The 144,179-nt window shown below is 34.1% G+C and overlaps 1 protein-coding gene across 1 annotated transcript; it reads left to right on the top strand.

Moving 5' to 3' along the window:
• Positions 1-24,911: 24,911 nt before the first annotated feature.
• On the top strand, positions 24,912-135,512 carry LOC149547757 (agamous-like MADS-box protein AGL11). The gene is made up of 4 exons (XM_089794797.1): positions 24,912-25,040; positions 25,119-25,168; positions 25,481-25,665; positions 133,267-135,512. Exons 3-4 carry the CDS (start codon positions 25,481-25,483, stop codon positions 133,400-133,402), a joined length of 321 nt encoding a protein of 106 aa, XP_089650923.1. The 5' UTR covers positions 24,912-25,040; positions 25,119-25,168; the 3' UTR covers positions 133,403-135,512.
• Positions 135,513-144,179: the final 8,667 nt, after the last annotated feature.

Genomic DNA, 144,179 nt, shown 5'->3' with positions numbered 1-144,179 from the left:
TATACTTCATTCCATGTCAAAATAGATTTTGGTATTTCTTTCCATGACTTAATATAGTTATACAATGTTGGGATGCTTGACCAGTCTAATCTTAATGTTGTACTTTTCATTTTTCTTGTAAGTACATTTAAAAGAGTTGTTTACATGACTAGTAGATGAAAAAATGAACTGTTAAAATGAATAGTTATAATGTTGTTATCATAGTCATGATTCATGGAAGACTATGAGCAGCAATGGAGGACAACCAAATAATGAGAAAAATAATAATTTTCCTAGTTGCAAAATGAAGTGACAATGTAAACAAAACTAAAAATGGTGATAAATCACTATTGCAGGATAACATTATCACATGAAGTTCAAAGCTTAATGAGAAAATGATTTCAAATAAGGGAATGTAAGTGATTCAAAGGAATCTCTATTACACTGAGAGAAGTAAAAAAATAATGGAAATATGTTTTGTTCAATACATAAAAAACTTTGAATGCATATGACAAAACATAAACTATATTCGCAGAATTTGATAAGAACTTACCTATGATAATTGATGTCACTACATATTTGTACTAAACTAATGGAATAAACTATTTAACATTACATAATATTTTTCTTGGTTTCAGACTTATCCTTGGTGAAATCTGGCTTGCAAAGCTACTGCCAGCTCTTACATTAAGTGTTTTTGAATCCTTCTTTCTGATTGATGAACCATATTTGTTTTGCAACTCTTTAGATTTTCCTTTACAAAATCCTACCCTCCAAGATTTGTAGAATTGAATTTGAGGCTCACCAAATATTTCATTTTTAATAGATTTGGTCTTTCTTCTGTGCAGTTGGTGACGATCCTTTTAAAGAAACTTCCAATTGGATGACAAGCTATGGGTAAATTATGTTTTGTTGAGTCTGTCATACTAAGATCATTTTTCTTAGTCAATGAGATAAATTATTTTTAAGTTGTATTTGTTTTAGTATGATAATTCATATTCACCTCCTCAATCAGGCATTCCTCCTCAATAGGAAAACATCTAGTATTCTCTTGAACTTTCTTTGCAAACAAATTGGAGTTTGTGTCCAAAGAATTGGTGATAGTCTGTAACTTCACATGGACAATGTACATCAAAAATAGACTTTAGTCCAAATTGATTGGAAGGCTTCTTATTAATTGTAACTCACTCACTTAAACTACATTGACCTAGTTCTGTAACCATATTTATTTTCATCGAAGGTATCCTTTCAATGTCACATTTGTCCACACCATCTAACCCCTTCTAGAAAAAGAAGTCTGATACATAGCTCCATGTGTGTCAAAGCTTGAAACCTCTCTAATAATAGAAGAAGGCTATTCATTACAAGAAACTTAAAATAAATAAAATTTGACTAGCCATCACAATTGTGACAACTCATTCTGATGGCTAGCTGTCACTTGCACAACATAGTTGTCACAATTCCGATGGCTAGTCCTAAGAGATAAACTTCATTTTCACAACATAGCTATCACATAAAAATTTCCATTACAATGAAGAAGTGCAATTTCAAGACATTGTAATTACGATGATCTACTTTTGTTTATGTGATGCCATAAACATGAACTCTTGTCCCTTCCTTCTTCCAATTTACAATAGTTTTATCTGTCACTATTATGAAAAATACCCTCGTTGTTGCAATTTGTGACTGCAAAAGTTTGATGCCCATCTGAGGGGAGCCAATTCGTAGTTTTGTCACTTGGGCAATGGTTAGACATCACAATTGTGATGGCCTACCATCACAATTTGAGTCCAAATGTAGTAGTGGATATACATAGGACTAAAAGTAGTAAAGCTCATACACAAAAATAAGAGGGAAAACAAAGAGATATAACCTTATGACATGAACTACAAAAACATATAATGTAAAAGAAGATATAAAGAATGCAAACATAGAGAGCTAATGCTAAATTAGATGTGGAAATGTCGACAACCATGTTCACCAATAAATGTGGTGTAGGAAATGTGAATCAAGGAAACAAAGCCTATGTTCGTCACATAACCTACTAACATATGCATATAAAGGGATATACGATAAGGAAAATAATCTTCCTAGTCTTGATTCTAAAGAACTAGGTCTAGAAAAACTAGTGCTAACCAAATGAACAAGGAGCACTAATGCAAGCTAAGTCTAGGTAGAATAGCAAAAAGGTATCCAAATCCTTAAATGTTCTCTCTATGTGGGTCTGTTAAGGAAAGTAGATATATGAAGATATAATAAAAGGACAAGGAAAGTAAGGAAACATGCCTTTCAAGTCTATTTTCTACTAGTTGCATTGATCAAAATGGGTAGAAGTCTTTGGACCTAGGTGTACAACTACACAATAGACAAAACCCTCCAACATGTCAGTAATATTTTAAGGGTAAACTGGTACTTTAGGGGGAAAATAAATAATCAAGGGTGGAATACACCATTTATTGATGGTGTATGGTGCTAATACTGATTTTACAGTTCTATAAAATCCTAAAAAATGGCACATTGATCTAAAACATGTTCATCAATCCAATATCTGCAACCTATAATAAAAATAGTTTATGTTGTTAATGGGGGTGAGGGTTTTTCCATTGTCAAACATTGATTTAATAATAAACCTTAAATTGAAATGATTGAAAGAGCTTGAATGTAGAGTAAATGTATAAATTCACCTTGCAAAGTTGGATCTCTTGAATTGAATGTAATGTTATTGACTTCACTAATAGATTTGGATCAAGAAGATGAAGATGAATGGACATAGAAGATGAAACAAATGATCTTGAATGAATTGAAGAAGAGATTGAAGACTAACTCATTAAAATTTTGTAATACTTGAATCCTTTCTCTTTAATGGAGCCAAACTTGAAGACTTGAACTTGAATGTAAGAGCACTTGAGAGCTTGAAGTTGTGGATGCTTGAGCACTTGATGATTAGATATGAAAAATGGAACAAATGTATTGGAATATATAGAAATAAAAATTAACTAACTTCTGCATGCTAACCAACCTCAAAGTTAACACCTAAACATCCAAGAATATAGAACCCAAAGAGAGGAGGCAAGATAGGGCATCATTAGGGATGATATACACTCCTGATTGGAACATCAGGGGAGAACTATGCCCCAAATTAGTTAGGGAAAAATTGTGCCCCCAATGATAAGGTGTATAAACCCAAGTTACTATCTTGCAGCTCCAAAATATGTCCCATAATCCTAAAATTAGGTATTTTCTTTCAAGATGTATGGTTTCCACATTAAGACCTCTTGAGGTGTCTAGTAGTGAATTTTTTGATTAAACGAATGATGCTTTAAATGATCTTATCCCCCCACCATCATCCTCTATATATTTCCAAGACAACCCTTATGATAGACTTTTTCCATAGATTCCTTTGTGTGAAAGTTGTTTTTAATATTAATCACTTTAAATCCAACCTATTTTATAAGCCTCTCATACCACCAAAATATTTCCTTATTAACTAACAAATAAACCACTCATTACTCTTAAGGGCATCAAAATAACTAAAATATTAAGCTAATTAGTTGCTTCCTTTTTAGGTATGAAAGAAAGGAAAGTAAAATTGATAACCTGGTGCATCAATTTATTTTTGTAAACTTCTTGTATTACTTCTTAAATTGGAAGCCCTCCAATTTCATGAAGTTTTAGCACCTATTAAGTGTAAGATAATCAATCTCATCCTCTCTTTCTTCTCTTCTCATTTTTATCCTTTCTCCTAGGTTGAATTTGGGTGAATCTTAATATATCCTCTTTACAACTCCTATTTCATGGTGTTAAGCTTGACATAGTATCTAGGTTCCCTATGTCCTTCCTTTCATCCATGTATCCATTTGGAATCTTCTCCTCACACCAAAATGGTTTAAATCCTCAAACTCTAGACCTAATTTTAGGATTTTAGGACTTGTTTTGGAGCCCCGAGATAGTCACTAGGGTTTATGCACTTGATCACTGGGGGTACAAGTTTGAATAGTCAATAGAGTTTATGTGCATGATCATAAAGGTCATAATCTCATCATCAATATTTTCATTTTCTCCTCTTATGATATTAACAACTTCTTTGATTCTTCCATAGTACTGGACAATATTCTCACCTTTCATTATTCTCATTTCATCAAACTTACCTCTCAAGCTCTTTGATTTTTTCCTCAAGACATTTTTGTCTCCTCCATAGATGGTCTGAACTGTATCCCACATTTTCTTGGAAGTTTCAAATTCTTTTATGTCATCAAATTTGGTGCATCTTAGAGCTGATGTAATCTCCAACATAGCTTGGTTTTGTTCTTGCCTCTCTTTTAGTTGTTGAGCTATTAGAGGCAAAGTTGTTATCTCCACATATGCATTATCCACAAATTCTATTGCACCATCTCCAATTCTTTCCAGATGCAACGTCATCAAACTTTTCCATATAGGGAAGGTCCATTTGTTCAACCTTTGCACCTCCTTTTTGTACATCTTGATCTTTAGCTTCAAGTAGTTTTATTTTTTTCTCTACAAGCACCAATGCTTTGATAACAATTGTTAGAATATTTAGAATAACTAAGAGGGGGTTGAATTAGTTATCCAAGGTCTAGATGTACCAATTGGACAATTAACCATTTCAGCTACTTTAGATCTAAGCATTCATTAGCTTGACCTCTATAGTATATTATCAATAGCATAAACTAGTAGTCCACTATCCTAATAATAACACACTTGCAGAATGTAAAACATTAATAGTTAATCATCACAAATAACATCCACACAAGTTAACACTAGGATATAATAAGGAAACCAAATTTGGGAAAAAATACCAATAACACGTCACCAAATAATATACTTGAAACCATACATCTTGAAGGAAAATCAAACTACTTACAAGAAAGTGCAATTATTTTTATATTTTCTTCAAATAGAAATAAAATGCTAAATCTAACAAAGCTTTTGTTTATGATTTTAAGTTTATGAAATGTAACCAAAAAATACAAATGTAATACATGTAAAATAAAATATCTAAAAACCAAGATCAAAAAAATATGGGTGTATGAAATATTCACCAAAATATTCAAAGGGGAAACAACATCAATAAATTTAGCCATGTAAACTAGGTGAGATGTGTTGGATACAATTGATTAATTGTGTGTTATCCTTGATGTTACACAAATGTCATATCATTTGATAGTCAGTGCATGCCGAGCTCACTTGGTTAGTGAAGACAATTTTCCTAGTCTATTGAGCATTCCTGAGTTTTCTCTATGCAGAAGGCAGTATCTATCGAGCTCACTTGGGCATCAAAGGAAGTTAAGCAAAAAAGAGTGTTAACTGAGCTCACTCGATCAACAAAGGGAAATTCGAATAGAGTCAATGTTAACCAATATCACTTGGTTACCAAAGGAATTTTGTAAGTTCATAGTGTTAACCAAGCTTCTGATGGTTAACATAGGAAATCGCTTCTGAATCAGTTTCTACCAAGCTGGGTCAACTACCAAAGGATTTTCTTATTGCTGGCATATAAAGCTTAATTATTTTACCTATTGATTCTAGTCTATTGAGGTGATGAATATTGGTTATTCTATTTTATATTTGAGCTAAATTGATAATCTGAAAGGTATATGTAAAAGGTCAAGTTATGATTTCAAAGTGTGAATGTGAGATGCAAGTTGAATGAGTTGAAGAGACAAGAAGAGGAAGTGAACTTGAAGGACAAGTAGGTATCCTTGTGGAGTAGAAAAGTGTTATTCAATCAAGAAGGATCAAGTATGAACCAGAACAAAGATCTATAATCAGAAATTCAGTTGCATCACAATTAGGTCATTTCATTATTACTTTCTAACCATTGTAGTAGTGAACTAAAATCTCTTAATTGAGTTGGTTTAATAGCCATTTGCAAATCCTCTAACAAGGTGGCAATTCCATTGAATTGTCTCAAGACCTTTTGGAAGGCTACTCCTAATAGGGTGATTGAATCCTCTAATAGGGTCACACCTAATAGTGTGTTTTGTAACCTTTAACAGGGTTGGCTCCTAATAGGGTTTACTTCAGAAGAGTGAAAAACACTAACTAGTTATATTGGTGGTTTTTCCCAAATTGGGTTTCCACGTTAAATCCTAGTGTCTCATGTGTTCATGTTATTTCTTTCATTCTTGCAAGTAATTATTGATGACATCTTAAGATTTATTAAAGTAATTAATGCTCTACATTTACTAAGTTACAAAAATTTATGTGTGTTTACCAAGTATCAACAGTAATCAATTTTATCAATTTGAATTTTATAGTTGACATCTAAGGGATCTAGAAATATTTTAGTGGTAATTTACCCCCCACCCCCCCCCCCCTCTTAGTTACTCCTTTTATTTCCAACAATTGGTATCAGAGCTTTTGGTGCTTGCAGAGAAGGTTTAAAGGACCTAAGCTGAAGATCAGGATGTCTTACAAGAGAGAGATTCCAAAACTGAATAGAGACAACTTTGCAACATGGCAAGGACTTATGAGGCTTCATTTGGCTACCATAAGTGATTCAGGATGAAAATATCTTGATGAAGAATATAGAATTCCCACTAGAACATTATTAGTTGATGATATTGCTAAGAAGAAGAACCTTAACATCATGATGATTGACATTGCATCTACTCTTAGTTATGCTGAATTTGATGAGGTCAAAGACTGTAAAACTTCTTTTGATATGTGGAACAAACTGAAAGAAATCTATGGAGGTGATGACAATGTAAGAAGAGCCAAAGCAGAAACCCTTAGAGGAAAATTTGATCAAATGAGGATGAGAGAAGATGAAAATGTTGCAAAATATGTGGAAAGAATCAAGGCCAATGTTAGTGCAATTAGAGCATCTGGAGGAGAAATCAAAGAAGAAAATGTTGTAAGTAAAGTACTCAGAACTTTTCTTCCCATCTATGCAATTAGAGTATCTGTTATTCAAGAAAAGAGATGTGATCCAAACAACAAGATAGGTTTGGATGCCCTAGTAGGAAGATTGACAACTTTTGAACTAGACAACTTTGACAACTATGTTCCTACTTCCAAGAATATTGAATCTGCATTTGAAGATAAAGTCTCACTCAAGGAAAAAGGAAATAAAATAAAAGATAATCAATCAGAAAGTGGGGAAGAAACTGAACAAAGTTTAGATAGTGAGTTTGAAATTGTTGAAGCTTTACTTGCAAAGAAATATTCCAAAAGCAGAGGAAAGTACAAAGGTAAGATCCCTCTAATATGTTTTTCTTATGAAGAAATTGGTCATATCATTGCTAGCTATCCAAACAAAGAAGGAAAGGAAGAGAAGAAAATTCACAAGTACAAAGGCAAGAAGGAATTCAAAGGTCACAAATCCTACAAAGACAAAGGTAAGAAAACTTGTTTTATGGCTGAATAATCTAATAATGGTGAAGTTGAAATAATGTATATTATTGTAAAAGATGAATCTGATGATGAAGGAGATAAGATGGAACTTGTCTCTCATGTTAGTAAAAATGACACATGGATCATAGATAGTGGATGTTCTCACCATATGACTAGAGAAAAAACTAAATTTGAACATTTTGAACACTATGATAGAGGTAGTGTAAGGTTTGGAAACAATGAACCTTGTTGCATAAAAGGAAACGGCCTAATCTCATTGACTAATGAACTTATATGTGACAATGCCTATTTGGTTGAAGGACTAAAACATAATCTGTTAAGTGTGGCACAACTAAACAACATTGGATTCAAGGTAGAATTCATGAATGGAAAAGTAAGACTACTGGATAATAAAGGAAATCTGATTGGATCAGGCAGGAAAACAAAAGGTAACCTATTTTATCTTGATCTTGGTGATTATTCATGTTTCATTTCTCAAGTAGAAGAAAGCTGGTTATGGCATAGAAGGCTATGTCATGTAAATTTTGATAATATGGTCAAGATTAGCAAGCTTAGAAGAGTAAGATTTCTTCCTAATTTGAAGAAACCCGATGTTGGATTATGCAAAAAATGCCAAATTGGTAAAATGGGAAAGACTTGTTTTAAAAGAAAAAAATATCAGTTAGAAGATGTCTTGGAAATTGTGCATACTAATTTGTGTGGACCCATCGGAATAGAAACCTATACTGGAGAAAAGTTTTTCATTCTTTTTGTTGATGATTACTTTAGAATGATGATTGTTATGTGTCTAAAAGAAAAATCAGAAGCTTTTGAGAAATTCAAATGGTACCTGGCTAGAGTAGAAAAAGAATCAGGAAAAAGATTGAAATGCTTGAGTTTAGATAGAGGTGGTGAATTCATCTCAAATGAATTCAACTATATCTACATTGAAAGAGGAACCAAAAGATAAGTATTAGCCCTTGGTACTCCTGAGTAGAATGGAATAGCTAAAAGAACAAATAGATCCATCATGGATTGTGCAAGCACACTAATGATTGAGAAGAATATTGCTATCAATTACTAGAAGGAAGCTATTAGCACTACAGTTCATACTTTAAACTGAGTTCAATTGAAGAAGGACTCAAACAAAACTCCCTATGAATTATGGTATGGCTACAAACCCAATATAAGTTACTTGAAAGTATTTGGCAATAAATGTTATATCTTGAAAGAATCTAGAAAAGGAAAATTTGATGTAAAAGGCGATGAAGGCATATTTCTAGGATATTCTTGTAGAAGTAAAGCATACAAATGTCTAAACTTGTCTACTCACAAAATCATAGAAAGTGCACATGTGAGAATTGATGAGTTTGTAGAAAAGACTGAAGAAGAAAGCAAAAAAGAACCAAAAACTACATAATATTTATCTACTACGAACCTAATACATTGCCAAACACATTTGACACAAAAGTGACTTCATCTCCTAAGGTGTCCAAATCTCCATTAGTTGTCGAGTTGCAGGAAGTGAAAACTAAGTCTAAAGAACTTGAGCCACAAATAGATGGACCCAAGTTAGAAGTTGAGATTCAAAATGAAGACACTGCAATTCATTCCAAAGTCAAAGAACCTATATTGGCTAAATATGTCAAAAGGCATCATGCCCCTGATCAGATCATTGGAGACAAGTTAGATGGAACAATGACAAGAAAAAACTAAAACATACATGTTTACTTGCTGAATTTGAACCCAAAAGTATTAAATATGCATTGGAAAATAAAATATGGATTGAGGCTATGAATGAAGAAATAGAATAGATAGAAAAGAATAAAACTTGGACTTTTCTACCTAGGCCCAAAGATAAAAATATGATTGGTAGAAAATGGGTATTCAAAAATAAGCTGAATGAAGATGGAAAAGTGTCAAAAAATAAAGCAAGATTGGTATGTAAAGGCTATTCTCAAGAAGAAGGTATTGATTAAGGTGAAACTTTTGCCCTTGTTGCAATATTAGAAGGTGTTAGGACTTTACTAGATTATGTAGCACACAGAGGATTCAAAGTGTATCAGATGGATGTTAAATCTGCATTCTTGAATGGAATTCTTGATGAGGAAGTCTACATTGAACAACCAGAAGGTTTTGTTGATCCAGACAAAAGGGACATGGTTTGCAAGTTACACAAAGCCCTATATGGTCTCAAACAAGCTCCTAGAGCTTAGTATGAAAGACTACATAACTATTTGATATAGATTGGTTTTCAAAGAACAAATGATAACAATAGTTTGTATATCAAGGACTAGATAAGAAGATTGTATTCGTAGAGATATTTGTGGATGATACCCTATTCATAGGAAATGATGACCTATGCAAAGAATATTCAAAAAAAATGAATAAAGAATTTGAAATGTCCATGTTTGGTGAAATAAAATTCTTTGTTGGATTAAAAATACAATAGAACAAAAATGGTATCTATATCACTCAATCTAAGTACATCAAAGAGATACTCAAGAAATTTGGAATGGAGGATTCAAAACCAATTGGAACCCCCATGTGTACTAGACTTAAGCTTACAAAAGATGATGATTCCAAAGAAGTAGATCAGACCTTATACAGATCAATGATTGGAAAATTATAGTACGTGGTACATACAAGGCCTGATATTGCCTTAGCAGTTAGGATAGTGGAAAGATTCTTACCTAAACCTAGAAAAAACCACAAGATGGCAATAAAAAGAATCCTAAGATATCTGAAAGGTACTAAAAACTATGGCTTATGGTACAAACTTGGAGGCAACTTTGACTTAAAAGTATTTACTGATGCTGATTGGGTAGGAAATCTTGATGACAAAAAGAGCACTAGTGGTGGAGCATTCTTTATTGGTAAAAGATTGGTATCTTGGACAAGCGAGAAGAAAAACTACACATCTCAATCCACAAAAGAAGTAGAATATGTAGTCGCAACAGTGAATTTCTCTAACATTGTTTTTTTCAAATAGTTGTTGGAAGGAATGAAGGTTGAAATCAAAGAGCCAATAGTGATGTATTGTGATAACACCAGTGCAATCAACATATCCAAGAATCCAGTGATGCACTTCGAAAAAAAGCCCATTGCTATCAAATATCACTTTGTAAGAGAATTAGTATGGGACAAAGAAATTAGATTGGAATATGTGTGTACAAAAGAACAAATTGTAGATATATTCACCAAGCCATTACCTAAGGATGCATTTTTGTATCTAAGAGGTAAGCTAGGGGTCAGTCCCCTATCTGAAGCCCACTAAACAAAGTTTAGTGATGCATCAACAAGAACCAAGTTGAGGATCAATTAGTTGATGCAGTATTGGCAAGGACATATTGTAGATGAATCTTTACTCAAGGTACATTGATACATTTAGAATTGTCTTTGGCATGTGTTGTCAAAGAGGGAGAAGTTTACTATCATATCTTTCTAAAATTTTGTAAAGGGAGAAGTTAAGCAATTCCTTCACAGAGGGAGAACACTATAAGAGAAGTTTTTCTATATAAAATCAAAGAGGGAGAAACTTTCTAATAGAGGGAGTCTTGTTCCCAAAATTTTGTTGTGCCATGACATGTTGTGTTGCCATCAATGCTAAAGAGGGAGTTTGTTGGATATAATTGATTAATTGTGTGTTGTCCTTAATGTTACAAAAATACCATATCAGTTGACAATCAGTCCATGCCGAGATCACTTGGTTAGTGAAGACAATTTTCCTAGTCTATCGAGCATTCTTGAATTTACTTTGTGCAGAAGGTAGTATCTACCAAGCTCACTCGAGCATCGAAGGAAACTAAGTAGAAAAGAGTGTTAATCGAGCTCACTCGATCAATAGAGGGAAAGTTGAATAGAGTTAGTGTTAACTTAGCTCACTCAATTACCAGAGAAATTTTGTAAGTTTGCAGTGTTAACCAAGCTTCTATTAGTTAATAGAGGAAGTTGCTTCAGAATTAGTTTCTACCGAGCTGGGTCGGCTAGCAAAGGATTTTCTTATTTTTGGCATATAAAGCCTAATTATTTTACCTATTGATTCTAGTCGACTAAGGTGATGAATATTGGTATTCTAATTTATATTTGAGCTGACCTAGCAATTTGAAAGGTATAAGTAAAAGGTCAAGTTATGATTTCAAAGTGTGAATGTGAGATGTAAGTTGAATGAGTTGAAAGAGATAAGAAAAGGAAGTGAACTTGAAGGACAAGAAGGTATCCTTGTGGAGTAGAAAAGTGTTATTCAATTAGGAAGGATTAAGTATGAACCAGAAAAAGGATCTGTAATCAACAATTCAGTTACATCACAATCAAGTCATTTCATTGTTACTTTCTAACCATTGTAGCAGTGAACTAAAATCTCTTAACAAAGTCGGTTTAATAGCCATCTGTAAATCCTCTAACAAGGTGGCAATTCCATTGAATTTTCTCAAGACCTTTTGCAAGGCCACTCCTAATAGGGTGATTAAATCCTCTAATAGGGTCACACCTAATACCGTGTTTTGTAACCTTTAATAGGGTTGGCTCCTAATAGGGTTCACTTTAGAAGAGTGAAAAATGGTAACTAGTTACATTGGTGGTTTTTTCCAAATTGGGTTTCCACATTAAATCCTAGTGTCTCATGTGTTCATGTTATTTCTTTCGTGCTTTCAAGTAATTACTGATAACATCCTAAGATTTACTAAAGGAATTAACACTCTGCATTTACCAAGTTACAACAATTTTTGTGTGTTTATGGAGTATCAGAAGTAATCAGTTTTATTAGTTTGAATTTTATATTTGACATCTAAGGGATTCGAAAATATTTTAGTGGTAACTTATTCACCTCCATCTCAATTACTCCTCTTATATTTCTAACAAGATGAGCTCACTAGTTAAATACTTTAACGATAAGCCATTCAATATAGGGGAAAGAGGGGCTTCCTAAGATAATTTTCAATTAAATCTAAGTTATATAGGAAACACCCAAATAGGATTAAGGGATTCCAATACTAAACTCAAACCACACTAAAAAAGTATACAAATAAGTCCTCTTTCATGTAATGTTCATTAGCTCTAAGATTTGAAATGTGACCCAATTGGATTAAATTTACTAAATTACCTAGGATAATCATATCTAAATACTTATAGTCCTAATGAATTGAGAAAATAAATTTGAGATACCCAAGAAAAAGAAGGAGAACGATTCACCTTGAAGAGTGATAGGGAAGGACACCTTTTTCTTGAAACACTACTAGCTAGAAACTAAAATTGAAGTTCTGGCTATGGATCTAGAATCAAAATAGAAAACCCAAAAATATATAATAATCTTGTATCTCTACGTACATGTTGATTTAAGTAAAATATATTAGGTTCATAAACATGTTCCTAGAATACAAAAACAAAATTGATGTAAAATATTTTGAAAACCCCCAATTGATTATTTTTAGATCTAAACTCTTGATTCTGATAACGTGCAAGTCTGTAACATAATTTTTTTGCATGGGTGAATATATATGGGTGAAACTTCCATTTTTTGTGATTTCTACCTCAAAAAATAGTTGCTAAAAATATTTTAATGTGTATGTAATGCTCATGAATCATATAGTTAAGATCTACAATCTGAGGAGTTGAGAAATTCTAAGAATCTTACTCTATGAGTCAAACCCTAGTATATATAAGTGTGTATGTAATAAATACAAAGTATGAAGAGATAAATATCATATATAAACATAGCATAGAAAATATACCAAGTCCTAAAGGATAAAGTGATCTACCTATATTTATGACTCCCTACATCTCTTTGATGCTCATGAGTTTCTTAACTACTTGAATTGATCAATATGAAAGAAAACATTCTTTTGCAATGAATGAACAAAGTCAATTCCTTTACTTCCACCTTGAAATTACTCTATGTCAAATTGGGATGTCCATGCAGTCTTGTATTTTTGTTTCATTCATGCCAAATGTGGCTTATGCTTTACTTTTATAGAAAATTTCTAAGATTACCCCCAATAGGATTTGACTATATTGAGTGGGAAACTCTTTGATATTCCTATTTGAAAACAGGGCCAAAACTTAAACCCTACAAGTACAAGCTAATATGGATGACATGTATTATTATAGGCTTGAACCAGTTGACCTATGATAGTATAAGTTGAAGAGGTTGACCTATACCCTAAGATGCAAGAATCTATGGAAGATTTGCCTAGATCTCAGACTAAAAAAAATCTAGATCTAGTTGCATTAGGGACATATAAATTGAGACTAGAATTAAGAAAGAGGGCTTAGAAAGAGGAGGATGGGTAAAAAATATTCCTACCTCAATATTTTTTATGATGGGAAAAATGGAAATTAAGGACGATAAATTAGGTCTTACCTCAATTTCTCTTTAGACGGAGAAAGAGAAAGATAAATTATGTGCTCCAAGTTCAACTGTACAATGCAAAAACACTATAGTGGAGCTTAAAGGTCATATATTAAAGTGATTTCAATTTATAATGGTACACTTGTAATATCATTCACTTCCTCCTATTATTTTGTATACTTATCTATTTAAAAAACCTCTATAGTTCTTTCAGATTTCTGAGAAAGTATTTTTTAGAATACCTATCTAGATCTCTCTTGTAACTTTGAGAATTTTGGGATTCATCACATCCTTTTCAATTATCTCAAGAAATAGAGGTTTTCCTCTACTACCAAGGTTTGTTTCTATTTTTTGGTTACCCATGAATGGCGTGTGATTTCCAAACTGCTGCTAGGGATTGCATGCCCTAGCTTGACCTGTGACTAGTTTTTCTCCCTGTTGCACATCATTTTCCATTTTTGAAGGCTGGTGCTTGCTTTGGATTGGGAGGGCACTGCTATTTTGCGGCTTGGTCCTCCTCTAGCTGTGGGTGGGTGTCTGCTTCTCATCCTTTGCCACTACCATGTCCTTGGTGGGGATTTGCAGTGGGTGTGGTTGAGGGGCTTCTACCCTTCTTTCCCTCTTTAGTTTTCTTAGTCCAGGTTCCAGGTGAATGGTGGAACTTGGAATCACCTCTTCCATGTCTTATGGTGGAGATTTCGAGATGGGTGATCCGACTTTGATAGTGCATGTCAGTAGTGAGGTTCTAGATGGTAAACCCCAATTAGGGGAAGGAGAATCCTCTTCAAATGGGAAGATATGATTACAAAAAATTAATGGATGTTTGTAGAAAGTTGAGGTCAGACCAATTTTTGTTATTCAACCTGAATAGATTTCAGAGGATGTCGAGTACTAGAGCAATCATGCTCTTATTTGCAAATTTTTGGGCCTTTGCCTTTTACTGTCTGTGTTAGATTTCCTAGGGCCATCGGGTGTGGAACCCAGAAGGAGATATGGAGATTCTGCTAGCAGCTAATAATTATTTCATGATTATCTTCTCGAGCATGTTAGACAAGAAAAAGCTTTTGAAGGTGGCCCTTATTTCTTTAATCAAGTGGGGCTTTTTATCAAGCCTTGGCATGCAAGCTTTAACTCTACTAAGGAAATCCCTTCTTGAGTTTTGGTGTGGGTTCACTTGCCAATACTTCCTTTGGAATTCTGGAGGAAAGATATTCTTCCCTCAATCTTAATGCTTCTAGGAAAACCTATAGGACTAACTACATAGACTCAGGATCATAAGGTAATCTCTTTTGCTCGTATTTGTGTAGAAGTTGATTTAAATAATCCATTGCTAGATTCTACGGAGATTTGTATGGGCTCAGTTTCCTAGATTCAATAGTTGGATTATGAGACCCTACCATTTAGATGTAGAATCTGCCATGTGTATGGACATTTAGTTTGTAGATGTCCCAAGAATAATAACTCCACCTTGAATGCTCCTAAACCCCCTAGAGAGGACAAGAAGAAGGCTAAGTTATCTAATGGACCTATTGATAGTGAGTGATTTAGTTAGGTTAAATCTCGTAATAGAGGTACAGGTAAGAAGAGAACCTGGATGGACAGGTAGACTGAGGACACCTTTAACAAGTTTGATGCTCTTGGAGACATGGTCCAAGAGGAAGGTATCCCAGTTGAGATTTCTCTTAAGGCCAAAGGTCAACATGAGATTCTAGTTGGGGTTATGTAGAGTGAGGATCAATTTCTAGTTACAGGGGATCTATAGGCTAGGTAGTTGGATATTGATTTGCCTCCTCTTGTTCAGAATATTGGAGATCTTCATGGGTCACAGGGTTTGAAGGGCCTAGTCTTGACGGCTCCTGACCCCCTTAAGCCTAAGGGAACCTCTGATTCCACAAAGAGTAATAAGGCTCCTCTTGTTTTAGAAATATAGTAGAAATCCTTCAAAAAGAGGCTTTTAGATAAACTAACAAAGAGTGGTCCGAGGTTTAATCAGGAGAAGGTGAAGATTATGGGTGAAAATTTGGTTGAGTCTGGTTCTATGAAACCCATTGATTCTCATTTCTCCCACCCCTATAAATGATTGTGTTGTCATGGAATGTAAGGGGGTTGAACAACATCCCCAGAAAAAAGGTTTTTCATAGATTAATTGAATCTCAGTCTCCTGATATGGTCTTTATTCAAGAAACTAAACTTTCATTAGATGGATTGGCTAATTATGCTACATGTATCTGGCCCCAGGGCTCTTGGCAGGGGGTGGGTGCCTTGAACTTTTTAGGTGGGGTGGCTTGCTTCTAGAACCCAAGGAAAGTCTCCCCCTTATGGTGGATCTCCAATTGGTCCTCCATTTCTTTGGTTGCTACTAGCTTTGAGACTGGAGAAAGGTGACTTTTATCTAATATTTATGCTCCTATTGATTTTATAGGAAAATCCTAGTTATAGGCTCATATTAGATTCATCTGGTCCTTGGACCCCTTTCTCCCATGGATTATGGCTAGAGATTTTACTGTAGTTATTAGTCTAGAGGAAAAGTGGGGTGGGCTAGCTAGGTTGGACCTATCTTCAAATATGTTTAGAGATATGATTGGCTCATTGATTCTCATTGATGTGAAGCCAATCATTGGCGTCTTTACATGGACTAATAAGAGATGTGGTGGTGAGGCTATCTTGGAAAAACTTGACAGATTTTTGGTTTCATGATATTGGTTGGACAATAAGTGGATCACCAATTCTAAAATTCTTGACTGGAGGGGCTCAGATCATTGGCCTATTAAGCTTTCCATCACTTCATACAGAGTTACCAAGAATCCCTTTTTCAAATTCTAGCTGATGTGGCTCAGAGAGTTGTCTTTACCTAATCTTATGGTGGATTGGTGGTATGAGGGGATGCCTACTCATGGTACGACTATGTACACTTTCAATAAGAGGCTTCAACATGTGAAGTATAGGCTTAAGAGATGGAATAAACAGTGCTTTAGGTTGCTACATGTTTAGAAGATTAATGCTCAAACCAAGCTGGATGATATTACTCGCCCGATTTGTGACCATGGGTTGAAATTTGAGCTGAGTAAACTTGAGTCCTCAACTCTTAAGGATCTGGAAGAATGGGAGCTTCAGGAGGAGATTTTATGGAAGAAAAAATCTCGTATCGATTGGCTTCAAGAGGGGGATAGGAACACTGCTTTCTTTCACAACTCTATTAAGACATGAAGGCATGGGAATTCTCTCTCCTCTCCTGTCTTAACTGATGAAGCACAGATATTTTCTTGTGAAGATATTTCTAGGGAATTAGTAAATTACTTCTCTACTCTCTTCTCTAAGGAGGATCTTTCTACTAGGCTTGAGGAGTAGGACATTTTGGATTGTATCCCTTACCTTGTCTCTACTGAGATGAATGACACTCTCTTAAGTCCTATGTTGCTTTTTGAATTGGAGAAAGCTGTGTTTAATTTGAAGAAAGGTAAGGCCCCTAGTCTAGATGGTTTTTTGATTGAATTTTTCCAAGAATTCTAGGAGATAATAAAGTATGATCTCCTAGAGGTGGTCTAGGAGTCACATAGAAATAAATAGATGCTTAAGTCTTTGAATTCTACCTCCTTGGCTCTCATACCTAAGAAGGAAGGGGCAAATCGGTTGGACCAATTCAAGCCTATAGTGTTATGTAATTTTATCTACAAGATTATCACCAAATTGATTGCTGAGAGGCTCACACCACTCCTTGGTTCTTTGATCTCTGCTAAACAGGGTGGCTTTGTTAACAGAAGACAAATTTTGGATGGGGTTGTGATAGCAATGGAGGTTGTGGACTCTATGGCTTCTTCTAAGGAGAAAGCTATGTTCATCAAACTAGACATGGCCAAAGCTCATGATTAGGTGAGTTAGGAGTTCTTACAGAAAATTCTTTTGACTTTTGGGTTTGCTAAGGAGTGGGTGGATTGGGTTCTTAGCTGTGTGACCTCGTCCTCCTTCTCAGTTCTTATTAATGGAGAACCTTCAGAGCTATTTGGTGCCTCTCGAGGACTTCTGCAAGGGGACCCTCTATCTCCCTACTTGTTCATTATCATGGTAGAGGGTCTTGGTAGATTTCTAAAAACTCAAGTGTGGCAAGGACTTATCTGAGGATGGAGCTCGAAAAATGACCGTCCTTTGTATTCTCATCTTTAGTTTGTGGATGATACTAGATTGATGGGAATGGCTTGAATCAGTGGGGTAGTGAATATCAGGAAAGATTTGGATACCTGTTTGAAAGCCTCAGGCCACATAATTAATGATGATAAGTCTTTCATTTATTTCTTTAATACTCCTTGGCTTATTCAGAATAGGATTGTTGGAATTCTTAGATTCCAAATTGGTTCCCTTCCTTTGATGTATCTTGGGGTCCCTTTGTCATGGGGTTTTTAGTAGAGGGACTATTGGCAGGGAATTTTGGATAAATTCAAGAGTAAGGTTAGTCACTGGACTTACAAATGGTTATCTTCTACTAGTAGAGTGGTTTTTCTAAAGCATGTGGTGTAGTCTCTCCCCATTTATAGGTGTTGTGTTCAAGTCCCACCCTCTAATTTATTGAGGGACTTTGATGCTTTATCTCAACAATTCCTTGGTTCTGGTAGCTTTCTTTCCTTGAAGTGGAGTCTAGTCAAGTGGAAGTCGATGTGTAGACTGAAACATGCTGGTGGCCCTAGGTTTCATTCGATGGCTCTTGTTGTCACGACCTTGGTGGCCAAGTTGTACTAGTGATTGTGTAACAATCAAGACCAAGATTGGGCCAAGATCCTTTCCCATAAGTACTTTCTTGGTGTGGATTTCTTTGAGGTGCCATGACTTCCTTTGGTGGGTAAAGGCTCTTGTATTTGGGATACTCTTAAGAAGGGAGCCTAACTAGTTAAGGAGGGTCTCTTTTGGATTTGTAATAGAGGCTCAGATACTCTATTTTGGTAGGACTCTTGGGATGGCCACCCTCCCATTATTTCTAGCTTTCCCCAGCTTCTACCCCTTTCCCATACTTTTACTAATGTTGGCTGGATTAAGGTGGAGCATTTTAAGACCGTCAAATGGCTGGGTCAGGTTGAAGGGATTTGCTGGAAGAATTCTTAGGAGTGGCTAGTTGGTGGCTCTTTTGAGGATCTTTCCCTTCTTTCTAAAGTTTTGGAGAATAGGTTTTCCAACTCCCTTAATGACAGGGACAGCTTGGCTTGGAGTCCTAGCCCAAAGGGTAAATTTATAGTGGCTTAAGGCTATGCTATACTTGATAGGAACTTACACGGTCTGGCTAAAGTGCACTGGTGGAAGAATGTTTGGAGTTACTTTTCTTGGCCCAAATGCAATTTTTTCTTATGGTTATTGGCTTAGAAGAAATGCCTCACTTGGGAGAATCTTTGCAAATGAGGTTTTTAGGGAAATTCGATTTTCTTTCTTTGTTTGCACAATGAGGAGTGTGCCTCTCACTTGTTTTTTCTCTGCCCTATTTTGAGAGAGATATGGCATAGATGGTGGGAGGCTTGGTGTCATGGGTGTATTCATGCCACTTCTCTTATTGATTTCTGGGAAATTTTGGGCAAAACTCCAGTGATGACTTATTTCTTACAGGTTGCCTGGATGGTTGGCCCAATTTTCATTCTCTGGAACCTTTGGTTGGAAAGGAATCACATAATTTTTTGTGATTCCAAATTAGCAAGTAGTCAATTTTGGAAGATGATTCTCAATAGGCTCTAGGAAATGATTTATGCAAAGTGTGATATGTTTGATATTATAGCTCCTGGGGATCATGTTATTGTGAGGAATCTAAACCTAGGAGATAACAACTTGGGATGCATTCTTGGAAAAAGACCTAGCCATGTTAAGTAGTTAGTTTTTCAAGATGGGAGGTGGTCTCCTCCCTCGACTGGGATTTTGAAGATTAATATAGATGGTTCTTCTCAGGGGAACCCTAGTCATGCTGGTATTGGGGCTATTGGTAGAGGTAGTGATGGTGGTGTGGTTTTTCTCCTCTCTATTTACAAGGGTCAACATTCTAATAATCTGATGGAGGGGCCCTGGCTATTAAGGTTGCTATTGAGCATGGTTGCACTTTAGGGTGGTGGAAGATCATCTGTGAGTTTGATTCTCAGATTGTTATGGATATGTTGAATAACCAAAGGTTGGAAGATGTTAGTTGGCAACTTGCCTCTTTGGCCAAACAAATTCTAAGTCTTTGTTGGTCCTTGGACTCTGTCTCCTTTTGTCATATCCCTCGTGAATGGAATAGAGTGGTGGATTGTCTGGTAAAGTGGGCTTCAGAGAATGTGGGTAGATGGGATATTAATGGTAGGGATGAGTCACCTTTTGAGTAGAGATCATTGATCAGTTGTTACTGGAGGACAAGAGTATGTAGTGTTGATTTGGGCCTTTGGCCTTTTCTCTGTATCTTGGATTTGATTGAATAAATTTTTACCCCTCTTTTTCCAAAAGGTTTGTTTCTATTTTCACATCTCATGTAATAGATGGTTTCCTCCATTAAGTGGTGTTTATTTCTATTAATTATTATTTTTGTTTGTATTTTATTCAATCTACCTATATATTCAGCTACTGTAAAGATTACCACAAAATTAAAATGGATCAGGGTTTTCTTATAATTAATTAATTTCATTCACATTCATTTCTATTAATTAGTATAATTTATCACATTTCAAACATCTTCATTTTGTAGGTTATCTAAAGAATATACCTAGTTTTTATCCACATTATGAGTATTTTCTCTCATACTTTGTACAAAACTACAATGCATCACATAGGCATCTACGGGCCACACTGGAATCTATGGCCAAGACACTCAAAGTTAGACATAAGACTCTTTATTATATTATCTCTCCATTTGTCAAACTATAATATTATTTATCTTATCTAGCTAATAATATATTCCACCAGTCAGAGATAGCTAAATGTATGTTGTGAGCCTGGTTCTCAAGGGAATACAATTTTCCTTTTGAAAGGTTATATTTGCATAATTTGCAACATTCTATTTTAAGAGAAGTTTGACATTTTTTGGTGGGAATCTTGAGGCATGCTTTCGTTCATCTCAATTCTTCAACGATATTTTAGAATGGTATTAGTAGACCCCTAGAATGAACATCTTCTTCTAGGGTATTTGGGATGTTGGGTCCTATTTTATTATCAGGCAATTATGGTTACAAGACAATGACATGAGTTCTTAGGATCAAAATATATTACTACAGAAAGTGTGGGTGCAAGATATTCACATGGTATACGAAAATTTGATGGAAAATTATGATATTTGTGTCTATATAGACCTTGAGGACTTGTACATAGTTTAGAACTGAAATATCTTTTCTTTTGTTTGAAAAGATTTCTTATCTAGGATAGAAAAAGTTAGATGCTAACATGCTTAAAAGAAGGATCAATGGGAATTTAAGTGGTATATATCACCTTAGGGGGATTCAAAGATCAATACCAATGAGTCTTCTAAAAGAAATCTTGGACATGAAAGAATTGGCACAGTTGGTAGGGATAGTTTTAGAAATATGATTTTTTTCTTTGTACACTAGGGAAAATAGACTAACAACTTCATGGATCTTCTTTCTATTTTCTTAGCACTTAAAAGAGGATTTTCTCTTTTATAGAGAAGGATTACTTGCAATTTTGATTCAAAAGTTGTTATGCATATGTTGCAAAACTATAATCTAGCGAAGATTCCAATTGACTAAGACATTGGTGTGAAGATATATTCATACAATGAGAGATTTCTTGAAATTGGTCTTTTGTTCTCTCCCTTAGAAATAAAATAAAATTGTAGATTATTTATCCAAGTGGGCCTTTCAATGGATGAATTGTTGGAATATTCAACATTAAAATCAATTGCATCAAGTGTCTGTCAAAGAGTTTGAGAAGATTACTATGGAATATATGGTGACCTATGTGTGATCTATTTGGGGTGACCCCAAGGTTGCTATTTTAAATTAAGATACCCTTTTGAACTTGGTCTCCCTTTATTGTTCTCTATTATTTTTATTCAAAAATTTTGATAACTCTTTTAAAAAAAGGATGTGATATTATTTTTGCATTTATTGGAAGCTCTATAAATTCAACAACCATTAATTTTACAATATATCACATTGTGTAACACATTGAAGGATACATATTTCTTGATAATATTTTCTTATTGTATATTAGCACTGCTTATCTTTTTTAGTAGTTTTCTATTGTTCTTTATTCTCATTCATTTTTTTGAGTGTTACTAGATATAATGTATGTCAATATTCTTAAGATAAAATAACATAATATCACAATAAATTTAAACTTAATTTAAATTAATGCATGTTAGTTAAATTAGGTGTTAAATTGTGTCTCACACATAGATATACCAGGAGGAATAAAATGAGATCTAAGAAAAGAATATGTTGGAATATCCTAAGATCTAAGAAAATAATATGTTGTATAATTTTCCTTCTCTAAAATTATAATTATTTTAATATTTTTATTTTATTTCTAAGTAATTTTTATATTTGATCATGTACCATAATTTTTCAAGAATTTAACACCAAAAAAATTTGAAACTTGAAAAGATAATAGTTTTTTTAACTTTCTTAAAATTTAAACTTTAAATACTTCCATAAAACAAAGTTATGCTGCAAGGTGAATTTTTTTGGGAGGTTTAGAATTACAAATGTAATTAGTGGAGGTAAGATAGAACAAAAGAGAATATGATTAATAGTTCACTTCATATTTTACTATATATTGTTTTGCACTTGATATTTTCCATATCCTTTGTTATAGTAAAGAGAAGCATTTAGGTTTTTGTAAGAAGCACTTTATACAAAGATATACATCGAGTCAATTATAACACTAACCAACGTTAAGTCAATTAAATAATTTACATTAATTTTATTAAATTTTATAACTGTAAAAGTAATAGCGAGATTTTTCTTTTTTTGAAAATTGTCTTAATTGTTTTCTTCTTCTTCTTTTTATATAGATTGGTTACTTGTCTTCTATCTCATGCTTATTACAAAAAATTAAAAAAAATATAGAAGCTTTCAAAATCTAAATAACACATACAATTTCTTTGTTAATAATTACAAATATAAGATTATTCAATTCGTCAAAAATATGAATAATTTATTTATATTTTTTTAACTACTGATTTTTCTTTGATATCAATAAAATACATGTCAAAATAATATATCAACATGAATTTGAATATATTATTTTTAGACAAATAATTTAAATATTATAATATAACTAATAAATTTAATCACAGTTATCAAATCTAATAGCATACACAAATTTTTAGACTCTTAAAGGTCCCATGATTTTTTTTGGAGTATTTTATTTTAATTAATTTGACATATTATTCATTTTTTCTTATGAACATAATAAGATTTCTCTTTGTGTTGTAGTTCAATGTATGAGAATTTTCCTTATTATTTGTAGGGCCCCAAATGCATGAATGCAATGGACAATATAATTACTCGGTTGGAATAAAGTATACTATAATGACCATGTTTCCAATCAACAAAATATATTTTAGTGTTGTCATTGATATACATCATCCACATACATAAAGTATAGAGATGCCTTTACCTTTTTTATTTGGCTTTAAAATATCATTGTAAAAAACACGCTAGATATTTATCAAAAGTGAAACTCAATTAGATTTCTCTCTTAATTTTTTTTAATGAAAAACACTAAAAGAAACAATCTTTGTTGAATTTGTAGTCATATTTTTTAGTTATTAATACAAATTCCTCACAAAGTATTGGGTAATGTTGATGCTCAACAAGAAATACAAGTAGAGGAAAGGCTAGGGTCTTGGTACCTTTCTCTAGTTTTTGATGCTATTAGTGGCCCATGTGGCCTTGTTTTAAACTCTATTTAAGATTTGGGATTATTATCACTTCATAGGGACTTTACTTAGTGAATTTGAATCATAACATGTGCCCTTGTAATATACTAAAGTATCCTTCTATTTTCAAAGAATAATGTCCCAAACTCCTTTCACGCCCCTCCAATATCCTTTCCATAGCCCCCACACCCATTTTCATATATAAAACCCCACCCCAACCAATAAATCCCCCTTGTTTAGGCAATATTTCCCTATGCCACCTTCGCCATCCCCCTTTTTATGTCCATCTTAAACCCCATAACCCATGTAATATTGTATTTCCTTTTTAGCAAAGTCCTAGGTTATCTCTTATAGTATTAGTTTCTATGGTTTCTAGTATGGCCCTAGGCGACACTATTTAATGAATTTAAATGCTATGTTGATCTACATAATAGACATTTTTAGTGTTAGTAGTAGATACCCAGACCAAAGATAATAGTTACTTTTTGTTTGTTAAGTTCCTTCAACTCATTTTGATATATTGTTCATATGTTGGAAATGTTAATAGATGCTTGCTAGAAAGTTAGATTCAAGGCACAACACCCTAGTTTTATTGCTTTAAACATAAAAAATAATAATAAATAAAGATTAACTAAATAAAATATCCTATTAAATACCTGTGTATTTATTCTCAATTAATAAACTACTATTCAATTTCACTAATATATCATTTATATCTTCAATATTTAGATAATATTTTAATAATGTATTTATCTCAATTATATTAAAGTTCAATGTTTTTAATTTATTTTTTAAATGTATTATTTTATGTGAATTTACATTTCATTTGGCATATGGGTGTAACACTTGTATTCGTCTTAACATGTTTTGGTATCCTTGGTTTCTTAGAGTTGTTTGTAGGTGACATGCATTTTGTTCTCAATTTGTTTTCTATTGCTTTTAATTATTTTACAATCGATATACAAACTATATATGAATGAGAAATTTTACAATATCTCTTAAAATTAAATATAATATAATATAGTCTACCAATGTTGAAATCAAATATTTGAAACATAATTATTAAATATTCTACAAGATTGAAAATAGAAGGCCTAAAACTCTTAGATTTCAACCATTCAAACATGGCATCCAGCAATGTGTGTCACTATAAATATCATGAATAGTCATGATCAGAGGTCACAACGATAACTCCTCCCAATAAGTTTGTCATCACAAACTTAGTACGACAAAAGACAATCTATTACTAGTTGTCGACTCCAAACTAGATTTGACATGACCTGAACAATGTTGGAGCATTTAACATAGGTTTGATCAAAATCCAAATATAATTATTACTTCTTTAACAACTAAGACACAGCCATTACATTACAGTCTCGGTTGTGGTCAGACTCGTACAATCAGAAAGAAGACAGTCAAAAGGGCACTTCTATTCTACTCTATCCGGACTGCTGCTATTTGTATTTGATACCAAGTTGTGTTTTAGACAAACAGCAAGTGGTTTTGGGGAACCATAAAGAAAAGGTTTGCATACTAAGCAATTCTCCTCCTGAAATTCTTCTCCTGAGACAAAGAGAGACTAAGCAATTGTTCCTTGTGCAGGAGAAAGGAACTTAAGATAGAAGAAGATTCTGTTGGACCATTATTATAAGGTAAGTAACTGAGTTCTTATTATATATTAAAGTTTCTCTTTCTTTTCTTGTGTTTTAAAGTTTGGGATTTCAGATTATTATTTATTATATTAATGATATCAGAGTTTCACAAATTCATTATAGTATAATTGCTATTATTTCTGATTTCAAATGATGTTTTCTTTATAGTGATATTTTGAGGACATATTTTTGTTGTTTACCTGGTCTAAGATAATGTTTGGACTCCAACATTATCATATCTGCGTTTGAGGGAAATGAATGTTTGGGTATATTTGAGGATAGTGAAAATAACATGTGGTGATTTGATGTTAGATGGGTAGAGGAAAACGTGAGATGAAGAGAATAGAGAATAAAGCAAACAGGCAGGTTACATTTAACAAGAGAAGCAGAGGGTTGCTGAAGAAGGCAGAAGAGTTGAGCATATTATGTGATGCAAGTGTGGCCCTTGTTGTCTCTGGCCCCTCTGGAAAACCCATACAGTACCCCAAAGATTTCAAGTATGTATTGTTTAGAATCATTACTTAAGTTGTAGCTTTCCCAGCATTTCCAGTTTTGGTTTGCTTTTCATACCGAAATCTTAACATGAAGTTTTTTTTGTCCTTTAAAAATGTAGTACTACTCTCATAAGTCATATAAGAGTTTTTGGTTTATTTCATTTATATTATTAGATTCTTACATGTTATCATTAAAGTCCGTTAAACAATGTTAAAAGCATAATCTCTGTATATAATTTTTTTTTTTTTTTTTTTTTTCAATTCTTTCTAGTATAATTTCTCTAGATTCTAGATTTCATTCAGAGTTGTAACAAATCATTTGGATAGCAGTTCATCATTCTTTATTTGTTGTATGGCATTTAATATTTATTTATTAAAGTGTGTTTACTTTTAATAAAATTAATATTTTGCAATATTTTATATGGTTATAATATATAAACCATTATGATTATGTGATCACGATGATTCATAAATTATTATTCTCACACCTTTACACTTTGAAAGGGACAGATTTGTATAATTTTAATTAATTCTTCATAAACTTTATAAATAATTAAGTGTTGACTATTTGTGGTTACATCATCTTCTTAAATATTGAGAGTTGTACTTGGTTGAGACGAGAAAATATCTTATCAATAGTACATGGATTGTGAAACAACTATATCAATAATTGAGAGCATTTGCTAAATTGATATAAACAAGTGCTCGACCACTAGATTATTTATAATGTCAAAATTTGATCTTATCATCAATAGTTATTGACATTTTTTTTCATGCTAGCTTTCAAGTTTGAAAAAGTTATATATTCTTTTAGTCAATATTTATATTTTTCACTTATAAATATGTTGGTGTGTGTGTGTGTGTGTGTGTGTGTGTGTGTGTTACCAATTAAAATGTACGCATCAATAAAAAAAAATTTCAATACAAACTTATACTAACTTATAAATAAAGAGTACATAAATTGAAGAAATTCTTAATGGTGCTTGGGAGGAATCATCAACTCTCTCCCATCTCAGGGTTAACCCAAAACCAAAATCATCAAAAGGATTCTGCCTTGGTCAATAGTAAAAACAAAAACAAAGCACTTAAGGCTAGCCAACGAGGGACTCCTCATGCTATAATAGTAGTATTTGAGGGCAGTGGATGATGAAAATTATGATTAAAATATCCCAATACATGGATCTGAGAGGGTTCTAGATCCAGAAGTGTCAACCACTAGCAACATTTTCTTCAACCTCCTTCTCTTTATCACATTGAGGAAAAATGGATAATGAGAGCTTCTAAGGGAAATCCTTAGTTGAAGTCCAACCACTTGGTTCACCAACTTGCCAACCCAAAGTAGAAGATGGTGGCCAAGTAGGTGTTGGGAAAGTGTTAGGTTGAATACGAGAGAATTTGTAGCCATTTTGTGTGTTGAATGCACATGTTGAGTAGTGTCAAGGAGGAGTGGGCTATCAAGGAGGTGTGGAGCAATAATTTCTTTGCCTACTTGAATCATTGTATCCCCAATGCCTTCCTTAGGAATGTGGAAGGGTGCTAGAAGAAGATCCATATAGATGAACATGAGCTGTAATATAGGGAGAATTGCCCCAATGTTGTTGAAGCCCCTACAAATGAGCCTTCATAAGGAAAACATTATCTACTTGAACCTAAATTTGTAAGAGAATATTTTTACAGATACATGGCTTAGACAAAATGGACACATTAGTGTGGATAATAGTATTTGAGATATTTTTTGAATTCATTTCCTTCCATATTTGAAATGGAATTATCATTCTTAAAGTGTTCCAAACATGGAGGAATTGAAAGGGAAGAGAAATGCAATCTCCAAGCAAAATATTTGGTCAATAAAACATGATTAGATTGAAAGGGCTAAAAAGGTTATGAATATAGATCTAATAATTTTCAGCTCTTGTAAAAGACAAAAGCGGTGGACAAAGTTTAAAGTTGATTGCAAAAAGGGCTATGGGGGTTGATAAAACACCATTAATGCCAATCAAGCACCCAACAATAAGACTTCCAACAGTAAAAACTAATTAAATTTTATGAGTAATTTTAGGTTCTTTAATGCTAGATTAAATCATGTATTAAACCATTGCCTCCATTGATAATTCAATGAGGGAACATGCCATTTTTGGTTCAACACCTCCACCATAGAAATATTGTGCGAAAGACAAATGTATCCTTGTTGAGATAAGTATCTGTCAAATTTAGTATTTGGATACCATCATTGATCCTTCTAGCATTGTGTTTGAGAGGTGATGAAAATATTATATAGTAATTCTAGTAGCTAGTTCGATAGGAAAGCAATTCAAATATCTCCCTGTCATGACCTGCCATGACTAGAAAGATCATATTATGCATGACCATTCTCCCAAGTGTAAGTTGGCATAGTTTCTCAATAGAAAAGATCTTGAAGAGTTAAAAAACATTGCTAATGAAACTCTAAAGCTTGAAGGCTTGGAAGTTTGGTTAGCATAAATTCTTGCACACAAATGAGGGTAGACCACTATAGGCTTTGGTAATTAAAAGAGAGTCTACTACAAAAGGATGAAACATTTCATTGTAACCAAGGTCATGCAACCTATCAAACTTGCCAAATAATTTTGACAAAAAATGTGGCTTGAACCTAAACAATTATTTTATGAGAAAAGTATTTTGAAGTAGCAAATATCTTCATGTTGTATGGTGAATAGGATGTTTAGACACAATTCAATGGAAAATAAAAACTTTCTATATGTTTTTATTGGAGAGGCTACAAACAATCTATTTAACACAAATATCTTGACCTTGCATTTAGCTATAAATAAGACATGTGCCTTCAGAATGCTAAGAAAGACAACAATAGTCCTAGTCTAGATGATGAAATTGTTTGCAATTTGGCTAAGAGGAGAATATAAAGATACTATGTGGTTCTCCTTTATAGAAAAATATATACTATATTTAATGAAAAAACCTTGGAGTTATGTTTCGAGGAAGATAACTTAGAAACTTTTCTAAGTGTCATGAAGGATAACTATCAGCGGAGATAAATTTTTTATTAGCAAGCTTCACAGAGATCTAATTGGCATGTGCACACTTGAGGGAGGATAGTATAGAGTATGTCGATTCCATATTGGAGAGAACAAGTCATGATGAGTTGTACATATAGAGATATTAACAATTTAATTGTTACAGTTATGTATAGACAAAATATGATAGAGTTGAGAAGAATGATTAATTGTGTTAAGGAATTATTTTGGATTGCTAAAATAATTACTTAAATTTATGGGATGATATCCAATATGTTAACCCTAAGTTAGAAAATTTCAATTTTGTATTTTGGGACATGTGTGAAGACTTGAAAACCAAAGGCAAAAATAATTGGGTATAAAGGAAAGAGTTTTGGATGTGAATATTTGTGTTGTTAATGTGATGACTATGTCATTAAATTGTGATGCAAATTTTATGAAAGAGTAGAGAAAAGGAAGTATATGCAAATTTCTGTAACAAGAGCTAACAAGAATAAATTAGATATTGAAGATATAAGCTATGTGAAGAGGTTTTTGTATCTATACGTCTTGGGTACTAAATATATCATTGTATATGCACATTTTACAAGTGGGCTCATCTTGACACTCTTGTAATTTTCATACAAACTCCTAATAGGGTTGAGGCTTCTAACAAGGCCTAGTCCTCTAACAAGGACATATACACTATACAGATGTAATAGACTCCTAACGTGGTCAATATCTTTCACAAGATACTTTTTATTAGTGGATCATTTTGTGGGTATCATCCCCACTAGGGGTTTCCCTTGGCCAGGGTCTCCCTAGTTCACAATTAATGGTGATATGAGTTGCATTGTGTTATTGTTATGTTTAATTTTTAGTTTAATAATATGTGCATATTTTAAGATTGTTAAAGATATTCATAGTTGAGATTTTTTTCAAAAGACTAATTCACCCTCCCCTCTTAGTATTCTTATTTTTAACAATTAGTTTTAGAGCCTAGTTACTTAGAGGAGGCCTAACAACTTGTGTAAAATCACTATGGATATGAATCAATTACAAAAGAACTTAGAAGAAAGTCTTGAGGAACTTGATGTAATCATAGAGGAGAGAGAAAATATGGAGAACAAATATAAAGAGGCAAAATATTACATTCAAAAGTTGAAAGATAAGATTGAATTTGTCAAATCCATGAAAGAGTCAAAAGATTAGATCTAGGATAATGATGCAATTTCTAAGATTAAGAAGGAGAACAAGATTCTAAATCATGTGATTGAAATTACCAATCTTTAGATGAGATTGATAGAAGATGAGAAGAAAAGTCAAAAAGATTTGAGATTAGAAAATGCACTTCTCAAATCCAAACTTAAAATGGTGACATTATTATAATGATTTCAAATAATAGAGAGGGGGTGAGTGAATCAGTTATCCTCAGGTCCAGATGTACCGATTCAAATTTTGAACACTTTAAACAACTTAAAAAAACTCAAATACGCACTCTATCTTTATAGCATATCATTAATAGTTTAACATTTTTGTAGTATTCCCGAACAATTTCGATAATGTTCCCAAAAGTTTCAAAGATACTTCTAAATAGTTTCTACTCTGATACCACTATAGTGTTCCTAAATAGTTTTGGTAATGTTCCTAAAAGTTTTAGAGATGCTCCCTAATGGTTTTTGCTCTGATACCACTATAATGTTCTATTCCTAGCAACATTGGGTTGTCTGTGCTACACAACCTTAGTTGCCTGTGCTGCATAGCCTTAGTTGTCCATGCTACACAACCTCAGTTGCCTATGTTGTAGGGGCTCAATTTCCCATGTTGTGTGGCCTTAGTTGCTAGTGCTACATAGCCACAACCCGTGTTGCATGGCCTCAATTGCTTGTGTTGCATGGCTACAGCCCATGCTACTTGGCCTCTACCCATGCTACGCAACCTTAGTTGCCTATGTTGCATGGCCTTAATTGACTTTGATATGCCACCTCAATTGCCCATGTTGTGTGGTCTCAGTTGCCCATGTTGCACAGCCACAACCCATGTTGCGCAGCCTTAGTTGCTTGTGCCGTGTGACCACAACCCTTGCTATGTGGCCACAACCCATGTTGCATGACCACAACTTGTGCCATGTGGTCTTTTTTCTTGTGTTGTATGGCCTCAATTGCCAATATTGTGCAGTAGTCAAGGGGAGGTCATACAATAGTCTAAGGGAGGCCATATAGTAGAGGTAGGACAAGCCATACACAGAATGAAGGTAGAGTCATTTGTATGGTAGGAGGGAGGAAATTGGTCGATGGTGTATGGATAGAGGAAGAATGCCCAATCATGCAACCATAAACTTATATATCCAAATTTGATAGATAAAGCCAAACAAGAATGGAGATTGAACATGAATAATCATTCAATTAATATTTTCCAAAACATGGTGCTCCAATTTGTCAAATCTAAGAAAAGTATTATATACAATGGAACAGGGTGAGGGTTGAATCCCATCAACATTGGACAAGCCAAGTAGGGAAGATCCTTTGCTTCTAAAATGGAGAACAACAGAGAATCCCAACTGGAATTCATAGTACAAAAGAAATAATCCAAATTGCATACCTACAACTACCTACAAGCTGTGATTAAATACCTGTCAGGGAAAACATTTCTAAGGGTGTACAAAGATAGCCAATGACAACACTTACCAATGGACACTAATATAAAATTGGGTCTGAGATATACTAAATCAATCAAAACCATACATACAAATATTATCTTGGGCCACATATTAATTGATTAAAGTGACTAATTAAAGGTCCTTATATTATTTAAATTCTAGGACTAGTTGTAAGAATTTTCCTTAGGGCAAAATCACCCAAGATCAAGGAACTCAAGCACAAGCATAGAATAGACCAAAGTATGATCAGAATAACAATATCAAAATGAATTGATGTAATGCCATGTACATACAAACTAGGAGTGCCTTTATATAAAGGCCTTTGGAATACTTCTAGAATGTCTAGGAGTTAACACACTAATAAGTCTTACAACAAGCACATGTCCACCAGGAGTGGATTATCCTCCATTAAGCATAGGAGTAAGTGTGATGATGAGAGGATAAGCCTACAAAGGTGTAGCACATAAAATTATGTTGTAGACACCATGTGCTAAAATAAGAGTGCAAATAACTATGTTGTCAACATGACAACTTAGTTAATTATGCATACTCTAGTGTTGTAGACACCATGTGCTCAATTAGAGTTGCTTACTTCTATGTTGTCAAAAAGACAACTCATAGGAGTATGCAAACTCCTAGGTGTCAAACTAATAAATAATAAAATAATGCATTGACTTAAGTAAACTTAAGTAAAATGTAAATAGTGAATACTTATTTACATGAACACCCCCCCTTAAGTGCAACTTAGGGGAAAGCACTTAAGCTTACAAAAGCTAGGATGAAAATACAAGACGGGTCCCGATTACTAGGCCATATTAGGTACCCATGTACAAAATGCAATAAAATATTTCATAAAGTAGAGAAAGAGGGAAAAACTAATGGGAAAAACCCTCCCCCAAAAAGAGAGATGAAAATCAAGATGCATGGATGGATGGAGTAATCAAGACCCCCCCATTATGACATACATCAAGTATATACAAAGGAGAAGTATGAGAAGAACACAATCCCAATAGAGGAAAAGGTCCGCCCCCAAAAGAGAGAAGAAGAAAGGAGACAAGGTAGTCTCCCACCCACCCCCAAATGAAGAATGCCAAGCAATGATAGCTGCTTTAATGTAGAAGTTGATCCAAGACTGCTGAATAACATTCCTCCCATTTGCAAGAAACAATATCATAGGTAAAAATGAGATGCTTCCCCAATGTGTAGAAAGAATCCTAATGATGAACAATGTCTTTGAAACCTTCTCAATTGTCCTTGTGTTGATACTGACTATTGCCCCTTCCAATACTATTGAAAAGAACAATGTCAGATTTAGCAAGGATGGATGTAGAAAATATCCCAAAGAACCAACTATCTCCTTAGATGATAAAGAGACCTCCTACAACTACTGTGCATAAGGATCCACAATCATATCAACCTGGAAAGACTAATCATGTAGAGAATGGATAGGAGGGTCAAAGTGAGCCCTTGTAACAAATGAAGAAGTATCTTTTTCATCAAAGAGAAGATGTATATCATCAATGATGTCTCCAATATTTTCTGTGTATGACTCCACACAAAAATTTGAAATATCTATCATGAAGTCATCCCCTGATGCTGGTGCTAGAAGACAAGGTGTACCCATCTATATTGATTTGCATGGACCTATCACTGTAGAAATGCATGCATGTGGAATATGTTGATATTGTGACCTTGTTCCAGATTTTTCAATAGGATCCCACATATATGAATCTATTGAATCACTATCACTTGTGTCACTATCAGTTTCCACAATGTATGTAGCATGGAGAGGATTAGAGGATAAGCTAGGTGAACTTTCCTCAAAGTGAACATTCCTCTCTATGAAGATCTCACGAGTCTCAGGATCCATAAGTCTATATGCCTTAACAATGTCTTCATATCTAATGAAAGTACAAGGCCTTGATGGTGGTGCCTTGCATTCCCTAGAATATATGTTTTCCCATACTAGACAACCAAAAACTCTATAGTGTTTTAGAATTGGTTTTCTTTCACACCATGCCTCAAAAAGAGTCTTTCCATCTAAGACATAATGAGGAGAACTATTAAGTATGTGATTGGAACTCCTTATAGCTTTGACTTCAAGTGATGGATCAAGAGACTTGACTTGAATCATGCAACTTGCCATAGACTTAAGAGTTCTAATCCTCATTTCTGCAACACTTGTCTTTTGTGGACTAAATGCTACTAGATTCTGAAGATGAATACCCTCAAGTTCACAAAAGTCTCTAAGTCTTGAGTTCACATATCTAGTTTCATTATCCATACGAAGAACTTTGATGGCTTTCCTTGATTGCTTCTCAACATGACTCTTCAAGGCTAGAAAATTATCAAACACATCATTCTTGTGATCAATAAAGTAGACCCATGTGTAGCATGAAAAGTCATCAATGAAAGTGAGAATATAGCAACCCTTGCTAATTGATGTCATTGCAAAAGGACCTACTAGAACTATGTGAACCAACTCAAGAACAATTGATGCTCTCCAAGACTTCCCTTTGTCATACTGTTCTTCTAGATCCATATACATTGAACAAATTGAACATTCACCTTTAGAAAAGTTGATTGAGGTAGAACTTTGACCATATTTTTTGAGCTAAGTTGATGAAGATAGTAGAAGGCAATATGTCCATACTGCTCATGCTATAATTTTCTTTGTCAATGAGATTGAGTCAACAAGGCATGTGAGGGAGACCTAGGCACAAAGTGGGAGAAAGAATAAAGCCTTTTTCCATGATTGACTTTACCCACTGCAACCAATGAATCATCTTTAAGATTGCACACCATTACTGAATTTGGAAGGAACTCCACTTTATTTCCATTTCCATAGTGAGCGATTTGGTAGATTGAAAAGAGATTAGAGCTAAGGTTGGGAACATAGAGAACTTCTTTGAATTCCCCATTTTCTATCTCCACTTGTGCTTTCCCTTCAAATTCCATTTTTGTATCATCTCCTACAAAGATGTGAGGCACCTTAGACTGCTTCAATAAAGAAAAGTCTCCTTTTGAAGAACCCATATGATATGAGGCACCTGAGTTAAGAATCCATTCCCCTGAAGAACTTGAACCTACCATAAGTGCTTTCCCTCTTCCCTTTGAAGTGGGTGGAGTGGAATCCTTGGAAGCATTTGGCACATTGATTTTGTTCCTCCTTAGTAAGTTTTCCAACTTATCATTTCTCTTAGTCTTGTAATGATGCTCATCATGATTTGGTTTCTTGTAATATGCACAAAATAGTTTGTCCTTCTTGTCATTGTTTCCCTTCTTGTTGGAAGAAGAATTTCCTTGCTATGAGGGGAAGATTGTTGTGTCTTTGATTGTGATTTTTGTTTGCATTGCTTTTAATTACTGTTGGTAGAGATTTTGCCACTTTGATTTGATTGGTTCTCATTAGTAGCCACCAATGCTTTGGTCTTTGATGACTTGAGAATTCCCATATCTATCAACTTGGATTGTTCCAACATCAACATTTTTGCAAATGCATCAAACATAGGCTTAGTGAAGGCACTTCCCATGGTCAACTTGTGAGTGTTGTAACTTGAGACAAAAGATGCATACTCTAAAGGTAGCCTCTTCAAGATGTGATGAATCAATCTATCATCCTTCATGGAATCAATACAATCTTTAAGTAGTGCTCTCAATTCATTGGCTTTGTTGATATAGTCTTGAATTGTGTCAAAATTCTTAGGATCCAAGAGAAGTAGATCATCCTCAATTTGGTATCCATTTTCCTCATCCACCTTACCATACAACCCTTCAAGTTTGTCCCAAGCACCCTTGGCATCCTTAAAGTTGGAAATGTGGAAGAAGAGATCTTTGTGAACACAACTCCGAATAATTCCTAAGCCTAATTGTCTTTGATTTGCCAATCAACTAGTGTTGTAGCATCAGTGGGTTTGGTAATTGTACCATCGACATGTAGATTTAAACCTTTTTCCATTAATCTACTCCATACAATATCTTTCCATGTAGTATAATTATGTGAAGTTAGAAGTGGAGTTTTAGGTGAACCCATGATGTAGAAAAGTAAAAAAGAGCACAAAAGAGAGACACAAGAACTCAAGAGACACCCCCTATTCACTCAATCAAAAGACCCCCCCAAAAATGATGCTTTTGGCACTTTATATGTAGTGCATTTACAATAGGCCACTTGTCAAAATGAACAAAGTGGACTTCTGATTTTTCCATTTACAACTACCTTTTGAGGTTCAAATCTGGTATTAAGCACTATAGCTAAAATGTACAACAATTTTGAAGTGTAATCAAAGCATTACAATGCAAAAAAGGACCTAATTCTAAAAGTGATATTTTTGCCCATACAACCCTATAATTTGATTACAGATCTAGAAAGTGGACAAAAAATTAAGCACTTTCAAAAAAATGGAACCTATTTTGGAGTCTAGATGAGCTCATACAGAGCATTTAAAGTTGCAAAATGTAGGATTAGATAGGTACAATTGCCAAAAAATGCATTTTCTCACAAATTTGTGCACCAAAATGAGAAAAGAATAGCACCACTAAAAAGCTCAAGAAATTCTACCCAAAATAAAAAAGAATTGCACCTGATTTGAAGTCTGGATGACTAAGTTATGACCTCCCTAAGTCAGACTGTTAAATCAAAACTGCATCTAAAGAGGGGTCTAGGTAGAAAACTGAGGTTAAATTTGATGGTCAAATGAAAATCACAGTAGTTCAATTTTTCTTGGAAATGACAGTCAGATGACCATTAAATTTAGCATAGTAAAATACTTATGTCAGTGAAAAAGGCCCCTGGTTGACGTGGCAGGTGATGTCAGTGATGACATCAACAATTGTACAAAATTTGATGTGTTAGGTACAATCGAGTGAGGTGGTAGGCTATGTGGTGGTACATGTGGAGCTAATTTGTCCTGTATGGTGCTGATGTAATGATGATGTGTCACCTAAGCTAGTCATCTACATGGCAAGGGGAGCTAACTGTATAGTTGTTGACATGGCGCTGACTATGGATTGTGTATGGTAGATAATTGGTTAGGACACTGTTGACTAGGCTTGATCGTATAGATAGCATGATAGAGTGTGACTATGACATATTTCTCTCAGTGAGTTGGCACTGAGTTGGCTAGAGGTACATGTGTGAAGGGGTTCAATGTGTGCCGCATGGTGGCATCAAAGCTAGGCTAGATGTTGGCGTGGTCACTAGAAATGCATAACACCGATAACATAGTATAAAATCCTGGTGAAAGGTATGTTTAATCCCACATGCAGTAGGTAAACACCTCGATGGGTGTATAAATGAAAAATCTCATGGGGGTAAACCAAAAAAAAGCACCTAGATTATGGTTGTCACTCACTAGAATATGGAACACTGGAATGGTTTGTGGTTACTGATAAAATATGTTGAAGCTTGCTGGTGTGGTTGCAGGTGTGTGGTAACCGCCAAAGTAAATGGAATATTTTGATGTGACAGTGAATATTTCCTGTGGGGTCCAGGGTTTCACTACCCAGTTCTTGCAAAAAAAATTCTCTACAAGTCTAGTAGGCTAAAAAAAATTCCAAAAATTTGCAAGAAAATGGTAGAAAAATTCTAACAAAAATAGCAAAGAAAATAAATACTAATCTAAAAATAAATTCACAAATCTAAAAAATGGTCATATTGAATTTGTAAATTGGGCCTTCGAGTGCCGATTTTCAAAATATATTTGCCTCAAATTAGATTATGACCTAGGGAAGGCAAATTTATAGTCAAATTTCACCAAATCAACATTCCAGATGCAATGGCAAGGTCTTCTTTGGCTCTAGACACTCTTAATGACTGTGATACTCTAGATCTGAGTCGAAGTCCTCAGAGAGATGAGGCAATAAGATGGTCTCCAATGGTTGTGTGAAGAGAAAATCCCTCATCTTTGATACCATGTAAGAATTTTCCTTAGGGAAAAATCACCCAAGATGAAGGAACTCAAGTACAAGCACAAAATAGACCAAAGTATAATCAGAATAACAATATCAAAATGAATTGATGTAATGTCATGTACATACACAATAGGAGTGCCTATATATAAAGGCCTTTAAAATGCTTCTAGAATGTCTAGGAGTTAGCACACTGATAAGTCTTACAACAAGCAGAGGTCCACTAGGAGTGGATTATCCTGCATTAAGCACAAGAGTAAGTGTGATGATGAGAGGATAAGCCTACAAAGGTGTAGCAAGTAAAGTTATGTTGTTGACACCATCTGCTAAAATAAGAGTGCAAATAACTATGTTGTCAACATGACATCTTAGTTAATTATGCATACTCTAGCGTTGTAGACACCATGTGTTGAATTAGAGTTTCTTACTTCTATGTTGTCAACATGAGAACTCATAAGAGTATGCAAACTCCTAGGTGTCAAAGTAATAACTAATAAAATAATGCATTGACCTAAGTAAAGTGTAAATAGTGAATACTTATTTACACCAACAGTAGTTAATTAATTAGATTAATTAAAAAAATTACATTAAAAATTTGGGACATGATAGTTTCATGCAATATCTTAACTCTTTGTCTCTATATGTGTTGACTTAAAGTAATTAAACTACTATAAAATATGGTATACAAAAAAATAACATCCACACATAAAAATAACACATGTGACAAAGGATTTAATGCAGAAATCCAATTTGGGAGAAACCACCAATTAACATGCTATTAAATTTTCACTCTTCTAACTTGTGAGATTTGTTAAGAGCCAACCTTGTTAAAGGTTATACACTACACTATTAAATGTAACCTTGTTAAATGATAAATTATCCTATTAGGAGTGGCCTTTCTAGAGGACTTTAGAATATTCCATTAGAATGTCACCTTCATTTAAAGGATTTCCAAAATGATTGTTAGGTCAAACTTGATTAATAGATTTTGGATTTATACAATGTTTATAGTGTAATAGTAAGTTTGATCCATAAAGGATAACTCACGTTATAATTTCAGATCTCCATTCACCCATCTATTAGTTCATTGACTTGCCTTCATTCACATCTCCATCACTAATCTTGTTGCCACCTTCTCAAGAAATCACACTTCAAAAACTCTTCACACTTCATCTTTATTGTTCTCCTCTTCACAACTTCTCCCTAAGATTTCCAATCAACAAGAAATCAACCTTTCAACTTATTCCTTATGCCTCCTCAAATAGGTATTTTGATCTTTTTCCACTTAAACATCACCATTGATGTTAGGGTTAGGTCAATTTCATCAAATCCTTCCATATTTTGGTTTTCCTCCTCCATCTTCTTCTTCTAGAAACTTTTGATTAGATGTTTTCCTTTGATCTTGTAACAAACCTTCCTTGTGCATTAAATATGCCAATTCATTAATTCTTATCTTCTATGTGCTTTGACTAATTCAAAATTCTAACAATTTTGGCCTCAAAATCAAATCATTCTCAAACTATAACTTCTATTGTCACTCAACAATCACTTTGTTCTTCAGCTCAGTCATCACTGTGTAACTCAAAAATCACTATAATATCACTATAATATCTCACTTGGCATCAACATGCTTGCTTGGTCAATACTATGCTCAATGGAAACTATAGTTCTTCATACATTTTCTTGACAATAACTAAGGATCAACTTGAATTGAGTTCCTTAATCCTCAGTTTCAACTCCTTCATTGACCATGTAAGGTTGATACTCTATCACACTTATCATTTTGACTTGTTTCAACTCTTAGCTTTATCCAATTGTCTTGTACACTTCATTTATTGATTAAACAACAAATTATCTTATCGAGGACTAACCTATCAAGTGCTTGTTGTATTTCCATGATACTTAACACATCTCAACTCAACCTTTTTCTAGCTTATCACATGATCTCTTCTTTTCAAATCCTCTTCATCAATCAAATACTATGGCACTCTACACTATTAGTAAATATCTCTATAGTAGGTTTTACACTGTGTCTTATAAACAGATATGACATCAATGATAACATAAAAATTGCTCAAATTTAATTTCTAATAATCTCCCTCTTTGGTAGTGTTGGAAATACCTACACCTCATATACTTATTGTACTAGTTACTATGCGATCCAAAAATCCTCAACACTATACTGTCTACTTCTTTTGTGTTTGGATTCTCTCTTTCTTAGTTTTATTATGATTCTTAATCAATCAATCTTAGGATAATCCCTCTATCATCTTAGTATATACCCTTTTCTGTAGCAACCAGAACATATGTCAACCTCTTTGACAATAATAATTCTCTCTATTTTGATATATCTTCTCAGTAATAATCTCCCTCATACATTCTTGTATGGCAGTTTTTACACTTCTCTCTCTTTGTTTCTAGTAACTTGTATGGTAACTTGATCATCCTCATCTCCCTCTATGACAATAATGCAATAGACATTTACTCATACACACATCATCTTCATGTCACCGCATTGATTGATCTGATAATGTCATCTCTTCATAAACTCCTTGTAGCTTCTTCTACTCATATATTAGTATCTTTAATTTCATTTCTTTAGGTAGCTCCTAAAGTGTGACCTCTTGCATCAATCTATAAGATATTTTGCTCATAAAAATTGATGCAAAGAAACATCTCTTAGTTTTCTTCAGCTAGGGGATCACCCCTAACTTGCTTCTTAGATACTCAAAAGCATCCTTAGGTACTTCCTTAGTGAATTGGTTAGCTAGCTACTCCTTTGTGTTCACATATTCAAGTATTACTTATTTCTCTTATACCATCTCTCTCAAGTAGTGATACTTGATCTCAATATGCTTAATCTTTGTACACATCAAAGGGTTCTTTGATATGTTTATAGCATTTGTGTTATCATAATAAATCATAATAGTTATAGTGATATGTTCCTTCATCCCTTTCAATAATTAATTGATCCATACAATGTTTGAACAATTCATAGCTGCAACAACATATTCAACCTCTTTTGTAGATTGTAAAATACAATTCTTCTTCTTGCTTGCCCATGAAATCAATCTTCTACCCAAGAAGAAAGCTCCTCCACTTGTTCTTTTTCTATTACCAATTTTTCCTACCCAATCAACATCTATACAAACTTTTAGTTCAAATCTATCACTCCTCTTGTACCATAGGCCATGGTCTTCTATTCCTTTCAGGTATCTTAGTATTCTTTATACTTCCATCATATGATTTTTTTCTAGGATTAGCTAAGAATCTAGCAAAAATTCTAATAGCTAATGCAATTTTAGTTCTACTAGTACAATATATTGTAGTTTCTCAATCATAGACATGTACAATGTTTAATCCACCTTAGTATAATCATCATTCTTTGATAATTTGTGTCCAATCACCATCGATGTTCCAACTAGTCTTGATTCTTCCATACCAAAAGTCTTCAAGATTTCTTTGATATACTTTTATTGAGTGATGAAAATACCTTTATTCATCTAATAGAATTGCAAGAAAAAAAAGAATTTAATCTCTTCAAACATTGAGATTTCAAACTCCTTTTTCATTTGATCAGAAAATGACTTGGTAAAATAATCCTCTCCTCTAAATATGATGTCATCACTACAAGTTGAGCTAGAAATATCCTTTTTTCAACTATCCTTTTTTCAACTTCACTTATTAGATATTAATTATTACTGTCATTGGTTCTTTCAAAACCAATCTTCACCAAGTAATTGAGTAATCTTTTATACCATGTTCTAGGGGCTTTCTTTAAACCACATAAATCTTTGTGTAATTTACATACCATATTTCTTTTGTTTGGATCAACAAATCCTTAAGGTTGTTCAATGTAGACTTCTTGCTCTAGAATTTCATTCAAAAATTTAGATTATATAGCCATTTGGTACACTTTTAATCCTTTATAAGAAATACATGCAAGAAAAGTTCTCATTCCTTCTAAACTTGCAACTATGGAAAATGTTTGTCCATATTCAACCCCTTCCTCTTGTGCATATCTTTTACAAACCAATCTTTCCTTTTTCCTTGTGACTTCACCTTTCTCATTCACCTTGTTTCTAAACACCCACTTAGTTCAAATCACATTTTTATCTTTAGGTCTTGGTACCAATGTCCATGTTTAATTTTTCTCAAATAGTTTATTTTCCCCAGTCATTTACTTCATCCAATCTTCACTCTCAAAAGAATCTTTAAAAAATTTAGGCTCAAACTCACATAATAAAAATGTGTCATTCTTTAGTCTTCTTGTCATGAATCTTGAATCTTTATCACCAATAATTTGTTCTGGTGCATGATGTCTTCTTACATTCTTTTCCAACATAGGTTTAGATCCTAGTTCCTCTTGCCATTATTCACTAGATTCTCCATGTTCAGTATCTTCTTTTATCTTTGACTATACATCAGCTTCCTTTGTCTGGTGTTTGGTAGTTACCATTTGTGACTTGGCTCCTACAGCAAGATGGTCAATAGACTGTTGATGCTTGACAGAGCTCTTCTATAGAACTTCGATAGTGTCTAGCTTTTAATTCTTGATAGCCACCTTTTCTAGTTTAGGTAAGGTGCTAGGTTCACCTTCATAGACATATACACATATTCTATAATCTTTAGGTTCTTTCTTTCATTCTTCTTCATTTTTCTCTTCAAATTCATCAACTCTAACATTTTCACTTTCCACAATTTTCTTGGTGTTAGACTTCATACACTTATAAGCTTTTCTCTTAGTGGAATAACCCAGGAATATGGCTTCATCACTTTCAAAATCAAGTTTACCTTTTCTTGCATCTTTCAATACATAACATTTTATTCAAAAGACTTTAAAATAATTCACATTTGGTGCATATCCATATCAGAGTTCAAAAGGTGTTTTGGTTGTTAATTTCTTCAGTTTAACTTAGTTCAAAGTATAGACTATAGTGGTTACAACCTCTCTCTAGTACTTACATGAAACATCATTTTCCATCATCATTATTCTTGCACAATCCATAATAGATCTATTCCTTCACTCAACTATACTATTCTAAGGTGGTCCCCTTGGTGCACTAATTTTCTCCTTTATTCCTTTTTCATTCCAAAATAGGTTGAACTCATCTGAAATGAATTCACCGACTCTTTCTTATCTCAAACATTTTACACTCTTTCCTATTTCTTTCTCAAATCTATAAAGATACCACTTAAACATTTGAAATGCATCAAATTTTTTCTTAAGAAACATCAGAGTCATCAATCTTCAAAAGTCAACAAAAAAAACAAAATATATATCACCATAATGGCTCTATACTCCAATAGAACCACATAAGTCAGTATTAACCAAATCAAAAATTTCATTAGAAGAATATGTCTTTCTCTTTAAACTAGACTTTTCCATTTGAACCATTTAACATTGTTAGCACATAACTTTATGAGGATTTCTTAGTATTGGTAACCCTTAAAATCTTTTCATTTTACTTATTCTTATCAAATTATAAAAGTCCACATGACATAGCCTCTTATACCATAACCAAACATATTCACACTATACAAATACACTAGAATCTTTAGATAGGTCTAGATAGAACAAATTACCTCTTGTTTTCTCTCCACTTCCAACTAGTTCACTAGTAGCATGATAGGACTTGTCCTTCTTGTTCTAGAAATCAACATGATAACTTGATTTTATCAACTACTCTATTCAAAAAGTTATATTTCAAACCATCAACCCAATATGCATTGTCACACTTGATCCTTTCATTCAGTTTAACTAATCCTTTGCCTTTCACAGAACATGGTGCATCATTACCAAACTTAACACTTCTTTTATTATAATATTCTAGCTTATCAAACTTACTTGTATTACCAATCATATGATATGATAAACCCACACTATCAATTATCCATCCATCATTCTTACTCGTGTGAGATCAATACAATTTTCTCATCCTCGTGAGAAACATCTTTCATTGCAACATAAACAACTTATTCATCATTTTCATCACAATTAATATGAGATCCATGCTCTTCATCAATGTAGCAAGATTTCTTACATTTGTCTTTGGTTCTTCTACCATCTCTCCTTCCTTTGTACTTGAAATCTTTCCTCCCATATTTGTCATCTCTATCACAAAATCTAGTTGGAATATGACAAACTTTATTACATGTAAAACAAACAATAGGAAGTCTTCTTTCCAATAATACTTCAAGTTGGTCATGGTCATCATCAGATCCACTATCACTTTCAATATATTTTCTTGCCTTCTTTGTCTTAGATCCCTCAAGGGTTAGTTGGGATTTGAATGAAGATGAAATATTAGCAGGGGAGTAATTATCCAAATTTAATAGTTCAAATGAAGTAATTCTACCAATCAGACTATCTTGGGTAGACCATTACTAGACACACATCTTATTTCTTTAATTGTAGATACTTTGTTGCATAGATAGGGAGTAAAGTTATCAATACCTTACTTGTCATATTCTCATCAATTATATTTCCTTCTACTCCTCTGATAGCATTCAATACTTCTTTGATTTAGTTACAATAATATACAATATTCTTATCTTCATTCTCATGTCATCAGACTTTCCTCTTAATCTTTATGCCTTAGCTCTTCACACATTCTTGTCTCCACCATGTATTTTTTCCAACACGTCCCACATTTTCTTAGCAGTATTGCATTCCTTCACATCATAAAATTCTACATAACCAAGGGATGATGAAAGTTTAATCATCATTTGATTGTGTTCCTTCTTTTATTTCATTTGTTCAACTTTCATAAGTCTAGGAACCTCAATGTAATAATTTTCCAAGTAATAGGACACAACATCTCATATTCTAGATAAGTGTAATCTCATCAGCCTTTGCCTTGCTAGGAAGTTCTCTTTGTTTACCTTAGGTATCTCTCTCTTGTACATCTTGATCTTTGGCTTGAGTCACTTCAAACTTTCTTGACAATCACTAGAGCTCTAATACCAATTGTCATAATGATTTAGAATGACTAAGAAGGGGTGGGGAGGTGGGGGGGAGTCAATCATCCTCAGTTCTAGATGCATTGATTAAAATTTTAAACACTTCAAATAACTTAAACAAACTCATATACCCATGCAATATCTATAACATATCATCAACAATTTAACATTTCATATAATATCTTAACCCTTTATCTCTATATGTATTGATTTCTAGTAGAAAAACTACTATAAAATAAAGCATGCCAAAAAATAACATCCACACATGAAAATAAAACTTTTAACACTAAGATATTATGTGGAAACCCAATTTGGAAAAAATTACCAAGTAACATGCTACCAACCTTTCACTCTTTTGAAATGATCTCTATTAAGAGACAACCCCATTAAAGGTTATACAACATAAAATCAAATGTGAACTTTTTAAAGGATTTAATCACCTAGTTAGGAGTGGCCTTGGTAGAGGACTTCAGCACATTTTATTAGAATGTCACCTTCATTAAAGGATCTACAAAATGACTATTTGGTCAACCTTGATTAAAGGATTTTGGACTAATACAATGGTTAAAATGTAAGAGTAGGTTTGATCTATAAAGTAAAACTCACTTTTCAAATTTAGATACCTCCTCAAGCAATTACAATACACAAACTCTTCATACTTCACCTCTATTATTCTCCTCTTCAAAGCTTCTCCTTAAAATTACCAATCAACAACAAACCAAACTTCCAAATTATTCCTTGTGCCTCCTTAAATAGGTAATTTAAATATTTTTCCACTTAAACATCACCATTGATCTTAGGATTAGGTCAAGTCATCGAATCCTTCCATCTTTTTGTTCTCCTTCTTTTGGAATTTTCTTATCAAATATTTGCCTTTGATCTCTTGGAAATATTATGATAGGCTAAGTTATTGAGAGGGGAGGGGTGAATTGGTAACCTATAAAACTTAATCCTTAATTAGAAATTAATCCTTCATGTGTATTCTGATCTAATTACATGTATGAGAAACTAAAAAACATTAAAGCATTCTTAACACTTTTGACACACAATTTAGTGACCCAAAAACCTTCCAAACAGAAAGTAAAACTAGGGTGGGGATGATACCCAAAATCTTTAGTACTATAGTATAAAGTTTTCCTATTAAGGCTTACAATGATCACTTCTAATGATATACCTTGTTAGGAGCAATAAGGACTACTAGGTCCACCTTGCAAAAGGATTTACAAACATAGAATGAAGTATGCACTTAGTAAAGAGATTTACATAAGACTATGCACTTAGTAAAGAGATTTACATAAGACTATGCACTTAGTAAAGAGATTTACATAAGACTATGCACTTAGTAAAGATATTTGCATAAGACTATTAGGTCTACCTTGTGAAAGGATTTGACTAGTGATCCACCTGTTAGGATGAAATAGTAGCTGATCTTTGATCTACAACTTGGTTTGTTGAATGAGATTCCTTTGAGTGTAGTAATCACCTTGCTATGATAGATAGATCTTTGCTACTCCTTATACTATTGTAGCCTTTGTAATTTTCTCTTCTTCTTTTCTCTACTTATTACATTACTTCCATACCATACATTGGATGTAATACAATACATTACATATATACCAATCCAAATTACAAATTACAAAGTCAGCCACAATACAAGTTTATAAAAAAAACACAAAGTTGGCCCAAATGAAGAAACTCATGTTCTGAAGATTAGCTTGGTGAGGTTCTAATACTCGACATCCATTATCAATGCTCAACATTGTCATGCACTTGGTAGATGTAGAAGCTCGATCCATACTGATCTCTTCCAAGTAGTCTTGAACTTGGTCTACACTAGTGACTTGGTGAATACTATGAAACTTAGCATATAAATTGAATCACTTGATTCACACTGCATAGGTTGGTCAATGCTATCACCATGAGCTCTGTATGAATTGAGTCACTGGTTAACACTGAGTGGCTTTGTTAACACTAGACTCACATCACATTAACTATGAACTTGGTAAGCACTGCACAAGTCAGTTTGTATTGAGTAGCTCAACATACACTGAGATGCTTGGGTTACATTTCTAATCAATAACTTGGTGGAAATTGGTCAACGCAAACTGAATATTGTCTCTTGCACTCAGTGGCAACTATAGAACTTGGTAGATACTGAAATGTTCAATTAACACTATTAATCGTACAATATGATCAGTAGATACTTACAATATGAATAAGTGTATGTTACTAATAACAAACATGACTAAGATGTCAGCAATCTTCTCCTTTGGCATTAGTGAGAAAAACACTTATTAGTCAAAACTGAATCCAAAGAGTCCAAGAACACCTTTTATCCATCACCTTGTGTCTTTGACTCAGTCAAGTATACTGTTTTTGAGATTTTTCAAAATTGGTTTTGTAAGAGATGTATCTTTGAATATTTGTACATGCATTATGATAATGCTCCCTCATACAATATACTTTACATCTCTTCACATCTGATATATACATTTTCTCCCCTTTTATGTATACTTCACCTTATATTATATCTTCTCTCCTATACAATATACATCTTCTCCCCCTTCTTGACATTAATGCCAAAGATGTATGCTATAAAGAGTGTACAATAATGCCAAAATGTGACAAGAAATCTGAATGTACCTTCAAAATTAGTGCTATTGTCTTGTACCAATTCTCTTGCAATACCTTGCATGTGTGCAATGCAATTTGTCTACTGATAGTTTTACCATATGATCTGCAATTGAGAAGTTTTTCTCATGGATGAGCATTTTAGCATGTGCAATGTGCTTATGCAATACATCCATGTTTGGAAGAATCATGCCCTATATATTTATCAATGTAGCTCTTATTTTAGTTTCTTCTCTCAGTAATTCCACCGAGATATCAGTCAAGAATCTGATCTTTGTGTAGTGGGTAGTTCTATAACTCTGGTCAAGTTGCAATTGTTGTGCACTTGCCTTCAGATCTTCATCAATTTTTGATAGTTTATCTCTTATTTCCTTGGTAAAAATTGATGTATCACAAAGTTTACTAAATAGTGGAGACACATTGTTACAAGAGGTCTCCAATGAGCCTAGAATAGTAGATAATTCTACTTGATGGATAGCAGTCTGTTGAGAAATAAGTTTCAAAACTTTATTCACAAATTTCTTCTCAGCTCTCTACAACAATTTTTCTTGTCCATTCAAATCTTCATTGTATTTCTAGACTACCTCTACTATCTGATTCAAAATTGGTTGAGAAGTATCAACCTTTGTGTTTAGAGCTTTTATAAGGATATTCTTTGCATCTTCTATTATTTAAAATTCCTTGTTTCTTTCTTCTCTAAGCCTCTATTGCTTAGTTTTCTTTTGAAGAATTTCTCCAAAGACATGCATCTGACTAGGATTGAGATGTGAGATGTCCAAATTAAGAATAAAAATTTCCTCATCAAGATCTATGTTTTATTCCTTCTCTTTGCCTTTACCCAAAAATTTTGTACTCGATTGAGACTTGGTTTCAACTATCTTTGCACTTATCGATTGCATGTCAGGAATGGAAAAAATTGTAGAAATAGTAGGATTAGCTGTAAAAGTAGATGTTGCACTTATTATTGAAATAAAAATTGTAGAAATAACTAGTGTAACCAAAACTAATGTAGAGGGAAGTGTTGTCTACTTGATAGATGAAGTGCTTGTCACTTCTGTCAATGAGGTGTTGAGCTGGATAGGTGCAAGAATTGATTGAGTGTATATACTTATAGTGTTTGAAACAATCAATCTTGCTATAGCATTCTTTGATTTTGATGTTATTAATTTTTTTCTCAAAGAATGAGGAAGTGATGCTATGATTGCTACTGTAATTTTCTTTGGGTCAGTCTCCTCAGTGTCTTGAACATCTCGTAAGTCTTCCTCAATAACTTCCTATCCTTGTTCCTCTTCCAAATCATCTACATTGTCAAAATGTGTAACTTCTTCATCATTAATTTCCTCATCTTTTTCAACATCATCTTCATCCTTTTCACTAACACTAACTACAAAGTCACTCAGTTTGTGAACAAGATAAATGTTCTTCCATGTGTTTGTATCATTCTTCACTACATGTTCAATGTCTTTTAATAGTACAAGACAAGTATTAAATCTCAAAGTGATTTTATCTTCATTCTTCTTCAGAGATTCTTTCACTTCCTCATCACTAAAATTTGGCATGATTTGCCTCATGGTCTGCTCATATATGTCTTTTGTAGTTTTCATGGCATTCTCCCATCTTGGCTTAATCTTCTGCATTAGAACATTCAAAATATGCTGAGCAAGCTAGTCTAGAGATTGCTTCCATTTGTCCATTTTAGATATGATCAAGTCCTCTATTTGCTTCTGCTCCTCTATAGTCCTAGTTTCATACTTTAGTGCCCTGAAGTTTTTAATGCTAGATCTTGACTTTAATTCTTTCATACTTTCCTCAAAAGTAGGTGGAGGCCTTTTGAAGATTACATCTCCTCCTTCTTTATCTAGTTTCTTCCTACATGATCTTCTTGTAACCACAATAGTAGATGGTTTGGCAAGCTTGGTAATATTCACCTTACCTTTCTTCTTCAATGACTCTTCTTCCTCTGATTTCTCTTCATCTTCTATCATCCTCAATATCATCTCCTTTCTCTTTGGTAAAAAAAAGAGTGGATCTAGTTTTTAGTTTGGCAATTCTCTTCTTCCCTTTGTTGACTGCTTGAGGGAGTTTGATTTCCAATTCAATTCTAGCCTTTAACTCATTATAAGTTCCAAAGTATGCAAATTTAGGGTCCACAGGATCATTAATTAGTGCCTCAATTATGTCTTTGGTTTCATCCATATTTACCTAATAACCTAGAGGTTTGACCCATACAATCCTCAGTCTAACTGCCTAAATATATATTTTGTCACTATCCACCATGAAACAAACATCATCATTGTAATCATCAACTAGTTTCTTTGGAATCCCAAATCTTCTATTCATCTTTTCTTTGAATGCATCAAAGTAATTGTCCATAATACTCACATAATTTTCTCCCATTTAAGCTATATATTCATTAATTTGATAAAAAATAGGTACATCCTTCCTCCATACCACTGTACCTTTAGATGGGAAAAAAATTTGTACGTAGAAAAATAGATAGGTTAAAAGTGAACCAAACTTACAAGGATTATTCTTGGAAGTTCTTTTACTCTCCATATTCTTTTTGAACTAGTTCAACATCAACTCAGCAAGATCAAGTGATAGGTTATTCTTGACCACTTTGTATGCTAAATCCACTGCTTTGCATGAAACACTGTTAAGTCTACTCGAACTATAAATCTTGTGAGTGATGACATGTATCCCAAACTTGATTTCCATGCCTATGACATAGCTGATCTTCATTCCCCTTCCATCCCATTCGGCAAGGGTTTTCTTTTCTAACTCAACCTGACTTAGGGTTTTGGTTGTTTTTACTTTTGCCAACATTAGAAGACTAGTGATCCTATGGATCATCTTCTTGGTTATCAAAATAGGTTTTTCCAACCACATCTGACCATTACGCACATGACTAAGAATGAATCTTATCCATTTTATTTGAAAATCTCATGGCATATGTAGAATATGAGTTAAACCTTTTGCTTCAAGATAATGATGTTCCAATTTCAATACACCATTCACACATAACTCCTTCAAATATTCATCCATTACCAATGTCCCAATATCTTGAATAGCACACTTAAAATGCAAATGAATATCATTGATTAATAGTACCTTTAGTGGAATTTGAGATTGATCTCTACTCAGATCTAGGGTTTTTGCAATGACAAGACTCAACTTTAAATTAGGTGTCTTCCACTCCACGCTTCAAACTAACATATCAAATCCTTTCTTTGATTTGCTACTGGTGGATGCCATCTTCATTTGATAGGGTTTTTAATGACGCAAAAAATATTCAATAACTCACTCAAATAACTTCAATACTAGAAAATTACCTTGTACAAATAGCTCTCAAAATTTCATGGTGAGAAATGACTTCTATTTTTCCCTTTTTATCAAATTCTTCTTTTGATCGCCATAAATGCCTAGTATGATTGTTTACTCAAATGAAAAATTGTCATCCACTTTTCTTACATTGAATGCTTGGCAAAGTCATCCATGACTTAGTAACCACACAAAGCTTAGTTACTCCCAACCTTACTCGATAGGGTCTTACATCCTAACCTTGCTTAGTAAGGTCTACATTGCAACCATACTCAATAATGACTAGAATATTTTACTTGGTGATTCCTTTGCATCTTCAATATTGATATGGATCTTTCATTCTATCAGCTAGAACTGATGTGAGATGTCTTCTTTAGAATCCTAGTTCTAGTTCTCCTTTGAGAGATCAAGTGGAGATGCTCGAGTCACCCAATTCTTCAGTGGCATCTTCATTAGTGCTAGGACTTGCATTCTCAATAGATTTTGGAATTCATTTTTGTCTCATCTACTTTCTGATTTTATCAACCTTTACCTTTTTTCATCTTCAATTCTTCTAGTATTCATACAATTGTTAGCAAGATGACCAAGTTCTATACAAATGAAACATCTTATGGTAGTGTCTCTTGTCCTCATGTGATGCTTTACACAATTCATTGCAATATGTCCAAATTCTCCACAGTAATGACATCTGCACCAAGTATTATAGTCCTAACCAAATATAGCTTTCACAATTTCTTCTGCTGGGTTTAATATCTTAGTTTTGCATTCTAAAGATTTGTTCCCATGCTTCTTACATTTGTGACATTTTCCTTCAAATTTTGGTTTCTCCTTGCATTCATTGCTCTATGTTCATGCTGATTTCAATTGGAGCACTTTCCATTGAATTTAGCTTTCCCATTGCTCGAACATTTGTTTGGTGTATGTCTTATCTTACCACAGTGACTACAAGGTCTTTGATTCTTTTGAGCTCCTTTCTTGGATTATTCACCTTCTTCTGTATATCCATTTCCTTCTTTTCCTTCTTTTCTATGATTGCTTTGCTCATTTAATTGATTCATGTTTTTTTGAGATTTCATCATCCTCTCATTGGCTTTCCTTTTAATGTTTAGATTATTCTACAATCTTTCATTCTCTAACCTTAGATTCATTATTTCTTCATTTGTATTGGTGAGCTGATTAATGAAGTCTATTTGCTAAAGGGATAGATGTTGGATTTCATTGTTCTTTCCTTCTATCTCTTCTTTTATCTTGTTTTTCTCTTCCATGACTTCACACAATCTTACTGACTGAATTTCTTGTTCTCTTCTTATTTTCTTACTTCTTCTTGAAGAGTACCATTCTTTTCCAATAGTTGTTTGATCACTTCATCAACTTCATTTGAATTTCTTGAATGGATGTCTTCAATTCTTTCTTTAGTGTAGAGTTGATCATTTATCTGGATTGCAAGATTTTTTCTTCTTTTCAGGGATTTAGCAATTTGACCAATAGCCAATTCCAAATCTATCTTCTCATTGTCAATAGCCTTGTCAAGTCTAAATACCTCTAGAGCCTTTGATCTTTGCTCAAGTTGTTAAAAAAATTCTCTGAGAACCACAAAGCTTTGATACCATTTTTTGGAAATATTATGATAGGATAAATTATTGAGAGGGGAGGGGTGAATTAGTAACCTATAAAACTTAATCCTTAATTAGCAATTAATCCTTCATGTGTATTCTAATCTAATTGTATGCATGAGAAACTAAAAACATTAAAGTATTCATAACACTTTTGACACACTATTTGGTAACCCAAAAACCTTCCAAATAGAAAGTAAAACTAGGGTGGGGATGATACCCACAAGCTTTAGTACTGCAATATAAAGTTGGCCTATTAAGGCTTATAATGATCACTTCTAATGATCTACCCTATTAGGAGCAATAAGGACTCCTAAGTCTACCTTGCAAAAGGATTTACAAACATATAATGAAGTAAGTGCTCGGTAAAGAGATTTACATAGGATTGTTAGGTCTATCTTGTTAAAGGATTTGATGGACCAACCTATTAGGATTATAGAGTAGCTGATCTCTGATCTATAACTTGGTTTATTGAATGAGATTCCTTTGAGTGTAGTAATCACCTTGTTGTGATAGATAAATCTTTGCTGCTTCTTATACTATTGTAGCCTTTATAATTCACTCTTTTGATTTTCTCTACTTTTTACATTACTTCCATACCATACATTGGATTTGATACAATACATTTCATATATATACTAATCCAAATCACAAATTCAGCCACAATACAAGTTTACACAAAATACACAAAGTCAGCCCAAATGAAGAAACTCAAGTTCTAAAGACTAGCTTGGTGAGGTTTTGATATTCAACATCCACTATCAATGCTCGACATCATCATGCACTCCATAGACATAGAATCTCAATCCATAGTGATCAATTCTAAATAGTCTTGAACTTGGTCTACACTAGTGACTTGGTGAATACTATAAAATTGAACATATAAACTGAATCACTTGATTCACACTACATAGCTCAGTCAATGCTATCACTATGAGCTCTATATAAACTAAGTCACTTGGTTAACACTGAGTGGCTTAGTTAACACTAGACTCACATCACATCAACTATAAACTTCGTAAGCACTGCACAACTTGGTTTGCACTACATAACTCAACATACACTAAGATGCTCAGGTTACACTGCTGATCAATAACTTGGTCGAAACTAGTCAGCACAAAATGAATATTGTCCCTTGGACTCGGTAGCAACTGTAGAACTTGATAGATACTACAATGTTTAGTTAACACTATTAAATATACAATATGCTTGGTAGATACTTACAATCTGAATAAGTGTATATCACTAATAACAAACATGATTGAAATTCCAACACGATCATGTAACAAACTCTCCTTGTGCATTAAATATGCCTACTCATTAATCATTATCTGCCAAATGCTTTAACTAATTCAAAATTTTGACTATGTTAGCCTAAAAGTCGAATCTTTCTCAATCTATAAATTTTGATGTCACTCGACAATCATTGTGTTAGTCAGGTTGGTCATCACTATGTAACTTGTCAATCACTATAATGTCTCACTTGACACCAACATGCTTTCTCGTTGAATACTATGATTAGAAAGAATTACACTTCTTCATACATTTTCTTAGCAATAACTAATGCTCAACTTGTACTGAGTTCCTTAATCATCTACTTCAATCCTCCATTGACCATGCAACATTGCACTTAGTAAAGCTTATCCTTTTTACTTGTTTCAACTCTTAGCTTCATCCAATTTTCTTCTAGACTTCATGTATCTATTGAACAACACATTATCTTGGCAAGGACTAACTTATCATGTGCCCATTGTGTTTCAATGAAACTTACACATCTCACCTCGACATTTCACTAGGTCATCTCATGATCTCTTCTTTTCAAATTCTTTTCATCAATAGAATGATATGGCACTCTACATTGTTAGTAAATGTCTCTCTAGGTAGGTTTGACACTTTGGCGTACCAATAGGTTTATCAATGATAACATAGTAATTACTCCAATTTTAGTTTCCAACATACATCTAAACCTAAGACTACAAAGATACAATATATAAAATTTTAGAAGTAGAACCTATTATAAAAGGAGAGCTTATACAAACAAAGAAACATCTTGAGATGTTGTACTTCAACATTTAAAATCTTTATGAGTAGATCATGAGACAAATATCTAAAGGTGATATGAGTGGTATTGGATATGTTGAAGGAGAATCATCTAAGCGATTTGGAGTTAGTGGGGAACTAGATCTAGTAAATCAATAGCCTAAACTATGTAACAAGAGTATATGAACAAGGAAGTACCTAAAGAAGCGAGGAGACAATTTGGTGGAAGATTCTTTGCATAAAATGAAATTTTTTAGATGAAGAAGGACACATATAGGTAAGTATTCTAAGCCTTTTCTTGATTATTATTATAATTATTATGCTTATGGACATAGAGCTATTAAATGTAGGAAACCTAAATTTAATAATAATATTAGAATGTATTGAAGTAAAAACACTACAACTAGTAGACCATTGGGAGAAAGTAAATTCATAAGAGATGGATTATTGTGTTATAAGTGCAACAACTTTGATATATTGGTAGAGATTGTAGATTATAGATTAGTCAATCATAGACTAGATATGGAAACAATGTGATAGCATGTCAAATTCACAATAATTTTGGACATATGTCAAGATTTTGTAGAAAGAGAAAAATGAGAACACCAAATATGAGACCACAAAACATGAATTATAGAAGGAATGCAAATAACAATGTGAGAAGGAATGAAAATGATAATGAAAGATAAAAATAAAATATGAAAGAGCATGTAGAGAACTTCAATAAAACATTTGTTAAAGATAAGACACTTGCAAGCACACAAATATGGGTAGAAAAGAAGACAAGCCATACATCTAAAAATAAGTTGAAGCAAGCAATAGTTGTTAACAAACCCATGTCAGTCTAAATAATACAATTCATTCAGAAGGAACATGGTATCACAATGGAAAAGTATTGGATAATTGAATAATAAGATTGTTAGCATAAATGGTGATGGTATTCCTTTGGGGGAGTATCCTAAGCATTAGAGAGTTTACTAGCATGATTGACATGTTGCATTCATGACTATGTTTGTCATTGATGTGAATATATTATTATTTCTTTAAACACTAGAAGAGTAGTAGATAAAGATGAGGTTGTACGAACAATGTATTGATGACGAGGTCAAGCACAATTTAGGATATGTTTTATATTGTGCCTTAATGATTTCTAGAAGTGCATGTATTGAAAATTTAAAGACATGCAAGATTTATTCAAGAATTATAGAGGATAGTATGTAGACAAAGTACCTAAGAAGTGGTTTATGATGATTGGATTGCATCTCTTAACTAAGATATAATCACGATGAGTGAGGTTAGATAGTTACTAGAGATAGTCTAATGATGAATTCAACAAGTGTGCAAGGTCAGAAGTCACACATATGAGAAGTTGTATTTTTTTGAGTGGACAATATTTTGTAATTGCAAGAAGTGATGGGTTGTAATTTCTTAATGAGGTCCTATTATAATTAATTAGGAAATCCTCAAGGATGACTAAAGGAATTATTTTGAGGACATGGTATGTTGGCCTGGTTTTTCACCACCCTTGTTTTGTTGTATTTAGCTTTGAAAAACCCTAAATGTGCACTCCAAGTAATTTGAAATTTGGTCAAAAACCCCTAGGCAAAAAATTCACCAAATAACCTTGTGCCTCGCCTTGTTTGGCCCTAGCCTTTGAAAACTTTAGAAAGTATTATTTCAAATAAATTTTGGTGGGACAATTTTTATCCTAAAGGTTTATTTACATTAGAATGACCTTTTAATCTTTTGATAAACCTTATAAAGTTTTCCTTAATTACATTATTTTATTTGAAAAGGTCCTATGTAACAAAGATTTTGTGTGACCGTTGATCTTGATCAGATTAGTGGCCATCACATTCCTACAATAAGAAGATGTGGGGCTTTTAAACAATGCGGGCATGCTCTATGATGACACATAGCCATTCCTGATGTTCTAGCCTCGGTGCGCCACAAAAGGTTCATGGTTGTTAGAGCTAGTAAGACCTTCTTGCAGAGTTGTCATTGTTCTCACACATAGTTTGAAATTCCTGCAATATCATTGGCTCATTCTTTGATGAATGTTTTATTTTATAGTTTAGAGTTTCTGATCGTTGATCTTGCAAAGAATAAAGGGCTAGCACATGCTCACACTAATAAAGTGCACAAATGTTATACATTGCAGGGAAGTTCCAATGCAACACATGGCATAGTGTGACATCATGGGCCCACCTTTCTCAGAAAGTAATAATAACTTGTCTTATGTGGTACTTGTCAAATGAGCTGGAGTATAGAGAAAGTGTCTCATTGGTCCGACTAGCTAACTAGATATTACAGTCACAGAAGGTTTTTGATCACCGTCGATCTGAATAAGATTTAGGGTTAGCACTTACAAACAATATGGACTTGCTCAACATTTAAATAATGTAGGCAAGCAGGCATAGTGGGACCAAGGCTTAAAGGGAATGATGAGTCATGCCATGCTTGAACGCCAGATGAAGTAAAGTGCACTCATTGGTGGAATATGACAGGTATGCCAAGTTGGAAGTGGTGATGTCATAGGCTCTAAAACTTTAAATGCTGTAGTCAAATCTATCAGATCACATTGGTAAAAGGATGATATTTTATTGGTTAAGTTACCTAAGTGGGTCATTAAAGAAAATGACTTTGGCCAACCGTCGATCTAGGAAAGATTGACGAAGAACGCATGCTGCACTAAGAAGTTGTAGGAGTTTTAAGTAATGTGGGCATGCACCATTTTGACACGTAGCCAGGGGCTCTCAAAATTTTAAAGCTTTTTGTGTTTTCAAATAAAGTTGTTTGATCATCATAGGATCAATAGGTGAAATTCAAAGTTGAAGTGCAAACATGAAAATAATGACTACATGAGTTAATATGATTCAGAGTTCCTTCGTGCGACCTTAATGCATGGGTTAAATATAAAAATTCACCATTATTGAATCACAAAGTTGTAGATTTTCTCAAAGCAAAAGGATTTCTAGAGCTAGGGCACAAAATTTCAGAGCGGTTTCAATGAAATTGCAGAGAAAATTGCAAAGAAAGAAGGGCAAATTTAGCAGGTAAGTAAACCTATAACCATAAGAAATCCAGAATTTGCTATTGTAAGAGTTTAAAAATATTAAAAGATACCTCCATGGAAGGAGTTTTTTGGGAAAACTGATTACTTAAAGTGGGTTATGCATGATGATTTCCTAGAACAATTTCCCTTATGAGTAAATGAAATAACTAAAGGAAGGGAACTCATTCCTAAGAACCCTAGAGTAGTTATCGCTAAGGGTTTCTATGATAGGGAAAATTGGGTAAGAGATGACCAAGTATCTATCAAGAGTTTGCAATTGTTCAAAAAAAGGTTCTCAAAAAAGAATTTAGTTATCTCCATGAGCAATGTCTGGGAATTTCACATTGGAAATTTAATAGTCCCTATAGTTTTTTTTGATAGTGATCTATTGACTGACTTGCTAAGAAATATGATCCTATTACGAGTTGGGTGAAGAATCATTGTAGAGTGAATCTTTTTAGGGTTTTCCCTGAGCTTCTCAATGAAGTTTTTAACCTTAACCCTAACCATGCTATACATGAAATCATTGATATAGATGATTTGCAAGCAAGATATGATACACAAAGAATATACTTGAGAATAGGGCCATTGCAGGAGCATGCTGCTAAAGTTGGAACCTTGTTTGTGATTACTGCTAGCACAACTGAGCCATTACTAAAAAGACATTTTAACCCTAGGGCTCAAGCATTATATATTTCTCTTTGTAAAATTTTGGAATGGATGAAGATGAGAAAATCCTAGGTTCAATTGTCCTCATAATAGCTCAAACTCTTCCAAGGAAATTCACAATGGTTTGGTGGGGATAGCAAGTGGAAAAGTGGACAAACTTTTCTATTGGTATTCATTTCTTATGTATGTATGTTTGTATAATGGACTTACCTTCTTTTCTAAGGGTGTGGAGTTGGAAACAACTAGGAATGGAGAGAGGAATCCAGTACAGTTGTGGAGCATGGATATGACCTCAGAAGCCACAGATGCTAGTTATGTTAGGTTTGATATATATTTTACATCTAAGCTTAGATTTCTTTTGAGAGGAGACAACCCTAGAATTCCACAAGCAATATTAGAATTGGTCAGACCCAAGGACCATGCAAAAGGGCTACTGGCTAGTCATAATTGGGGGGATATAGTTCCCTATAATGTTTCAACAGTAATAAGAGTATATGGCTTTTTGGAAAAGCCTCATGTGCTGCCATTCCATGTGCCTTTGAAGATAGGAATAGCTGAGTTGTTATGACAAATAGGCACTATAGATGAGAGGGAGTTGCCTAAGAAGGGTACATTTTTTACAATTGTTACTGTGGCACATGATTTTGTTTTTGTAACAAAAGGGAGGAAGCATTTAAATTTGTTCTTAGATAGATATAACATGGCAGAGTCTCATGCCCAGTTTATTGATCCTGAAGGATTCTATGACTTCTTAAGAGAGAGAATAAAAGATTCCCACATGGTGCAACAAGTTTACTATTTAGAGTATGTGATTAGAAATGTTTTTACTTTACAAGAACAAGAATTGAGAAAGGAGAAATGGATAATATTTAGACAAACCCTAGAATTCATTAATGCTTTTGACCTCAATTATGATCCATTGAAAGAAAAGAAATATTGGGGAGCCAAGATGCAGGCATTGATGAATAATTTTGCTGTGATAATACAAGCCATGAATGAGAAGAAGGATGCATATGTCAAGGCTTATCCAGATAATGCTATAGAGGTGTAGAGGAGAATAAATAGTAGAAATATAGTGTCTCCCAATTAGTACACTTTGTAGAAAAGGGTAGGATATGTAATGATCAAGATTGTGCAACAGGCTCCCCCTCAGTAGAGACCAAGGCTAGAAATCCCACCTACAGCCAGTGCTCCAAAAAGACAAAATCTAGAGCAAGGGTCTTCTTCCCGAGTGGAGCAATATTCCCCAAGCCAATCTCCAATTAGGATTGATGATGAAACATCTCTAAGAGAGAAGCTTAGACAAATTGGTGAAGAGGGAGATGTAATTGTTACCTCCATAGATTTGGAGATTGGAGAACCACGAGAACTACCTACACCTTCCTTGGATTTAACTGTTGCTGATTACCAAGGTAAGGAAATTGATCCAATAGTTACCCAAGCCTCAAAAAGGTTTATTAATGATGAAAATTCTTTGAAATCTAAGGCATTTGCTTAATTTTTATGGAGGCTAAATATAGGAAATTTTGAGAAGACTTGTGAAAAGATAAAGGTAGAACAACCTGAGAAATTAGATTCTACTATTAAGGAGGAGGTAAAGTCTAAATTTTTGAATGATTTTTCTCAATTTACCCCTAAGGCCGGTAGGCAAGTAATTAGATAGTTAGGAGTCCTTATTTTGCCAGAATGCGATATAGTGAACACCATGGTTATTGATTCAGTAAGGAATCAAAAGGAAGTCAAATTTAAAACTGAAGATGAGGTATTATAGGCTCATAGAGGAGTCAAATTTAGTGATGATCCTGAGGTTCTTATTGTTTGGTCGATTGAAAAATGGGATAAGACCTGGATGGAAGAAATTTCCACTGCAAAGCATACTAGTGCATTAACAGTTTTCAGAACTGGTGAGGTAGGTAGTAAGAAGATAATAGGAATGGCCTCTGAAATGTTAAAATTTGGTAGTGTTGTATCTAGCTAGGAAGAAGATAAATTTTCCCAACTCAATGCTAGGTTTGAAGAAGTTTTGAAAGCATATGAGGAAAGGGGTATGCAGATACAATCATTAGAAAACAAAGTATCTCAAGTGGATAAACAACTGGGGAAAAGAAAAGTAGAAGAATCTAGCAAACCTAGGATTGTATACCCCCCCAAGCTCCCTATTGAGCCTTTTAAATCAACTCCAATTCTTGAAGTACCAGATACCCTAGAAAGGCCATAGTTCTACACTGCAGAGGATTTTGAGGAAGAAAAGAATAAATTATATGCACTGCATGTGGAACTAAATGATCAATATGAAGAAAAATTGAGATAGGGTGTCATGTATTTGGTAGATAGAATTGAATGGCCATCACTTTTTGATTTTTTATCAAGGATTGCAACCATCAGGGATGAATTGAAGAAAGATGAGGGTAGTTTCAAACCGCTTATGTAGAAATGGATAGAAAGGAATAAAGATATCACTACTATATGTATATTTGTCATTCAACTACCATGTAATCATATAGAATAGATCTTTGATTTGCTAAATAAATTGCAAGGTTTTGATGACAAACAAGATTCTTTAAAAAAAAAGTTTAATTGTTTGTTTTTCCAGGTATATTGTTGAGAAGTTTGATTTATTTCCTTGTGCTTTAAAGACCATTGATAAAGTGAAGGAAAAGGAAGAGTGGAAAAGAGAATTAGATGAAATTCTTTTTGAAAGGATGAACAAAATCATTAATGAGACTGGTCATTTGTTGCGGGCAAGGAAAAATGAAGAGCTGGTAAAAGTGCAATTATTCTACAACACCATTAGAAAATATCTGGCGGATATGGAGGCAATTACAAATTCCTTGATAATTGTACAAAGAGAAGTCCTGAGTTTTGATTAGCGAGATGAGACTGCTTATAATGAGTGGAAAGATAAGTTCATGTCTATAGAGAAGATGTTAGAAGATGATGAGGCAGAAGATGATGCAAGTGTAACTGTTACTTTAATAGTTGATGATGAAGACAGAGAAAATCCCCAAGTGAAAGTAAACTTGTAGGTAACTAAAGAAGACACATCACTTTCAATCCTCATGGTCACTTATTCTGAGGAATCAGATTGATAGAAGAATCAAATCATTATACTTTGCCGATTCCAAGGTATATAACAAAAAGGGGCCCACAAAAGGAATGTTTGATGTATAAGTCTTTTTGTGATAGGTTTATGTAAATATCTCTTGTAAAAGACACCTATCAATTTCTCTTAGGCTAAAGTTTGTTGCATCTCACACTAAGAAAGTGAGATTTCAGGGCTAGAGAAAGGGTTCAATTTCTATTGTTTCTAGGTGATATACTTAGTTTGTTTTCGGTCCAATGTTTGAGCAAGTTTTATTATGTATTATCTCTGTTAGTTCTGGAGAATACATTAATATAGAATGATCTCTATGTTTTTCCTAAGGTCATTCTAAGTTTACTACAAATGTATACAATTTTCAAAGAAAATGAATACAATAATGAGTTGTCCCCATATCAGTTCTGTTTGAATTTTGTCTCCTTTTGATTACTTGGTTATCTTGATATTGTATGAGTAAAGGCTTGTACAATTGAATGCAATTCAGTTAGGTTGTATGTTTGTTCACCACTACTATTAGTTCAATGGATTAAGTAAAAGCTTTGGTGAATTTGATAAGGTTGCTACAGTAGTAGGAAGGATTTTTTGAATGATGAATTCTGGTAAGAATTATTCATAATATTTTTTGTAAGGCAACAAATTAGATCTATGGATTTGTAGTAGACTCTAAACCCTAATGGATTAGGCACTGGTCAAATTGATTCAGCAGGAAGAGAAATATGTCATAAATGGTTTTAAAATGTAGAATTATAATCAATTTTACTTTTATTTTTTGAAGATCTTCAAAGTTGGCCAGTACTTTTTTGCATGGAATGTTTTAGCTTTAGTTAGCCAGTATTGCTGAGAACACGTGCAGACCTATAGAAGAGTTTTGGCCAGATCTGTTGTATGGGATGTGTTTATCAAATTGTCAAGAATTATGCATGTATTTGAGGATTTGAGATGAGAATCAGAATGAAACTAAAATAATTCTCATACAGTGTTTCCCAGTCTTGAATCATCCCTAGGTATACCCACCCTGGTTTTGCAGAGCCTAAAGGGTAGAAAACCACCCTTGGTTTTGTTGAAGTTGTGTCCAAATGGTTTGCACATATAATTGTTAATAGGAATTAGGTAATTATTAGATTGTGTGAGTGATATCATTTTGGTATTGAGCATTTTGTTGCTTAGTAGTTTTAAAACATCAACAAAATGGCAACACTACTGGGGAGTTGTCCAACACATCTATAAACTATACTGTAGATTCTTTGATCCTATTGTGTATGTATGTGTCACATTATCTAAGTTTTTTCCATGGTTATAAGAGGATATGTGGTGCAAAGGCACCTAAATTTCAAGAAGACAAAGATATAAAAGCTAGAGAAGCCATTTGTAATTAGTTGTCAAAGGAGGTCTTAATATGATAAATAATGTAAAAATGTTTATTTAATTGGTGAATGGATCTATTGACATCCATCTAAAGTCATTTGAGTCATTTGTATTGTATTTGGGTCAAGTTGTAAAGGCTATGAAGCCATTTTTTGTCAAAAATGTAAAAGTTGCATAAAAAGTTGTAAAATGCAACTTTGAGAAAGTTGTTAATAATAGAAAAATGATGTAAAAAGGGTATATGGTTGGTCTTGGGGGTAGTTAGGAAGGTTTATAACTGTCAAATGGATATAAAAATCATTTTATGGTCGAACCAAATCAATTTTGGAGAAGAGAAAATACTTTGATACATTTTTGGTGCATTTTATTGTTGTGGTTTTGATTGGTTTTTTTAAAGTTTTAGAATAGTTTCCAGCCTTGTACGGCCATGTACAGTCTGGAAACCATGTAATATAGTAATGGATATATAGTATGATGAATTATTCTTCTCATTCTTTTGGTTTGGTTCAATTTTATGAAGAAATGAATAAGTTATGGGTATTTTGGTGAAAGTAGATGTTTGCAGATTTGAGATTCGCTGAATATAGTCATGTTGCAGCATGTAATGCAGACATATTTTGGAGACTCAAGATCTCTAATGATATTCATTGGAAAGATATGTGAACTAGCTTTCATTTCCAACTGGTTTGAATCATTTTTATATAGATTTGTGAAAGTTATGGCCATTTGAGTGAAAACTGGTTTTTAACAATTTTCATTGGAGTTACAGACACTGATTTGTGCTTGAAACTTTATATATGAATGAGAAAAATAAATGGATTACATATTTGGAAACTAGAATAAATAATGGATAATATGGAATTGGTTTGGTTTAATTTAGATTTATTTTGAGGAAGATATCTGATGCCCTAGGTAGGGTTACCAGTTTTATTTCTGGTTTATGACAGAGAAAATGGGTCTTGGTTCAGAGTACGTAATTTATAATATGCTTATTGGATTGGTCTCAGATTTGGATATGTTTTAGAATTACTAATTTGGAACAATTCCTCCAAAAGGTTTTTCAAGAAGACGTTTAGAACAGAAGTTATGAACAATGGAATCAGACATAGCAATCTGATTGTGTGAGTGAAGATGTTGTCTTTATCGATGTATAATGTCAGGGTACTTTGTTGTAATCTTTGAGATGTTCTTGGTTACTTGAGTGTGTACCAGCCTATTGTGAATCCCTTGAGTTGAAATAAGATTCCTTAAAGATAAATACAGAGGGCTCTGCATCAATATGTTAGTGACAAACCTTGAGAATTTAAAGAGAGAATAGCCCAAATTCCATAGCAACACACTGACCTATCCAGTTTCTCCAAGTGTCTTATCTAACTGCAAGAAAGAGTTGCAGTCATACAATATCAGTGATTGGTCCATCTATATTTGATATTTCTATCTCTACTTGTGTTTTTCCTTAAATTCAGGAGTAATTGTAATCATGTATTTTCCCAAGAAAAGGGTGGCAACTCAGTTAAGGTTTTGGAGCTAGTGCTGATTTTATAAATAGTGAGTATGGCTAACACAAGGAGCAATACAAGAGCTTACACAAGAACTCATCCTGACAAACCAATATATATTAATTTACCAAAAGGTGGTAGGAGGAACCAAAATAAGAAAAGGACAAATCCAAATCCCACTTGAAAACCCAAAGGTAGTGTATCCATCAATTCCCAATATCAACCAGTATTAGGGAGAGAGTATTCTTCATGCAGTTCTCAATTCGAAACCACAAGACTCTTAGGAGGAATTTTCAGTACCCTAGTACTAGATGAAAAAGTATATCAAGATAAAGATATGTCACTAGTAGGGAATACTTCCCCTAGACCAAAACTCATAGCTAAGATGCATCATAGGTTAGGATTCAAGAATTCTTTTGGAAATCCCTCTAATCCTAAAATAGTCCCATATGGAGAACCAAATCTTATAGATCTAGATGATCTTGTTGATTTAGAAGCTACTTCTGTAGACCATGCAGAAGTATAGTTAGAGATAGGATTTTTGAAGAAATGGGTTGTTGAGGAAGAGGCTAAACACATTCATCTTGAAAAAGAGAAGGAGCAAGCTACCTTGGATGCCATAATAGAAAGAGATGCTATGTTGAGAAGGATGGCTTCCTTGAAGGAGTAGAATAAAAAGTTAGAAGAAAAAAATATTACTCTCCATACTAATGTTTTCAGAGATGTAGATAGTCTGAGAGCTAAAGTTCAAGAACAAGAACAATGCCTAAATCAAAAGGAAGAACCAGTTATTGCTGAAGTCCAAGACTATAAACCTGTTCAAGTAAATCCTATAGAACCCATTGTAAAAGTTGCAAACAAAGGAAAGGGTAAAGCTATAGGAGTCCAAATAAATGAACGGCAAGCTCAACCAAGAAAATCCATACAACCCTCCATGTCAAAATTAGATCTAGATCTAGAGAAGGCTAGAAAAGAGAAGGAAGATCTTGCAAAAGAACTCAAGAAGGTGGAAAATGAAGCTCAAGTTGCAGAAACTAGAAGAGAAATCCAGTTCCTTAAGACTAATTCTGCATTAGCCTCATGGTCAAATTTATCCACCCTAGCCTCAACTTCTATACCTCCTTATGGACCAATAGTCTCAGTTCAAGGAATATCTCAGTCTACTCCTACCTCATCATCTACCCCTTATACTCAAGCCCCTGTTGTATAACTTCAACAATCCCAAATTGTTCCTCTAAACCAAGCTAATATAGCAAGTACCTCAAATGTTCCTAGTTTCCAAAAGAAACCTATATACATGGAAAAGTACAGACAAATATCATTTGCAGGTATTCCTAGTGCTCCACATCCCATATCTTTTGATTTAAGAGATGAAGTGGTTAAGTTCTCTGGAAATAATGTTGTTACTAGTGAAGAACATTTGAGAGTTTTGATAGACATGTTAAATAATTATGAAGTTGAACATGAAGATGTGGTCATGAAGTTGTTTGTTCATTCACTAACTGGGGATGCAAGGGATTGGTTCAAAAGGTTGCCTGATGATAGTATTACCTCTTGGAGTGACCTAGAAAATTTGTTCAAGGAGCAATATGGAGACAACACTAATGCAGGATTCATGTTAAATGAATTCAATAACATTAAGAATAATCCTAATGAGTCCACATTCGATTTCAATGTTAGATTCTGGAAAGTTATGTACAAACTATTTCAAGTTATGATGTTGAATGAGGATGTTTGTCTCATGACATATTTTAATGCTTTTGATAGCAAAATGGCTTATCAATTGAGGGATAAGGATCCCAAAACTTTAAGAGATGCCTATAAAGTTGTAGTAAATATAGAAAAAAATAGGAAAGCATCTAGAAAAATGGGTAGGAGAGATGACCCAAAGCTTTTCAATCCCCAAAATAATAACAAAAGGGAGGGTGATAAAACTCCTGTAGGAAAAAAGCCAGAAGAACCTACTATAGGCCAGGTGTTGGAATTGTTGAAGAAGATGAATCCCACTAATTTCAATAAGCCAAATGTTGCTGAGAGAACCCCTGTGAATAATAGCAGTTTCAATAGATAGCCTAGAATGCAAAATTACCCCTATACAACTCAATGGAAGGATGGTAAGCCAGTTCCCAACCAGTCACAAAATGTGAAGGATAAGGGTACCCCAGACCCCCTACAAAGGAACACTATAAATATGAATGATGATATACCATGGTGCATTGTATGCCAGTCACCTCTTTCTTCTAATTATTGTGTTGTTTCTCAATCATTTGCCCTAGATCAAGGTGTGCAACTTGAAGAAGAAAATGAAGAGAAAAGCCATGATGATATAAGTTGCAATATGGTAAGCATGTGTGATGATTCTATAGCTTTTGATTTAGAAGAACCTAAAAATGATATTACCAGTCAGAGAATTTCTTAAAATTTACATCATCAGCAAGTGCTTTCAGATGATGAAGGTTATGATGAAGATAAGGTATGTGTTACATCTTCTGATGTAGGTCACATAAGCTTAAGAATGCCCTCTAAAGAGGAGATCAACATAATTACAGTAGAAATGATTTCCCAAGTTCATAGTAACTACAATTTTAGAAATAGAATAGTAAATAATGATGTAGGAAAGCCATCCAGTGTATTCATCAAAGATATTAACCATAAGATGAATGATGAAAATAAGAAGGTCAATATAGATGTGCCTAGGATTAAGAAGTGGGAACCAAAAAAGAAGGTTCAATTTCAAACAAATGAAACAACAAAAGCAGTTGTGCAAGCAAAGAAATTAGGACCTGATACTATCAAGCAAATAGTGGTGCCTGCTATTCAAAAGACTTCAACTCTATGTATTCTTGTAAAACCCACTATTGTTGAACCTGTTGATATGATATCCATGTTGTCCCAAGTAACTGTAAAAGTACCTTTTTCTGAACTTCTTAGAATTGAAGAGCATAAAAGCAAGGCTTTATCATGTTGGGAGGGATAGGAAACAATAATATTGTTGTAGAACAAAGTGTTATCCAACAAACCCCATTAGTAGTAGGGGATAGTGGTATCATATTTTAGATTCTCCAAATGTTTTTAGATGATTCCTCAGTGACATATATAGAAGATATTGACCCATTTTTCCTTAGTCTGATCATAAATGGAAAGACCCTAAAAAATTGCATGATAGACTTAGGAGCTTCTAATACCATAATGCCTTTCAAAGTAATGGAAGCTTTAGGGTTGAAAGTGAACACCATGTAGGAAAATGTAAATGTATCGATGCTAGGGAAGTCCCAGTCATAGGTACCATAAATGTTGTATAATTTAGATTAGCTGCATATCCTGAAGTAGAGTTGACCATGTTAGTCCTTGTAGTGGATATACCTCCACACTATGGAATGTTTATTTCTAGAAAATAGAGTGTTGCTATGGGGGGAAGTCTATAATGTGACTTAACCTATGCTACTTTTCACATTGGAGATAAAGCTATCAAGGTAAACAAAGAGCCCAGGGTCAGTCACATTTTAGGGGAAGAAATTGACAAAGATGCCACTTGTTTCTTAGATACTGGTGTAATTCCATTCAGAGCTGAATTGATTATTCAAGAAGTTGAGAATTTTCATGCTATAATTGAACATGAAGTTGAATGTTGTATGAACTCACCAATATTATGGACAATGTTTTTTGATGGGGCTAGTTCTAAAGAGGGTGCAGGGGCAGGGGTAGTTTTTGTTTCTCCTAAGAAAAATACTTTCAGATACTCATTCACTTTAAAGTTTCCTTGCAAAAATAACATAGCAAAGTATGAAGCCTTGTTGTTAGGATTGAAAGTTTCTACCCATCACAGAATCAAGAAATTGCATGTCATAGGTGATTTTAAACTAGTTATCTCCCAGATAAAAGAAACCTATGCATCCAAGAATAGGAGATTAAAGCAATATAGAAATGTTGTTTGGGACTAGATAGAATCTTTTGATGCATTTGGTATCTCATAGAGAGATAGGACTTAGAATAAGATGGCTAATTTATTAGCAAATGTAGCAATCAAACCTAAGGAGATATCATTTGTAGGAATCTCTCAAATTGAGGTACAAAGTAGACCTTCAATACCTGATAATGTTGAAAATTGGCAAGTCTTTGAAGATGAAAAAGACATTATAAATTTTTTTTTAAATGAAGACAAATACCATGGTCAAGAAATGGATTGCAGTGATTTAATTGAAGCTATAGATGGTAAGGAAACCATTTTTGGCCAAGAGATTATGCAGTTGAAAACCAACAAGGTGCCTAATGGGTTAGTGGTTTTGGAAAGTATTTTTGATAATTAGGATAGAGTAAAACTAGGAGTTAAGGACCCTAAGCCTCAGGAATTAGAAGAGATAAACCTTGGTACTGATGAAGCTCCCAAAAAAGTTTATATTGGCCAAAATCTGCCTACTAAAATTAGAAAACCATTAATTGACTTGCTTAGGAAGTATAGACATGTTTTTGCATGGTCATATGATGACCTTAATGCTTATAGGGAAGATTTGTTCCAATATGTCATACCACTAAAGGATAATGTAAAACCTTTCAAACAGAAACAAATACTAGTAAACCTTACCCTAGCTCCCAAAATGCAAGAAGAATTGATGAAATTAAGGGATCGGGGGATAATCAAACCAATTAGACATTCCACCTGGATTTCAAATTTGGCACCTATCAGAAAGAAAAATGGAGACATAAGATTATGTGTGGATTTCAAGAATTTGAACATTGCTTCCTTGAAGGATAATTATGGATTACAAATATGGAAGCCATGTTGTAGCAAGTAACTAGTTCTGAGCTAATGTCCATGATGGATGGTTTCTTTGGGCACAATCAAGCTCTGGTAAAGGAAAATGAACAATTTAAGACACCTTTCACAACCCCATGGGGAACCTATGTATATGTAAGGATGCCATTTGGCTTGATTAATGCAGGAGCTACTTTCCAAAGAGCAATGGATGTGGCATTTCATGATTATATCAACAAATTTGTGGTTGTATACTAGGATGATCTTACAGCCTATTCTAAGAAGGTTGAGGATCACTGTAGCCATTTGGAGAATTTTTTTATCAAAGCTTTGGAATATGGAGTATCCTTGAACCCAAATAAATGTACATTTGGGGTGACATAAGGCAGATTACTAGGATATATAGTGTCTAAAGATGGGGTGAAAATAGATCCTAAGAGAGTAGCAGCTATTGATAAAGTCCCCAAGCCATAGAATGTAAAAGGAATTCAATCCTTCTTTGGCCAAGTTAATTTTATTAGAAGGTTTGTTACCAATTTTGCTGAAATTAGTAGACCTATCTCAAAGATGCTCAAGAAGGGAGCTACTTAAGTTGGAATGGTGAGCCTTCAAAAGCATTTTAAGATATTAAAATTGCAATAAAAAATGCCCTAGTCCTCAAAACCCCAGATTACACAAATCTGATGCACATATTTTCTTTTTCTTCCTTTCACACTATTGCTATAGTCTTGTTGCAGAAAAATGAAGAAGGATATGAGCAACCCATTGCTTTTTTTAGTAAGTCACTATAGCCTACTGAATTGAAATATGAGATAAATGAAAAACAAGCATATGCTCTAGTAAAGGTTGTTAAGGCTTTTAGAATGTACTTGATAGGTGCTATTGTCATTGCATTTGTGCCTAGTGCTGCTGTCAAAGACATATTTTCTTAGCAAGAAGTGTCAGAGAGAAGATGTAGATGGATTAATAGGATCCAAGAATTTAATATTGAAATATAGGTAACTAAGTTGGTAAGAGGTCAAGGTTTGGCTAAACTCATGGCTGAATCTAATTTGGATGCTAATCAGATAAATATGGTAGTTGATGACCTCAGATCTGACTTATGTGACATGGATAAATGTGATTGGTATGTAAATGTTATCTATTATCTTCAACACATGGAAGCTCCTTCCCATTTGACAGAAAATGAAAAAAGGAATACTAAATTGCAAGCCATCAGATACATAATTGTCAAAGGCGATCTATGGTGGAGAAATTTTGAGGGAGTGTTACTGAAATGTATTGATCAAGAAAAGGAAAAAGAAGTTTTAAATGAAATGCATGCTAGAGTTTGTGGAGGACACTATATGGCTAAGAATACTACACATAAGGTGATGAGAGCAAGATTTTGGTGGCCCTCTCTTTTCAAGGATGCTCAAGTCATGACTAGGAAATGTGATGCTTGCCAAAGATTTGCTGGAAAACTGAATTTTTCAAGTAATACTCCATTAAAGCTAATTGAAGTCCAAGCACCTTTTCAACAATGGGGTATGGATTCAATAGGTGAAATCTCTCCCAAATCTAGCACTGGCTATTCCTAAATTTTAGTTGCTACTGACTATTTGACAAAGTGGGTAGAAGTAATCCCTGCAACAAATGCTACTAGTAAAGTTGTTAATAATTTTTTGCACAGTAACATTTTTTCTAGATTTGGTTGTCCTCAGAAGATTGTAATAGATAATGCAATGTGCTTTAGGTTTGAAGAATTCAAGAAATTCTGTGACAAATATGGAATCACTAGATCAACATCTTCCCCATATCATCCACAAGGAAATGGACAAGCTGAATCTACAAATAAGAGTTTGTTGAAAATAATAAAAAGGACATTGGATGATAATAAGAAAGCTTGGGATTCTAAATTGTAATTAGCCATATGGGCTAATAGGGTGACTATTAAAAATTCTATTGGTGTGGCAACCTTTGATTTGGTATATGGAATTCAGGCCAGAATGCCTTAGAACAACTTGATAGGACTCTATAATTACATTCAGTTATATGATGAAGATACTATAGATGAAATGCAAGAAAGGATGGATGAACTGGTAGGATTGATAGAAAATAGAAGAGAAGCATCTCTTAAGAACCAAAAGTTGCAACTACAAGTTAAGGCACTCTATGATAAAAGAACAGTAAGAAGGAAGTTTGAAGATGGAGATCTAGTCTTAATGTGTAATGCCAAAATTTAGGATAAAGGAAAAAATGGAAAATTTGATCCTATCTGGTTAGGCCCTTATTTGATTGAAAATAGTTGGGGTGAGGATTCTTATGTTCTCAAAGATCTATTAGACAATATTCTTGAACTGCCAGTTCATGGACAATTCTTGAAGAGGTATTTTTCTTGAAAAATACTTATTTTCTCCATGAAAAATAGTCTAGGTTTCCTTGTAAATTATGTATAATCTTTGTGTCTTTTGTACAGTCCTTGTATATTCTTCTGTTCTACATTTTCTCTCTCTCTAAGTTGTCATAGTTTTTAAGGTCAAGCTTGTGGACTACTTCTCCCAGGGATTCTGAGCCCTCATATGAATCTTGCTTATTCACTATCCCTAGATAGAGCCATTGTTGCCCTGGTTGTTCACCACCCTTATTTTGTTGTATTCAGTAGTGAAAAACCCTAAATGTGAAATCAAAGTAATTTGAAATTTGGTCAAAAAACCCTAGGCAAAAAATTCACCAAATAACCTTGTGCCTTGCCTTATTTGGCCATAGCATTTGAAAACTTTAGAAAATGTTATTTCAAATAAATTTTGGCTAGACAATTTTTATCGTAAAGGTTTATTTACGTAAGAATGACCTTTTAATCTTTTGATAAACCTTATAAAGTTTTCCTTAATTGCATTATTTTATTTAAAAATGTCCTATGTAACATAGATTTTGTGTGACTATTGATCTTGATCAAATCAAAAGCCATTGCAATCTTGCAATAAGAAGATGCAGGGCTTTTAAACAACACATGCATGCACTATGATAACATGTAGCCCTTCCTGATATTCCAACCTTAGTGCACCTCAAAAGGTTCATGGTTGTCAGAGCTAGTCAGACCTTCTTACAGAGATGTCAGTGTTCTTGCATACATTTTGAAATTCCTGCAATATCATTGGCTCATTCTTTAATGAAGGTGTTATTTTATATTTTAGAGTTTCTGATCATTGATCTTGCAAAGAATCAAGGGCTAGCGCATGCCTGCAATAATAAAGTGCATGAATGTTATACATTGTGAGGAAGTGCCAATGCAATGCATGGCATAGTGTGACATCATGGGCCTACCTTTCTTAGAAGGTAATAATAGCTTGTCTTATGTGGTACTTGTCAGATGAGCTAGAGTATAGAGAAAGCATCTCATTGGTTTGACTAGCTGACTAGATATTATAGTCACAAAAGTTTTTTGATCGCCATCCATCTAAATAAGATCGAGGGTTAGTTCTTACCCACAATATAGACTTGCTCAAAATTTAAATAATGTAGGCAAGTAGGCACAATGGGACCAAGACTTAAAGGGAATGATGAGTCATGCCATGCTGGAAAGGTCAGATGAAGTAAAGTGCGCTCATTGGTGGAATATGAAAGGTATGCCAAATTGGAAGCGACAATCTCATGAGCGCTGAAACTTTAAATGCAAATGTCAAATTTGTTAGAGCACATTGGTAAAAGGATGATATTTTATTGGTTAAGTTAGCTAAGTGGGCTGTTAAAGAAAATGACTTTGGCCCACTGTCGATTTGGGAAAGATTGATGGAGAACGCATGCCCGCAATAAGAAGTTGCAAGAATTTTAAGTAATGCGGGCATGCACCCTTTTGACATGTGGCTAGGAGCTCTCAAATTTTTAAAACTTTTTGTGTTTTCAAATAAAGCCATCCGATCATCATAGGATCAATGGGTGAAATTCAAAGTTGAAGTGAAAACACGAAAATAATGGCTACACGAGTTAATATGATTCAAAGTTCCTTCATGCGACCTTAATGCATGGGTATAATATAAAAATTTACCATTACTGAATCAAAAAGTTGCAGATTTTCTTAGAGCAAAATGATTTCCTGAGCTAGGGCACACATTTTCATAACAGTTTCAGCAAAATTGCAGACAAAGAAGGGAAAATATAGTGGGTAAGTAGCCTGTAACCATAAGAAATCTAGAATTTTTTGTTGTAAGAGTTTAAAATTTTTAAAAGATGCCTCCATAGAATGAGTTCTCTAAGAAAACTGATTACTTAAAGAGGACTATGCATGATGATTTCCTAGAACAATTTCCCTTATCAGTAAATGAAATAACTAAAGGAAGGGAACTCATTCCTAAGACCCCTAGGGTAGTTATCGCTAAGGGTTTCTATGATAGGGCAAACTGGGTAAGAGATGCCTTATAATGCCCCGCCTGGAGATCCTTGGAAACAAGGATTCAAATCAAGCCAAGATATTTTTATTTACAAGTATGAATGCACATGACAATATCATACAGGGATCACAACGATCGCAACGGAAGACTTCTATACAATCCCGGCAACCAACGAATCTCCGAACACCACTACCCAACTAACACACCCAAACAAAAGCCAACAACCACCACAACAAGATGAGGGCACAAGAAATGACCACTCATCAACAAAAAACCAAGCTGGGGTAAAATGCAGAATTCCAAAATTTGGCTAAGCCTAAAATCCTGAAGCCCTGAAAATTGGCTAAGTCCGGATTTTTGAAGCCCTGAAATTTCCTAGAATCCATAACTTATCTCTGAGAGGTCTGAAACCTATCTCAAATGATTTATCGCATATATGTAAATATATCTTAAGTATAAGGAATTAAATATACGTCAACTTAAACGATATATTTTAAACCTCGAAGGACTACAACAGAAACCCAAAAATTGAATTTCAAAAGAAACCTCCTGAATTCAAAATGCAACAACATAGGCTCGAAGAACGCCCAAAAGGGTATCCAAAACTACTCTCAAAAAGATCAGATCACGAAGAAAAGTGCCCGCTGATGGCACGCGCAGGTTTTTCACAAAAACCATGCGACACTTTTTACTAAGGGAGGGCGACACTTCTCCCTTACTGCGTGCAACACTTCTCAAGAAGGCGTGCGATACTGGAAAAGTATCGCATGACATTTCTGATAAAGCCGTGCGACACTCTTCCAGTGTCGTACGACACTTCTCTAGTAATGTGTGCGACACTTTATAGTATCGTACGACATTCTTTCTATGGGCGTGCGATACTTTATTAGTGTCGCACAATGCTGAACAAATGTCGCCCATAGAAAGTAAAAACACTTCCAGAACTCAAAAATGAAGAAAAACCAACAAAAGAACCTCCACACCGAGGAGTACCAGATCCAAAAAGGCTCGAGGAATGAACACTCGAGTGCAAGAATAACATAGAAAGGAGAACACCTATCCATCTAAACTACAGCAGCAAAGAACACACTGAAATAAACATCGCGGAGAACAAAAGCAACATCGCAATGTACAGAAATACATCTCAGGAACAAAACAACCAAACTAAGTACGCGGTTCCTCCCAACCGTCAATAGCATCATAAGACCATCGTGGGTCCTAGCCATCGCCCACGCGTAACATCCCAAGCCACCGACCAAATTGTCGGTACTGTCGTAATAAGGATATCACTACTAAAAACATGCAACAATATAAGCATAAGAAAATCTAACATGCTAGTGATAACGCATAAGATAATCCTATAGTAGATAACATCACCTATCACATGCTAAATAGCAGTAAGCAACAGATATACTACTAAAGTAAATCACATCATCTAATCATATGCTAATAATCATAATAAGGAAATGCGCCAAATAAAATAACATCATCTAAACATGATATAGAAGCATCCCACTGAAAGCATAAATCACAAGAAAGCATACTCTGAAACCTGAAGTACCAAGTGAAAACATCCAACAACGATCACACTAGGACAAAGATCATCTCTGTACACCAGTCCCTAGCAGTGGTGAAGGTAGCTATGCCTCCCAACCATGTGGCACTCGTAGGTCCACATCCACTATGCTAATGGAGGTAATGATCCAACCACAAACACACATAAAGCACAACATCCAAGGCTAACACTCACGCTAGACAATATGATGGCTGAACCAAGAACCTAAGACAATGCAAGGAGTACAGGTTCTGGTCAAACACTCAATAGGCTACTAAGTAGGGGCTAACATCATGGAGAGTCGCTTGGCATCGAAAAGCCCAAGCTTGGATCTATGTAGCTCAACTCCCTCAACGGAAGGCCAATACACTGTGTAGCTCAACTCCCTCAATGGAAGGCCAATACACAAAAGTACCATTTTATTATCTTAAGTTTTATTACCAGTCACACATTTTATTTAGTTATCACTAATATAAAACTTCCTCTGCCAATCGGGAAGTAGTCACTAGGTTACAAGATAGAAGCCCCCTCCATATGCTACCCTACCCTACCCATGCTCATCCTACGACAAGTGCCCATGGGCATGCATACTCCCATCCCAACCCCAATGATCATAACTTTCGGCAAATCCATGGAAGATCGGGCCTCGCAAGTCACCCAACAAATGTACGTGCACGTACTCGTGTGTGGCGCACCACCATCACGAAGATCATAACACAAGGACAGGAATGAGAACACAATGCAAAGAAAACACCCAACTAAAAGCAACACAAGAAGGACAGATTCTACACAAATCCCAAAGCCAAAAAAAATCATACATCATGAAATCACTCAACCGGCCTCAATCTGAGAGTATGAATTCTACATGAATCCCAATGATGTAACAAGACCAAAAGTCATGAACTTACTCAACCGGCCTCAATCCGAGAGTATGGATTCTACACGAATCCCAATGTCCATGAAACAAGGCAAAGATCCAAAAGAAAACCATAACAGGTATAAAATCACTCAACCGAACACAACATCGGGAGTAAGGATGCAACACGCATCCCAATGCAACATAAAAGTACAAACATGATCTGACTGATATCCAAATGGATCATCAAGGTCCACGACCCACATTGTGCCAAGAAAACTCGAGAAAACAGGGCAGCATGCAAAATGAGGTAAAAATCCCAAATTTTGGAAAAAATTCAACATTAAAACCCATTTGGCCTTTGGGTTCAAAAACCCCAAAAATCCAAAAATAACTGAAATCGAACACCGTATGCAAAAACGGTCAGCATAACAGTGCAAAACTCCAAACCCTCATCCTGAAAAATAGGAAAATGTTCATACCCGCCCAACCGGGTAGAACTAACATACAGAAACAGAGGGGAACACTAGTTCTCAGCCTCCAAACAAACGGCTACCAAAAACAGAAACAAAAACGGAGCAGAAACAATAAAATGGGAAAGCCCTACCTCACAGCCAAAAGGGCAAAATGGGAATCTGAACCATAAAATAAATATCTCGCAAAAGTAGTTGAAAATCACGGCAATCCAAGGTTTCCCTGAGCTGGATCCAACGAGCCCGACCTCGTGACGATCCCACACCCATAGCTCCCATAATGAACAAAACAGTAAATCCTCATGAAGAGGATTTTGGGTTTTACTCTCCAACTTTCCAATTTGAAAGTGAGAAGTAAGGAATTAAATTCCTTTTTTTTGGATATTTATTCACTTTTCATGTGAATAATCGATTAGGGCATTTAACCAGCCAATCCAGTTAAACCCCGAATCGACCCAAACGAAAATAGGCTATTCCTATAAATAGGAATTCATCTATGGCAAAGCTGCTAGAAATTAAAAATAAATCAATTAAAAAGCCTGAAAACCCAAAAACACAAAAATCTCCTTAACAACTTTCGCGACAATGCGAACCTCTAAATGCACAAACACACTTACTAGTCTAATCACATAATGCAAATGAGTTCGGATTTAATAATCACCGAACGATTTAATTTAAACATTTAATTAAGGATACATCGACCATTTAAGGATGACATTGGTAAAATATGAACGGCTGAATCACTAACTCCATGTGCCACTGCCAGGGATATAAATCCTGCACACTAAACTACACGATCAAGTGCAATTGCATATAATAACATAGTCGAAGCAATAAATGTATTAAATCACCTAATTTAAACATTTATTTAATTATATTAAAATAATCTATTTACATCACTCACGTTCACAAAAGGCATAGCAACGCAGGAATGAAGTAAATAACCATAGCATTAAATCCATCACATAACAAAATCAGAGGTATGTCCAAATACCAGATAACTAGATAACATCATAAAACACACTGTCATCTCAAAATTGCATCATCATGCAATATGATTGACTGAACAACATAGTAGTCTAATATCTATGATACTGGAATCAAAGAGTAACATTTGACCCTTAGGTCATCTCAAATGTAAAACATAACATGAGTAACAAATATCTCTCTAATCAGAAATATAACAAGGTAGATGTCCGCAACACATAACGAAAGAATCCAACCAGAATAATCCATTTCTAATCATTAATGCATTTAATAAGGCACTTAAAACACATAAATGAACACAGTCATAAACATGACTAACCGTTGCTATAGGAACCTAGTCCAGTGTAGCATGGTAATAGTACACAGTGCAATCTCTGCACACATCTCAGGGTAATCATAGAACAACCTCATGATACCACATCGATCCTGGTAACCACTGGCACAAACCTCAGTGAACCAAAAATCACATCATAATCTCAAATATTAGTCAAAATCATAATCAATGCAACTGATAAAGAAACATAAATCCAAACACCTCAATGGTGTAGACCACTCAGGGTCACAATCATGATCCATCACAACAAAAGATCATCAAGGTTGCATCCATCAGGATGACTTACAAAAGTCAAATGGGAGAGGCACTACATGCCCAAGTATCTATCAGGTGTTTGCAATTGTTCAAAAAATGGTTCTCAGAAAGGAATTTAGATAACCCCATGAGCAATGTCTAGGAATTTGACATTAGAAAATTAATAGTCCCTACAGTTTTCTTTGATAGTGATCTATTGACTAACTTGGCTAAGAAATATGATCCTATTACGGGTTGGGTGAAGAATCATTCTAGAGTGAATCTTTTTAGGGTTTACCCTTAGCTGCTTAGTGAAGTTTTTAACCTTAACCCTAACCATGCTGCACATGAAATCATTGATATGGATTATTTGCGAGCAAGATATGATGCAAAAAGAATATACTTGAGGACAAGGCCATTGCAGGAGCATGCTGCTAAAGTTGGAACCTTGTTTGTGATTATTGCTAGCACACCCAAGCCATTATTGAAAAGACATTTTAACCCTAGGGCTCAGGCATTATATATTTCTCTTTGTAAATTTTTTGGAATGGATGAAGTTGAGCAAATTCCAGGCTCAATTTTCCTCATAATAGCTCAAACTCTTCAATTTGGAATGAGCATTATTTTAGATTTCGTTAATTTTCTTGCAAAGGAAATTCACAACGGTTTGGTGGGGATAGCAAGGGGAAAAGTTCGTAAACCTTTTTGTTGGTATTCATTGCTTGTGTATGTATGTTTTTATAAGGGACTTGCCTTTTTTTCTAAGGGTATGGAGCTAGAAATAACTAGTAATGGAGAGAGGAATCCAGTACAGTTGTGGAGCATGGATATGACCTCAGAAGCCATAGATGCCAGTTATGTGAGGTTTGATATATATTTTGCATCTAAGCTTAAATTTCTTTTGAGAGGAGACAACCCTAGAATTCCACAAGCACTGTTAGAATTGGTCAAACCCAAGGACCATGCAAAAGGGCTACTGGTTTCTAATAATTGGGGGAATATAACTCCCTATAATGTTTCAACAGTAATAAGAGTATATGGCTTTTTGGGAAAGCCTCATGTGCTGCCATTCCATGTGCCTTTGAAGATAGGAATAGCCGAGTTTCTATAGAAAATAGGCACTATAGATGAGAGGGAGTTGCCTAAGAAGGGTACATTTTTTCCAATTGTTACTGTGGCACATAATTTTATTTTTGTAAGGAAAGGGTGGAAGCATTTGAATTTCTTCTTAGATAGATATAACATGGAAGAGTCTCATGCCTAGTTCATTGATCCTGAAGGATTCTATGACCTCTTAAGAGAGAGAGAATAAAAGCTTCCCACATGGTGCAACAAGTTTACTATCTGGAGGATGTGATTAAAAATGTTTTTACTTTGCAAGAATAAGAATTGAGAAAGGAGAAATGGATAGTATTTAGCAAAACCCTAGAATTCATTAATACTTTTGACCTCCATTACGATCCATTGAAAGAAAAGAAATATTGGGGAGCCAAGATGCAGGAATTGATGAATAATTTTGTTTTGATAATGCAAGCCATGAATGAGAAGAAGGATGCATATGTCAAGGCTTATCCAGACAAGGCTGCAGAGGTGCAGAAGAGAATAAAGAGTAGAAATATGGTGTTTCCTGGTTAGTACAATTTGCAAAAAAGTGTAGGATATGTAATGATCCAAAATGTGCAATAGGCTCTCCCTCAACACAGACCAAGGTCAGAAAGCCCACCTACGACTAGTGTTCCAAAAAGACAAAAGTTAGAGCAAGGGTCTTCTTCCCGAGTGGAGCAAAATTCCCCAAGCCAATCTCCAATTAGGATTGATGATGAAACATCTCTAAGAGAGCAGCTTAGACAAATTGGTGGAGAGGGAGATGTAATTGTTACCTCCATAGATTTGGAGATTGGAGAACCATGAGAACCACCTACACCTTCCTTGGATTCAACTGTTGCTGATTACCAAGTTAAGGAAATTGATCCAATAGTTGCCCAAGCCTCACAAAGGTTTATTAATGATGAAAATTTTGTGAAATCTAGGGTGTTTGCTCAATTTTTATGGAGGCTAAATATAGGAAATTTTGAGAAGACTTGTGAAAAGATAAAGGTATAACAACCTGATAAATTAGATTCTACTATTAAGGATGAGGTAAAGTCTAAGTTTTTGAATGATTTTTCTCAATTTAACCTTGAGGCCAATAGGCAAGTAATTAGATAGTCAGGAGTCCTTATTTTGCCAGAATAGGATATAGTGAATGCCATGGTTTTTAATTCAATAAGGAAGCAAAAGGACGTCCAATTTAAAACTGAAGAAAAGGTATTACAGGCTCATAGAGAACTCAAATTTAGTGATGATCATCAGGCTCTTGTTATTTGGTCCATTGAAAAAAGGGATAAGACCAGGATGTCAGAAATTTCCACTATAGAGCATACTAGTGCATTGTCAGTTTTTAGGGTTGGTGAGGTAGGTAGTAAGCAGATAATAGGAATGGCCTCAAAAATGTTAAAATTTGGTAGTGTTGTATTTGGCCAGGAAGAAGATAGATTTTCCCAACTCAATGCTAGGTTTGAAGAAGTTTTAAAACCATATGAGGAAAGGGGTATGTAGATACAATCATTAGAAAACAAAGTATCTCAAATGGAGAAACAACTAGGGAAAAGAAAAGTAGAAGAATCTAGCAAACCTAGGATTGTATACCCCCCAAGGCCCCTTGTTGAGCCTTTTAAATCAACTCCAATTATTGAAGTACCAGATACCCTAGAAAGGCCACAGTTCTAGACTGTAGAGGAATTTGAGGAAGAAAAGAATAAATTATATGCATTGCATGTGGAACTAAATGATTAATGTGAAGAAAAATTGAGATAGGTTGTCATGTATTTGGTAGATATATTTGAATGGCCATCATTTTTTGATTTGTTATCAGGGAATGCAACCATTAGGGATGAATTGAAGAAAAATGAGAGTAGTTTCAGACCCCTTATGCAGAAATGGATAGAAAGGAATAAAGATATCACTAGTATGTGTATATCTGTCATTCAACTACCATGTCATCAAATAGAACAGATCTTTGATTTGCTAAATAAATTGCAAGGTTTTGATGACAAAGAAAATTCTTTAAAAAAAAGATTAATTATTTGTGTTTTCCAAGTATATTGCAGAGAAGTTTGATTTATTTCCTTGTGCTTTAAAAACTGTTGATAAAGTTAAGGAAAAGGATGAGTGGAAAAGAGAATTAGATGAAATTATTTTTGAAAGGATGAACAAAATCATTAATGAGACTAGTCATTTGTTGTAGGCAAGGACAAATGAAAAGCTAGTAAAAGTGCAGTTATTCTACAACACCATCAAAAAAGATCTGGTGGATATGCAGGTAATTGCAAATTCCATGATAACTGTACAAAGAGAAGTCCTGAGTTTTGACTGGCTAAATGACACTACTTGTAATGAGTGGAAAGATAAGTTCATATCTATAGAGATGATGTTAGAAGATGACGAGGCAGAAGATGATGCAAGTGTAACTATTACTTTAACAATTGATGATGAAGATAGAGGAAATCCCCAAGTGAAAGTAAAATTATAGGTAACTAAAGAGGACACATCACTTTCAAGCCTCATGTTCACTTATTCCAAGGAATGAGATTGATAGAAAAATCAAATCATTATACTTTGCCGATTCCAAGGGATGTAATAGAAAGGGACCCGCAAAAGGAATGTTTGATGTATAAGTCTTTCTGTTACTCACTTTTTTTCATTTTGTGATAGGTGTATGTAAATATCTCTTGTAAAAGACACCTATCAATTTCTCTTAGCCCGAAGCTTCTTGCATCTCACACTATATAAGTGAGATTCTAGGGCTAGAGAAAGGGTCCAATTTCTATTCTTTCTAGGTGATATACTTAGTTTGTTTTCAGTCCAATGTTTAAGCAAGTTTTATTATGTATTATCTCTTTTAGTTCTTGAAAATACATTAATATAGAATGATCTCTATGTTTTTCCTAAGGTCATTTTGATTTTACTTCAAATGTATACAATTTTCAAAGAAAATGAATACAAATTATGAGTTGTCCCCATATTAGTTCTTTCTAAATTTTGTCTCCTTTTGATTACTTGGTTATCTTGATATTGTATGAGTAAAGGCTTGTGCAATTGAATGCAATCCAATTAGGTTGTATATCTGTCCACCACGGCTATTAGTTTAATGGATTAAGTAAAAGCTTTGGTGAATTTGATAAGGTTGCTGCAATAGTAGGAAGGATTTTTTGAATGACGAATTCTGATAAGAATTCTTGATAATATTTGTTGTAAGGAAAAAAATTAGATCTATGGATTTGTAGTAGACTCTGAACCCTAATGGATTAGGCAATAGTCAAATTGTTTCAGCTGGAAGAGAAATATGTCATAAATGGTTTTCAAATGCAGAATTATAATCAATTTTACTTTTATTTCCTGAAGATCTTCAAAGTTGGCCTGTAATTGTTTGAATGGAATGTTTTAGCTTTAGTTAGCCACTATTGCTAAGAACTTGTGCAGACCTATAGAAGAATTTTGGCTAGATCTATTATATGGGATGTTGTTTATCAAATTGTCAAGAATTATGCATGTATTTGAGGATTTGAGATGAGAATTAGAATGAAACTAAAATAATTCTCATATAGTGTTTTCTAGTCTTAAATAATCTCTGGGTATACCCACCCTAGTTTTGCAAAGCCTAAAGAGTAGAAAACCACCCTTGGTTTTGTTGAAGTTGGGTCCAAATGGTTTGCACATATAATTGTTAATAGGAATTAGCTAATTCTTAGATTGTGTGAGTGATATCATTTTGGTATTGAGCATTTTGTTGCTTAGTAGTTTTAAAAAACCAACATGGTATAAATGAAGGTTCTTTTTCTTGTGGTGAAATGTAAAAGTGTGCGAATTATAATGTATGTGAAAAAGTGATGTACGGATTTGGTAAAAGTGTATAATGGATCGAAGGGATTATTGGATGTGAAGTTAGTAATATAGTATTTTGATTTGAAAGATGTTTGGTCTGGTCAAGATGACAGATGAGTTTGAGTTATTTCATTTCTATTATTCTTACAGGAATAATACAAAGATCAGTTAGATAGTATGTTTGGTGATCTTTCCTTTGAAGCTATTTGGATAGTGGGTCCTTCTGCCTTCTAAAACTCCTAACAGGATCGACACAACTCCTAATAGGGTAAAAATCTCCTAGAAAAGATTCATTTTCTTCTAATATGAACTGATATGTATTGAATGTATTTCATTGGCTCCAAACAAAGTCCATCATTTTACAATAATTTTTTATATTAGTACATCATTTTGTGGGTACCATCCTCACTTGGGTTTTTCCTCTAATCAGGGTTTCCTTGGTTAACATATCTAGTGTTATTGTGCATGTGTATCTTCTTATTCTTTTTAATTATATTGTTCACATGGTTAAGGATTAATAAGGTTGATAAACTTTTTAATAGTTGGATAATTAATTTACCTCCCCACCCCTTCCTCAATTAACTTAGTGGACTTTATTTTCAAAGAATTAGCATTAGAGCATCAAGTCCTTGAAGGAAAATCTTAAAATCTTAAGGAGATCAATGGTAGGTCATTTAAGAAAGGATAGTCCTAAATTCAATGGAGTAACTATGATAGCTAGAAAGAGAACATGAAGACACATTTTATATGTATGGGTCCAAGATATTGGCTAGTGAAAAAGTGTTGAGCTATCATTTTGCATGATGTTTAATGATAGGAATCCTTTTGAACTCCTCTCTTGAAAAGCTAATCCATGGATCAACTCCAAGGTTCTAGGAAATCTTGTGACCTACTAGAATCCTCTTAGTTGAAGATAAATGTTTTTTTTCATGAAGACTCTTTGCTGGTTTGTTTTCAATTTTTGGATGAGATATAGAACCTATTCACTGTTTCAAAATAAAACATGCAAAAAGAACTATGTTTTTGTATTTTTCTATTTTTTGATGAATGCAAATTTAACATTGAAACTAGTACAAATTCCTAATTTAAAAAGGGGTTAGTAAGCAAATAATAAGAAATTTAAAAGAAAATAATGTGAAAAGGAAAATCCTAATGGACATAAGCTACAAAAAACAACACATCTGCGAGTTAAGGTCACAAAGAAATCGGTATGTAACCAATAAAAATAGGAGCAATGCTTCCTAGATTCCATTGATGCAATCATTGATGGGAAACTTTAGTAATCGTATGATGTTTCACTCTTCATCAAATCGTAAGGCCATGAAAACTGCCCTCATGCAAGACAAAGAGATATGTAGGCACAATTTGATGATTTCTTCTCGAGCTAGATACGTCGGCAAAATTTGTTAAAACTATAGAAAACATTAGAACTAAAAAGATCACACAACAAAAAACAAAGCAATAAACTTCTGGCTCAATCACAATTCCATGAACACAAAATTCACAAAAATATGACACATTTAGGCAAGAATCACTACACTCCAAATGTGACCACCAAAAGCATAATTTTATTGCAAAATAATGATAGGCCCAATTATAGATTACAATGGAGTATTTATAAGAAATTTTCTACTCAATTTGTGTTGAGAGTGAGAGATATCTTCATGCAATAATATGCTTTTAATTTAATAAAACAAACTAATTATATACAAACTAACAATCTAACTGGTGTTTAGCAGGGCTCCATCCATTTTATATTCATTAATTGGATGCATGAGTCTGTACATGTCAAAGAATAAAGAATTAATGAGAGAAGAAAGAATAAGAAAGCCTTCAGTTGAAGTAGAAGTGTTTAGAAGTGTCAAAAATAGAATCCAATCCTTTATTGGGCATATGTTGGAGTTAAACTACTATCAGAATGCTTTTCTGATGCATGGAAAGCTCTATTTTTGGAACTAGTAGTTAACTGTCACTGCACATCCAAAAAAGTGCACATATGCACCTGTGTACTTGCACACCTTTGCAGCTATGTACTTGCAGACCTATGGACCTCAAAAGGTCCAAAATCTCAAAATTTTACTGAGTGTCAAAACTAAAATTTCAGCTTTTGGGTTTTGTTGCCCCTTTTCCCTTGAATTTCTCAATAATCTTAGTAGATCTAAAGCATCATATTAATCTTTGAGTTTTGTATCCAACTCTAGCAAGGCTTCTTTTGTTCTAAAGGCCTACCAAATGTCCTCATCGGTAGAAGCTTCTTTAAAAATCTTCTAGAACTTCTCTATCACTACCTGTATGGGCATTAATTTCTCCCATTCACAATCCTCAAAAATTTGTAGACATGCATCACTATAATGCCTCTCTGCCTCTAAAATTTTCTCTTGAGCTTGGTCCTTAAGTCGATGGATTTTTGCATGTAATGTTTCCATTTTTTTATTGCTATGTGCTATCTTCTCAATCCAATCATCAATTAAATCTAACTCTTTCACTGTATATAGATCTACACAAATCCTATACCTCTACCCTTTAATAGCATGTAATACCAGTAAATCTTTACTCCATGCTCATACTTCATTCATTATACTGAAATCCTTTTTCAAAATTGCTACCATCTAATTTACATTTTCTTGTGTAGCATGGAATAACTTTAGATTTCCTTAGATAATTAAAACAACTTTTTCCTCAAAATTGTCATGCCATTGCTGAAAGGGTTTCAAAAATGGATCCAAGTGTACACCTCCCCCTTCTTTGAGTTTAGTGTTTACAGTTTCCTTGAGGTGTTCAGGGTCCAAGGGATCAACAACTTTGGCTAAATATCCTCTTAGGATTTCATTTTTCCTACGAAGTGTTCTGAGCTCGGCCCCTTCTTCCTCTAAGGTTTTGAAAACCTCCTTTATTCCCATGGTGACCATCAACCTCATAGTATCCAATGTAGGCCTCTCGAGCATAACCTCTTTAATATGATAATCTTGTGGGCCAAGGTTTTCAACATTTGCATCTGGAGGAGGAACAACCACTTGTGCAAATAAATCTTGATACTAAGTACTGTTGATGAATGGTAATGGTCTTGCTTCCTTGGATGGGGAATTGGGTTTTCTAAAAAGCTTGGCCAACTCGATCATATCCTCTTCATCGACATGGAATTGTGGCTTCCTATTTCTCATCATTTCCTTCCTCAACCACCTTGGAACTCTTTCTACTAAAGGTCCACCTCTTTAGGATGAAGGAGTGTGTTTAGCTACTGATTTCCCCTTGTCACTCCTCTCCAGGGTTCTTTCCTTTTGTGATGGTTCCCCCTCAGTGGTCTCTATTTTTGTGGAGACTATAGTTTGAACCTTAGTATCTTGGGAGGTTTTCTAGTGATATTCAACCATTTTTCCCTCTTTAGACACTTCATCTGTTACCATTTGCTATAGTTTCTTCTCTTGTTAAGGCTCCTTTTCTACCTATTCTTCTTCAGCATTTAGAGGTGGAGGAGTAGTAGAGTCTTTGTCCACAACTATGGCTAGGAAAAGGGGTGGTGGAGTAAGATCAAGACCATGAGATTTTGGTGGCATTTACATCTAGTCTTCCTGTTGAGGCTTAGTTATCAAGGTATCCCTAATCTTAGGGTAAAAGCACAGATCTGTGTCACCATTTGTGATACAAAAACCTGTTTTGGTCAAATCTCATTTCTCTATCAAAACTCAATTTTTTTCAAAAACTAAAAATATCCTTTTATAGATCTCAGATTCAATATCATCATTATATAAATTTTTGAGTGTTTTGATTAGCTATAATATGTTATAATCTCAATATATTATAAGTCGATATTTCAACATTTCAAAAGATGCTCTCTCAAAAAATGAAAAAAAATAGTAAATCATATCAAAAAAATAAAATATTTATATTTATCACTAGAGGAGAGAATCCTCTTCGTGAATATGTAATTTTTTTTCAAGAAGGTATAGATTTGATAGGGAAGTTTTGACGGGAGGAAAAAACTGTTGGACTCTGACAAGGTCAAATTTGAGTACTTATAATAAAGAAAATATACATCAAAAATAATTATTTCTTTTTTTGTTCACTAGCTATACATGTCATCTATAAAATATTTTCAAATCAGAACAAAAAAAGATGATTTGCACATGCTTGTTTCACGGGAACTACATCCTATATTTTTTACAGTTAAAAAAGTTACTTCAAAATAAAATAATATGAATAAATTCTTAGTCAAAAAAATTATAAAAATTATAGGCATAAAATTCATACAATTCTACACATTTCATTAGTTTACATCATCTTCATATTTTAAATACAAATACCATTTTCTTTGTCATTAATGTTGAATTGTCACATTCTAATATCACGTGTCTTTATAAAAGGTGACACAGGTTTGTGCTTTTACCCCTTATCCCCAAAAAACTTCATTCCTATGGTCATAAAGTTAAAATTTGACATTTTGAACACATCATCACCCTCTTTACCTTGCTCATCAACCTATTATTGTACTTCATCTTCTGAAGTAGTTATTTCTAGAGGTTCTTCTTGGACTAATGGTAGTGTTACAGTGGAACTTCTCCTTCTTTCTTGTTCTGTGGCTCTTGCTAGTCGTGTTCTTCTTTGTAAGGGCACATCTTCCTTCTCATCATCCTCATCCTCTTCTTCTCCCTTAGGAATAGGTTTTGGGACAGATGGGAAAGGAACCATCCTTCTAATCACCCTTTTCCTTTTCTTCATGAGGATCTTAATCTTTTTCTATTTCTTAGAGGTGGAAGGGGATGGTGGTTCTGCCTATGAAGGAGGAGAGATTTGTTGGGTTTCACCCTCTGTTACTCCTTGGTTGGGTGCAGCTGGTGGCAATTGTGGGTATGGCTAGTCTTGAGAAGCTCCAATATCTTCTGGCCCTTGTACATTTATTTCCTGTTGCTGAGGAGGTGCTTGGACTTCACCCTCTTATGTTTTGGCTCTTTGAGGAGAACTCCTCTTTCTTTTTCCCTTTCCCTTCTTCTCTGGAGGGTGATAGTATCCAATTGGCTAATCAAGTTGATATATTGTTTCTAACCTTATTGGTGACTGGGCTACAAAGTAGGATGGTGATCTTCTTCCCTCTTCCTTTAATTAGGTGAGCTTGCACATGAAAAATTACGATCTCAGGTATTAGACCAAGTTGAAATGGTTTCTTGATCTAATCATGTGTCATCTTGATGACATGCCCTGCCTAATGATTAATGTCATCATTCTCCTCTCTATAAACCTCAGCATTCATTATGGGCCTCTCTCTAATTTTAATTATGTTGAATAGAGGGTCGAGCATCTCCCCTGAGTCTTGTTGCAATATCTCCTTGGGAATGTTTATAATTAGAGCCTTTTCTACCAAATACAAAGTCATCCTACAATAGTCCCTAATACAGACATTGTAGTCATTTATTGCATTCATCAAGTGGTCTTTGATGGCTTCTTCATGCTGAAATACCTTGCCTGCCAGACTATGAACTTTCCCAATGTTATCAAAATAAGGCCTTAGGGAATTGTACTCTTCTAGGGGATATTGATCTCATTCCCATTCAAATGATGAAATATCTTGCTTCCTCTTAACTTGATATGGTCATATGACTAGGGGCCATGTCCAAAATGGTCTATATTGTTTCCTGACTATGTCATATGTGAACTCAATCTATTGAGCAATCTCTAAAACAACAAGCTTATCACTAGGATATCTAGGGAGCTTCTTCGGATTGACAGTGGCACAAGATACCCTTAGATATGTAAATGGTTTAAACTAAATGAAATAAGCCCCAAGTGTTGTTATTTGTGCCACTACATCTTCAGATAATCTTTCGGCATAATCACCCTTTATGAATCAGATGATAGAAAATATGAACACATCATTCAAAAATTTGTATTATTTACTTTGGTCCAAAAGCTTCTTCCTTACCAAGTGGGGATAGAAAATATATGGCCAAGCATTCAGATTCCTCATGATGCCTCTTCTATACAACTGGGATAATCTATCACCCTTGTAGCCAATAGATAGAACAAATATGAAGTCATATAGTACCTCTTTTTGTCTTTTACTACTCCCAACTGCTCACATAGATTCTGGCTCAAAGTTGTGGCCCAATTAAGTGGTATCCTTGCCATTTTGATAGTCTCAATGAAATGCACCATGAAGACATTTAGGTGCCCCACTGTTGATAGACCCATCACCCTACTCAGAAGTATGATTGAATATCTAATATCTTCCATCATATATCATCTCATCATAGCCACCTTGCCAGTTACCTTCCCTAAAGGCGTCTTCTCTATTAAGTAAGAGGAATGGATTATTTCAGAACCCTCTTTCAAATGTTCTCTATACCACCTTTCTACTTCCTCATAGGTTAGTCTGATGAATTGATTGACCCTATGGAGATGGAATACCCTTTCAATGTTATGGGGTTGGAGGTCAAGGACAAACTCTCTAGTAACACTCTTCACCACCCTTTCCTCTGGAAATAAAATATTGTGTAAGTGTCATGACAAGCTTAGAAGATTGTATTGATGTTGGGTGTGAAGCTAGCTTACTAGCCCTGATTAGATTAATGAAAAAACTATAGATGACCTCTGAGTGGGTTTGTTGCAAATCCTTAGGAACTCCCCCAAATTAGTGTGTCCCAAATTTGTGTCCTTAATCTCTACATAATCATCCCAGAATCTTGACTTTGGTGGGACACCTTGAAATTTTAACACAATGGGATTTGGTGCCATTTTCTTACTTAGTGAAGAGACCATTATATCTACACATGAAGAGAAAAATCTCCATTAGTCCTAGGTTGGAGAAAAATGAATTGATAACTGAATTATAGTGACCCATACAAAAATATGAAAACATAGCCACTTGAAAATTAACACAAAAAACCTATTCAAACCTTAGAAAACCCTATTTTGAATTGAATTCTTAAAAAATGATGGTGCACACTAGCACACCAGATTAGGTGCATGAGTGTGCATCATATTTGGAATTTTCTTTGGCTTAAGTTTGGTATGTAATTGCGCATCATGCTAGGTGTGCAACTATGGACCAAACTCAAAATTCTTTCATATTTGGAGGTGCACACTAGCACACCTATCTAGGTGTGCTTGGACACACAACATCTTTTGAGGGTTTATGTTTTTAATTATGGGTCCACACTAGCACACCAAATTAGGTGCATGAGTGCACACCATATTTATGTTTTTGAGTTCTGTTTTGATTCTTTGCAAGGGGAGTGCAAAGTAGTGCACCATCCAAGGTGTGCCACTATGCACCCTCTCAAAGTTTATTGTTATTTTTTCAAAGGGAGAGGTGCATAGGAGTGCAGTTGACTAGGTGCACTACTATGCACCTCACTTTCTGTAGGTTGCAGCAGAAGTGGAGCGGGGTGCCACATGGAAGAAAGCTGACCAAAGCTAGTGCAAAATGGTAGAGGAAAGTGGACCTCAAGCTCGTGGGAGATGTGGCAGGAGACTTCAGTGAAAACAAAGGAGAAAGTGAAAAAAAAGTAAGAAGGGTATGATGCCCCCCCCCCTTTTTATAGATAATGCAACTACCCTACATAGTTGCGTAGTATGCAATACATGAAAAATTTATTTTCATCACTTGGGTGTACTAGCACCAGTTTAGGTGTGCTTGAGCACACTTGTTTAAACTTTTTAGTTCTAAACTTATCTCCTCTAATAATTTGATTTTTTATTGGCAAGATAACTCCACCAAGACTTGGAATGTGAACTTAGGGGGAGGTAGGACCTCAAAATTGGCTCAAATTCCTAGACTAAAATCCCAAAATAAAGTAGGGGTTCCCCATCTCGATTAGAAAATGGGGCATGCATTATGGAATAACAAAAAATAGCTCTGACAAAAGGAAGAAATGACAAAGGCATTTGTTCATCAGCCAACATTCTTTCAACATATGTCAAATAGCAACTAAATTCTAAATGTTCAAAGCATATTTTGAATGACTTCATAACCAAAACTTCAAGATCCAAAACTTTCAAGTTTAGTGTGTGTTGAGTGTATCCATTCCCTTTGACATCTTAGGATGTAATCTATCAAAGTTTTCTGACAACTTAGAAAAAATCTTCCACCCTTCTTAACTCATTCATTAGGAATCTCTATGAAGGTTGTTTATCAATCTTTTTCTTGAGCAGATGAGAGAAGTAGTTCAAGGGCTCTTAGTGAGATGTCACTTTTCTTTTAAAATTTCTGGCAAATCCTTTTGAATAATTGCTCCATGTAATTCATAATGTCACTATTTGATGAAGCAATGTTTTTCTGCAAGATACTTGCTTTTAAAAGTGTATCCTTTTTTCGTTTAAGAACTTTTAGAATCCTTTAGTCTTAACACCATTCTTTTCTATTTTCTTTTCTTTTCCTTTTCTTTTTATTCTCTTATGTACCTTGAATACACTTAGACTATGTAGCCAGGACATTAGTGTCATTTCTTGGATTCGATCCTTTGTGAACATCCCTTGCGTTCCTCTTTTAAAACTTTTTAGAAACCCTCATGCCAAAAAAGATCTTAGCAATCCTTTGAGAAGACCCTTTCTATTTGAACCAATTGGGGTTTTAGATTGGCCCAAGCTGTTTTTGACCTTAATTTGACAACACCTAAGATAATCAAATTTTCAAGTTCACAAAGTGCTGAGAACTTGTTGGTTTAGAATCTTAAATTTCAAAACTGAAAGTTCCCCTATTTCTTGCAAGCAACATCCATTGTTCAGTTGGAATAAGACACACAATTGTCCAAATGTTTTGACAAAGAAATACCTCTTCCTAAAATTGGAACCAAAAGAGTAGTTAGTAAAATATCTCAAGATAAAATCTCAAGTGCACCTTACCCCCCCAAGACTAACACAACTTTGAAAGCAAACACGCAACTAAAAGAAAACACACTTACAAAAATAAAACACCCTTGCAGAAATAAAGTCTAACTATATATATATATATATATATATATATATATATATATATATATATATATATATATATATATATATATATATATATATATATATATATATATATATATATATATATATATATATATATATATATAATGTTTCACAAATTTCCCATTAATTGGCAATGAAACTACTTCCCCCTGTAAGGAATTGAGCCTAAAAGTGTTTTCTCCCAAAATTTTTGTGATTTGATATGGACCAATCCACAAGCATTGAAACTTGGTGTGGCTACCTAAATTTTCTTTCACCTTATCCCAAAGTAGAATAAGGTTGAAAATTCTAAATGATTTTATTGTGGTCCTCTTATCAAACCATCTCTTTATGACATCTTGATGTTTAGACATGTGCTCCAATGTAGCTATCCATTTCTTGTCCATCTCTAAAAGATTCATCAATATAATTTGTACTTTATTAGCATCTTTAGCATATCTACTCATGAATTTCAAAATAGGAATCCTAAGGTTGAGTGGAAATACTGGTTCTTTTCTATAAATGAGAAAATATGGAGAAGTTCCTAAAGCATTCTTGACCCTCATTCGATCTGTCCATGGATCATATTTGAGTTATGTATACCAATCTTTAGGATTCTCCTTCAATAATCATCTTATCATTGTGATCAAGTTCTTGTTTGTAGGTTCTGCTACTCCATTTCTTTACGTGTAATAATTTGAAGAGAACTTGATGATAAAATAATTTTCAAATGCCCATGGAGTCAAGAATATTGATGCAAAATTAAATCCATTATCACACACAAGGGTAAATGGCATTCCAAATCTAGTAACAATGTGTTCCTCACAGAAGTCCGTTACCACCTTAGCAATGCAATTTTTGAAAGTTTCTGCTTCTGTCCATCTCATACAATAATCTATGGTAGTGAGAATAAAAGTGTGTCTAGTTGATGATGATGGATTGACAATACATATGAAATCCAACCCCCACTTTGTGAAGGGGTGTACCTCATACACTGGTTATAATGGCATCACTAGGTGTCTTTCTCTATTAGTGTTGGTTTGGTAGATATGATAGAAACATACATGCTCAAAGCTATCTTTGAATATTGTGGGCCAAAAATAACCCAACCTTAAAATTATACGAGCAGTTGCTTCTACCAAACCATGTCTTGTATCGTACTTATCGTGAAACTATTCCAGGACTTCCTTTTCTTCCTAACATCCTAAGCACTTCAGATAAATTCCTTCATAATTCCTTTTGTACAACTTTTTGTCATGCAACATGTGGGATTCACACTTTATTTTAAGACCCTTACGCTGTGAACTATTCATCCAACTGGGGCACTGATTCTGTAGAAGGTAATAAACAATATCCTAGTACCAAACATCTATCACTACACCTTGACCAACATCAACTTCAGATATGATCATTTTCTTGTGATCATTCTTGTTCATTTCACTATCAAACTCAAATTCCTTTTCATCCTCAACCTAGTTATCTGCTATCATTTTTGATAAACTTTGACGTATGACTAACCTCATACGCTGGATTTCTAGATCAAACTCTTGAAGTATCACCATACATTTCCCTCATCATTCTCCAAGTTCATTTTGCATCAATAATGCCTTTATTGCTAGATCAGGTACAATAACATACACCTTCTTCCTTAGTATGTAATGATGAAACTTCTTCACTACCTTGATCAATGCACAATACTATTTATCAATTTTTGAATAATTCAACTCAACATTCTTCAGAGAGCAACTCATAAAACTGATTGGTCTATCATCTTCCTTTTCTTTCTTTTACATTAGTATCCCAGCACACAAATGTTTTGAAGCAAAAGAGTATATCCTAAAAGGTAATTCATAGCTAGGACTCGCTAGTACTAGGGCCATGGAAATGGCCACTTTGATATCCTTGAAGGATTTCTTGATTTTCAAGATCCATTCTATCTTAGCTCCCTTTTTGAGTAAATCATTGAGGGGATGAACTATTTTTGCAAATCCACTTATGAATTTTCATACAAAATTTATCTTTCCAAAGAAAGACTTGAGTTCCTTCTAGCTATGGGGAGGCGATAACTTTAGGATGGCCTCAACTCTATCATGATCAATGGAGATCCTAGCTTCAAAAATGATATGGCCCAAGAGCTTTCCTTTAGTTACTCCAAATGAACATTTCTTGGGATTGAGGGATATGTTGTATCTATGACATCTATTGAATACCTGCCTCAAACCAGCAATATGAGTGCTTCGATCCTTTAAAAAGATAGTTAAATAATCCATGCAAATGACTATACACTTATCTACCAATCTCTTAAAAGCTTCATCCATAGCTTGTTGAAATGCAACCCTTGCATTAATTAGTCCAAAAGGCATTATCCTATAGGAAAAATTCCCCCATTTAGTTGTATAAGCTTTGTTTAGTCAATCTTCTTCATTGACCATCATTTGATTATATCCTGAATATTCATCTAAGAAAGACATCATCTTTGAACTATTTATAATTTGTAGAACCTCATCTAGTGAGGGTAAAGGATAATTGCCTTTTTGAAATGTCATGTTCTAGTTATGAAAATCAACACAAAGTTGAATCTCTCTAGTCTTCTTCATACAAGAACTAAATTGGCCACCCATGTGGAATGAAGAATGGGGAAGATGATCTTAGCATCCAGTAACTTCTTAACTTCTTTCTTTATCAGAGGTTCAATGATAGGATTAATAGGTCTTTGTCTTTTGTGAAAAGGCTTGGCATTTAGTTTTGATGAGATGTCATGGGTTATAATCTTAGGGTCATATGCCTTTAGCTCTTCATAGCTCGAGGCAATAACATATTTGTAAGAATTTTTCTTAGGGTATAATTTATCCAAGGCCAAGGAACTCAAAACACAAGCACACACTAGACCAAAGTATGATAAGAATAACGGTATAGTATTCAATACAATATACAAGTACACTAGGAGTGCTTGAATATAAAGGCCTCTGAGATGCATCTAGAATGCCTCAGAATCAATATCATGATAAGTCCTACAACTAGGCACATGTCCAGCAAATATGGGTTGTCCTCCATGAAGCACATAAGTAAGTGTGATGATGAGAGGATAAGCCTACAATAGTATGACATGCAAATCAGTGTTGTAGACAACATGTGCTAAATTAGGAGTGTGAATAATTGTGTTGTCTACATGATAATTTAGTGAATGATGAAAAATCTTGTGTTGTAGACACCATGTGCATAATTAGAGTTGCGTACTTTTTTGTTGTCAACATGACAACTCAAGAAGGTGCGCAAAATCTTAAGTGTCTCATAAAAATAAATAATAAAATAATGCACTAACCTAAGTAAACTTAAGTAAAGTGTAAATAGTAAATACCTATTTACACCAACACCCCCCCTTAAGTAAAACTTAGGGGAATGCACTTAATCTTACTAATGCATGATGGGTCTTGGCTATGAGGCCATGTTAGTTACCCATGTACAAAAGCAATACTATAGAATGATGCAATGCAATCTCTCATAAAGTGGAGAAAGAGGGAAAATGTCATGGGAAGAACCCTCCTCCAAAAAGAGAGATGAGTACAATAAAGAAAGAAGAAGACCTCATAGGAGGAAAAAATCCCTCCCAAAAGAAGAAGAAGAAGAGAAGTCAAGGGACTCCCCTTTCTATAACATCATGCACCACCAAGAGATCTCACAAATGAGTATAGTTGACCTCATTGAAGGGTTTAGGGAAGATATTAGTGACCTTCTTTGCTATAGGACAATACTGTAGTGTAATGATCTACTCATGTATAAGCTCTCTGATATATTGCATATGAACCTCAGTATGCTTTGTTTGCTGATGCTGAACTAGATGCTTAGATATTTCAATGACACTCTAATTTTCGCAATGAATAACTATAGGATTAGGTAGATCAAATCTAAACTCCTCCAGGATGTGTTCTAACTAAAGAGCCTTTGTAGTTGCATTGATAGCTCCTCGATACTTAGCCTTTGTGGAAGAAAGAGCAACATTGTTTGGCTTCTTACTTTGCCTACAAATAGGGATGAAACCAATGTGAAATTTGTACCCTAAAGTAGACTTGCAAGAATCTAAGTCTCCTACATAGTTTGAGTCTATGTATCCGATCAACTAAAGCCTTGTACCTACTGTATAATGTATCCCATTTGTATGTGTACCTTTGATTTAGTGTAAAATGCACTTGGAAGCCTTCCAATGAAGCTCAAGTGGTTCTTGCATAAAGCATGAAACCATACCAACTGCAAAAGAAATATCAAGGCATGTGTATGTCAAGTAGATAAGGCTCCCAACTAACTATCTATATAATGTCACATCAACAAGTGGAGTGGTACACTTAGCTTCTAGCTTAACACCTAATAGGAAGGGAGTAGGAGCAGGCTTATAGTCACTCATGTGAAACTGAGAAAGGAAGTCAAGAGCTTACTTGGGTTGTGAAAGTGTGATCCCTACTGAAGACTAAGTGATCTCAATGCTAAGGAAGTAATGTAGGAAACCCAAGTCTATCATGGAAAATCTATCCTATAGAGAGGTCTTGACACTAGAAATGATGGATGAAGTGCTCCCTGTAATGATCAAGTCATCTACATAAAGCACTAGAATCAAGTGTGAGTCATCTTTTTGAAGGATGTAGGCATTTGAATCAGAGTGACATCTGGTGAAACCTACTGAGAGGAGGAAGGAATCCATTTTGGCATACCAAGCATAAGGAGCCTGCTTTAGACCATAAATAGACTTCTTCAATCTGAAAACCATAGTAGAATCCCATACAAAACCCTATGGTTGCTCCATTTAAATTTCCTCATGAAGATCATCATTCAAAAAAGTGCTCTTAACATCCATCTGGTGTACAACCCAACCTTGAGCTGCAACAATTGCTAGTCTCAAGTAAATGGAGTTCATCTCTGGCAACTGGTGCAAAAGTCTCTATATGGTCAATACCTAGAACCTATGAGAAACCTTTGGCAACTAGTCTAGCCTTATGTTTATCAACACTTCCATTCACTACAAATTTGGTTTGATAGATCCACTTACATCGAACCACTTTTCTTCCCTTAGGAAGGGGAACTAAGTCCCATGTGTTATTTTTCATCAAGGAATTGTATTCTTCCTCCATAACCTTATCCCATTCTGGAATCCTTGATGCTTCGTTAAAAGACTATGGATCTAAAGCAATGGCTATATATGCATGTGGAAATGACTTGTATTGTGACCTAGTCCTCTGAGTGTCTAAATGATTTCTCACCAATGAACCTACTACATCAAGATTTTTTCACGTTCAATGAGGTTTAGTGAAAGAAGATGAAGAAATGTCATCAACTATTTTTTGACCCTATGAAGGTGGTGTCCTATGAATCACTGTTGGAGGAATCTCATCTTCTGAGTCACTGTCATCACTATGATCACTATCCACGAAGGAGGAAGAAGGTGGAGGTGAAGAAGCCAAACTTGGACATGTCTCTTCAAAGTGAACACCCCTCTCATAAAAGATTTAATGAGTCTCTAGATCTATTATTTTGTATGCCTTGAGACGATCAAGATATCCAACAAATATGCATTGTTTGCTTTGTGGTTCTAATGCCTTTCACTTTTGTGGAGGTATCCTTGCCCATGTTGGACAAACAAAAACTTTGAATTGTTTGACACTTGGTTTTTTGCCACACCATGCCTCAAAAGATGTTATTCCATCTAAGACCTTATGTGGACTCCTATTTTGGATGTAGTTTGCGCAACACATGGCTTCAGCTCAAAACACTTGATCGAGAGACTTGTGTTAAAGCATACTTGTGTTAAAGCTACACCATTCTACTATGGCATTTATGCAACTGAATGTTGAATATCTATCCCTTCATGTGTGCAAAAGTCTATAAGTTTGGAGTTGATATATTCTTTGCCATTATTTTTCCTTAGGATCTTGATGGCTTTCCTTGAAATTTTCTCAACTTGAGCTTTGAATGTGATAAAGTTTGCAAAGACTTCACTGTTATGAGCTAGGAAAAAGACCCAAGTGTAACTTGAAAAGTCATCAATAAATTTGAGAACATAATGGGCCTTACCAAAGGATGGTATTGGAAATGGGCCAGCTACATCACTATGAACCAATTCTAGAAAAATAGTTGCCTTCCAAGACTTGCCCTTGTCATATTTCTCTTTGGGATGTTTACTTTCTTCACATCCTAGACATACACCCTTTGAAAACTTGACTTGAGGTAGACTAATGACCATTTCCTTGCTCTAAGTTGCTTAAGGTAGCAATAATTAAGGTGTCCAAATCTCTCATGCCATAGTTTACTTTGTGTGTTTGAATGAGTCAACAAGACAAGAAAAGTGGAATTAATAGGCACAAAATGTGAGAAAGGATAAAGTCAATTCTCATGGTTTGCCTTTCAAATTGCCACCATTGAATCATCTTTTTAATTTTTCACCGCAACTATGTCAAGGAGGAACTCCACTTTGTTGCCACATCCATCGTGAGTGATTTGATAGATGGAGAGAAGGTTGGTGCTAACATTAGGAACATGAAGTACATCCTTGAAGATGTCATTTTCCAATTCAACATTGCCTTTACCTTCTACTTCAACTTGAGTATCATTGCCCAAATAGATGTAAGGTACATTTGATGGTTTCAATGAGTCCCATGTTGCATGGACTAATCATGGTTTGCCTTGTGTCTACCTAAATGTTTGCCAGAGTGGGTAGGAGTTGTCAGATGGCTGTCGGGAAATTTCTTAGTTGTGGCAAAAAATTTCAAAAAAAAATGGCAGAGAACTATTAAACACCTCGCTAGAGAACGGTGGTCAAAATGTGTTATAAGATGTTGACTTTCATTGCAGTGGGCTAGAAAAAATTTAAAACCCCACACTAGAGTTTATCTTGCCAAAAGTTTGGTTTGTCGCTAGCATCAGGATAAATAATTATCCCACATTCATAAAAATAGCCCAGTCTTTGCTCTATTTAAGTGAGGGCACGTGGACCTTATAACAAAGTAGTTCATTGGGACTTGTGTGGAAAAAAGACCACCAGCTGTAAGTGAGAGCCACCAAGATTTTGAAGAATATTTTGGATATATTGAATAGGTTGCCCGTGGAAAAATTGATTAAGCTTGCAAATTAAAAGTCTGCAAAATAATCCATACTACATAGGGCCGGGATGTGACTACCCGATGCCTAGGAAAAATTTTTTTTCTATGCTTGGAAATTCAAAAAAATATACAAATAAAAAATATGCAAAATTAAATTGATCCAAAAATTAATTAATCAGACCAAAAAAGACCATACCCAGATTTGCAAATCAAGCCTTCGGGTTCCGATTTACAAATTTTTTTTTGCCTCCCAGTTGACTATGGCCTAAAATAGGAAAATTTATAGTCAATCCTCACCGAATTATCACTTTGAATGCAATGTGAAGGTCCACTTTGGCTCTAGATGCTCCCAATTATGGCCAATGCTCCAAATCTAAATTGGGTCCCTTAGAGAGATGAAGCAATGAGGTCTGCAATAGCTATGTGATGAGTATCTCCCTCAGCTCTGATACCATGTAAGAATCTACCTTAAGGAAGAATTTACCCAAGACCAATGAACTCAAAACACAAGCACAAATTAGAAAAAAGTATGATCAAAATAACTATATAGTATTCAATACAATATATAAGTACACTAGGAGTGCCTAAATATAAAGGCCTTTGAGATGCATCTAGAATGCCTTGAAATTAGCATCATAATAAGTCCTACAATCAAGCACATGTCCACCAAATATGTGTTTTCCTCCATTAAGCATGAAAGTAAGTGCGATGATGAGAGGATAAGCCTACAATGGTGTGACATGCAAATCAGTGTTGTAGACAACATGTGCTAAATCAGGACTGCAAATAATTGTGTTGTCTACATGACAACTCAGTGAATGATGCAAACTCCTGTGTTGTAGACACCATGTGCATAATTAGAATTGGATACTTCTATGTTGTCAAATGACAACTCAAGAAGGTGAGTAAACTCCTAAGTGTCTCATAAAAATAAATAATAAAATAATGCAAAATAATAAAATAATGCACTAACCTAAGTAAACTTAAGTAAAGTGTAAATAGTAAATACCTATTTACACCAACAATATTTATACTCAGAAAATAGTTTGAGCATATCTTCCCTTTCTTGTGCATTGCATGCTTTCCCTATCCGGACCATTCTTTGACCTCCGTCAGTTCCTAAGTTGTATGCATCACATTCTTTGATCCCCTTTTCTTAAGTCATTCTTTTATTAAGTGTTTATTCATCACAATATAAATGTTCTCTAACTCAACCATTCCCTTAGGAATAGTGTTGGTTTTCAAAGTTGGGATCTCATCTTTGTCTTCAAGTTCATCATCCTCTAGTTTGTCATCTAGAGTGTCATCAATTTCTTGTCCTTTAAAGTGGTTGTTGCACATGATAAATTCAATTATGTATTGATCATCCTGAAATACGTGAAAGTTTGTAATATTGTCCAAACTAGATGGGGCATCAACCAATTCTATTGAAAATATTTTCAATTTTATTCTTTTGACTAGTTGTAATGCACTTGCTGAAATAGCGAGAGCATCTACTACCATGTTTTTCCTTCTTGGAATGGACCTTATGTTTAAAGATTTAAAATAATCTAGTAAATCCCATACTCTCTTCCTATAAGCAAGTAACCTTTTGTCATTGCAAGAGTATAATGATTTAACTTGCTGAATAACCAATTGAGAATCTCCCTCAATTATGAGAGCAGTAATCCCTTTCTCTAGTGCAAAGAGAAGTCCTCAAATCAATGCTTTGTATTCTACAACATTATTAGTAATCTAAACTATAATTGATATAGCACATAAAAAGACTTACCTTTTGGGTCAACCAATTATATACCTATGCCAACCCCTAATTTACATCTAGAACAGTCAAAGCAAAGTGTCTGAATTGGATCCTCCTTGGGTTTTCTAATCATGTTTTTGTTCGTCCTTAGTTTCTCTTTCACTTGAGCTTGGAATGACTATTTCTTGGCAACTGATTGTAATTTTACACATTGTGGACTTGATGATTCCCCTTTGTAACTAGTTGATAGAGGAAGTGTATGTTTTTCCTGTTTGTCTTTAATTTCCCCTATTAGTAGCATAGCATAGCATTCATAGGATTCTAGTAGCATAGCATTAAATTGTATAGGAGGAGCATTGTCATTCACTTGTGAACTTTGAGTCATCTCTTGATTCCCATTATAATATGAACCATCATTGTTGGATGCATTATGACTATCATCATACTGAACATTGTTATTGTTGTTGTCAACAAGAATGCTTCCATTATTCAGACGAGTGTTTCACTATTGGTTCTATCTTTGGAAGCAATTATTATGATTAGGAGGATTGAAATTGTTCCCCCCATTGTTGTTTCCTGCATTATTGTTGTTGTTTCCACTGAAGTTCCTATTATAATTTTGTCCATAATTGTTGTTGTAAGGACTAGCATTGTTCCTTTGGAAGTTATTATTCTATCCTTGTGACAACCTTAGATGAGTTAGTTTTTTGTTCATTTGGGACATAGTCTTTTTCATTTGACCAAATTCAGAAACAAAACTATTGTCTGCTTCAATGAGCACTGCTACCTTTTGCTCAAAGAAGGCAACTTTCAGAGGTTCATACCCTAGATATGTTAGAGCATGATTTTTCAAAGTGGGTGCCTATTGTAATGGAACTGGATTGATAGGTATGAATTAATTAGGCATTGTGGGTACTCTGATAGGGTATGTTGGCATCATTTTGATAGCTTGAGTTGGAAGCATTAATCCTCCCCCATTAGGATTAGCTTGCTTAGTGAAGGTAATTGCCTTTGTGAAGACTTTATCCAATGTGTCAATATTTGCTTCAGGAAGTCTTCTTAGAAAAATAGTAGTAAGATGGTCCATGGAATTTAGATAAATTTGAATAGTGGCTTCAACTGGTATAGTGTATGGCATCTCTAGCTTGCAATATGCCATATGAAAGTGATGGTTGAATTGTGTAACCCTCTCAGTTGGGTCCTTTCTGATAGATATGAACTATTGATGTATCACAACTAGGTTTATGAAAGTTTTGAATTGTTCCAAGAACAATTTTTTGGAAGTATCCCAATTTCTAATACATCTAGGTGGTAAATTAATGTACCAATTAAAGGAAATTTCCCCAAAAGAGTAGGGGAATAAATGAAGAACCACATCCTCATTAGCAATTTTCTTTCGGTTGTAAATTTCTTTACATAACTTGATGTGATCTTTGGTAGTTCGTGTCTCTCCATAAATGAACCTTGGGTAAAAATTCTTGAGCTTCTTGGGAAGCTCATGGAGTGCACCTCTCAAGTTGATTAGTGAATCTACTACATTTGCAAAAAAGGCCATTGGAGGATTTGGCAGAATTAAGGGTGGTGGTTGTGGAAGTGGAGCTGTTGGAATATGCGGTGGTCTACCAGGTGGTTGGAGTGGAGGCAGAGTTGAAGAAGATGAAAAAATGTTGAATGGAAGGTTGAATTCGAGGTATCCCTTTATCACTATGTGTTTTGCAAAAATGGGTAAGCTCAAGAAACTTGTGTGCACTTGATGAGGATCATAGTGCTCACTAAAATGGGGATTTTGGATCAAAACCCTCCAGTTTGCATCAACTTTCGAAAAATGTGCACCTCTACAGAAGTAAAATTTCTCACAAAATTAGGCACACCATAGAATTTTGCGCACCTACACCCCTGCAAACCTGTGGACCTATGCAGCTACACACCTAAATTTCTAAAAAACTTAAAAAGTTTTCTAAACTTTCAAGAAACATAGAATTTCAAAACTTTGGGAAATTTTTATTCTATTCCAAAAATCAAAATATGGGCCCTCCTTGTAGTGCCACTTCTATTGAGCTATCATTTTGCACGATGCTTGACAACAGGAATCCTTTCAAACTCCTCTCTTGAAAAGCTAATTCAAGGATCAACACTAAGGTTCTGGGTGACCTTGCAACCTACTAAAATCCACTCAATTGAAGATAAATGTTTTAGTTCATGAGGAGGCCTTTATACGTTTATTTTCAAATTTTGGATGAGATGTAGAACCTGTTCACTATTTCAAAATAAAACATGCAAAAAGAACTATGTTTTTATATTTTTCTATTTTCTAATGAATGCAAATTTAACAATGCAACTAGTATGAATTACTAATTTAAAAAGGGGTTAGTAAAGAAAATAACAAGAACTTTAAAAGAAAATAACATGAAAAGGAAAATCTTAATGGGCATAAGCTACTAAAAACAACATGTCTGCGAGTTAAGCTTTCAAAGAAATTGGTAGCTAACCAATGAAAATAGGAGTGGTGCTTCCTAGATTCCACTGATGCAATCATTGGTGAGAAACTTTAGTAATCATATAATGTTTTTCTCTTCATCAAATCACAAGGCTATAGAAAGTGCACTCATGTGAGACAAAGAGTTATGCAAGCACAATTTGATGATTTCTTCTCGAGCTAGATATGCAAGAAAAAATCATTAAAATTGTAACAAACACTAGAACTAAAAAGATTGCACAACCAGAAAAAAAGCAATAAGGTTTTGGCTCAATCACAATTCCATGAACAAAAAATTCACAAAAATATAACACACTTAGGCAAGAATCACTACAGTCCAAATGTGACCACCAAAAGCATAATTTTATTGCAAAATAATGGTGGCCCGAGTTAAATATTACAATAGATTATATATAAGAAATCATCTCCTCAATTTGTTTTGAGAGTGAGAGATATCTTCATGCAATAATATGCTTTTAATTTAATAAAACAAACTAATTATATACAAACTAACAATCTAACTGGTGCTTAGCAGGACTCCATCCATTTTATATTCATTAATTGGATGAATGAGCCTATACATGTCAAAGAATAAAGAATTTATGAGAGGAGAAATAATAAGAAAGCCTTTAGTCAAAGTAGAAGTGTTTGGAAGTGTCAAAAACAGAAGCTAATCCTTCACTAGGCATTTGTCAAAGTTAAATTGCTGCTAGAATGCATTTTTGATGCATGGAAAGCTCTATTTTTGGAACTAGCAATTAACTATCGGTGCACCTCTAAAAAAGCACACCTATGAACCTACGTCCCTATGTACCTATGGACCTACACACCTCAAAAGGTCCAAAATCTCAAAATTTTATTGAGTGTCAAAACTAAAATTCTAGCTTCTGGGTTTTGTCACCCTTTATACTAGAGCTATGTTTGAATGTTTGCCCTTGAATTTATTAATAATATCAATAATGTTAGCTACATCTGAAAGATATAAAACATCATATTTATCTTTGACCTTTTGTTTATGATTTCCTACTTCAATTCAGGTATCAAAAATATCCTTGAGTTTTATATCCAACTCTAGCAAGGCTTCTTCTATTCTCAAGGTCTATCGAATGTCCTCATTGGTAGAAGCTTCTTCAAAAATCTTTAGAAACTTCTCTACCACTACCTTTATAGGCATTAACTTCTCCTATTCATCATTCTCAAAAATTTCTAGACATGCATCACTATAATGCCTCTCTGCCTCTAAAATTTTCTCTTGGGCTTGGTCCTTGAGCTGATGGATTTCCACATGTAATTTTTCCATTACTTTATTGCTATCTATTATCTTCTCAATCCAACCATCAATTAAATCTAAATTTCTCACTATATATACGTCTACCAAAATCCTATACCTCTACCCTTTAATAGCCTATAATACCTATAAATCTATACTCCATGCCCATACTTCATTCATTATACTGAAATCCTATTTCAAAATTTCTACCATCTTATTTACATTTTCCTACATAACATGCAGTAACTTTAGATTTCCTCGGGTTATTAGAACACCTTTTTCCTCAAAACTGTCTTGCCATTGCTGATATGATTTCAAAAAAGGATCGAAGTATACACCTCCCCCTTCTTTGACTGCATTTTTTAGAGTCTCCTTGAGGTGTTCAGGGTCCAAGGGACTAACAAATTTGGCTAAATATCCTCTCAAGATTTCATTTTGCCTATGAAGTGTTCTGAGTTTGGCCACTTCTTCTACTAAGGTTCTAAAAACCTCCTTTATTACCATGGTGACCATCAACTTGGTAGTATCCAATGTAGGCCTCCTGAGCATAACCTCTTTAATCTGATAATCTTGTGGGCCAAGGTTTTCTACATCTACATTTTGAGAAGGGACATCCTCTTGTGCAAATAAATCTTGATCTTAAGTACTGTTGATGAATGCTAATGGTCTTGCTTCCTCTAATGGAGATTCAGGTTTGCTCAAAACCTCAGCCAACTCGATCATATCCTCTTCATTGGCACATAATTGTGGCTTCCTATTTCTCATCATTTCCTTCCTCAACCAGCATGGAACTCTTTCTATTAAAGGCCTACCTCTTGAGGATGAAGGAGTGTGTTTAGCTATTTCTTTCTCCTTGTCACTCGTCTCTAAGGTTCATTCTTTTTGTGATGGTTCCCCCTTAGTGGTCTCTATTTCTGTGGAGCTTGTAGTTTGAACCTTAGCATCTTGGGAGGTTTGTTGTTGATATTAAACCATTTGTCCCTCTTTAGACACTTCATTGGTTTCCATTTGTTATGATTCATCCTCTTGTGAAGGATCTTTTTCTACCTATTCTTCTTCAGCATTTAGAGGTGGACAAGTAGCAAGGCCTTTGTCTACAACTATGACTAGGACAAGGGGTGGCAGAGTAAGATCAGGACCCTATGATTCTAGTAGCATTTGCATCCAGTCTTCTTGTTGAGGCTCACTTGTCAGGGTATCCTTGATCTTATCCCTAATAAACTCCATTCCTATGGGCATAAAGTCAAAATCTAACATTTTGAATACATCATTTCCCTCTTCACCTTGCTCATCAACCCATTGTTGTACTTCATCTTTTGAAGTAGTTATTTCTAGAGGTTCTTTTGGGACTAATGGTAGTGTCACAGTGGAACTTCTCCTCCTTTCTTGTTCTATGGCTCTTGCTAGCCATGTTCTTCTTTATAAGGGTAGATCTTCCTCCTCCTCCTCCTCCTCCTCTTCTTCTCCCTTAGGAATAGGTTCTAGGACATATGGGAAAGGAACCATCCTTCTAGTCACCCTTTTTATTTTCTTCATGAGGATCTTGATCTTTTTTTGTTTCTTAGAGGTGGAAGGCAATGGTGGTTCTTCTTGTGAAGGAGGAGATATTTTTTGGGTTGCACCCTTTATTACTACTTGGCTGGGTGCTACTGGTGGCAATTGAGGGTTTGGCTAGTCTTGAGAAGGTCCAGTATCTTTTGGCCCTTGTACATTTATTTACTGTTGATGAGGAGTTGCCTAGACATCAACCTCTTTTGTTTTGGCTCTTTGAGGAGAACTCCTCATTATTTCCTTTCTTCTCTGAAGGGTGACAATATCCAACTAGTCAAACAATTTGGTATACTATTTCTAGCCATATTGATGATTAGGCTGCAAGTGTAGGGATGGTGATCTTCTTCCCTCTTCCTTTAACCGAGTGAGCTTGTGCATGAAAAATTATAGTCTCAGGTATTGGATCAAGTTGAAATGGTTTCTTGATCCAATCCTATGTCATATTGATGATATGCCTTGTTTGATGATTAATGTCATTATTCTCCTCTCTATCAAGCTCAATTTTTATTATGGGCCTCTCTCCAATTTTATTAGTGTTGAATAGAGGGTTTCGTAGCTTCCCTTAGTCTTCTTGCAATATCTCCTCACGAATGCTTATATTTAGAGCCTTTTCCATCAAATACAAAGTCATCCTACAATAGTCCCTAATATAGACATCGTAGTCATTTGTTGCATTCATCCAGGATCTTTGATGGCTTCTTCATGCTAAAATACCTTGCTTGCTAGACTTTGGACTTTCCCGATATTATCAAAATAGGGCCTTAGGGACTTGTTATCTTCTATGAGATATTGATCCCATTCCCATTCAAAAGAAGGAATATCCTACTTCCTCTTTACTTGATATGGTCTTATGACCAAGGGCCATGTCCAACATGGTCTGCGCTATTTCCTAACTCTGTCATATGTGAACTCAATTTGTCAGGAAATCTCCGAAAGAACAAACTTATCACTACAATATTTAGGGAGATTCTTGAGATTGACAATGGCACTAGCTATGCTTAGATACGTAAATGTTTTAAACTAAATGAAATAGGCCCCAAGTGTTGTTATTTGTGGCACTGCATCATTAGATAATCTTTTGGCATAATCACCCTTTATGAATCAGATGATAGAAAATATGAATGCATCATTTACAATTTTGTATTCCTTACTTTGGCTCAAAAGCTTATTTCTTACCAACTAGGGATAGAAAATATATGGCCAAGCATTTAGATCCTTCATGTTGCCTCTTCTATAAAAATTTGGATAATCCGTCACCCTTGCAGCCAACAGATAAACCAAATATGAAGTCATATAGAACTCCTTTTTGTCTTTTATTGCTCCCAGCTGCTCACATAGATTCTTGCTCAAAGTTGTCACCCAATCAAGTGGTCTCCTTTCCATTTTGATTGTCTCAATGAAATGCACCATGAAGACATTTAGGTGCCCAACTATTGGTAGACCCATCACCTTTCTCATAAGTATGATTGAATATCCAATATCATCCTTCATATATCTTGTTGTCATACCCACCTTGTCAATTACCTTCCCTAAAGGTGTCTTCTCTGTTAAATAAGAGGATTGGATGATTTTAGAAGCCCCTTTTAGATGTTCTCTAGATCACCTTTTTGCTACCTGATAGGTTAATCTGATGAATTGATGTGCCCTAGGGAGATGTAATACTCTTTCAATGTTATCAAGTCAAAGTTCTAGTACAACTTCTCTAGTAACACTCTTTATCACCCTTTCCTCTAGAACAAAATGTTGTGCAAGTGTCATGACAAGCTTGAAAGACTATACTAACATTGGGTGTGAAGCTACACTTACTAGCCTTGATCAAATTAATGTAGACACTATAGCTGACCTCTCAGTGGATTTGTTGCAAATCCTTCGGAACTCCCCCAAATTCATGTGTCCCAAATTTGTGTCCTTAATCTCTGCATAATCATCTTAGAATCTCAACTTTGATAGAACACCCTAAAATTTGAACACAATGGGCTTTGGTGTAATTTTTTCACCTGATGAAGATGCCATTATGTCTACACATGAAGAGAAAAACATCCATTATTCAGAAGTTGGAGAAAAATGAATTGATAACTAAATTATAGTGACCCATACAAAAATATGAAAACATAGATGCTTGAAAATTAACATGAAAAACCTATTTAAACCCTTAAAAATCCTATTTTGAATTGAATTCTTAAAAAAAAATGGTGTGCATAGCACACTAGATTAGGTGCACAAGTGTACACCATATTTGGAATTTTCTTCAGTTTAAGTTTGGTACACAACTGTGAGTCATTCTAGGTGCACAACTGCAAACCAACCTCAAAATACTTTCAGATGTGGAGGTGCACACTAGTGCACCTATTCGGGTGTGCTAGTGCACACCTCATCTTTTGAGGGTTTATGTTTTTGATTATGGGTGCGCACTATTCCACCTGATTAGGTGTATGAGTGCTCACCATGTTTATGTTTTTGAGTCTTTCTTTTATTCTTTGCAAGAAGGGTGTAGAGTAGCATACTAGGGTATGTGCAGAATCATGGTCAACCAAACTGTGATCATAAGTGGCAATAAAAAAAGAAAAAAAAAGGGTTATGTCAACTTGACATGCAATTTTCTACTTGTTATTAACTTAATATCAAAAAGTTGAGAGAAAAGAATCTCTAGAAAATTGAATCTAGTTTCTAAACTACTAGGACTTATCTCAAAAAAATAAAAATTGATTGGTCAAAATTTTGAATTTTAATGCAATATTACAAAAATTTTAGAACAAAAATAAGAAGCAGATGTATGTCTGACCACCTTAATCAAAATCAAATGACAATATTTTTTAATAATATCTAGATATAACTAATAGACTCATGCTTGGATGTGACACATATTTTTAGGTTTTTTTTTCTAAATAAATAATAATTAATTAATTTTTGACTTTAGTATTTTTGGAATAAAAAAAATCTTGTGTCTGACCACCTTAACTAATTCAAAACTCTATGAAATTCAATTATTAATTTATTTTTTCTTATAGTAGAAGAAACATAGAATGTGATGCATCTTTTGGATTTAAAAAATGTTGTACCATTTGAAAGTTATAGTTATTTTTCAAGTAGTGTGTCATTCAACACTTTATACATAAATGCATTAGAAAATAAGTAGTAATTACTTACTAAAATCATAATTTAACAAACGTTACATTTATGGAAAGATAAGAACATTCTTAGAAAGTCCTTTTTATTTCATCACATAAAAATAGGCCAAAAGTACATTTTAAGGATGTGTTTAAAGTTGACCATATAGGTTTGGTATCAAAAGATATAGTAGACCTTATAAAGATATTAATTTTTTTCATTTATTATCAAGGTGGGTGGAAAAAAAGTTGTAAGAGATTTTGAAATGGTTTGAGATATTTTAGAGCTACAGTTTTTCAGATCACCACTTTTTTGCACACCATGATCCTGCACATACCCACCATCCAAGGTGTGCCACTATGAACCCCCTCGAAGTTTATTGTTATTTTTTTTGAAGGGAGAGGTTTGCAAGAGCACCTCACTTTCTGTAGGTTGAAGGAGAAGTGGAGTCAGATGCGATTGAGAAGAAATCACACCAAAGCTAGTCCATAGTGGTAGAGGAATGTGGACCTCAAGCTCGTGGGAGATGTGGTGGGAGAGTTTGGCGAAAACAAAGGAGAAAAGGAAAACAAAGTAAGAAGGGTATAAACCCCCCGTCCCCTTTTTTATAGATAATGACACTACCTTATGCAACTGCGTGGTATGTAATATTTGAATACTTTCTTTTCATCACTTAGGTGTACTAGCACCACGTTAGGTGCACTTGAGCATAGTTGTTTAAATTTTGCACTTCTAAACTTATCTCTTCTGATAATTTAATTTTTTATTGACAAGATTTCTCCACTAGGACCTATAAAATAAACTTAGGGGGAGGTAGGACCTTGAAATTGGCTCAAATTCCCAAACTAAAAGCCTAAAATAAAGTAGGGGGTCCCCATTTTGATTAGAAAATGGGGTGTGCATTGTGGAACCACAACAAAAAGAATTGAAAAAAGATTGTGGAAGAAGGAAAACTTGAGGAATGTAGTGAAGTTGATAGAGATCTATTTATGTGCAATATTCTTGCTAGAGAAGCATTAATGGAAGCTTTTGATCTTAAAAGTGAATAAAATTAGGTAAAATCCTTAGAAACATCACATGCCATTTGGATAGCTCTAGAATCTAATTTTGAAGTTGATGTGCATGCTAAGAGAATTAGGTTACAAAATTGGATATATTTGTTTCAATATGCTAAGATGATGGAAGATGAATCTATAAGAAGCTATAATTGTAGAATATAAAAAATTATTGCACAAATTAAGTCTTGCAAAATATCAAAAGATGAAGATGATATTGTATGGAAGATCTTGAAAACCTTAACACTACCATTTAGGAAGACAACATAGATGATTGAGAAAGTGATACCTTGCACTAAGAAGTTTACTAGAGAGACTTTACTTGGAAGATTGGAAGCAACAAAAGTGAGCCTGAAGAAATCTAGAGACTTGAGAAAAGTGGAAAAAAAAATTAGCGCATTGAGTGTTCCTTCCTAATAAGGAAGTGCAAGCACTAGAGTAGACTATGCTAGCAGTAGAAGATCTAAATATGAGGTCAATAAAATAATTGAAGAAGGAATTCCCCTTCTTTTAAGGAGAGAACTAGATGGTAAGAGAATCTTTAAATGTTGAAGTTGCAATGAATTTGGTCATTACGCTTCTAAGTGTCCTAAAAGAGAGAAAAAAGTATATGAAGAATTTCAAGTCTAGAAAACCTAGAGATTAGTTGTATGAAAATGAAGATGATCAATCTGATGAAAGATTTTAGGGTGAAAGTGATGATGAGGTGGGATTTGTAGCTATTAAAGAAGAAGTCAGAGAAGAGAAATACCTAGTCTCATAGCTTGAAAATAAATCTGATTGGATCATAGATAGTGGTTGTTTGTATCATATGTCTAGTGACATGAATACATTTTAAAGTTCAGTAGTCATGATGGGGGGATCGTCAGAGTTGGTAATAGTGAAGCATGTCATATCAAGGGAATATGATGTATTACTCTTGATGGATAGAAGAACAAAAGTAATGTCTATTTTTTTGATGGATTAAAGAATATTGTATTAAGTGTTTGGTAGTTAGTTGATAAAGGATATTAGTTACAACTCATAGAGAAGACATGCATTATAAGGGATAAATTTAGTAAGTTGACTAGCATAGGTACAACATCCATAGGTAATATTTCTCAATTAAACCCTATAGAGATGACATGTCTAGTTGCAGATGTTTATAAAAGTTGGCTTTGGCATGTAATATTTTGTCATATAAATTTTGTGTTGGTTAATAGTTTTCCTCCTATTAGATTTTATAACATGACTATTTGATACCCAATGTTTTCAAGAGACAAAAGGATGTTTTGTTGATAATAGATTGTTGAAGAAGGAGATTTTTAAAGAGGGAGATTGTATGTTTTAATCATTTTTTTGTCACTAATGTTTAACCTACTAATTTTTGGTAAGACAACTACTTATATGATTTAAGTACTATCACTTATTTGATTGTTGAAGATGATATGATCAAAAGATGTAACAATAACACCTAGAGGAAAGGTTGAGTTATGAATATGTAAAGGAGTAAAAGAATTAGTGAAGAGAGTGATAACATGATGTATTGATGATCTACTTAAGGTTACAAAGCTAGTTACACTAAAAAAATTTAGAAGATCAAGTTACACAAAGTTTTTTTGCCAAGCTTGACCAAGTGCATAGTAGGTGCTGAGCAATGTTATTGCAAGTTGAGAAAAAAATCAATTGGAGCTGAGTAAATGCTTATTCTATTGTATGTTGAGTAGAACAATGAATGTCGAGTAAAATTTAGTTGATGCCGAGCACCAATAAATTTTAGTTCATGTTGAGTGATTTTATAGAGGATGTTGAGCAATGCACTATGTGCTAAGCATTAGAAGTTAGATCATGTCAAGCTACTACATTATTTGAAAGATTGTGAATTTGATGGATCTAAGCTGACAAGTTTATTTTCTTGGATTGTACGAACCAAGAAGACGATAATATTGATGAGTTGGTGGCATAGAATTGAAGGTGAACCATTTTTAGGAGAATTCAAAAAGTATTCAAGGAGAAGTTTCTAGAAGAGATATGGAATGTAGGGTAGATTCATTGAATCATACCTAATCCAGCCTAAACCTAAATTAGATGATGGAGAATGAGTGGAAAAAGATCTTAATTTCCTATTTATAGGAATGGCTAGTCATGAAGAAGGGTTATCCTGTGTGAGAACCTAAGGAAGACAAGGGGTCAAGGGATTTGATTCGTCTAGTACCTAAGAGAATAGTCTGCATTGGCATGTTAAGAAAGAAGGCTTAAGGATATGAATGCTTGATGGGTGAATAAGATATCTGAGCTACAATGAGTAAAGGGTAAGAAAAATGGAGGACTGAAATATAGATCTATGATCTGCAAATGGAGTTGTAAGTTGTTATTAGATCAAGCCTTAATATTACTCTCTAATAATTGTATCAGTCTAAGGTAAATCCTTTGGATTAAGGTTGACGTAACAATCATTTATAAATCCTTTAACTGGGTGACATTCTAAGTGAATGGTGTAAATTCCTTTAACAAGGATCACTCCTAATAAGGTGATTGAAATCCTTTAGTAGGGTCACATTTAGCAGTGTGTATTGTAACCTATAACAAGGTTGGCCTTTCATAGGGCATCAATTTAGAAGAGTGAAAAGAAGTAGCATGTTATTGGTGGTTTTTTCCAAATTGGGTTTCCACATAAATCATTGTGTCAAGTGTGTTGATGAATATGTTATGTTTCATGTTTACATTTCAGCAAGTTGATTTGATAGTAACATGGATGCATGCATGAAGATAAATGTTTTATGGGTTCATTAAGTTGTGAAATTTTTTATTTATACATATGGACCTTGGATAACTGATTCACTCCCCCTCTCAATTATTCTAAAGTATTCCAACAATTGGTATTAGAGCCATCTTCTTAAGAGGACTAGTTTGGAGGTACTAGAGACACAAAGATCAAGATGTCAAAAAGAGATGTACCCAAGCTCAATAGAGATAACTTTCCTACATGGAAAAGTTTGATGAAGCTACACCTTGGAGGACTTGGAGATCATGCAAAATCTACCATTACTATTGAGCATGTTGATCCTGTTGGTGCCCCAATTGCTGAGGATATGAAAAGGAAGAAAAAACATAACTAGGAAATTCTTGAGATTGCCTCTATCCTAAGCTATGCTGAATTTGATGATATCAAAGGTCTTGACGGTGCAAAGAAAATGTGGGATGCCCTAACCACTATCTATGGAGGAGATGCAAATGTTCTAAGAGCCAAAGTTGAAAGTCTCAGAGGTAGGTTTGATGATATGAGAATGAAGGAAGGTGAATACATTGCTCAATATGTTGAAAGGATAAAAGAAGTCATTAATGAAATAAGAGGAGCTACTAGTAATATAGATGATGATATTGTGCTAAGAAAAGTTTTGAGGACACTGTTACCTATATATGCCATTAGAGTTTCTGCAATTCAAGAACTAAGATGTATACCAGGGAATAATCTATCACTTGAAGGTTTGGTAGGTAGGCTCACAATTTTTGTGAAATCTAACTTTGATAATTAGAAACCTAAAAAGATTGAATCTTCTTTCAAAGCTAAGGTATCTTTGAATAAAAAGTATGTGTCCAATGATAGTGATACAAAGAAGGAGGATGTAGAACAACTTGAATCACTACTAGCAAGAAGATTCCACAAAGGTAAAGTTAAGTTCAAAGGTAAATTACCTATCATTTGTTTCAATTGCAATGAGGTTGGTCATATTTATACTAAATGTCTAGAGAAGAGGAACTACAGAGGTGGTGCCAAGTACAAAAGTAGAAGAGATGAAGACAATAAGGACTACAAAGACAAAGGAAATAAGTCTTACTATATTGCTAAAGAGGAAACAAGAGATGAATTTGATGAACATGATGATGAAGTGGTATACGTTGCAATAAAGGATGAATCTGATGAAGATGAGGTAGCTACACTTGTGACTTGTGTGAACAAGAATGACATATGGATCATTGATAGTGTGTGTTAACATCACATGATTGGAGACAAAAGTAAGTTCATTACCATGTTGGAAATACTATAAGATTTGGTAATGATGCACCATGTTTGATAAATGGAAAAGGTTCTATCAAGCTCACAAATAAGATTTTATGTGATAATGCTTACCATGTTTAAGGTGTTAACTATAATATCTTGAGTGTGTCACACCTAAATAATTTGGGATGTAAGGTTGAGTTTGCAAACAAGATCACTAAGATATTTTACACTGATGGAAAATTTATTGGAAAGGGTGATCAAACTAGGAGTAATCTATTCTATTTTGATATAGAGGATGCTAGTTGTCTAGTTGTAAAATTTGATGATGTGTGGCTATGGCGCAAGAGGTTATGTCATGCCAATTTTGATAACCTTGTCAGTATTAGTCACATGGGTAAATCTAGAGTTTTACCTAAGTTGAAGAAGCCTAATAATATAATGTGCAAACAATGTCAGTTAGGAAAAATGATGAAGTTAATTTTTAAGAGTAAAGCTCATACCTCTAAAGGAATGCTAGAGATTGTTCATACTAACTTGTGTGGACCAATTGATATGCAAAGCTAGAAAGGAGATAAGTACATTATGCTTCTTGTTGATGACTATTCTAGAATGTGTTGAGCTATTGTTATGCACGATGCTAAATGACAAGAATTCTTGCAAACTCGTCTCTTGAAAAGCTGATTTTGTGAATCTACTCCAATGTTCTAGGTGATCTTGCGATCTACTAGAATCCACTCAGTTGAAGATAAATGTGAATGTTCAAAAGGAGGCCTTTGCTGGTTCATTTTGATCTTGGATGAAATGAAGAATCTACACACTAATTCAAAATTACACACAAAAAGAACTATGTTTTTGTATTTTTATATTTTTTATGAATGCAATCTAACAATGCAACTAAAATGAAATCCTATTCTAACAATGGGGTTACTAAAGAAAATAACAAGAATTTTAAATTAAATAACATGAAATTAAAATCCTAATGGACATAAGCTACAGAAAACAACACATTTGTGAGTTAAGCTTTCAAAGAAATCGGTGGGTAACTAGTGAAAGTAGGAGCAACACTTCCTCTATTCCATTGATGCAATCGTTGGTGAGAAACTTAGTAATCATATGATATTTCACTCTTCATCAAATCGCAAGGTCACAGAAAGTGTGCTCATGCAAGATAGATAATTATGCAAGCATAATTCAATGATTTCTTCTCGAGCAAGATACATCAGCAGAATTCATAAAATGTAGCAAACACCAAAACTAAAAGATCGCACAACTAGAAATATGACACATTTCGGCAAGAATCACTACACTCCAAATGCAAGCACCAAAAGCATAATTTTATTGCAAAATAATAGCGGTCCCAATTATAGATTACAATCTTGTATTTATAAGAAATCATCTCCTTAATTTGTGTTGAGAGTGATAGATATATTCATGCAATAAAATGCTTTTAATTTAATAAAACAAACTAATTATATACAAACTAACAATCTAACTAGTGCTAAGCAGGACTCCATCCATTTTTTATTCACTAATTGGATGCATGAGCCTTTACATGTTAATAAAAAAGAATTATGAGAGGAGAAAGAATGAGAAAGCCTTCAGTTGAAGTGGAAGTGTCTGCAAGTGCTAAAAATGGAAGTTGATCCTTCACTAGGTATTTGTCAGAATTAAACTATCTTTAGAATGCATTTTTGATGCATGGAAAGCTCTATTTTTGGAACTCATAGTTAATTTTCAGTAGAACTTCTAAAAATGCACACCTACAGACTTGTAGAGCTGTAAACTTGCAGACCTATGGACCTATGGACCTGTGCACCTCAAAATGGTCCAAAATCTCAAAATTTTACTCAGTGTCAAAATTGAAATTTTGGCATCTAGGTTTTGTTCCACTACATCCCAAAGCTATTTTTGGATGTTTTCCCTTGAATTTATCTATAATCTTAGTGATTTTTTCTGCACTTGGTAAATCTAAAGCCTCATATTTTTCCTTGACCTTCTGCTTGTAATTGTCTAGCTCGATTCAAGTGTCAGTAAAATCTCTAAGTTTGGTATCCAATTCTAACAAGGCTTCTTCTATTCTGAAGGCTTGTTGGATATCTTCGTCACTAATAGCTCCCACAAAAATCTTCTTAAAACTCTCTACTACTGCCTCTATAGGAAACAACTTCTCTTGTTCTTCATCTTCAAGAATCCTTAAGCAAGCATCACTGTAATGCTTCTCTACTTCCAAAATTTTCTCTCAGGCTTAGTCCTTGAGTCTATGGATCTTCACATGTAATTTTTCCATTACTTTATTACTATCAATGATCTTTACTATCTAATCATGAATCAAATATAATTCCTTTGCTGTATAAAAATCTACCAATTTTTTAAAAATTTGCCTCTTTATTGTTTGCAAAATTTGTAAGTCCTTACTCTAGGCCCTTACCTCATCCATAATACTAGAGTCCTACTTCAAAATTACCACCATTTTATTTATGTTCTCTTGTGTACTTTGTAGTATCTTTAGGTTCTCCTAGATAATCAAAATTCCCTTATCCTCAAAACTTTTCTGCCACTATTAATAGGCTTTCAAAAATGGATCTACATGTACACTTACTCCTTTTCTAAGAATGGTGTTCAATGTCTCCTTGGGGTGCTCAGGATCTAGAGGACCAAGCACTTTGGCCAAATATCCCATTAGGACCTCATTTTTCAATCAAAGTGTTCAAATTTTGACCTCTTCCTATTCTATGCTCCTTAATACTTCTTTGATTCCCATGGTCACCATTAATCAGGTTGTATCTTGTTTGGGCCTCCTACACATGACCTCTTTGATTTGATAATCTTGGGGACCGAGGCTTTCTACATCCATATCTTCAAGAGGGACAACCACTTGGGCAAATAAATCCTGGTCCTATGTATTGTTGACAAATGCCAATAGTCTTACCTCATGCAACAGGGACTTAGGTTTGTTCAAAATTTCTGCCAACTCAAAAATGTCCTCCTCATCAACATGAAATTGAGGCTATTTTCTCCTCATCATTTTCTTTTGGAGCCATCTTGGGATGCGCTTAGCTAAAGACCTACCTCTTAAGGATGAAAGAGTATGTTTGGCTACCTCCTTCCCCTTATTGCTCCTCCTTAGAGTACTTTCCCTCTATGAGGGCTCTTCTTCTATGGCCTCTATTTTAGTAGACCCTACAGCTTGCACCTCAGTGTCTTGGCAAGGTGGTTGAGAATATTCTACCATTTTTCTCTCCTTCAACACTTCATTAGAAACCATTTGTTCTAGTTCCTCCTCTTGTGATGGTTCTTTTTGAACTTATTCCTCTTTTGAACTTTGGGGCAAAGGAGAAATTGAGCCTTTATCTACCACGGTGACTTGTGGTGGAGATGGGGGAGTAAGATCGAGACCCTATGAGTCTGGCAGCATCTTTGTCCATTATTCTTATTGGGGTTCACCTGTAGGGGTATCCCTAATCTTGTCCCCAACTAGCTCTATTCCCACAAGCATAAAATCAAAATCTGACATTTTGAAAATGTCATCACCTGCTTCACTCTACTCATCCACCCATTGTTGTACTTCATCTTCTAAAGAAGAGACTTCCAAGGGTTCTTCGGGGGTAGATGGCGATGTTATTGTGGAACTTCTTCTCCTTGACTATTCTGTGGCTTTGGCTAGCTAGGTTCTTCCTTGCAATGACACCCATTCCTCTTCTTCTTCTTCCTCTTCTCCTTTTGGAGTGGACTCAGGGACAGATGGGAAAGGCACCATTCTCTTAGTCACCCTTTACCTCTTCATCATTTGGATCTTAATCCTCTTTTTCTTTGTAGAGGCAAAAAGGGGTGGTGGTTCTTCTTGTGGAGGGGGAATTGAAACCTTTTGACTCTCTCCCTCTTTTGATTGGCTGGGCACAAAGGGAGGCAATTGAGGGTCATCCTGGACTTGAGCAACTCCAGTATCCTTAGACCCTTGTACACTTTTTTCTTGTTTTTGGGGAAGTGCTTGCACTCCACCCTCTTCTATTTCAATCCTTTGAGGGGAGGTCCTCTTTCTTTTGTTCTTTCCTTTCCTCTCTAGAGGGTGGTAGTATCCAACAAGGGTGGTCAAGTTGGTATACTATCTCTGGCCTGATGGGAGATTAGGCCAAAAAGGTAGGAATTGCAACTTTCTTTCCTCTACCTTTCTCTAGGTAGGCTTGAGCATGAAAGATCATAGTGTCAGGTATTGGATCAAGTTGAAAAGGCTTCCTGATCCTATCCTTTTTCATTCTGATGACATGTCTTGCCTGATGATTAATATCATCACCCTCCTCCCAATTAACCTTGACATTCTTGGTGGGTCTCTCTTCAATTATGTTTGAGTTGAACAGGGGGTCCAACAGCTCCCTAGAATCTTTTTGCCTTATTTCCTCTAGAATGTTTAGTTTGAGAGCCTTCTCTACCAAATACAAAGTCATCCTATAATATTCCCTTATATAGACATCGTAGTCATTTGTTGCATTCATCCAATGGTCTTCAATAGCCTCCTCATTATGGAATTCTTTACCATCCAGACTCTCCACTTTGCTAATGTTATCAAAATAGGGTTGAGGAGAGTTGTATTCCTCAAGGGTATAATGTTCCCACTCTCACTCAAAAGACAAAATATCTTGCTTTTGTTTCACCTAGTATGGTCCAATGACCAAGGGCCATGTCCAATAGGGTCTCTATTTTTTCCTCACCCTGTCATATGCAGATTCGATCTACTGTGCAATCTCCAACAAAACCAACTTATCACTTAGATATCGAGGGAGCTTCTTAGGTTTAATAGAGGCACCAGCTACTTGTAGATACATGAATGTCTTAAACTAGATGTAATAGGCCCTGAGAGCTATTATCTATGCTATTGCCTCATCAGATAACCTCTTTGCATAGTCTCCCTCTATAAATTAGATGATTTCCAAAATGAATGCATCATTCACGATTCTGTATTCCTTTCTCTATGCTAAGAGCTTCTTCCTCACCAGTTGAGGGTAGACAATGTAGGGCCAAGCATTAGGATCCTACATATTGCCTCTCTTGTACAATTCGAGCTAATTTGTGGCCCTTGTTGCTAGTAGATATACCATGTAAGAAGTCATATACAACTTCTTCTTGTATTTAAGTGCCCCCAATTGCTCACACAAGTTTTCACTTAATGTAGTGTCCCAATTCAGTGGCATCTTTGCCATCTTGATTATTTCAATGAAATTGACCATGAAAGCATTGAGGTGGCTAGTTGTTGGTAGACCCATGACTTTGCTTAGAAGATTGATAGAATAGCCAATATCCTCCTTCATGTTCCCCTAGTCATGTCCAACTTTCCTATTATCCTTCCCAGAGGGGTCTTCTCAATGAGATAGGAGGATTGAATGATACTTGTCACCTCCTTTATGTGTTCCCTATACCACCTCTTTGTTGCTACATAGGAGAGACTGATGAATTGATTTTCCCTTGGGAGATGGAAGAACCTTTCAATGTTGTTGGGTCAAAGGTCGAGAACCACTTCTCCCATCACACTCTTCACCACTCTTTCTTCAAAAACAAAGTTTTGAGCTAGTGTCATGATCAAATCTACTGATTGCATTGATACTAGATGGGAAGCCATGCTCACCAACCGTGATCGGATCAAAGTAGATACCAAAGCTAATTAGTTTGTGGGTTTGTTCCAAATTTTGAGGAACTCTCGTAAGTTAGTATGTCCCAAATTAGTGTCTTTAATTTTTGCATAGTCATCTTGGAACCTCGACTTTGATGGCATGCCTTGGAACTTAGACACAACAAGCCTAGGTGCCATTTTCTCTCTGGATGTGGATGCCATTATATCTGCACGACACAAGAAAGATGTTTATTTGTTTAGAAAAACAAAAATCCAAAAATTAAAACTACAAGAACATTCATTTCCTCTTCAATTAATTATTAGCAGAAAATAAAAATGAAAATAAGGTGCATATATATATATATATATATATATATATATATATATATATTTGTGTACACAACACATTTTGGTGCCACGTGTGGTGCTTGTTCGTGCACACGATGCATTTCAATGTGCATGACATAGTTTTGAAGTGGTGAGCATGCATGGTGTGCATTTGGGGTTTGTGAGGTGCAAGCATGATGAGCATGGCGGCGAGGCATGCACGTAGGTGTATGGTGGTGTACAGTGGCATGGAGACAATGAGATGCATGTGTGGAAATGAGCACGCACAACATGAGGAAAAGTGCAGCGAGGTTTTTTCATAGTGGAGGGGTGCACAAAGGGATGCACACATGACACGTAGTGTGTGCTGTACAAGAGAGTGGTGGTGCATGTTGTGTAGTGTTGAGAGGGTTTTCTGCACCTTATCACAAGTGTGGAGTGTAGAGGGAGTCATGAGTGTGGAGTCCAGGAGTGTAAATGTGTGTGAATGAGAAAATGAAATGAAACATAATGTGGAGTATGGGGAGGTGGGGATTTATATAACCCTACCCACCATGGGTGGTGTGTAGTGTGCACCACAGAAATGTATTGTTGTGCATTGCACATCACCCAAGGCGTGTCGTGCTTCCATGCACCACATGAGTTGTGCTGGTGTGCACTTTGAATATATATATTAATATTTTTAATTTTTAATTTTTTTCTAATTTTATATTTTTTTATGACTTTTTATGATTTTTTGAATTTTTTGGTTTTTTTCAATTTTTCAATTGTTTTCTTTTTTGACTCTTTGAATTTCCTGAATCTCAAATTGTGAGTTTAAGGATCCAAAAAAAAGTAGGGGGTCCCCATTCCTAGTAGGAATGGAGCGTGTTTTGTGGAAACACAACATAATGATGACACTTATGTTTCAGAAATAGAAATCTAATGCTTTCCAAATGTTTAACTGGTACTTAGCAAGAGTTAAGAAGGAAATAGGTAAAAGTCTTAAGTTTTTGAGATCTAACAAAGGAAGAGAATTCACATCAAAAGAGTTTGAGATGTTTTATAATGATAGAGGAATCAAGAGACAAAAATCTACCCCTAGAACACCTCCACAAAATGCAATAGCTAAAAGGAGGAATAGGTCTATAATGGACTATGTTAGAATAGTCATGATGGAGAAAAATGTTGCTTTGAAATAATAGAAAGAAGTTGTAAGTACAATTGTCTATACCTTGAATCATGTACAAATCAAGAAAGGTACTCATTCAACACCTTTTAAACTATGGTATGGATACTCACCAAATGTAAAAAAATTTAAAGTGTTTGGAAGCAAGTGTTACATTCTCAAAGACTTCAAGAATGGAAAACTAGATGAAAAAAGTGAGGAAGGTATATTTCTAGGATATTCCAAAAGAAGTAAAGCTTATAAGTGTTTGATTACTAACACTAACAAAGTTGTGGAAAATGCAAATATGAATTCTAATGAATATACAAAAGTATATGAGGCTGAACCTATGAAAGAAAAAGAAGAATATGAATCATTTGTATACTTTTATGAAGATATTCCTACTAAAGAATATGTTGCAAATCAAGCTACAAATGAACAACAAGTTTCAATGACTGTCTAGTCACATACTATGAATGTTGAGTTGTATTCAGGAACCAAGCTGCATTCAGATGTTGAGTTATAGAATAAAGTTGAAGCACATTATGATTCTAGGATTAGTGTACATGAAAGAGAAGTTGAGCTACCTAACAGAGATGTACACAGTGACTCTGAAGTTAAAAGATAAAATGAAGAAACTCGAGCTGAACCAAGATTGTCCAAATATATAAAGAGACATCATCCTGCTACACAAATTATTAGAGGTAAAGATGCTAGACGAATGAAAAGAAATAGATTGAGAAATGATACATGTTTACTAAGCATGAAGGAACCCAAATAAGTGAGAGATGCTTTAGAAGATGTAGACTAGAGTAAAGCCATGAAAGAAGAGATTGAATAATTTGAGAAAAACAAAACATAGACTCTAATTCCTAGACTAGAAGACAAAAATGTGATTGGCACCAAGTGGGTATTCAAAAATTAGATAGATGAAAATGGTGAAGTCAAAAGGAACAAAGAAAGATTAGTTTGAAAAGGATATGCACAAGAAGAAGGATTTGATTATGGAGAGACATTTGTTCCTATTGCTAGATTGGAAGGAGTAAGAAATTTACTTTCTTATTCTACATACTAAGTTGTGAAAAGTTTTATTTATACATCTGGACCTTGGATAAATGATTCACCCCCCTCTTAGTTATTCTAAATTATTCCAACATGTTTACCAACAAATGGGTTAGTGTATGTATTCTATCACTAACCTTTGAATTATTAGGTACAACTCCCTATGATTTGCAATGATATGCATTGAATATGTTTTTATGAGATTAGAATTTTTGACATTATAAGCTCTTAACCTAAAAGTAGTAAAGGATAACCAAATTTTTTGTATGCACAAACAATTCATGCAAGATTGATTTGAATAACCTGCCACACCCAACATAATAAAAGTAGTAGATTATCTTGAGATTTTTGACCCTTCTATTATAAATGCATATTAACCATCTAAATGTAGAAGAGGAATTAAGAGATATGCACATGAGGGAAAATGGAATTTCTTTCACTATTAGCCTTGAATGAAATGGAATCCAACCAATAACTAATATATTCATACACATTTATCTTTCATTTCCCAAAAAAACTATCTAAAATGATAAAGAGAAGAAAAAAAACCACATATGAGGAAAGTTAATGGAATCACCTTCATTGTAATTACCAAAATAAAATGGAATCCATATGATTATCATAAAATCACATATGATTTGCATGCAACTCTTAATGTAGAATTAATCTATGCACGAGAAAAAAAACATGACACCTGAATAGGATAAATGGAATTACGAACCCACTCACCATCAAGTTTTTTGACCTTTGTATTTTCAAAAGAGATTACATTTATAGTTTTCTATTATTTATCATTTCTGGCAGAGCAATAGTCATTCATTAGGAAGAAAATATGAAATATCTAATTTGTAGCATGGTAGGAACACATGGCATATTTTCTATCGATGATTCTAAATTAGTGATACTTCTGAAAAAACACAATAACTACTTAGCTTCATACAATCTTAGAAATCCTATAGAAATCAGCATTCTCTTCACATTTTTCTATTTGCCGCCAAACCCATACAATTCATATTCTAATAGTTACAACATTTTTAAATTACCATCGTCGATCTAAGATCAATGATCCGAATTAAATCCTGATAAACCTTCTAACACAACTTACCTTAACCTTTTTCACTGGGTTGCAACTTAGCATGTCTTTATTCCATTAACAACAATAACTTGGCAACGATCATTCATTAACCATGATTGCAATTTTGCAATATTAAACTTAACTACCACTTCTAACCCTGTGATGATGTAACTATCTAATTCCTGTGGCTTCACGTCTTTGACCCATGATCAAATTAACTTGCCTGTGACTACATGATCAAGACTTTTCACTCTATCACTACCTTAACTAGAGGTTACCTTTTAATCCCTACAACCATGTGATTCCATTGTTTTCATGTTGTTGTGACCTTAACCTTGATTTACCTTAACTTTCCCATGATGATTATAGATTTCAAATATTTGATAGTTGAGATTAAAAGACATTAACCCTTTATTTAATTTTCTTCATGGTGTGGGTTCACTTTCCAACTATGTACATCATGGCATATAGGTGGCACCATTTTATTGCTTAAAGAATCTAACATTAACCTTCTTTACTTTGTGGCACTTCATGACTAGGTACTGACTATGTCTTACAGAATGCGATAGGCCTAGCAACACACATGTTGCTCTGTCGCTATGTTTCCTAAATTACTTTTTTGTTCAACTTTGGAAAGTGATTTCATGACAACCATTTATTTCATTCTTGATCTAGGATGATGATATCTTCAAGATCTTACTCTCACTTGGGTCTCATAGACAAGTGTCAACTTGTTTCTATCTTGCCATGACTATTGATAGACCAAACTTTTATAATGATATAGTGATGACTGTGGATGTTCTTTTGATCTAAAAACTATAATTTAAAGATCTTAACTCACTGATTTCCTTTGCACTATGGGTCTGTCTATTCCACATGTCCAATCATTATTATGTTTCTTTAGTTATTCTTCATGTAACTCTCCATAGTGGGATAATGATGAGTGTATTTTTAAGATCTGATGACTAGGGAGATTCATCATTACATACTTATAGTTCCATCTTTAAAACATCATATGTCAATTTAGTCTTTATCTAACGATCTTGATTTAGTCTCTGAGCCATTTGACTTGTCAACTTTGAATTGTACACATGTAGATTAAATATAAGCCATCGATTTCATTGTAACAAGAGTCATACCACCTTTGATCAAATTCTTTCACCATTTCTGATGACTTATTTTCTTCTCTTGCTTTTGATCTTGATCATCTACAATGTCTTCTATTGGTGTTTTGAAATGTTATAGGTTTCAAATTACCCTGATGAGAACAAGATACATCTAGGGGTAGCTACTTCCCATCCTTAACATATCATTTCAGACACTAGGCCAACTATAAGGCTAGACCCTTCTACTTTATGCTCTACAAAACCTAGGTGGGTGGACCTTAGATTCAATTTATATGGTACCAGTGCTAAATATATTCTTGAATCTATAATCAATAGATGAAACCCTTTTGTCTTATGATACTTATGCAATAACATAGGAATGAAATAGCTACAAATCATAACCTATGAACTCATAAGCTAAGTGAGGGTTAGACTTTGAATAACTTTCAACATAAAGGGAAACAATGATTAAATATGTTGATAATAGAAAGACTTAGGTATGAGCAACAAAACTGAATGATCTTGCATCTAATTAGTGCCTTATCTATTTGCCGATTACATGAATTACAACCATACATCTTTTGGAAATCTTTGACATAACTCCTACATCAAGATCCCTGATCTATCTTTTACCTTGTGAATAGACATCTACATGAAAATTAATCTCATACTTGACCTATCCCACCATGAAATCTACAAGCCCTATGATAAATATTAAGCAATTACATGGCTCTTTGTCCCACCAGCAAGACATTTCAACCACATGCATTTTAAAACAAAATGTAACCTAATTTATGCTCTTGGTTCACAAATTAGAATTTTAAAATTTGATCTTTTCAAAAATTTAAAACTCTATAATAATTCAAACTTATTTAAAAACTAGTTCTACATGTAGTTCTAAAGGAAACAATAATAAAATATTAAAATTTGCACTTCTAAAAATTTTCCATCATTTTCCTCTGGATCAAACCTTGTTGATTGGCCTTGCCATGTGTCTTCTTGTGATGATTCTAATTTTTCTTTTTCATATGCTAAAGATCTCCATGACAGTGATGTTAGAAGTGGTTTCAAGGTTTTTACAAACCCATTGTATGGTGAGGAGTTTGATGTTGATCAACACATCACTTGTCATAATTTCTATAAAGGAGCTTTGCATGGAGTTGTCAACCTGCTTTTTGAAGAGCACATGGAATGTTCAGATTTGATTGAGGATGAATTTAATGATGATACATTATCCTACTGCTGTAAGAGATCGGATTATTATTCTTCCGAGTATGACAGTGAAAATGATCATGATGTTGTATCTCATGAGATGTATAATAAGGTGTTTGATAAAGTTGTTATTGAAGATCAGTGTACACCTTGTACTAAGTTTTATGATGAATACTCTAACATGATGACTAATCCATTCCCTAATTTCAAAGGACCATTTGAAGATCTCAAATTAGTTTCAAATTTTGACATTGATGACATTTGTGAGTAAAAATCTAATTTCCCATTTGAGTACCATCCAGTTATACATAAGGATACACAATTTCAATGTATGTGTGATACCTTTCCCCAAGTTGAGTATGAAGCTTTCATATTCAAAACTAATAGCATACATGATTCATTTGATGAAGAAGAATTTTAGTTTGAGTCTAATATTTGTAAGCATGCTGATCAGAACTTTCATAATGAGCAAGTTGTTGAGAATGAATCTAGTTTTTATATGCATTATGAAAGTGAAAGTGTAGACTCTGTTTTACCAAGTGAGTTGATTCATGATGCTAATTTGAGTGGTCAAATTGATAGGAGAATTATTTCTAATTTACCTCATGCACATTTAGATGAGAATTAGATATTGACAGAAGTAAAAGTTTTTGTTGAAGTCTGGTGGCTTGTGACCATCATTTGTACATAGTAGAGGTAGTTATTTTTGCTTTCAATAAAGCTATTCGAGAGAATTTTTTGTGAATGGTCTACTTATTCTAGAGATTTGAATCCTTTCCATTCTCACAAGGGACATACATCCCCAGATAGAGCCACTATTGGGACTCAAAATTGAAGCCCCAATTTTGAGTACCATTGAAAAATTTAAGCCCTTAAACACTTTTTAATGCATGTGTACCTGACTGTATAGGTGTTTAATATTTCTACAACTTTCATTTAGTATGTCTATATGTTTCATGAATATAAATTGCCATTTCGAGCCATTTTGTGAAGTCCCATTTTGAGCAATTTCCAATTCGGCATTTTTGTCTGTCAAATAATGACAGGTGTTTGTGTTTGCATTTGAATATCTCACACCCACTAATGTTTCAAAATTCACCACTTTCGAAGTGTTTAGCATGCATACCAAAGAAACTATGTTTCAGATTTTAAGTTGTTTCAAATCTATTTGGCTATGTTTTTTGAATCCCTCAAAGTTGGTCATTTTATTGTTGTCATGTTGATATGAATTGTTCAGAATTCTAGGAGGTCTTGTTTGACTTGTTATAATTTTGACCCAATTGATTGAAATGAGAAAATTATTTTTGCATTATATTTTAGAGGTTAGAGAATTGCTACATTTCAATTTTGACCTTATGACATGTCTGTTTGATTAGTTTTCAAATGCGATTCCAAAAGAAATTTCTAACTTTTACTGGCATCAAGAAAGGAATATTTAGTCAGTACCCCTGTTTGCGATGTCATATCTCAAAATCCATGATAGGTGAGATTGAATGGATCATACGATTATGTTTTTCTCCAAAAATACTATAAGTGTGCCAATTTTCAAACCTTGACGAATTCATCTATACACTTTCCCAGGTCCATTCCATTTGCAAAAAATGCTTTTCTATTAGTGTTTCAAGTCCTACAAATTTGAGTAGCCTACTTTGACCGCTCACCATTTTCACCTTGTTATTCATCATGAGCCCAAATCCCAAATTTATATTTTCCTCATGACAGTGAACCAATGCCCTAGTTTTTGTTTCCCTAAGTGTTAGTTTGCCTAGTTTCCAAAGTCAAATCCAAATGCGATTTAATGCTTTTTGACATCTTTTCTTGCAGATAATTTTGAGAGAGCAATTTTGACAGTCAATATCTTTTGACTGAGAATTTTTCATGAGATGAGATTCAACAAGGTAAGATTATGTAGAATAGAGAATCAGTCTGGTAGATTTCAGAGTGCGATCAGGTGTTTTGGTCAGTTCTTAAGGCTAGTCAAAGGACCTCCTAGCACAAAATTTACAAGTTGCAAAAAGAGGTGAAATAAGTTTTAAAAAGTTGAAAAAATGATGCAAACTGATTGATCCCTGATCAAATTGGCATCAGATGTTCTATGGATCAATTTAACTGAGAGGGGGGGTGAATCACTTATTCAAGGTCCAAATGTCCTATTCAAACTTTTACATCAAGTAAAGTGTGCCCATCAAACTTATTCATTCATCCAAGTTATAACTTTCCTATTCAACAAGTTACTATAAATAAACATGCAAGCATAACACATACAAAGATCAACACATAACATAGTGATTTATGTAGAAACCCAATTTGGGAAAAACCACCAGTAACATGCTACTCAATTCTTACTCTTCTGAAGTGATGCCCTATGAAAGGCTTGCCTTGTTAAAGACTACAACACACTAGTAAATGTGACCTAGTTAAAGGATTTAACCACCCTATTAGAAGTGGGCCTGGTTAGAGGACTTTAGAACATTCACTTGGAATACCACCCTATTAAAGGATTTACAGATGGCTATTAAACCAACCTAAGTCCATAGGATTTTCTTCTACCCTAACTGATACAATTGCTAGAGAGTAACAATAAGGGGTTTTGATTGAATTACATAATACTGCTCAACTTGCAGATTTCAGATCACTTCTTAGCTCATATCATTGCCTAGCTTTCAGTCTTTGCAATTTTGACAGCTTTCCCTCTTTTCAAGCTTTGTCTCCTTGAGTCTCCATGCTCAATGTACTAGTGAAATCATCTCTTTCTAACCACTTGTTGAAGTAGAGTCTCTATACTCTATTTTTCCTTCTCCTAGATGTCTTCTCCTTAACACCCTTTTAACCACTTCGCAATTTGGCACAACAGCAACTCTTGCTTCTTGGTCTATGACTCCTTAAATATAAGTCTAGAATTCATTTTTCCCACTTGATTCTTCCCTCCTTTAATTTCAATTTGTATGGGTTAGGTAGGATTCATTGAATCTAACCTATATTTTACTTCTTCTAGAAACATCATGAAGAATCCTCTTGAATTCGCTCAAAACGGTTTACATAAAATTCTATGCCACCAGCTCATCATCCTTATCCTCCAACTTGTTCACAAAATTCAAGGCAACAACTTTGTCAGCCTAGATTTAGAAAATCTTCATCATTTCCAATAATGTAGCAACTTGGCACTATTGAAATTATGATGCTTGGCATAAAATTTGTTACTTGACATCAACTATGTTTTTATAGATGCTCGGTACTTGAAGTTCACTTGGCTCCTACTAAGATTTTATGATGCCTGATACCTATTACTTTTCTTGGCACTTGAACTTCACTTGGCATCTAAAGATCACTCGGAACACACTAGATTTTCTATCATCTTAGCTCCAACTAAGAATTTACTTGGCTTCAACTAGCTTGCTCAGCACCCACTCATGAACTTAGTTTAAGCTTTGCAATCAACCTTGTTACAACTTATACTTCTAGTGTTTCTAAGTGTGGCCAACCTCTGTGTCTTTGAGTATGTTACCAATACATCATTTAACCATTGTCTTGACTGATCCTTGCACTTCATTACAAAATCATAACTCAATACTTCCTTTAGGTGCTCTTGTTACAACTTGTTGATCAAATCCTCTTCATCAATCAACTAAGTGATAGTACTTGGATCTTATAAGCAATTTTCATTCCTACAAATAGTAGGTTTGACATCAATGACAAAAAAATGATCAAAAACATTCTTTATCAACCAACTTCCTTATTTGCAATAATCTCCCTCTTTGATCTTCAATCTTCTTCTCACAATGATCTTGTCAATCAAATTTACAACATTTTATACCATGTTTGTTGGGTATTTTTGGTGTATATTGTAGAAGAAATTGGAGATAGATTTGAAATTTTGTTCATCACACCATCCAAAGACTAATGGACAAACCAAAGTTGTGGATCAGATTTTGGGGAATTCATTGAGATGCTTGGTTGGAGATAAACCAAAAGGCTTGGATTTGATTTCACCTCTAGTAGAATTTCCATATAATAGTTCTATCAACAAGAGTACTCATGAGTCACCATTCCAGATTTTATATGGGAGCAGTTCCAAAAATTCTTCTAAATTGAGGCAATTAGATAAAAGACAAATAAGTAGTGTTGAAGAAGAGGATTTTGTTGAACATTTGAAGAGCGTCCATGAAAAGGTGAACAAGCACATTAGCAAGATGAATATGTAGTACAAGGCTCAAAAAGATATCAAAAGGGGCCATAAGGAATTTCATATTGGAGATGAATTCATGGCTCATTTTAGAAAGGAGTGTTTTCCAGTGGGTGCATATAATAAGATGAAAATGAAGGAGCTTGGACCATGCAAGATAGTGAAAATGCATGATTATGAAAATGACTATGAAGTGAAGTTGCATGCTATACTAAAAATTTCAACAATATCTAACATATTTTATTTGATAGAGTATTATGAAGGAGCTAATGGAGTTAACATTGCAAAAGCATAGTGGAGAATTCAAATAGCTAGTTTGGCTACACAAAAGATTGTGGAGATATTGGACAGTCATTTTGGCAAAAGTAAAATGAATAAAACATATGAAGAGTACCTAGTCAAATTGAAAGGGAGGCTAAAAGAATATTTATGATGGCTAGTAAGGGAGTAGGTTAAGCATCTTGGTTTTCGTTTGAATAGCTAAGACAGATGGGGTCACTTCTCTAATTACCTCAGGTGTCAGATGTAGGATCATCTTGGGTGTAAGAGAAATATTGCATCACCCAAACTATTTCCTTTTTTATTCTTGAATATGGGTTGCCTCAGTTTAGAGTTGTTGTCTAGCAAGACCTACTAATTAGTAAGTTAGTGATACAAGATCAAAATATCCTAATTTAAAAGGTGGATATTCATATTGAATATACCAGCCTCCTAGTTGATGCTTAGTACCATATCATAAGTATTCATGGAGTTAATGCAGATTCTTGGTGTGCAATTTTGGTATAAAAAAATTAGACTTAGTGTTGAAGGTCTTAGAGGCCCCACATGGGCTCTAAAATGGGGTCAACTAGAGCTCACGTGAGTTATTCCCTATAGATCAAAAGATGAGGATTCTTAAAAGTAGTTATAATAGCCAATCAGAGAAATAGTTCAAAATTAATGATCATTTGAAGTTGGGCTGATCAAAATTTCCAAGATAAGTGTCAAAGGTGTGTCAACTTAATTCTATATGTAATTTTAAAGTTAGTCGGTCTAAATGGTTATGGTTTGATGTCTACAAACTTCACGGGCAGTGTAAAATTTCCTATTTAAGGAATACCCATACATTATCTAGGACAACTCTAGGTGATAGTTCATAGCTCTATGTTGGAGATTATTGTAAGGAAAGCACCCATGTAGTTTTTTATATTGTATTGCAAAATTCCTTAATTGTGCAATTATGACCATAATAAGAAGCCCATATTTTGTTCTTGCTATTGATGTTATTTCTTTATTTTTGTTATGTGTTTTTGGTATTAAGGGGAACACCCTTCATCATTGAAGGGGGTGGAATAACTAAACATTTTAAGAGATTTCTTGATGTTAAACCTCAAGCTACTGAGGATTTTGTTGATGGTTGTAATGATAGAATAGTTGATGGCTTTAGTATGCATTTTTTATTAATTGAAGAATTAATAATTGAACTTATAGGTCTTTTAGCTATGGGTATAAAAATTTGAGAGATATGCTTCTTTGAATAGGATTTTCCAAAAAAAGGTATCATGAAAAGATTATAAGAAATGATTTAGGTAGATATAATGAAAATTTTTCAAGATGTAGTGGCAAAACGTTTACATTGTAGTTATTAGATACTTTTCCTTTTATGGAAATTTTACTAGCTTTTTTAGCAATAATTTTAAATTAGTTTTGTCACTAAACATTGATGTCACTTCAAGTTTCTAGTTCTCTTCCCTTAAATGTTGGATTAAGGGACATGTTAAAAGGGTTGATTTTTGTGTCCTTATGAAGGTATAGTTATTACTATTATGGAACATGCTAAATAGTTTTCTCTCTCATCAAACTCTAAAAGTTGAAAAATTAATCACAAGTAGTATAAACACATTTATCTTAATTACATGAATTTACGAATAGGTTTTCATTATAAATTCTATTTTGGATGAAGATGGATTTTTTTTAGGGATAATAAGGATTTTTTATATGAGCCTAAGAAAGCATTTTAAAAGATGTTAGGACTTTTCTATTGGTTCCTTATCTCATGATGAGAATAATTTAATCAACTAGATGATGAAACCTTTGTACACTAGTAAAGGTGGTCATAAGGATAAAATTGAAATTTATGGGAACATGAATGGTTTAATCATGGAAGAGGAGTTGGAGGATGTAAATAATGAATATGATGATCAAGGGGATCCCAAAGTAGAAAACTTTGAATTTCAATCCCATTTCTAACATGTTTAATGGGATGGTATCTTGTTCGAAGGATAAGATAGAGAGGATAATGTCACGAGGAGGATTCTTTTGGTAGATTTGGACTCAAGTTAAAATTCACTGCTTTGGCATTAAGGATGAATATTTAGGTCGTGACAAGATTAGTAATTGGTTTGTATCTAAAGTGAACAGTATTCATGAAAAGATGAAGGATTTTAAAAGAAGATTAAAAAAACTAGAAGTTACCATTGGTCCTAAGAGGAATAATAAGGATAACTTCAAGATGTTTCCCATCCTAGAGAATGGAGCTATGGATATTAAGTTCATTAGAAATGTATATATGAAACCATATTAAATCTTAAGAAGAGGAAATGGTCAATAATAAGTAGATAAGGTTTGATATAGTAACCAATGTGAGAAAATCTTCTATCATAAATAGTTTTGAAGGGTAAAAGGTCGTTAGTGATAAATCAAAGAAACAAATATTATATAACTCAAAGTATAATTTTCTCTACTAGTGAATGAAATTAAATCCATCTAAAAAAATGGTTTAAGTAATAAATTCAACTTTTTTGATGTAGTTGATGAAGGAAGTAATGTCACTTCTTAGATGTACTATCCTTCTACTAGGACTTATAGCCATTCTAGGTAAGATGATGACCATTGTAAGATTGCTACTATGGTCGTTGACATCTAGAACCACATTACTAACAAGTAAATGAAGCTGAAACATATATTGAATAATCTCTAATAGTACCCCCACTGCTACTCTATTCCTTTTCTTTGTTCTTATTTTATGTTCTATTTATTTTTAATTATTTTATTGATTACAAACAATAAGGAAACCTCAATTTCTCTTTCTCTAAATTGTAAATTTAGAAAAAAATTAATTTTAATCTATTTATCCTATGAATAATGAAAATATTTTGTCTCAATCCCTTCAAATTGAAACAAACTCTCTTAGAAACAATGATCTTCCAATAACTCCTTGAAATTATTTTTGTATTTTTTATTTATATAGTGCCAAAATAAAGAATAGAGTTTTGTTTATTTTATATTTGGGAAAACCATCTTGTTCAACCTTTATAAATTCCATCCTCTAGTTAAAAATAGATATAGAAGGTTCCTATTAAACAAAAACAAAAATATTACTTCATATTAATATACATAGAAGTTAGATTGTACCTTAATTCATGATTACCTAAAACTTTTTAAAGATCCTTATTACAAGTGCCATTCTGACCTATGAAAGTAATATGTTCACTTGTAGATGTATTTAATCATCAAAAGTAACCTAGTTATTAAAATACATGCGCACACTCATATATATACATTCACATATACATGTCTATATGTATATCCGTGTATGTATATATATGTATGTATATACATATAATATATATATATATATATATGTATATACATATAATATATATATATATATATGTATGTATGTATGTATATGTATATGTATATATATATACATATACACACATATGTACATATATATATACAAATATACATATATATATATATATATATATACACACACACACACACACACACACACACACACATATATATATATATATATATATATATATATATATATATATACATACATATATATACACACACATATAGATATACATATATATACAAATATAAATATACATATATAGACATACATATACATACATATAAATACACACACATAGTAGAGTACTAAGTTTAAGGCTTGTCCAATAAATATTTGTTGAGATAATGTTCTAATTTGAATTAGATATTATATCATATACTAAATAACCAAAAGATAAATGTTTATGTTATAAAATTTGGTAAATATTATAATATATCATTCTTTTTATAGCATATTTACATATGCTACATGTTTGGGAAGTTTGAATGAGTACTAATAAATAATTGCAAATAATTATGTTGAAAAGTTGGAAAAATATTTTTATGTAATCCTATCTCTAAAGTAAATTTAAAGTGGATATAACAATTTTTAATGTACATGTTGAATATTATTTTATAAAAGTAGGCACAATATATCTTTTATTAATATGATAAATACTTTCTAAAAAGATAACCTTTTATGCAATTTAAAAAATATTATTAGCAAAATGATTATCTCAGGATTGTTAAGATGAATATTATTTAATAAAATTGTTCATTGACTTTTTTAGGGAGATTCAAATTATTATTGATGAATATATAAAGTGCAAAAATAAAGTTCAAAATGGTGCGTCTTTTGTATCAGATATTAACGTATGTATCTACACCCTATCTCTTAAGAAATTTCTATATTTTAGTCATAGGTGAGTTAAATATAATGAAAAAGTTTTAAAAAATTGTCTCATGTTTTAATATTACATTATCAACATGTTGAGGAAATCTAAAGTGTTTATTCCAAATGCAGCATAAAGTGATTGATTATTAAAATTTATACTATAGAGACTCATGTAAATTTCCTAGAGCCATATTTTATCTGCATTTCTAGAAATTTTAAATTCATAGATACTTATTGTAGACACCAAAATCTATTTACATCATTTAAGTAATCATAATTAGTCATCTCCTAAGGCATTATTGGTTAAGTATTTAATATTTAATTAATACATCCCATCCCCTAACTAATTAATTCATTTCATTGACTATATTCCAATTGATAAATTTTAATGACAAATCAATAGTATAATTATCAATTTAATCCCTATTCTTCTATTAAATTCAAAAATATATAATGTCCATTTAATTTAATCCCAAAACCCCCTTTAATTAAATAATTATTTTTAAATCAAATCTGCAACCCCTAACATGTTGGAATTCTTTAGAATAACTAAGAGAGGGGGTGAATTAGTTATCCAAGGTCCAGATGTACAAATAAAACTTTTGAGTGCTTAACACATCCATATCCATAAAACCTTAACATGCATGCATCCATTAGATCATACAATACCTTAACTTAGTAGTTAATATCCTAGGTGAAAATAACTTTGCACAAATGTAAACATGAAATACCATAAGAGCATTCACACAATTTGACACAAGGATTTTACGTGGAAACCCAATATGGGAAAAACCACTAGTAATATGCTACCAATTCTCACTCTTCTAAAGTGTTGCACTATAAAAGGCCAACCCTATTAAATGATGCAATGCACACTATTAAATGTGACCTGGTTAAAAGATTTCAATCACCCTATTAGGAGTGAGCCTTGTTAGAGAACTTTAGAGAATTCTATTAGAATGTCACCACATAAAGGATTTCCAAATGCTAGTTAGGTCAACCTTAATCCAAAGGATTTTATCCACACTGGTACAATTGTTAGAAACAAAAAATAGGACTTGATCAGATAAAAACTTACAACTAACTTGCAGATTACAAATCTCTAGTTCAGTTCTCCATTCTTCTTGTTATTGATACTCTTTAGCTCTTATAGCTTGTTCACCCTTCAAGCATTAATCCCCTTAAGACTTCTTTCTTTATATGCCAACTATAGTCTCTCTTTTTTGGCCACTAGATGAAGCAATACCCTAGACTTTGTGTCTTCCTTAGGTTCTCACACATCACAACCTTTTCTTATGGTTAGCTATTTCTATAAATAGATAATTTAGTTCTTTTTCCACTTAAACACAATTGTCCATTTTAGGGTTAGCTAAGATTCAATGAATCTACCCACTTTTCCATTTGAGTTCCTCTAGAAACTTTCTCTATAATCTTCCTTGAATTCACCTCAAAATGGTTTACCTTGAATTATGTGTCACCAACTGATCATAGGTATCTTCCACATGCTTCACATAATTCATGAAATGAAATTCATCAACTGAGATTCATCAAATCTTTGATTTAACACTATTTTTTGTCTCTCAACATCTATACTATTCTCTCACTTGACCAACACTAGTTCACTTAGAAAATACTAAAATTTACTAATTCTCAGCACCGACTAAACTTTACTAGGCATATAGTAACATCCACTTGGCTTGCATTGTTTGTCATCTTTTGTCGACACCTCTTGATTCTCACTTACGTTCTATTATTTTCTACTTAGCTTGCACTAATTTCTTGGCAAGGCTTGGCAAACACTTTTCTTTCTTGATCTTCTTCTTGTCTTTGCTTGAGTAATCTTTCATTTGAGAGTTTAAGTAGATAAAAAATACACTATATTATCAATGTCTTACTTGGTCTTAGTGCTCCTTTTATAAACCAAATAACTCAACCTTTCTCTAGGTTCTCTTATTATCTCCTCTTTTCTAAACCTCTTCATCATTCAGCCACATGATAACATTCAGACCAAAAAGAAATTTTCTCACTAGTAGGTAGTGGGTTTGACATCATTGATGAAATAATAATTGTTCCATTACAAGTTCTTCACTTCAAACCAAATCTCTTTTCAACAATCTCCCTCTTTGGCATTGATGACAAACCAATACCAAAAAGAAAAAAATATCTTTGAAATCTCTCCCTCTAGCAGTATATGTCCTTCTTCTGTATAGGGTAATGTGAGCTTTATCAATCTCATTTAATGTATCTCCCTTATATCTCCCTTATCAGATGCTTTTCTCCATTTGTAGTTTATTTTATCCCTCTTTCTTATATCTCCCTCTTTGAAAACAATGTCAAAGACTTGTCATTTCTTCATGTAGATATAATCAATTCAAGTTCTTTCTCTATCACCTTGCATGTGATTGTAAATCTTCTAAATCAGCTCCTTCATTATTTTAGCTAGCTACTAAAGTAAGATCCACTACATCAAGTTGTAATATAAAAAATTCATCTGAGTTGATGTTGGACACTACTCATACTTCTTAAGTAGGTTTGGATAGGGGTATCACCCCTAGTTTACCTCTAAGATATTCATGTCCATCTTTAGGTAAATCTTTTGTGAATATGTCAGCTATCTATTCTTTTGTATTCACATATTCCATTCTCAGTTCTTTGTCTTGAACCAACTCTCTCAAGTAATGATACTTGATTGCAATGTGCTTTATCTTTGTGTGTATCATAGGGTTCTTTGATATGTTTATAGAACTTGTATTATCACAATAATGTACCATAGGTTTAGTGATTTTCTCCTTCTTGCCTTTAAGTAGCTATTTGATCCATACCACATTTATAAAATTTACTGTAACAACCACATATTCAGTTTCAACAATGGATTGAAATATACAATTTTGTTTCTTACTGGTCCAAGTGACCAATCTCTTTCCTAAAAAAAATGCTCCACTTCTTGTACTCTTTTTTTCATCAATGTTTCCATATAAATCAACATTTGTATAGGCTCTTAACTCAAACTTATCATTTTTCTTGTAAAATAGACCATATTCTTCTGTTCCTTTCAAATATTGCATAATTCTCTTAACAATCAGCAAATTTTTCTTGTTAGGATTTGTAGAACATCTTGCAATAATCCTAATAGCTAATGCAATGTTAGGTCTTCTATATACTACATATTGTAATTTTTCAATCATACACCTGTACAATGTTTGATTCACTTCAATAGAATCATCAATCTTTGAAAGTTTATGTCATATCACCATAGGAATGTTAACTTGTTTTGAATCCTCTAAACCAAAAGTTTTCAATATTTTCTTTACATACTTAGACTAAGTGATGTATATGCCATATTTCATTTGATATACTTGCAAACCAACAAAGAATTTGATCTCTCCAAACATAGGCATCACAAATTATTTCTTCATTCATTTGTAAATGTCTTAAATAATGCATTTTGACCTCCAAATATGATATCATCAACAAAAATTTCAGCTAGTAAAATACCTTTAGCTCCTTTTGTCTTCAAGTATATATTATTGTTATAGTTAGTCTTCTTAAAATGAATCTTCACAAGATAATTGTAAAGCCTTTCATACCTTGCTCTTGGGGCTTTCTTTAAACCATATAAGGCTCTATGTAGTCTACATACCATGTCATTTTTGTTTGTATCAAAAAATCCTCCATGTTGTTCTATGTAAACCTCTTCTTCTAGTATACCATTCAGAAATGTTGACTTCACATCCATCTAATAAACTTTGAAACCTTTGTATGCAAAGTAAGCATGTAGAGTTCTTACTCCTTCCAATCTAGCAAATAGGGTAAATGTTTCTCCATATTAAATTCCTTCTTGTCCATACCCCTTGCAAACTAATCTTTCCTTATTCCTTGTGACTTCACAATTCTCATCTAACTTGTTTCTATACACCCACTTGGTTCCCATCACATTTTGTTCTTTGGTCTAGGTACTACAATCCATGTCTTTTTTTTCTCAATCTTCTCAATCTCTTCTTTCATGGCTTTACTTTGGTATTCATTCTCTAATGTATCTTTTATTGACTTAGGCTCATGCATGCTCAACAAACATGTGTCATTCTTTAGACTATTCCTTGTCATTGGTCTAGCTTTTGTATCTCCAATAATTTGTTTAGTAGGGTGATGTTTTTTGACATACTTTGACAATCTTGGTTTTGTTCTTTCTTCTTCAATGGGTCTATCAACTTCATAATCACTATGTACTTTTCTATTAGATAGATTGGCATTCCTTTCATGTACACTTATCTAAAAATTAGAATGTACCTCAGCTTCTATTTGCAACTCAGCTCTTGAATGCAACTCAATTCCTAAATGCAACTCAAAATTCATTGTGTGACTCAGTAATCACTGATACTTGTTGATTTACAACTTGGTCCACAACACCTTCATTATTAGGAATACATTTATAAATGTACACAAAAGACTTTCACTCTCCAGGTTCCTTCATAGGTTCAGCTTCATGTACCTCTGTATATTCATCAAAATTCACATTTTCACTTTCCACAAATTTTTTACTATTAGTATTTAAACACTGATAAGCTTTCTTTCTTGTGGAATAGCCTAGGAAGGTACCTTCTTTACTTTTAGAATCAAATTTACCATTCTTGTTGTCTTTAAGAATGTAGCACTTGCTTCCAAATACCTAAACATATTTTAAATTGGTTGAGTATCCATACCATAATTCAAAAGTTGTTGAATGAGTATGTTTCTTGACTTGTATTGAGTTCAGGGTGTAGACAGATGTACTTATAGGTTCTCTCCAATATTTCAAAGAAACATTCTTCCCAATCATGATCATTCATTAACCTCTTCACAATTAAAGTAAATGATAGGTACCTTACCTTTGTATTTTTATTTTTCTCTCTAAAATCTCCTTGCTAGTAATGCTTCAAGCTCTTATACATCTTCCTCATCTGTATCACTTTTACTAGAAACATCTTTAACCTTTTTCTTTTTCTCTTTAGGTTCCTTTAATGATAGTTTAGGTTTGACAGAAGATTCAACATTTTTTAGTTCTTGTGTGTAGACACACCAGACACACGAGAGATCCTTTTTATGGTAAGTAATTAGTAAGTATTATGTCCACAATGACCCTTGCATTCATAACTTGAGATAGAAGTGTGCTAGGTATACTCACAGTGCCCCATACCTTCACTTAGCAGGACAAGTATTAATATTTACTATATCATAAAGAGTTCATTCCAACAAGAAAGGAGAAGAACCAACCTCAATGAAGAGTCCATATAAAAGGAGTTGAGGTACACACAACCATCCAATGCAAGATGGAGGCTCTTATAGTGGACACTCCTTTTATTTGGATGCTTCAAATCATTGGAACTAAACCAGAAACAAAAACCAAAGAAAAGATTATGCCCCTAGTCCTTGCTTCTCTAGTAAAAAATGACATCATCTGATTCCTTGAAGAGACATGATAAAGTTTAAGAAAAAAGTGCAAAGAAAAGCTCAACATATCCCAAACAAATTCATTGTTTTGAGTTTATTTTTCTTTTGTGTTATAAGATTGATGTCAAGTGTCAATGTTCGGAACATATATGAAAGAAATCTCTTCAGTAGGGTGACAATAGTAGATAGACATAGTTAGAACAACTGTTGACTAAATTCAAAGAGGAATCATCAATAAGAAGAACCTTGGTAGGAAACTGAGCCATAGTGAAAGACACAGTTAGGACAACTGGTGAATAATGTGAGAGAGATCTTCCACGAGATAAATCTCAAAAGTTATATGAAAGATAGTAGGAAGATGGAGTTAGGAAAACCAGTGACTAACACGAGAGATGTTCCATGAAAGGAATCTCAAAAAGTAACACAAGTAATAGTAGGTAGATGTAGTTAGGAAAACTGGTGACTGACATGAGAGATTTTCCATGAGATGAATCTCAAAAAGTAACACAAGCAATAGTAGGAAGATGCAATTAGGACAATTGGTGATTGACATGAGAGATGTTCCATGAAATGAATCTCAAAAAGTGACACAAGTGATAATAGGTAGATGCAGTTAGGACAACTGGTGACTAACGTGAGAGACGTTCCATGAGAGGAATCTCAAAAAGTAACACAAGTGATAGTAGGTAGATGTAATTAAGACAACTAATGACTAAGAAAAAGATGTTCCATGAGAGGAATATCAAAAAGTGACACAAGAAATAGTAGGTAGATGTAGTTAGGGCAACTAGTGACTGACGCAAGAGAGATTCCTATGACACTTTAGGATGTTTCCCCCAAGTTATGACAAGATTCAATCCATGGATACATGAAGAAAAGAAGAAAACTAAAGTAGAAAAGCAATTATACAAGAGCCAAAAGATGCGCTGCAAGATATAGTATTAGGGAACAAGAGGCACCTGTTTACCAAGTTTTCACCTTATTGGCTTGAATTCTTTTTTTTTACTACCATGATGCTTGTTTGCTAAGTTTTCATCAATGCCACTTTTTTGTTTTGCAATTTTTTTGTATTTTTCAGATTTTCAAATTTTTTTTTTCTCTTTTTCTCTTTTTTTGTATTTTTTGAGTTTTTCATTTTTTTTGGTATTACCAAGGCACCTATTGCTAGATTTTCACCAAGCTAATAGATTTCTTTAGGAAATTAGCTATAGAACTACTTTAGATGGAGAGTGTTGATGGGCTCCTTGGGCACCTCTCCATTGGTTGTAGAAAGTTGGTAAGCACCATATCCAAACACTGTAGTGACTATGTAAGGACCAAGCTAGTTGGGTTCAAACTTCCATTTTTGGACCTATTGTTGTTGATTCTTATTGTTTTCTCTTAGGACAAGATCACCTAGTTGGAAGTCATGTGGCTTAACTTTCTTATTGTAGCTTCTAGACATAGATTGCTGATAAGCTCAAAGATGATCACATGCCACTTTCCAACGTTCATCTAAAAATACTAGCTCTTGAAGCTAAGATATTTTGTAGTCATTTTTAGTAATGAGGCCCTTAATGGAGATTCTCATAGTAGGAATTTCAACCTCAATTGGAAGCTCAGCATCCACTCCATATACTAAAGAAAATGGTGTTGTGCCCATTGGAGTTTTGATACTTGTGTTGTATACCCATAAAGCTAGATTAATCTAAAGGTGAAACTCCCTTCTAGATTTGTTAATTGTGTGATGCAAGATCTTAAGGATCACCTTGTTGGATGCCTCTACTTGACCATTACCTTGGGGGTAATAGATAGACGACCAATGTTACATAATTCTAAACTTTTTGCATAACTCCTTAAGATCTTTATTTTCAAACTATCCTTGATTGTTAGTAATAATGGAGGAAGGTACACCATACCTAAATATGATCTTATTCATGATGAACATAGCTAAAAATTTTCCATTTTCTATAGAGAGAGGGACCTCCTCTACCCACTTTGTGAAGTAGTTCATAGTTGTAATAATGAACTTGTGTCCATTTAAAGAAGATGGGTGGATCCAACCCAAAAGATCAAAGGCCCATTGTTGGAATGGCCACAACATTATAGATGGAATTAGCTCTTTGGCTAGAGCATGAATCAGATTCCCATGGAGCTAGCATTGTTTGTAAGTCCTGGCATATTTGATTGCCTCTTGCTCCATATTCAACCAATAGTAACCAGCTCTAATAAGTTTATGAGCTAGAGTCAAGCCGTTAAAGTGAGATTCACAAATGCCCTCATGGAATTCAATTAATGCATGCTTGGAATCATCAAGTTATAGACACCTAAGAAATGTTCCATCAAGACTTCTCCTAAAAAATTCATTAGAAATAACAACATACTATGAAGCATTGCAGATAAGGTGACACTTTTTATTCCAGGTTAGACCATCTAGACTGGTCTGGTCATACATATAGGAGTATATATGGTGGTAGTGGGATGGGTCATGTCCTACAATAGAATAGATCATTTGAGATTTAGGGGAGTTATAGGCAAGGTACAATAACCTTTCCGCTAGGAACTCATGTCAAAGATCATTCTTTGGCATCTATAACATGTAAGTAAGAGTAGCCATGGCATCAACCACTTTGTTATCTACCTAAGGAATTTGCTGAAAAGTGATATGAGAAAAGTATTTCTTCAAGTCATCCACCATGCATTTATAAGGGATCAATTTCTCATCCTTTTTCTAATATACATTGTTGATCTAGTTGATTATGAGTTGGGAGTCACCAAAGATGTTTAACTCATCCACTCTCCATTCAACTGTAATCTTCATACCATTAATTACAGCCACATATTCTACAATATTCTTGGTACAAGGAAACACAATCTTGGGTGCCTTAGGTAGTGAATACCTCTATGGTGTTATGAACAATAACCCAGTACTGGATCCCTATTGTGTGAAGGAATCATTGAAGAACATCACCTAAGTTTGATGTGTGAGTGTTATAATTGATTCATCAGGGAAGTCAATATTTTGTAGAAGAAGACTTTGCATCGGTACCTCTGCTAACTGATTAGAAATTACTTGTCCTTTGATAGCCTTATGTTCAACATACTGAATGTCAAACTCACTCAAGATCATGACCCACTTAGCCAAACTCCCTATTAGAGCTGCCTTGCTGAGTAAGTAATTCAGTGGATCAATTTTAGCAACTAGTCATGTAGTATGGTAAAGCATGTAGTGTCTCAACTTTTGGGAACCAAAGATGATTGCCAAGGAAGCCTTCTCAATGATACTATAATTCATTTCATAGGAGGTCAGAATGTGACTTAGATAGTAAATAGCTCTTTCCTTATTCTCATTATCCTTTCGAGCTAGAAAGATACCAGGAGATGTTGATGTTTCTAAGATGTACATAATAAGAGGCTTCTCATAAATAGGAGGCATCAAGATCGATGGATTGGCAAGGTATTGTTTTATCTGTGTTAGACTTTGATTGCAATCTTGGCTCCAATTGTATTTCACATCTTTATGTAGAGTCTTGACAAAAGGTTGTGGCCTATCCGCTAGCTTTGAGATGAATTTGAGAATGGATTGAAGTCTTCCTTGTAAACCCCTCATCTAACTGATATTATGGGGTGGAGGCATGTCCATGATTTCTTGAAATTTCTCTACATCAACCTCGATTCCTTTTGTAGACACAATGTAACCAAGTAATTTCTTAGACATTACACCAAATGCACATTTCATGGGATTAACTATTCGATTAAATTTCTCCATATGATCTAGGATGGATCTTGTTGACCCATTTTTCATCCTATACCTGAGTAGTAAAAGTGATTTTCTTGTGTCTTAGTAATTTCCTAGGTGTGTTCAAGACTAGGTCTAAGCCCCCTTTAGGTGGAAATAGTCTTCATCAAATTTTTCATTTTCCTCTTCTCTTCATTTCATAGTTGGGTGGATTTTCCTTTATGTGGAGGGATTGTGTGGGTAGCTTAGTGCCTAATCTAATGGAGATTCACTTTGCTCATGTAAAGATTATTTACAAAGGTATATATGTTTGTGGCCTATCATTTTTTGAAATAAGAATAGAAGCTTCTAGAAATCTGGACTTTGTCTTCTCCTTGGAGGGTTTTCCACCCTTGAAGGCAATTTCTCATGAAGAGCACCAAATGATGCAGTTGGATCAAAATAAGAAAATAATAAGGTTCCCTATGGTAAATTCATGTTCCTTTATGATTATCTACCCATGAAGTCAATTTTCCACGAAAGGAAATTTTGAAGGAAAGGAAAAAAAAGGTGGGTCCCTAATGAAGTTTCACACTCCTTTTGGACATATCTAAACCCAATAGAAACAATAGTCAAAAGGTAACATAAAATGAAAGCTTGGGTAAAGAAATGGAAATTGCCTTCTCCTCAGTGGGTTTTCAACCCATGAGGACAATTTTTTGGATTTTAAAGAAAATCATGTTTGTAAGCAGATTGGACCCACAACTTGTGCACAAAACTTCTCAAGATGATGATAGGAAGTACTCTAACTATTGTAGGAAAGAGTTATTAAGTAGCATTCAACTCAAGGGATATTTTCTCATGGAGTACTCTATTTGTAACTCCTTGAGACTTAAAGGGAAATGGGAAAGTATGGGAAGATAGAAAGTTACTGCTGGGCCAATGGAACAGTAAAAAGACACTAAAATATTTGTTAAAACCATGCATTTATAGTTCCAATGGATCTCTCCTTCAATTCATTCATGTGGAAAAAATTCTAAATATCAATAGATGAATTGCAACTCCTATATAGATGGATACATGAATAGTTACAAAAAATACCACTCTTTCTTGAACTATTATTTTGTTAATTTGCACAACTTTTTCAAAAAGCTAGATCTGTGCATTTATGATTCTTTTCCTTTTCTAGATTCAAAATTCATTCTCAAAAAAAAATGGCAACTAGATTTTTCAAGTTTTGATGGGTTGAATAGAATTAAGTCTTCACTGTAGAATTTCATAGATACTTCTCTCTGTTTCTATGATATGCAAGATTTTTAGAAGGAATTTAGACCAGAGCCAATCCATCCCATTACTAAGAAGCTCTGAGGATGCAAGCTTGTTGAAGTAGCTTGTTTTCATAGTACAGTCCAAGTTCCAGAGCTAATCTATGAATGCATAAATCATTACAATTCAGACACTAGACAAATTGTATTGCCAGATGACATAGTGTTGATCTCCATTGATAGGAAAACTATGGTGAATTGCCTTCAAGTTCTAGAATGAGAGGAATTTTTAGATTTTACATTTGGAGGATCCATTTCCAAATTCCTTGCTAAGAAGATGATTTGGAGAAAAAAGATCATGCAATCATGGTTTCAAAAACCACAGAGCGCTAAGAGTAAGGTTCCTAAAACTTTGTTTGG

The sequence above is a fragment of the Cupressus sempervirens genome, chromosome 7, assembly GCF_028749045.1.
Source record: "Cupressus sempervirens isolate cs-2001-9-10 chromosome 7, ASM2874904v1, whole genome shotgun sequence".
Taxonomy (NCBI): Eukaryota; Viridiplantae; Streptophyta; class Pinopsida; order Cupressales; family Cupressaceae; genus Cupressus; species Cupressus sempervirens.
This window is presented reverse-complemented; position numbering and strand designations above follow the sequence as displayed.

Bases quoted from the DNA above. Each gene is read 5' to 3' on its own strand.
- LOC149547757 (XM_089794797.1), top strand. From the start codon at position 25,481: ATGGGTAGAGGAAAACGTGAGATGAAGAGAATAGAGAATAAAGCAAAC. The intron at 25,666-133,266 runs GTATGTATTGTT...TGACTTTTTTAG, and splicing joins CAGTACCCCAAAGATTTCAA to GGAGATTCAAATTATTATTG.